This window comes from Phoxinus phoxinus (genome assembly GCF_949152265.1).
Source record: "Phoxinus phoxinus genome assembly, chromosome: 7".
In the NCBI taxonomy this organism is placed as follows: Eukaryota; Metazoa; Chordata; class Actinopteri; order Cypriniformes; family Leuciscidae; genus Phoxinus; species Phoxinus phoxinus.
In genome coordinates, this window is record NC_136882.1 from 28,589,434 (window position 1) to 28,729,947 (window position 140,514).

At 37.3% G+C, this 140,514-nt stretch overlaps 13 protein-coding genes across 33 annotated transcripts in view; 7 read left to right on the forward strand and 6 right to left on the reverse strand.

Moving 5' to 3' along the window:
* Positions 1-869: 869 nt before the first annotated feature.
* mpc2b (mitochondrial pyruvate carrier 2b) lies at positions 870-4,613 on the forward strand. The gene is made up of 5 exons (XM_079617725.1): positions 870-1,241; positions 3,178-3,218; positions 3,324-3,408; positions 3,476-3,587; positions 4,182-4,613. Exons 1-5 carry the CDS (start codon positions 1,142-1,144, stop codon positions 4,225-4,227), a joined length of 384 nt encoding a protein of 127 aa, XP_079473851.1. The 5' UTR covers positions 870-1,141; the 3' UTR covers positions 4,228-4,613.
* Positions 4,614-6,358: 1,745 nt separating this feature from the next.
* Positions 6,359-25,775, forward strand: nxpe3 (neurexophilin and PC-esterase domain family, member 3). Of its 4 annotated transcripts, none has more exons than XM_079617855.1 (7): positions 6,359-6,392; positions 6,679-6,971; positions 17,959-18,124; positions 18,963-19,732; positions 19,900-19,970; positions 22,451-22,651; positions 23,729-25,775. In XM_079617855.1, exons 3-7 carry the CDS (start codon positions 17,978-17,980, stop codon positions 24,292-24,294), a joined length of 1,755 nt encoding a protein of 584 aa, XP_079473981.1. In that variant the 5' UTR covers positions 6,359-6,392; positions 6,679-6,971; positions 17,959-17,977; the 3' UTR covers positions 24,295-25,775. The 4 variants fall into 4 exon arrangements, with proteins under 4 accessions (XP_079473981.1, XP_079473979.1, XP_079473980.1 ...); XM_079617853.1 differs by having other exon boundaries at positions 6,363-6,392; positions 6,679-7,324; XM_079617854.1 differs by lacking the exons at positions 6,359-6,392; positions 6,679-6,971 and adding an exon at positions 9,087-9,149.
* Positions 25,776-26,309: 534 nt separating this feature from the next.
* On the reverse strand, positions 26,310-35,113 carry me3 (malic enzyme 3, NADP(+)-dependent, mitochondrial). Its single transcript, XM_079617851.1, has 15 exons — positions 34,915-35,113; positions 33,998-34,182; positions 33,190-33,323; positions 32,914-33,063; positions 32,662-32,737; positions 32,431-32,592; positions 31,755-31,858; positions 31,353-31,462; positions 31,123-31,220; positions 30,547-30,660; positions 30,230-30,335; positions 29,243-29,385; positions 28,949-29,122; positions 28,736-28,834; positions 26,310-27,586 (listed from the first exon to the last, which is right to left on the reverse strand). The coding sequence occupies exons 2-15, from the start codon at positions 34,175-34,177 to the stop codon at positions 27,425-27,427; spliced, it is 1,812 nt and encodes a 603-aa protein (XP_079473977.1). The 5' UTR covers positions 34,178-34,182; positions 34,915-35,113; the 3' UTR covers positions 26,310-27,424.
* Positions 35,114-35,490: 377 nt separating this feature from the next.
* Positions 35,491-42,569, reverse strand: ildr1b (immunoglobulin-like domain containing receptor 1b). The gene is made up of 9 exons (XM_079618369.1): positions 42,432-42,569; positions 42,229-42,318; positions 41,558-41,728; positions 41,280-41,429; positions 39,921-40,040; positions 39,689-39,835; positions 39,172-39,297; positions 38,190-39,055; positions 35,491-37,692 (listed from the first exon to the last, which is right to left on the reverse strand). The coding sequence occupies exons 2-9, from the start codon at positions 42,284-42,286 to the stop codon at positions 37,654-37,656; spliced, it is 1,677 nt and encodes a 558-aa protein (XP_079474495.1). The 5' UTR covers positions 42,287-42,318; positions 42,432-42,569; the 3' UTR covers positions 35,491-37,653.
* A 1,178-nt stretch (positions 42,570-43,747) lies between these two features.
* LOC307001630 (immunoglobulin-like domain containing receptor 2) lies at positions 43,748-61,800 on the reverse strand. 5 transcript variants are annotated; one of them, XM_079618370.1, is made up of 10 exons: positions 61,658-61,789; positions 58,247-58,576; positions 56,610-56,729; positions 51,931-51,987; positions 50,903-51,049; positions 50,649-50,813; positions 49,564-49,677; positions 48,658-48,856; positions 46,829-47,489; positions 44,329-45,569 (listed from the first exon to the last, which is right to left on the reverse strand). In XM_079618370.1, exons 1-10 carry the CDS (start codon positions 61,701-61,703, stop codon positions 45,534-45,536), a joined length of 1,875 nt encoding a protein of 624 aa, XP_079474496.1. In that variant the 5' UTR covers positions 61,704-61,789; the 3' UTR covers positions 44,329-45,533. The 5 variants fall into 5 exon arrangements, with proteins under 5 accessions (XP_079474498.1, XP_079474500.1, XP_079474496.1 ...); XM_079618372.1 differs by lacking the exon at positions 49,564-49,677 and having other exon boundaries at positions 43,748-45,569; XM_079618371.1 differs by lacking the exon at positions 51,931-51,987.
* Positions 61,801-62,634: 834 nt separating this feature from the next.
* On the reverse strand, positions 62,635-67,105 carry gpa33b (glycoprotein A33 (transmembrane), paralog b). Its single transcript, XM_079618511.1, has 8 exons — positions 66,927-67,105; positions 66,056-66,228; positions 65,712-65,928; positions 65,424-65,588; positions 65,218-65,334; positions 63,706-63,817; positions 62,916-63,572; positions 62,635-62,727 (listed from the first exon to the last, which is right to left on the reverse strand). Exons 1-8 carry the CDS (start codon positions 66,970-66,972, stop codon positions 62,712-62,714), a joined length of 1,503 nt encoding a protein of 500 aa, XP_079474637.1. The 5' UTR covers positions 66,973-67,105; the 3' UTR covers positions 62,635-62,711.
* A 1,928-nt stretch (positions 67,106-69,033) lies between these two features.
* pou2f1b (POU class 2 homeobox 1b) lies at positions 69,034-82,962 on the forward strand. Of its 9 annotated transcripts, none has more exons than XM_079618967.1 (15): positions 69,034-69,179; positions 73,581-73,646; positions 73,986-74,077; positions 76,635-76,805; positions 77,122-77,187; positions 77,634-77,766; positions 77,862-77,953; positions 78,346-78,519; positions 78,717-78,858; positions 79,172-79,317; positions 80,256-80,438; positions 80,518-80,614; positions 80,703-81,042; positions 81,127-81,215; positions 82,658-82,962. In XM_079618967.1, the coding sequence occupies exons 1-15, from the start codon at positions 69,134-69,136 to the stop codon at positions 82,948-82,950; spliced, it is 2,130 nt and encodes a 709-aa protein (XP_079475093.1). In that variant the 5' UTR covers positions 69,034-69,133; the 3' UTR covers positions 82,951-82,962. The 9 variants fall into 9 exon arrangements, with proteins under 9 accessions (XP_079475093.1, XP_079475095.1, XP_079475092.1 ...); XM_079618969.1 differs by having other exon boundaries at positions 81,127-81,203; XM_079618966.1 differs by having other exon boundaries at positions 78,717-78,857; positions 79,162-79,317.
* Positions 82,963-90,227: 7,265 nt separating this feature from the next.
* Positions 90,228-95,876, reverse strand: cd247l (CD247 antigen like). The gene is made up of 8 exons (XM_079618975.1): positions 95,646-95,876; positions 92,640-92,734; positions 92,473-92,544; positions 91,331-91,381; positions 91,057-91,089; positions 90,802-90,858; positions 90,655-90,684; positions 90,228-90,364 (listed from the first exon to the last, which is right to left on the reverse strand). Exons 1-8 carry the CDS (start codon positions 95,701-95,703, stop codon positions 90,293-90,295), a joined length of 468 nt encoding a protein of 155 aa, XP_079475101.1. The 5' UTR covers positions 95,704-95,876; the 3' UTR covers positions 90,228-90,292.
* A 2,992-nt stretch (positions 95,877-98,868) lies between these two features.
* Positions 98,869-104,551, forward strand: lamp1b (lysosomal associated membrane protein 1b). The gene is made up of 6 exons (XM_079618982.1): positions 98,869-99,219; positions 99,983-100,188; positions 100,559-100,681; positions 101,656-101,722; positions 101,819-101,983; positions 103,207-104,551. Exons 1-6 carry the CDS (start codon positions 99,159-99,161, stop codon positions 103,344-103,346), a joined length of 762 nt encoding a protein of 253 aa, XP_079475108.1. The 5' UTR covers positions 98,869-99,158; the 3' UTR covers positions 103,347-104,551.
* Positions 104,509-107,538, reverse strand: grtp1b (growth hormone regulated TBC protein 1b). Of its 3 annotated transcripts, XM_079618976.1 has the most exons (8): positions 107,399-107,538; positions 106,934-107,091; positions 106,679-106,837; positions 106,450-106,574; positions 106,096-106,192; positions 105,822-105,994; positions 105,477-105,662; positions 104,509-105,385 (listed from the first exon to the last, which is right to left on the reverse strand). In XM_079618976.1, exons 1-8 carry the CDS (start codon positions 107,464-107,466, stop codon positions 105,281-105,283), a joined length of 1,071 nt encoding a protein of 356 aa, XP_079475102.1. In that variant the 5' UTR covers positions 107,467-107,538; the 3' UTR covers positions 104,509-105,280. The 3 variants fall into 3 exon arrangements, with proteins under 3 accessions (XP_079475102.1, XP_079475103.1, XP_079475104.1); XM_079618977.1 differs by lacking the exon at positions 106,934-107,091 and having other exon boundaries at positions 104,539-105,385; positions 106,679-106,876; positions 107,399-107,515; XM_079618978.1 differs by lacking the exon at positions 106,934-107,091 and having other exon boundaries at positions 104,539-105,385; positions 106,679-106,880; positions 107,399-107,507.
* Positions 107,539-108,447: 909 nt separating this feature from the next.
* med14 (mediator complex subunit 14) lies at positions 108,448-129,275 on the forward strand. Of its 4 annotated transcripts, none has more exons than XM_079618287.1 (30): positions 108,450-108,849; positions 109,342-109,368; positions 109,807-109,912; positions 109,994-110,167; positions 110,246-110,375; positions 110,530-110,658; positions 111,252-111,359; positions 112,437-112,569; positions 112,649-112,799; positions 113,838-113,949; positions 114,204-114,329; positions 114,408-114,486; positions 114,567-114,726; positions 114,822-115,016; positions 115,539-115,673; positions 115,778-115,854; positions 116,364-116,524; positions 116,613-116,759; positions 117,673-117,764; positions 117,865-118,017; positions 118,255-118,524; positions 118,895-119,111; positions 119,474-119,599; positions 120,714-120,896; positions 122,577-122,803; positions 122,919-123,098; positions 124,234-124,341; positions 125,178-125,303; positions 125,509-125,698; positions 128,604-129,269. In XM_079618287.1, the coding sequence occupies exons 1-30, from the start codon at positions 108,680-108,682 to the stop codon at positions 128,675-128,677; spliced, it is 4,266 nt and encodes a 1,421-aa protein (XP_079474413.1). In that variant the 5' UTR covers positions 108,450-108,679; the 3' UTR covers positions 128,678-129,269. The 4 variants fall into 4 exon arrangements, with proteins under 4 accessions (XP_079474415.1, XP_079474413.1, XP_079474414.1 ...); XM_079618288.1 differs by having other exon boundaries at positions 108,489-108,849; positions 117,703-117,764; XM_079618289.1 differs by lacking the exon at positions 119,474-119,599 and having other exon boundaries at positions 108,448-108,849; positions 128,604-129,275.
* Positions 129,276-129,745: 470 nt separating this feature from the next.
* Positions 129,746-132,931, forward strand: LOC307001794 (uncharacterized protein). The gene is made up of 8 exons (XM_079618715.1): positions 129,746-130,287; positions 130,381-130,499; positions 130,572-130,632; positions 130,737-130,804; positions 130,893-130,995; positions 131,876-131,994; positions 132,092-132,237; positions 132,313-132,931. Exons 1-8 carry the CDS (start codon positions 130,224-130,226, stop codon positions 132,416-132,418), a joined length of 786 nt encoding a protein of 261 aa, XP_079474841.1. The 5' UTR covers positions 129,746-130,223; the 3' UTR covers positions 132,419-132,931.
* A 459-nt stretch (positions 132,932-133,390) lies between these two features.
* LOC307001991 (cohesin subunit SA-2) overlaps positions 133,391-140,514 on the forward strand; it is a 20,455-nt gene continuing 13,331 nt past the window's right edge. Inside the window, exons 1-18 of the mRNA XM_079619173.1 lie at positions 133,391-133,506; positions 134,709-134,789; positions 134,909-134,993; positions 135,155-135,316; positions 135,444-135,540; positions 135,687-135,763; positions 135,844-135,915; positions 136,033-136,237; positions 136,332-136,483; positions 136,743-136,816; positions 136,897-137,020; positions 137,128-137,223; positions 138,291-138,370; positions 138,507-138,614; positions 138,706-138,823; positions 139,853-139,970; positions 140,246-140,349; positions 140,508-140,514. The exon at positions 140,508-140,514 is cut by the window's right edge and continues 86 nt beyond it. Of these exons, the coding sequence (XP_079475299.1) occupies positions 134,749-134,789; positions 134,909-134,993; positions 135,155-135,316; positions 135,444-135,540; positions 135,687-135,763; positions 135,844-135,915; positions 136,033-136,237; positions 136,332-136,483; positions 136,743-136,816; positions 136,897-137,020; positions 137,128-137,223; positions 138,291-138,370; positions 138,507-138,614; positions 138,706-138,823; positions 139,853-139,970; positions 140,246-140,349; positions 140,508-140,514 (1,720 nt within the window). The 5' untranslated portion in view covers positions 133,391-133,506; positions 134,709-134,748. The remainder of the gene's footprint in view (positions 133,507-134,708; positions 134,790-134,908; positions 134,994-135,154; positions 135,317-135,443; positions 135,541-135,686; positions 135,764-135,843; positions 135,916-136,032; positions 136,238-136,331; positions 136,484-136,742; positions 136,817-136,896; positions 137,021-137,127; positions 137,224-138,290; positions 138,371-138,506; positions 138,615-138,705; positions 138,824-139,852; positions 139,971-140,245; positions 140,350-140,507) is intronic.

Below are 140,514 nucleotides of genomic sequence, written 5' to 3' on the forward strand. Positions count from 1 at the left end.
ACAAAGGATGAGTGAGGAGGATTCTTTTTTTTCTTTTCTTTTTTTTTTTAATGAATTGCATGGAAACTTTTTACTTCCACGCACAGGAGGCCTATTCCACAATCAACGTGACCGCGAAAACAGCTCCTTTTTTTTTTTCTCCAAGAGCTTTGACTTCTTCTGGCTTTTTGGACTTCTTAGAATTGTGTTATAGCCTTTTTTTAGGTTTGTTTGGATCTTGTATGTTTTTCAAGCAATATAAAAAAGAAAAAACAATATACCTTCTGAATCCTATTAAACAGTTCTACCTTGCTTAAGTATCTCAATGTATTATTATGATGATTCAGTCCAATATGCAGCAGTGTTTTAAGTGTAAGATTTCCTATCCCCATTTCTCATTCTTCCAAATGAAATACCCTTTCGTTTTCATAAGCAGTAACAATATATTAGTACATGCTCTAAAGTTTCTGCTGGTCCACATGAACTAGTACGATTAACAAACTCATGTTTTTTTCATTCCATATAGAAAATACTAGGCCTATAGATCCGGGCTGTGGCCAAGGCGAAGTCTGATAATGATTGTGTCTTCTCTTCTACAACCAAAATTCCCTATTTCAACCCCATACTTGATTTTAAATTATAAAGATGTCTTCCTCTTTCCTCCACATTCGAAATGTCTTGCCATGTCCCTTTTTATAGCTCTTCTGATTTTGACCTTAACTTCAGTACTTAGTGGAATATCCACTTCTAATGTCATACTTTCAGCGCCTGCTTTACTATAATCAACTTCCTTATTAGAGCACTGACTTCTCAAAGGTCCCGCCTTTTGAGGGCATACGAACGCCTTCTAGCCAATCACACAAAGAGGCTTGACCATGTCACCCAATCCTATACCACAGAACGTCATGACGCAATTAACTTTGCGACGCGTCCCCACTGACACTTCACAACGACAACATACCAGTAAACTGCAGTAGCAAGGTCGAGAGTAGGACAATAACGTAGACTTTGTACTTTATGCTCGTCCAAAGGTCCTGTTTTCTTGACTACGGGCTCTTGCCTTTTGGAAACACCACGGTTCAATAGCATTAAAGTGTTCTGCACGTCCTAAGCTGTATTTTCGTGCGTGCAGTGGTAGCATTTAGCTTGTTTAGAAGTCATCATGGCTTTGGTGGGGCTGAGAGCTTCTTACCACAGAATCCTCGCCAGGATCGAGCATATGCTGCCGGCTAAACTGAGACCTGTTTATAACCACCCCGCAGGTAACACAAATGCTGTTAGTGTGAACCTTTTTGTCACTGACACTGATCCTATTAACCTCTTGAAGTGGCGGCAAACACTGATGTGTGTCATATGACAGTGCAGCCATAGAGACTGCTACCTGAGCAGGTATTTTGTCTTATTGGTCAAAAAACAGTAACTCCGGTATTTAAAATTAAGGTAATAATGAGCTTGGTACACGAATATAACAGAAATAATCTCTTTTGATGAAAATGTAGCTTATAATATATTCTTAGATATAGAAAATGTTGATTATATTAGGAAGGTGTTAGACGTGTATCTATATGGTAATGAATTATAGGCGCTGTATAATATGTAGAATAATTTTTTTTCCTGGATGGAACCATGATGCATTGTTGACACTTTCCCAGATTTTTTAAATGTTTGTATGAGTGTTTTTGGCACTCCAAATGAAACTGTATAGTTGTGCAAATTGCCCTTTACAGGCAGATATCATTCTCAGTAATAACATTCTCTATATTTTTTGTTAAAATAACCTCACATTATTTCTCTTAAGAGAGTCAGTGTGTTTATAGTTCAACTAGTTTTTGGTGGTAGAATAAATAGAGATCAAATTACATGTGTGTTGATAAACAGAGGTGGACTGACAAGAAATAAACTAAAAAAAGATTAAGCAAAAGAACTGTGTTGGCATATAGCACAACATATTTTGACCTTAGCTTCTCCTTTGCCAGAGGGAGGGGGTCATATTAAGCGCTAGAGATGACTGAGTTTTTATTAAATGATATTACTTTTTTTAATGCAGATTGTTTTCTCAATGTTTTAAAACAAATTTGTTGTATTATGTAGATCACTGATGGCACGAACTCCAATGTAAGCTGATTAATGCATTTTAGTCTCACTGATTGCTCAAATATTCGGTGTTTACAAATAATAGTCCTTAAAGGGGGGGTACAATGGTGTTTCATGTATTCAGAGTTGTTTACAGTGTTAAAGAGATGGATTCTCATGCTAATAATGGCCAAAGTTTGAAAAGTTATTTTGAACGAATAACAGAGAATTTCTGTGCTGAAAATCATACTTCCGGGTTGCAACACGTTTCGGCCGGTTTTTTTCTATCGTAGATCTAATGACGTAGACCAGAGTGGAACTCCTTATATGAGCATTGCTCTCGGAAAAGCGCGTTCACGCACACGTCGACCAGAGGAGAGAAAGACCGCGCTCTGCGACGCGCTACTACCGGAAATCATCATCAGCAGCGCTAAATAGGAATGGTTGCTGTCAAAAATGTCTCCAAAAAAGTGTGTTTTGGGATGTGAGGGAAAGTTTACCTTGTTCAGCTTCCCAAAGAACCCAGTGTTACTGGAACAGTGGATGCAGTTTGTATGTTGTGAATGCTCCCGCTTGACTCTATAGCTCCGCCCACGCCCAGAATCAAGGACCTCGGCTTTTTCCGGATAGAATCGGAAAGCTGTATTTTTATTTTATAAATATGATGAAACTAAAGACTTTTTGGAGATATGAAGGACGCACTATTACTCTATATGTACTCAAGATTAACATGAGATTGACTGAAACTAAGTATTTTACCCCCCCTTTAATTGTATCATCAGGCATTGTACATTGTATTTCTTATTGAAAATCAATTTAAGTTCACAACACAGAGCCACAGGGATGCAGGTTTGAGTCTGTGTCCCGATCCCAGTCCCCCTGTCCCTTCCTCCACGCACTTTCCTGTCCTGTAAATAAAAAAAATCTGTTTACATTTACCTTTATGTTTTGGAAGGATAATGGGTAATGAAAAAAAAGTGCCAGTATGTAAATATCAAGTATTGGTTCGTTTTGTATGTTGAAACGCATCTGAAACCTATCACAATTACACACATTTTCTGTGAACATTTTACTTGTGAACCATGAGTTTAACTGAATTGATTAATTGATTTGCTCTTTGTTTAGGTCCAAAGACTGTGTTTTTCTGGGCACCAATGTTTAAATGGGTAAGATTAACAACATACAGTGTCTGGATGTTCTTTGTATAGTTTCTTGTATATATATATTTTTTTTCTTCTTTTCATTTCTCACTTATTTGTGATTTCACATAGAGTCTGGTCTTCGCTGGCTTAGCAGACATGGCACGTCCAGCAGATAAACTCAGTATCTCCCAATCTGCTGTGCTGACAGCCACAGGTATCACGACTCTTTTTTAAAATGTGCACATTTAGAAGTTCCAAATCTCATTCACTCTGTTTTTCAGGTCTTGTTTGGTCTAGGTATTCCCTGGTTATTATACCCAAGAACTGGAATCTATTTGCTGTAAACTTCTTTGTTGGAGGTGCGGGAGGATCACAGCTCTACAGAATATGGCAGTGAGTACATTCATTCACATATAGAATACATTCAGGAGTGTGCGGTGTAAAATCACATAAATGGAATGTTCTTGATTTTAGACAATTTTTCAACTATTTTAGACTGTCATGCACAGTAGCCATCTGATGTCATGTCATTCACAACAGCTACATGTGAACATCAGTCGGTGGCTGTGACAGATCAACAGAGGGGAACTTAAACATCAGCTATGTAGATGTATATAATAAAAAAGCTTATAAAAGCAATCAACTGTACGGCCTAATTTAATGTCTGACAATACCTAAAATGGGTCATAATGGTAATTTTAAAGGGGTTATATAATTTCCCCCCCCACCCAAACCCTTTGTTAGGCCACTTTAAATTAAATGGGATGCTTTGTTGCTGTTGTGTCTTTAAAAAACAAACATTCTGTTCTAAAACACTTCCCACATTTTATCAGTTGTGATCTCAAAGCTTGTTTTTTGATAATCTACACTTTATCAAGATTTTCAATAGTAGCAATAAAGCAGACAGGGTCTTCAGCATATTGGGCAATTTAGGTGTGTGACTAAGTGTGGGGGATTTTCAATATATGTGCTCTTTAATCCCCACAGGTATAACAGGGAACAGAAGGCAAAGGATAAAGAAGCACAGGCTTGATACCAGTGCTGTGTAAAGTGCAACTAGAGGACCGAAAGGGACTCTCCTTAACTGGTATCCCAGAATCTTCCCCTGCATCATCAGTCATCCAGTAGAGCCTCCAGACACTTTCTTCATGAACAGAGATCATCTGATTTTTTTTAGAGTTCAGGTCATTGTCCCGTGCCACTAGTACCTATAGCAACATTACGGTTGTTAAAAACGCACAAAATGTTACATATTCATATTAGTATGATTGTGCATTCTTTAAAATGCTTGTTTGAAATGCATCTTGATAAAGGTGCTTTCCATCCAATGCACTTGAGTTCTTACTATTGAGTGAATTTCTTCACTCAGCCTCTGTCATACTATTAACGGAATTTCTCCCAATAAATTTTAGAAAAGTCTTTCATTATTTGTTTTTCTTTAAAACAGCTGTAATATTTTTGTTTTATTACACAGTCATATTCATAACATGAAATAGTTTGTCAAAACCCATACATTATGAAATATAAATGAACTGTATTGTCATATTGGATATTTTTAATTCACATCAAAATAAAGTAACATTAAAGTCAGATTTACTAAAAGCATCTTGCTCTTAGAATCTAGTGTGCTTTTACATGTTCACATGTGCATTAATCTCTCTAGTTATTCACCTGTCTTGCATTATAAATAAAGTACTTTCTAAGTTACTCTTTATTGGCAAGTATCAGAATATCATACTAATACAATTTCTGCTCATATTATGCAAATGTGGTGTATGGTTGAAATACAAGATGCTACAACATTTTGCCAGAAAATGCAGCAAACAACCCAAGCACAAAAATCCCACAATACAAGCATGCAGCTTGTCCATTTCATTTCTCTCTTTTTTTTTAAATAAACGATTTCCTGGATACCACTCACGAATTAAAGATGACGGTAATGTCACATTTGACAACAGTCGCGCATACTGCTATTTGAAATGTTTGCTGTTTCATTATGTAATAAGTAAAATAGAAGGGAGTATATTTTGTGACAGTACACTGCTGACCCCGTGTGGTAGGCCTACTAACTGCATTGTGGTCAGTGGAATGAAAATGTGACGTCAATGGAAATGCAGATTTTGTGATCTACATCCACATGGTAAAACAATGCATAGCTTACGTTTTGTTGGCAGGTATCATCAACGGCTGTCCGAATTCACTCACTCCTTCAAATGAATAGTGAATGAGGGTTTAGGGGGCGATTTCGGATTCTTTTTTTTATTGCAATAACAATAGGGGAATATAGAGTCATAAAAAACACCTGGATCTATAAAAAAAAATAAGATCACAATTCTGCATTTTGTATATATATATATATATATATATATATAAAATAAATCATACATCTAATAGTCTACATCAAGTAGGCTATCCTTTTCAACAGCTAAGATGTCTTAACATCTTTACGATTATTCTGTATTGAAGTTAGAGAGTCGTAAAAAAAAACCTGTAGTCTACCATTTGGTAACATACATTTTGCTTTATGTAGACTATATTTCCCAAATATAATTATTTTATTAGTTATATTAGCCTATCTATTTCCAATAAACCGACATCAATCCATAAATTATATCAGTTATAGTGTTACATTTGTAAAATACCTAAAAAAAAATAAACATAAACTTTGGACCAAAATAATTTGGTATAATTACAACTAAAAAAAATATATGTACAATTGTTTCTGTTGCCTCTTTACAAAACCAGCATAATGAAGAAACCCATTCTTTAAACTTACTGATAAAATCATCACATGGATAATATCTGTTTCTTTGACTTTATTAAGAATTACATATTTATTCATATGTGACTACATATTCTGAAAAAAAGGGTAGGCTCAGATGAAAATCCTGTTTCCATTTCACCAATAAATGCCTTAGGTGAAACACTTTTTTCTTTAGTTAAGATTAATACTATTATTAATTTGATCCCTAATAGAAAGGCCCCCAGCAGTGTGAGCCGGAAGAGAACCAATTACATGATTATACATCGGTTCAATTTTGATAAGGTGAAGCAGTGTCGGTGAAATACAATTAATTATTTTTTAATATTGCGATTTCGGATTCAGCCATCAATGTCTGGATTGGCGCCTAGTATGAATGTCATCAAGGTGACGTCAGCGCATTCGACCAATCAGAGACACATAATAGAGGCAATAGAGTGAGTTCCTATGGCAAGCCATTTTAACATTTAAAAGCTAAGTTTGACTATCCGGAATTAACATTGTAGATATCTGTAATGATAAACCCCATACAAATGAATGGTAAAAGTGATGTCATTTGTCCTAGGAAGAATGTCTTTATGGATATCTGAAATGACAATTATGGATAGGAAGAATGTAGTTGCGGATATCTGAAATGTTCTTTTTGACTAGGCAAAACTGAATTACAGATATCTGCAACACATATCCAGTCTAGCTGTTAAATGTTAAAATGGCTTGCCATAGAGTTCCTCACTGCAGTGCAGCTTAACATTATCATCAACAAATATTTTTTTAAAATTGAAACTACATTCTTTATAATTACCGAACAACATATTGTTATTAGTCTTGGTCAGTAAAGAAAAATAAAAATAAATCCCACCACCAACAGTTCATTCGTGGATTGCTTGACAAAAGGACGAATTTGGGATATTGCAAACTTGTCACATTTGGATTGCTGTCCAATCAAACCTGAAAGTTGTAATACGGAGCAGACTCAATGGCGTATGCAGTCGACAAATGCGACCTCAGTTATGGAGGTAAAACATTATGAACGTCCTTTGATGCAACATAAAAAAAAATATTTCTCATTTCCTATTAAAGCGCAATGTGTGACCACACGAAATCATATGACCAGTACCTGTATCTCGTTTTTTCCTGTTTACAACTGGGGCGGAAACGATGATGCGATTCGTGATTTGAATGTTAGCAAGTGCTTCTCGAGTCTCGACTGTCGATGCGCAGCCACTGCTAGATGTCCTCTGATCTAATCTGCTTCAGTGACTCGTTTATTTCGTTAATTTGACTGTTGGTCATGATGTTGGGTTCATAATGGATAAAACAAAGCAGTCAGCATCAGCAGCACGTCAGGACTGGAGCATCAGTGCAGTAGGTGAGTTAATGATTGATGCTACATTCGTTAACAGCCTCGAGAATATGCAGTTACGTGAATTTTCAATCTTTACGTCATTGTATGTATGCTTTAGCATCCGGTCATGCACCAAAATAAAGTTGTTTTGATATTCGGCGTTTAGATTCTAAAAAATAACTTATGTGGAAAAATGGGTTTGTTTTGCAATGCACTAGATTATAAATGTTTATACATAAATGTATACATTACCAGTAAAATTGTACTGTTCTCTGTACCATTGCAAACATATTTTATTTTCATATTTGGAGAAAAAGAAAAGAAAAAGGAGTTCATTGTTGATGCTATTAATAAAACATTAGCATGCAGCCTGCAAATATTGATCTGTTAAGTAAACATTGCATTAAAAGTAAAATAGTAATGAAAAAGCAAATTTTTTGACATACCTGAATTCCAAATATAATTTGAAAGTAATAGATTGTTTAAAAAAATCTAATTAATGATTTGAGTAATATTTTCTGTGCTTTACTAGACAATTTTGAAGTAGCTAGAAGTAATCAGTTGATTTATTTATAACTAGCTGAAATAACTATTGCTTAAAATAGAACAAAGATTTAGGCCACAGCCGAGACAGTGTCCCACGTCGGCATTGTAGGGAGGAGCCATGGTGGTGTAGAGACAGATACCACCATAGGGACGACCAGAGACGACAATGATGTGGTGGGAGCCGATGTAGCGGGAGCCGATGTGCGACCGGACTCTGATGACCTAGGCGGCCGCGACAGAGCCGCAGTGACGACCCACCGAGATGGCAGCAGGAATCCAGAGGGCTGAGTTTGAATGACCGAGGAAGGAGCCTGAGGAAGGGCAGAGCTAGCCGAAGGAGTCGAGGGCTGGAGAGCAGCAGTCGTCCTGCAAGACTCCAGCAGAAGCGCGGCGATCTTTGACAGGTGAAGCCAACATTCCGGGGAGGCCGAAAGTCCGATGGTCACTGCTGACATTGAGAGAGGAAGGAGCACAGAAGCCAGGACGACAGGTCGAGGAGCTCCCCACGGGCTCCCAACATCCAGGCAGAGATGGCTCCCAGCAGGCCCGATGTGTTGCCACTCCAGTGAAAGGAGGCAGAGGTGTTGCAGAGGGGCTGATGGGAGGTAGCGATGACTGGGTAGTTGGAGTGGCTGGGGACTGAAGACACGCACAGATAATGATGAAACAAAGTCATTAGAGGTGGTGGAGGGAGGCTGGGCGGACCAGCGTGATCAGGACAGAACAGATTCATGCGGAAGCAATGGGGGCAGGGTATCATCCTCTCGAAAAACACAGAGTTCCAGTACGGTGGGCAGGGCTCACTTCCATCCCCTCAAACACCACTAGCACTTGGCGATTAATAAGCAGCCGGCTCACACACCTGGTCAGACATGCGTTACTCAGGCTCTGTGGCAGTGTTTCACCCATCGCTTTCATGGGTACTGACTAACGTCACGGCGGAGACGCTCTCGTTGCCGACGAGGAGCGGTGATTTGCAGGACGCCACTCCACGAAGTCGATGAAGCTCCCTTGAGGACCTTCCCTGGACAGCTGCGCTCTGGCGGCAGTGTTCAGGCTTGCAAGCAGGAAGGAACAGAGGCAGTTGTCCGGGTACGATCTTTAAATAGGAGAGGTTAAGGTTCTCTTCCAAGTGTTCCTTGAACATGTTTATTTCAAGACATAACCGACGGTGTTTAAACGAATACTCACCAAGCCGGTCATTTTGACATATTTCTTTGTGTTTTTTTACTGTTTACAGCAGGAACTGGCGAGCCATGCCAACAAACTGGCGAGCTTTGTGGATCAAGGAATGAACGGAGTGGTAGGATTGTGCATATGTTTTTTCTCCCTTTCTGACTGAACCGTGTTGCTCAGAACTCAGTTGCGGAAGAAGGATCCTGTGCAAGCAGCAATGAACTGGAACTGAGATTTAGTAAAATCCTAATTCATATTGAGACTGATATTGTGAGCAGTAAATTTTATTTATTGTGATTTTATTTTCCCGTTATTTTCTACTTTCAAATTCTTCTCGATTTTTTTTTTTTTAAATCTTTTTTTTTCCTTTTCTTTTTTTCTGGAGAACAAGAGTGAAAATGGTATTTCAAAGGGTTATAATTTGGAAGAATTGTATTAAAATTAAAATTTATTCTCTACATTAAATAAGCCAACTAGAAACTGTCACGGTTCATGAATTCACTCAATGTTGGATCACTTGCTGTATCCATGTTCTGGTCAGATCGTTTTGTCATGATTCAAGTAGTGGAGGACACAATTGCAAGTAAAAGCAGTTTAATGAGTGTAAATAGTGAACAGGTAGAAAGTCAAAGATGCAGCAGAAGTCTTCAAGTAGTGACGCAGGGACTTCGATGGACAACCCGGTGATAGTGGTAGGTGCAGGTGAAGAGACAGCAGACTCCAGATCAGGAACAGAATCTCCAAACAAGAAAACTCACTGAGGCAGGAAACAGAGGCTGGCAAATGGTCCACGAAACAATAGGTTACTGTCGTAACCCCGGTTCTCTGAAACATAGAGTGGAGAGATCCACCTATGGGAAGAGCATCCGTACCTGACCTCTGCAGAAGCATCCAATTGCACCAAGTCTGGCTAGACAGACAGAACCACGCAGCCAATGTCAGGTAAGGCCCCGCCCCCTTACCTAGGGGCATATAACGCCTGCAAGCGCTACTGTTCTCCAGTAAGTATATTCGCTTCTCGTGCGGTAAGCGGGGCAAAGGTGGTGGATCTCTCCACTCGATGTTTCAGAGAACCGGGGTTAATACGACAGTAACCTATTGTTCTCTTTCATCATCTCGTGTACGAGATCCACCTATGGGAGAGACATGGACAGCTGCCCGATTGCCCAATACACTCACAGTGAGGTTCTGTAAGCCAGAATTCATTTGATTCGTTTGTTTAAATTATTATTTTGGACAATGGGGCCGAAGCCTTTATTAACTGGGTGAGGGGAGCACAGTATGTGCGGTGTGGTGACACTGCTTTTGCACTTTTCCTCACAACAGACCCCCTGAGCGTGGGGGGAGAACACATAACGTCCACTGAACACATGGGCTGGGCAGCCTCGAGAGGTGGGTGGCCGATCCCTCCATAAGAAACCCTACGTCTCTTGAACAGGGGCTCTAGGGCAGGAAGAGAGTCCGAAGAGCTTGCGGCTCGTGAGCACGGACTCGATGGCAAACGCGCAGGGGGCACCTGGTGTGGGGCCGCCTTCCTGGAAAGGCATAGCTTGAAAGCCTCGTCTTCCTTTTTCTTGTCGTCGCATCGTTGCTGCATCAATGTGTTCTACCGGGACACCCGCGATGCGCCTCTTCTCACTGTCAGGAAGGCCTGACAGGTTCAGCCAGAGTGCGCGCTCTCCCACCACAGAAAGCGCCATGGAGCGTACACAGGTTTGGACGGCCTGACGAGCATAACGGAGGACGAGGTCATTAACTATAATGATGTCCTTCTACAGCGAAGGTGAGAGGAATCCCTTGTCCAACTGTTGGCATAAGTCGCCCAAAATCTCCGCCTGGTAAGCGGAGAGGAGGGAGGAAACATTTAGGGCCCTGACAGCCAAGGCCGAGGATCTATAAGCAGCCTAGTGCACAGAGGCAGAAAAACGGTCCATCCTGTTAGGCAAGACCGGCTTCAGGGGAGCGAGCAGCCCGTCCTGGACTGGGTTGAGGTGCCTGGCGATCGATGGCTCGATAGCGGGGGGATCACCCATGCCGGGAGCCGCCATATCCTTCACCTCTAGACCCGTGAGACCGTGATTAAGATCGAGCGGGTCGCTGCAGTAGGGCCTCATGTGCTTCGCGCACGCTGGGAGGAAGAGTTGTTTCCTCGGACCGGGAGGGGGTCCCAGCACTTTCCCGTCATAAAAGTCCCTTTCCTGGTCGGTGGCGTTTTGTGGAGCCGCCCACTCAATGTTGAGGAACACCAGAGGGCGGGATGGCCTCCTCGTCCTCTGAGACCCCGAGAAGGCCCACGTCGTCGTCATCACCAGAGTCGACGAGCGGGAGGTTGCCCGCGAAGATTCGCGGAACACAGGATTGGGCTGGTCAGCCCAGACAAGAGAAGTCCCGCCCCGGGAGGCCGCCTGTAGCGCGGTGACTTTTATAACTGGGTATGCTGGGTGATGCGTTATGTCAAAAAAAATGCACCTATGCATGCATGTTGGATGGGTTTATAATAAGCGGGTTCACTCTCTAGACAGGGTATTATCTTCTCCGTTGCTTAATCTCGTGACACATGGCAACACAGCTAACAGTTTCCTATATTTGACCATTTAATGAAAGTATTTTATGCATTCACAACAGGGGCGGAGCTACGGGTGGGCCGATTTGACAGCTTGCCCATCCAGTCAGATCCAGGGAAATAGATTTTTTTTTTTTATAATACAATTTTCTAACGTTAAACAATTTTCCAATAAGTATTGTAAATGGGATTTGTTTTTTAATGCATTAAAACCCTATCCTAATATTAAAGCAGCACCAGGTAACTTTTCAACCTTAATAATATATTTCCAAGTCTCTTGTGATGGTACATCGACTTACAATAGGTTGAATGACACGTCTGCCATAGCCTGACAGGGTCTGTAGCGTTTTTAATCGTACTTTTAAACTTCGGGTTTCGGGTAGTAACCGGCGAACAAAGAGAACTACAAAATTCGACTGCTTTACGGCATATACGTCACTTCCACCACCACCCCCACTTCCTTCAATCGGACGTGCGAGCCAAACTAGCGTTTGTTTGCCAAATGTTATAGTCATGGCCGAAGCAGACAGAAAAGCGAGAAAGCAAAGGTTTTGTCGGAGGAAAGCAACAAGAGGAAACGAGAAAGTGATCGCATTAAAGGCAGAACGAGGATCAACATTGGGCCAGCGTTTCCTCGCTGGTGTGAGCTGAATGAGGAGGAGGGGTGCCCGATGCCACCCGTCCCGGTTTTCCAGGGATTATTCTCTTTTTTGAGCGACAGTCCCAGAAAATTCATATTCTTTCCCGGGACACGAATTGTCCCGTTTTTTTGTGAAAATGTACTTCTAAAGTAGAATTTCCTGGTTTCAAATTAAACCGTTTCCGTCTACTGTTACTGTGTTTTCTTCATAGTTGTGTACAGTACATCCAATCCTGTGTCCGTAAACGGGTAAAAACCATGGTAAAAACGGGTAAAACAGTGGATTGGCCAATGTGACGCAATGCCAGGCGTTTACTTTTATTTGATTGGAAGCTCAACTTATCGCCTAGCAACTGCCTGTGCTGTCGGTCGGTCGCGCGCGCGCATCAACACACATCCAAGATGATACAGTGTGAGTTTAGTTGCTAGCTTTTTAAAAACGGTCTATTTACATCTATTGTGTGAAATGGGGAGAGAGACGGACGAGGAGGATAACCACTGTCTATGAGGATAACACAACAAAGTCGGATGAGCCACCAGTGTCAAAGAAAATACTATTTACAACCTACAACTCAGACTCAGACCACAAAAAATAATAATAATCTGAATGTCCCGGTTTTTCACAAATCAAAGGTGGCAACCCTATGTCCGACCGATGCGGACTTTCAAATATCAAATGAAAGCCTATGTCTAAATGGCGTGTAAGTTACAAGTTTGGTAGGGGCTACATTCTTGCAAGTAAATATATAAGATGTACAAAATAATATTTTAGGATACCTAACATGTCTGTGATATTTGTTTATTTGTCTTGCCTCAAGCTATAATGCAAATCGATTTGTAAAATTTGCAGATTCATCTATGGTAGCTTGATATTATAATATTGACGATATATGTTTATTATATCTCGCCTACCACTCAAACATTGCATTGAAGTATCATATAGATTCAGTAAAACGGTAACCAATAGACTAGGCTACTATAATGACGCTGGCTTGTAAACGTGAGCATCGCGATCATTTGTCGTTTGAAAAAAAATAAAACCCATGAAATTATATTCATATGACATGCTGAAATATATGCCACTGTACCTGGATGAAGACATTTCACACGCGACGCAAGCAGAACACCTGCATGTGAACTCCTACAGTGTTCAGGGCTATCATGGTTGTCAACAAATGCACGTGCATGTATGACAGAGTTTACGACAGTAGTAGAGGACAATACTGTTTCCCAACTCTAGGGGGACCCCGAGAGCAAAAAAAAGAAAAGTAACCTAGTGTTACTTTAATAAGAACATGCTAATTCGTCTCTTCAGTTACATCACATGCCAGCGCCCAGTAGTAATGTTCTTCTTCATGCAAATGTAAGGCCTGATTGGCCCAATGGAGGCATCCAATCAGCGGGGAAGGTCTCTGCTGTCTTTTCTCATTGCAAAGTAATTTTATTAAATGAACTACATTTTCTCATGTATTAACTCATTAATTCATCTGACTCCATAAATGAAAAAGGATTTATTGATATCTGTGCATCATTAAATGTGAGCGAATGTTTGACTATTCTTTTTAAATCTTTACTGAAAATAATGTCAGAGTCGATTAGAAGAAAATTAAATGTTTACAATTTCTTATGTCAGGTAAATGTATCACACCAATTGCATAATCAGTTCAAAGATAATAGATAAAAACATAAAATGCTCTGGAATAAAGAGAGAAAATGCAATACCTTGACATTATAAAATACATGATGCAAAGTGTTTTGCTTACACTTTGCATCACGGGCTGGTCTGGGTTATTTAAACAAGTGTTTAATGGAATGAGTCCGACGCTCTTAAATTTTATAAATAAATGCCTTGAGTTAGGAGTCGTTCCCAAGTATCTGAAACATGCCTCAGTACAACCCAGACTTAAGAGGCCTAACTTGGATTCCTCTGATCTATCAAATTTTAGACCTATTTCTAATCTCCCATTCTTAACAACATTTTTAGATAAAGCAGTTTTGTGTCAGCTCCAAAGTTTCTTGGCCAACTACAAAATTGGTAATACGGTATATTTCAATCAGGCTTCAAAAAATTTAACTCCACTGAAACGGCTCTTTTAAAAGTGCTTAAAGGGTTAGTTCACCCAAAAATGAAAATAATGTCATTAATGACTCACCCTCATGTCGTTCTAAGCCCGTAAGACCTCCGTTCATCTTCGGAACACAGTTTAAGATATTTTAGATTTAGTCCGAGAGCATTCTGTCCCTCCATTGAAACTGTAGCCTATATACAGTATACTGTCCATGTCCATAAAGTTAAAGGATTAGTTCACTTTTAAAATGAAAATTCTGTCATCATATACTCACCCTTAAGTTGTTTCAAACCTGTATGAATTTCTTTCCTCTGCTGAACACAAAGGAAGATATTTAGAAGAATGTCGGTAACCAGACAGTTTTTGGTTCCCAATGACTGCCATAGTATATTTTTTTCCTACTATGGCAGTCATTGGGTACCAAAAACTGTCTGGTTACTTACATTCTTCTAAATATCTTCCTTTGTGTTCAGCAGAGGAAAGAAATTCATACAGGTTTGAAACAACTTAAGGGTGAGTATATGATGACAGAATTTTCATTTTAAAAGTGAACTAATCCTTTAATAAAAAGATCATCAAAGTAGTCCATGTGACATCAGTGGGTTAGTTAGAAGTTTTTGAAGCATCGAAAATACTTTTTGGTCCAAAAATAACACAAAATAAGACTTTATTCAGCATTATATTCTCTCCTGGGTCTGTTGTCAATCCTTCACAGTTACGCTGATGGCGTAAGACGCTGATGACGTGTTATCTGGTGCGCCCGAGCTGCATTTATAGACTGAGGGAAACGCACGCTGTAAAAGTGTCTCATCCGCGACATGCACATTTACGCACCATTAAAAAAATGATATCCACGCAAACAATGTAGAATAGCTTGAATATAGCGTGCGTCTCCCTCAGACTGTAAACGAAGCTCGGGCGCACCAGATAACACGTCATCAGCGTCTTCCGTCAGCAGCGTCACTGCGGAGTCGTGAACGCAGATTCACAACAGACCCGGGAGAGAATAAAATGCTGAATAAAGTCTTATTTTGTGTTATTTTTGGACCAAAAAGTATTTTCGATGCTTCAAAAACTTCTAACTAACCCACTGATGTCACATGGACTACTTTGATGATCTTTTTATTAACTTTATGGACATGGACAGTATACTGTATATACAGTTTCAATGGAGGGACAGAATGCTCTCGGACTAAATCTAAAATATCTTAAACTGTGTTCCGAAGATGAACGGAGGTCTTACGGGCTTAGAACGACATGAGGGTGAGTCATTAATGACATTATTTTCATTTTTGGGTGAACTAACCCTTTAATGAATTTTTTTTTGCCACTGACTCTGGAGACTCGGTAGCATTTGTACTCTTGGACTTCTGCATTCGACACAGTAGACCATAATGTTCTGCTGTCTCGTTTGGAACACACAGTGGGCATTAGAGGCTCAGCCTTGCATTGGTTTCAGTTTTATTTGACAAATAGAAGCTTTTCTGTTAATATTGGTAACTATCGATCCTCGTCAGTAAAGTTGACCTGTGGAATTCCTCAAGCCTCCACACTGGCTCCTATGCTATTTTCTCTATACATGCTTCCTGTTGGTACTATTTTTAGAAAGTATAGCATTGGTTATCACTGTTATGCAGACGATACACAAATATACCTTCCTCTTAACCATAAAAACAGGCTAGAACAGTTGGCTGCTTGGCTTGCCTTGTGGATGTTAAAAACTTGGGCGTAGTGTTGGATAGTGCCCTTGATAGACAGGTCAACCAAGTTGTGAAGTCAAGCTTTTACCAGCTAAGAACCCTGGTAAAAACGAAGTGTTTCTTTTCATTTTAAAATTTTGAAAAAGTTATACACTGTTTTATTACCACAAGGCTGGACTACTGTAATTCACTTTATTTGGGGATTAGTCAATCTTCCATAAATCGTCTTCAGATAGTTCAGAATGTTGCTGCCAGAGTTTTGACAGGAGTGCATAAACGGGAACATATAACTCCTGTCCTTCAGTCACTTCACTGGCTACCGGTACGGTATAGGATCAGTTTTAAAGTTTTGCTGCTGACAGTTCATCAACCTACAAGAGCTCTTAGGTCTGCAAACTTAGGTCTCTTAGTGGCTCCTAGATCTAGGCTAAAGACTAGAGGAGATCAAGCATTTTCCATTGCTGCTCTAAGACTTTGGAACAATCTGCCTTTTGAAATTAGAACTGCGCACACTCTGTCCATTTTTAAAACTAGGTTAAAAACTTTTTTTTGTATTTGTCGTACAATATAAACGTTGATGCAGCTGTCCTGTTTGTCCTTGTTGATTTTATTCTGCTAGAGTTTTTGTTCCCTGTTTTACTTCTTTTTATTCTGTACAGCACATTGGTTAACGGAAGTTGTGTTTAATAGTGCTTTATAAATAAAGTGAGGGAAGTGGGGGAAGAGGGAAATAAATATTTTTTTAGAGCAAAGATCAGCCATACAAGGTAAGCTATTGGGTTTTTAGTCTGGCCCGCTGTGGCATAGTTATGCAATATATAAAAGTCAAATGAGTATTCAATGCGATAAAATAGCTTATTTTCCCTGCAAACGATACCATGAAGAATGTGAATATTTAATTAAGTTAAAAGGTAAGGATCCATATTAATTTCAGTTTAAGCAGACGCAAAACATCATTAAAGGCGACAACTTTAAAAAGTTTTTTTTTTATTTTAATTTACGTCAACGATAAAAGCTCCTTGTGGTTTAATTGATTTGAGCAACAATAAACAACGCAAAACATTTTTTGTGAGAGTACTATGTAGAAAATGTCTTCCCTCCATCTGCTTTTCGCGCCACAGCGTCACGTCATGTGACACTTTTCACACGCTCTCACTCCACAGACACACCGACACCGACACCGACAGACAACAAAGAGCAGGTTAATTTAGAATTTTGACATGAAAAAAATGCGCAGTTCTGAGCTTCTATCAATTTTATTACGAAATTCAAACAACCGGTTGGCGCTTATAAATGTGACGTGACAGATCGCTGTAGTAGTAGTAGTGCCTTTTTTTAAGCGGCACGTGAACCGATCATTAACGTTACTCTACTCTACGTTAACGTTATGTTTAAAGATACATACGTTACAGTACAACGTAGCGAAATGTATGTGCCTCTTAACTTACATAATATCGATCCATTTTTTAACCACGGAAAGAGCGAGGTCAATAAAACAACTGGAGAATAACGTCACACAACTTACCTCAGGAAAGCCATAGCACGTAACTAACGTTAGTTGGCTAGAAAAACAGCTAGTATAGAGAGGAGTATTTTGCTAAACATGTGCACTACATATTCATTATATTTTTACTTGTATTATTCAAATACACTTTATTATAATAAAAACCGCATTATATTTATTTGAGTTGTTATTTTTAACAGCACCTACTGTTTAAAAGCACCTAATCTAAAAGTTTAGTGGAATATGATGTGCATGTAAAATAAACGGTACCAGCAGAGTGCTTTTTATCACGAACAGACTGCTTTTGAGTAACGTTACTGGGATAACAAAATACATTTTATACAACCTATTTTATTTGTTTAGTGAAACACACTGTGTTCCAAAAATTCAAAGTCCCCAAAGACCCTCCTCCATAGCAGCTGCTGCTTATATGATATTTGTGTTTGTCTTATTTGCTTAGCATGCAATAATGGCCAGCCATGACCCACTGTAGTGTCGGACAGAAGGATGACAGAGAGAGGAAAGTTGAAACCATGGAGAAATACCTTCCCAAATATGTTCCGGTCTTTACTCTGCTGGCACTGTCAGGACTTCTATTCCTGCTGTGGAATATCACCTCCTTGGAAGTGAGTAGAAGCCTCATCTTGTGTTTTAGTTTGTTATAATGGTTTGTAAGTACACTACAGTATATTGATCAGATTCTGGCTGCTTGCATAAACCTCTAAAATACTAGTCTTACAAGTTAGACATCAATTATTTTTCTTTCAAATGGTTCATTTATTTTATTTTAAATCAGTAACATAAAAACGTAGATTGGCCTAATTTGATACTGAAAAGTAAGGCTGCCCCTGACTAACTGCTAGTGGGTCATACTAGAACTCAAGACACTATCTTACCATATTGGCTATGTTTATGCAATTGGCTAAGGATTTAAAAAATAAAAGATGTTGTAGGGGAGAGGATCTAGTTCAACTATTGTCTAGTTACTGAACAACACATCAGTAACTATCCATCTTATTTTGCAGTGTGGAAGCACGTAGTAGTTCATATTTCCGTTCTTTGTGCAATACTTTTTTTATCTGCTAGCTAACTACCTATGTCCTAGAAGAAGATAATACTACAATTTAGCTCTTTGTGGTCACACAACAGGATGTACGGCAACACAATTTATGTTATTTAGTACACAGCAGTGAAGTATAAATAGATTATTCACTTATTGCCATGTTACAGTTTTGTTTGTAAAGAAACACTACTGTTAAAATAAGATCTCCATTACTTTTAAAGGCAGGGTAAAAAGCAGGTTTTGTCGAATACATGCATTATTTTAAACTTCCCATGATGATGCACTTATTTTCGAAGGCCAACAATAAGCCAAATTAATTTCATTTTGGCTGTAAACTCTCAAGACTTTTTTCTCTGTATTGAAATATCACATTGAAGCTTCTGTGATTTTGTCTCCTGCAGAGCTGGAACTGTCAGACAGCATCTACCTTCTATCAGCTTCAAAATAGCATCCAGTCAGTCTTGAAGACCTCTGAATTTCTTCTACCTGTGGAGTTCAACTACTCATTCTGTGCCCACCTCGGCCAGGAGCCCTCCGCAGAGGAAGCCAGGGAGGAGAACTATCTTCTCAAATCCATTGCCTGGCCAGAGCCATCAATACTAGGACTGCCGTTGCGTCAAAGTAGCGATCCTGCACAGAGCTATTATACTATTCAAGATCCTGGAGAGCTGCAGGTTGGTGGGCAGTTTGTAGTGAAGGTACAGATGCAAAACTTTTTGGGCCAGCCCAAAAAACACGGAGGAGACTTCCTAGTAGCACGACTTCACACACCTGAGCTGGCGGCAGGTGTGGCGGGGCAGGTATACGACCACAACAATGGAAACTACACTGTATTTTTCCCACTGCTTTGGTCAGGTGTTGTGCAGGTGGAACTGACCATGATTCACTCCAGCGAGGCCGTGATGGTCCTCAAGCGACTGAGAGAGGAGCAATCGGACCGAGTGTTCTTCAAGAGCCTCTTCCGCTCAGGGTACCTCTCTGAGACCACTTTGTGTAATTTATGTCTGCCACTCAAACAGCAGCCGCTCTGCAACTACACAGACCCACAGACCGGAGAACCCTGGTTCTGTTATAAGCCTAAGATGTTGGACTGTGATACACGGATCAACCACTCAAAAGGGGGGTATAAGAAACACCTTCTCACTGTTAATGAGTCACAGTTCTTCCACAGGTGAGTGAGAAGTTAACTACAGCAATACTGTTTTTGTTTTTTGTTGGCCTAAGCCAATATTTAGTGTGCTGAGAATGCTGATATATAAATACTTCAATTTCATGATAAAAGAGCACCTTTTTTCCTGCATTCTTCATGAACGACATTTTAATTTTGTTTTGATCTAGTGGAGTAAATATCAAAATCCCAATACATTCTGCAGGGGTGGACAATGTGACTGTTCTACCTGCTTCTAAAGGTAACGTTTCACATGAAATATCATATACACTACCGTTCAAAAGTTTTGTCGGTCAGATTTTTCAAACATATTTTGAAATAAGTCTTTATTTGTTCTCAGCAAGTCTGCATTTATTTGAATCAAAACAGTTCAGTCAGGACCACTCTGGCAATACATGTTTTGTTGTTGTTGTGGATTCAGTATTGTCTTTGGCATTATGGTTCCTTGTGTCAAAAGAATGTGGGTTGGATGGGTTAATTGCAAGCTTGGCTAAACTGAAGTAATGGTGCCACATTTATTAGGGCTGGGCGGTTTATCGAGTTTGCATGATGAATCAATATATATTTATATACGATACAGGATGAGGCAATACCGTTTATCGATGTACAGTAGTTTGATATTGTGAGCACATCTGAAAATAGCGGAGGACACAGAGTGAGCTGCTGTGGGGAAAGTCCATAATCCAGTTTGTCTTAAACATGAGACATGCTTTCACGGTGGCGCATTGCTGCCACATGCTTATTATTTTAAATTTTAAATTATGTCAAAATAACGAGATATGTCGTTTTAACAACATCTTTTCTTGTAATAATGAGATGTTATGTTGTTAAAACTTAATTTTTCTTGTTTAAACAACATATTTTCTCGCAATAAGGAGGACATATGTTGTGTAGTGACGTGTAATATGCCTTTATTCACATTAGAGGATTTATATCAGTTGTATTTTATCACATTAAAAAACAATTTAAAATACCGGTAAAAGTAAATGTTTACAAACAATATCAACATGTATTTTTATTTTCCGAACTATAACACAACAAATCCTTTAAATTAACGGTATTCAATGCAAAACAAGAATAAAAAATATAAGTGTAAAATAAACATAAATTATAGTGCCATTTATTAGCCTACAAACTATATTTTATTTTAAAGCCTAAATTAATTTAGGCTAGCCTTTTTAAACTGAAACCGAAACCGGCGCTGGACTCCTCTCATTCGGCACAAATCCAAATGTTTCTATATTCCCAGATGAGTGAATGTGTTTTCCTCCGACCTCTTACCAGTTAACATTTAATCTGTACTTTTGTTTTTATTTAGGTTAATTTAGTGATTTTAACTTGTGATTTAAAAGTATTATTTTTTTTAGATTATAATATGAGAATTTAATGTGATTTTAGCCTTTATTGCTCATAATAAATAGCATGGCCTACATGGTTGCCTTCACTATATTTGTTCTCATATCCTTCATTGTGAACATTGTTTGTAGGATAACTTTGAGCAGTACTGTACTGTGAATTAACATTTTTTAAATATATACAGAAAATATAAAATTTTTAATCCAAATATTAAAAAGTAGAAAATACAGAGATGTATTCCGTATATCGCCATTCAGACAAAAAATATGGACATATAATTTTTTTGTCCATATCGCTCGCCCTTATTATATATATCCACCTTAGGTGTGGAATCATGGTATTTGGAGAAGGTGGAACAGCTGATAGTCTGCCTACATGGCCTGCCTGAACTAAAACTTGCGCTTGATTAATAACAGTAATATTGTGAAATATTAGTACAAAAATTACTTTTTTATTTTAATACATTTTAAAAAGTAATTTATTTTCTGTGATGGCAAAGCTGAATTTTTGCAGCCATTACTTCAGGCTTCTCTTCAGAAATCATTGTAATAAAATGCTGTTTTGTGACTCAAGAAACGTCAAACACTCACAACAAGCAATCGAAAGCAGCAAAAGTAGGTGTTTATTTTAGACAAAACAGTTGAGGGAAAGTAACTAAAAACCTCCGGGAGGGAGACAGGCCAAAATAACAAACAGAAAACCTCTATCTCCGGTTATGCATCTTTCCTAAATCAAAACAAAAAGCTAAATAAACGGCTTTATACTTCCCTGCTATTTCGTAAACAGGAGAAAAATGGATTGTAAAATAAATTGGCACCCGACTCCCCATGAAGTTAGCCCCTTTAAGGCCTGGTTTCACAGACCAGATTAAGACAGGATTAGGCCATATTTCAATTTGGACATTTAAGTAGCTGGTATAAACGTGCCTTAGAAAAAAACATTACTGGTGTACATCTTGAGACAAATCAATGGCACTGAAATAATAATAATGTCAGTGCAAGTTGCTTTTAATTAAAACAGCTCAAACGTGCATTTTAGTCTAGGACTAGGCTTAAGCCTTGTCCGTGAAACCGGGGGAACAAGTGGTAATACAATTACCAGTTTACACCGTTTAACAATTCAACAAGTGAGCTTAGTGCATTGCACAAAGGCTAAAGGAAAACAGACACATACAGTATACCCTCCCACACAACAGGGAGTAAAAACACAAAGTTACATCCAAGGACTTGACAACAAAATTAAACAGTTTGTTCTCATCTTCATTTTCTAAAATGTCTTTTGCTCAGTTTGGAATAAACCAACATTTTCCTCATTGTCACTTCTTTCTTTCCTTTATTAAACCTTAATATTTCTGTTTCCTTCCAGTACGAACCAAAGGGAAGCACCTTAAATTCACTCCTTCCGGTTACTACTACCAGGGATCATGGAAGCCGTTGAGTGGTGTCGTCATGCGTCAGTTTAATGGCTCTTCAGTCATAACCCAGTGTCTTAGAGGGAAAATGGTGTACATGTATGGAGACTCCACTGTGCGACAGTGGTACGAGTATCTCATTGCCCATGTTCCAGGTCTGTAATATTTTTGGAAATCTTTTTAAAGGTGATTTTTGTGGTTTTGATCACATCTTAAAATTCTTCAGCCAACCCAATGTCAACAAACCAGAGCACACAAAAATTATTGGCACATAATTTATTTTAATAAACACACACATAAATTAATTTTGCACACCTTTAAGCAGAAAATTTACGTTTTGGATACAAAATAGGTGATTTGTGTAGATCTGATACATTTTTCAAATTGGGGGGGGGGGGGGGGGGGTCTGTGAGGATTGATCCAGGTGTTTTGAGTTGTCAAAAAAAAAAGAAAAAAAAGGAAAAAAAAGGCATAAAACAAGAGCTCATAGATTCAGTGCTTAAAATACTGTGTGCCTTTACGTGTGAGTGGCTCATGATCCAGTGTTTTAAATGTCTCAGAGCGTACATGCCACTCCACACAAACATCATCTTTGCAAGTGCTGTGAGTTTGAGTTGCCTATAATGTGCATTTAAAAAACGCAATATACAACAACCATCTTTTCAAATTTGTAATGAGAATCATTATTTCAACAAAAGAGAAGCTTTAAGGTTTTCTTGTGTTTTATGCTAAAATAAAAGCTCTATGGTTTAAGTTTGAAAGCAAAGAAATTGAGACAGTTTAAGACAGATTAAAACAAATTAATACTAATATTAGTATTAGCATTATACTGTAAAATAATAATAATATTGTTATTAAATTTACTTTATATTTAATTTACATTACAATAGAATTATTACTACTATAGTAATACATTTCTTAATGGTTTGTTAAATTTGTATATTGAATAAAATATAAATATGTAAATAATATTACTATTATCATTATATTTTTATTTTATTCATAATAAAAATAAAATATTGTATTATTATAGTATAGACATATTGAATAGATTCCATTAAAAACAACAGTGTAAATGTTTCCTTAGACAACTGAAGTATAGAGATTTGTTTGTGGTCTGTGGTGAGTTTTTCCATATATCCTCATCCTAAAGAAGTATTTTAAACATTTTCTTTTTTCTTTTCCCGATTCATATCTACATCTCACCCCCTTTTTTTCCCTCAACATTATAGAGCTTAAAGAATTCAACTTTCATAGCCCGAAGAATGTTGGCCCGTACATGGCTGTCGACAGCAACCACAACATATTGTTGAGATACCGCTGCCACGGGCCGCCGATCCGCTTCACGTCCGTGTTCTCGGCTGAGATGCACTATATCTCAAATGAGCTGGATGGCTTACGAGGGGGCTCGAACACCGTGGTCGTGATTAGCATCTGGTCACATTTCAGCACTTACCCAGTGCAGGTTTACATACGGCGCCTGCGCCACATCCGCAGGGCGGTGATCCGACTGCTGAACCGAGAACCAGCGACTTTGGTCCTGATCCGCACAGCCAACCTCCAGAAACTGGACCCGGAGTCCAGCATGTTCAACAGCGACTGGTACTCTCAACAGCTTGACGCAGTGCTCCGAGCCATGTTTAAAGGTCTTAACGTCCAGCTGGTGGACGCCTGGGAGATGACACTGGCCCATCACTACCCTCATCAGCTACACCCTCCACCTGACATTATATCAAACATGCTTAACTTCGTCCTTTCCCACATCTGCCCAGTAAGGAGAAAGAGAAGGCAGGGCTAATGCAAGGCTAAACTTCTCTAGCAGTATTTGAGGGATATTTATTTTAAGGCCTTTTTTAGAGAGGGGAACAGGATCGGCACTGGGAATTGAACTCGGGTCACCAGAGGTGCAGGTGCACTATATGTAGGAGCATTGCCCATGCCATGAGGATAACGGTTCTGACATTTGTGGGCAACACTTGGAAGAGATTCTTACTCTTCCAAACCTCTGCCTGTTTGGGCTTACAAATGTTCATAATGAATTTGCTGATTAGAAATAAAAAAGCAAACGGTTAATGTAGCCCTTTATACTTGAATGGCAATATTCTGAGGTATGCAGAATCCGTTTGATAAAAATTAAGAATTCAAATATTTATTTATAAATCAGTTTGTAAATAACATTTAGGGAAATAAGTTGACATTGTTACAGAAGGTATATAAGAGTATTAAAAACTATGAGTGCAAGAACATCTGTTTTTGTGCCCTGGTAAACTGAATGCATTAGCTGGTCATAATCTGTCTGTCCAGCTGATGTAAATGCCATACGTCACGTGATGTTTGGAATTTGATGCAAAGTATGAAGAGCATGCAGGCCTGGCAAGGGGTTTCCAATGTCATCCAGAGATACGGTAGTCAACATTTGAAGTGGATCAAAATCTTTAATCAAAGTTGTCCTAAGACAAGAACAGGTATTGTTCAAAATTCATGTATTTGAACAATAAACATTCTTGTCTTAGGACAACTTTAACTTTTTTTGATCCACTTCAAATGTTGACTACTGTATAAATAAAATTTTACTATCTAAGTGTACATTTAACCTTTCTGTTCAGTTTAATTATTGGCTTTAATATTTATTTTGCCCGTCAAGCCTTTGATAAGTATTAATATAATTTCTCCCAATCTGCATTAACCCCTGAATGATCCAAAAATGTATATAGTTATATCATGTTGTATGTCTGTTATATTTTATGTATCAAATGTAAAAAAAACAATTATACTCCAGGTATGATTTTTTTTGGAAGAGTTGTTTACAGTCAGTTAATGTGCCTTAACAAATCCCTTTTTTGTGTTCATTTGTCCCTTTTTTTGTGTTCATTTGTCCCATTCCATTGTTATCTACAGTTGAAAAAAAATAAATCTCTGAGCCTACTATTAAAGCGTGACATAAGTCGGCATGAAAAATAAGTTCTTATAATCTTTTCTTCACTATTATGATGTATAAGTGAAATAGTGTCACTAATGAGAAAACAAAATTAGGGCAGGACTTGATTTTGTCCATCTAGAATTGATTAAATTATTTACTATTGCTGCAATCTCATGTGAGTGAGATGTACATCCTTTCACTGGTGAACACGTCATCACAACAGAGATGCCGTTGCATGTGAGAGAGAAAATTATTTTGATTAAGGATTGAAGCTCTTAACATTCCTCATCCATCATCCAGTGTTGCTCATGACTGAACAAAATAAATTTCTGAAGCATCCATTGTGTTTTTGTCTAAACATCTGTTGAATAATCTTTGGCACTGCAGATTAGTAATTATTTTACTAATAAAAAAGAAGTTTATGTTTGAGTAAAAAATATTTAGAGGCCAATCTCCCATCGTGCACTGTGATTTATAAAAATAAAATAATGGATGCCAATCCATTGAGGAAACATTAGGGTTAACCCTATCCGAAACGTAGTATTTGAGGGGGGGAGGGGAATGTAACTGGCTCTTTGAGAAGTGCGAGTTGTAGATGTGGATAAGAAGTCTAAATTATTGAGAGGCTGCTCACTGCCGAGTGTGAAGTCCAGCTCGACCCCTCTCCGAAAGTAATTTGGGCCTAATGGGTGGAGCTAGAATATCCAACCACCAAGTTATGCTCACTGCAGTCAAATGATGTCCATCTAGTGAGGAGGAGCTAGATCTAAGCTCCACCCATTAGCTCTGCAGTGAGCAGCCACACCCTTACCATAACTCTATCCCTCAACCCATAAGACATCCAGAGAGGTGGAGCTGGACATCAGTCCAAAGCCAAGAACCAAGACGCCAGCTCAATCTCATAAATTAAACCCATTTTGGTTTTTTAAGTGTTTATTCAAAAGTCACTGTTCCTTTAAAATCTTGCATTTCTGAAAATATAATTCCATAGTCAAGCATTACTAATAATAAGCAAAGCATATTCCAAAATGAGGAGAAACGTTAAAAACAATTCCACATGCTGCAATGAACATGAGACAAATAGCTCGCTTCTCAGGTGGACACTTAAACAGATATGCTTAATCTTAAAGGGATAGTTCACTTTAAAAGGAAAATTCTGTCATCATATACTCACCCTCAAGTTGTTTCAAACCTGTATTAATTTCTTTCTTCTGCTGAACACAGAAATTTTTGAAGAATGTCAGTAACCAAACAATCTTCCTTTGTGTTCAGCAGAAGAAAGAAATTCATACAGGTTTGAAACAACTTGAGGGTGAGTATATGATGACAGAATTTTAATTTTAAAGTGAACTATCCCTTTAACAATTTCCAGTATTCATTGCATAACAATTATATGTTACATGACAATTATATGTTTAAAAAGAGACAAACTTTTGTGTAGACAACAGGAGAAAAACAAAATTCCATTGCAAAAGAACTCAATTCACACAGCAGCTCATTAGATAACCACTTTACCAAGCTGATTAAAATCCCTTCACATACAAACATTCAACCCAGGCAGTCTGTCATTTCCCAGTGGGAGTCAAAAGTCTAAAAAAAAGTCTCTCCCTACACTGACATTTTCATTTGCAGGAGCAGTAAATAGTTGTAGCGGTTAGAAATAAATGAAAGAGCTGACAAATAATGAACAACTAATATACTGGAGAGGAGGACCACTGAGAAAAATTGTGAAAAAGCTTGCAACTTCTTTAAACAGAGCTGCATTTTTTCCCTTTGAACTGAGCCACTGATCTGAAGACATTTTGAGCTTGAATGAACACTGCGTTCTTTTATTGCTTTCAGCCCACAGCGGATACAGCTCATCTCGTGCCAAATCAGTGGGAACAGCTAGTGTTTTAGGATTGTGTGGCCTGGAGCTGGAGTGTATATCGTCATGATTATGAACTGAGAAATAAGGCATGTGACTGATACAAGTATATATCTTTAGAGAGGGTGATGGTCAAATAATCTACACGTTCTGAACCTTCATGGCATCCTTGGGCCAGCTGTATGAATCCAGAGTGAAGGAGTCGTAGTCAGCGTTATAGATATGGGACAAAACAAAGGCCTCTTTATCTTTGGGTTCAGGGTACGAGGAGGCAATGCCCTGCTTGTAGGCATAGTCCACAATCTAAAGAAGAAAAGAGTTTGGGAGAAAAAAATAAAACTGAGTGAACAAAATTATTACTTTACTGCAGAGTACAGTGACAGATTTGCTCAGTTTTGCTATTAAAACTTATACAAAGACAAAATTCATCCATTTGTGATAACTTTACTTTTAGGAAATATAACAAATGTTTGCAAAAGTGATGTCATCAAATCTTTGGTAAACATTCAGCAGTTTTACTTGAAGCTGATTTTTGTTGAGGGGAAGTTTATTTTGTTGCATGCTAGTGTATTATTGTGGTTACTACAATATATATTATTGTGTGTGTGTGATCATACATTTTGATTTTGCACCGATTTCAGCTCACTGGCATTAATTCTCATATCTGAAAAAGCTTACCAAAGCTTACTGCATTTATTTGGATAGAAATACAGTAAACTGTAATATTGTTAAATATTAATACAATTTAAAACAACTTTTTAAATATATATTTTAATATATAATGTATTCCTATGATGGTAAAGCTGAATTTTCAGCAGCCATCACTCCAGTCTTCAGTGTCACATGATCCCTCAGAAATCATTCTGCTGATTTTATCAATGTTTAAAATAGTTAGGCTGCTTAATATTTTGTGGATACATTTTGTTTTCAGGATTCTCTGGTGAATAAAAAAAATTCACAAGTATTTAATTTAAATCTTTTGTAACATTAGTAATAACACTTTTGAATCCTTGCTGAGTAAAAACAATTTTGTTAAAAAAAACAAATAAAAAAAAACACTTACTGACCGTAAACTTTTAAACAGTAGTGTGCTTTGCTATATAAATAAATATATTAAATTAAGCAAGATCTCATTCCATATTTATTATGGATGGCAAATGGTGCCAAAATTAATCACTGAATTTAACAACAACCACATTGTTCTGTGTGCTAATACATTTTGATTTGGTTTACTAGCACTAGTGCTAACATCTGAAAAAGTAACTGTACAGCACTGATTTAATGTGAAATCTGTCCTGACAGCTCTTACAACCTACTTTGCTATATTAATAAATCTCTTAATTTAGCATGGTCTCATTCCATATTTGTTATGGGTGCCGAAATGTAGAGTTGGCTAATGAGACCTGTTCTTGAAGTCATCATCATCATCTGCATATGGGAACAGTTACTGACCTTAACAGCAATTTTGAAGGACACTTCCCGAATGGTATTCAGAGGAGGGTACAGTCTACCCTCAGCCAGATGTTCCTCAGTAACCATGTCAGATATCGCCTACAAGAGAAATCAAATCCTTCATTTTACATTAAATAAATTAGTAATCAATGCGTTTTGTACTGAAACACAAATTCCCGTTTACTATTGTTGCATCTCTTCATGTGCATTTACCTCTGCTGTAGTAAGGAAAATGTCATCTGAGATGTGGCGAACACCACAGGCAATGACTCCCAATGCGACTCCAGGGAACACATAAGCATTGTTTCCCTGGCCAGGGATGAAGCTGCGCCCATCTGCCAAAGTGACCTTTTTAAAGGGGCTTCCGCTGGCAAATATGCCCCTTCCCTGTGATACACACACATTAAAGCATTTGGTCTGAAACTGCTAAATGGGATGCTATAATAAGAGACCATTAGTTAACATCCCTCTCACCAGTTTTATTCATTTGATTTCAGTGAAGATTACCTCAGTAAGCGTATAACACTGCTCTGCTGTGCATTCAGCTTTGCTTGTGGGATTGCTGAGGGCAAAAATAATTGGACGTTCGTTGTAAGTAGCCATGTTCTTGATGATCTTCTCAGTGAAAGCACCAGTTATAGCAGCCACACCTGCAGATAGATGGGATTATAAACTACAAACTTGACATTTTCAAACAGTAAAAGTATTATGCATTTAGCATTATAAACAGAAATACATTGACTTTTGTACAAATCTAAACGTTTATGCCCCCTAACGGCTTCAATATGCCATTGCAATTATTATAGTATAAATAAAAACTATTAAGATTCGCCAAGCACATAATTATAAAAAACACATGAGATGGGAGGAATATCTGCAATCCTTCAGTTTCATAACCTGCTCAGTACTCATTGTCAAATTTTGTAAATAAAACAAACTTATATTTCATTTTTAGAAAAATGTAAAGTTTTGCCCTGGCAACTGACTGAAATAAGTTGAAGTACTAAAAATTAAATAAAAATACATTAAACTATAATTAAAATATATATATAATTAAAATGATAGTTTTATTTTTATTATAAAAGCTAATTCAAAATATGAATAAATGCTATCATAGTATATACAGGTGAAATTCAACTTAAAAGGTTAAACTAATATATTATATAGACTTATTACATGCGAAGTGAGATATTTCAAGCCTTTATTTGTTATAATATTGATGATTATGGCTTACAGCTATGAAAACCATTTCACAATATTCTAATTATGAATTTGGGGTTTTCATAAGCTGTAAGCCATAATCATCAAAATTATAACAAATAAAGGCTTGAAATATCTCACTTTGCATGTAGAGTCTATATCATATATTAGTTTCACCTTTTAATTTGAATTACTGAAATAAATAAACTTTTGCACGATATTCTAAGTTTTCGAGTTTCACCTGTAAATAATACTAAAATAACACTGGTATAGAACGGATCAAACACTCCTTACCAATTATAGCTGTGGGCTTAATAGTTTCCACCACTTCCTCTAGAGTCTTGATGTGCGGATAATCATGTGCAAATTCTTCCTTCTCATGGTTCAGATGACTTCTGCCCTAAATTGCCAAATGACACAAAATAACAGTTTTGGTATAACGTTTAATTTTGGAAGCATTCAAATTCAGAATATAGCTTTAATTGATGCATTTGCATTTTCGAATTAAGCCTACATACTTTTGTATATTCAGATGTCGAGGAGGAGGGAAAATATAGCTTTAATGAAAGAAATGACAACCAAAGACAAGCTGGTGTGGGTTTGATTGTTACCTTGACAATTAGGCCTTTAGAATCCACCATCCAAATCTTCTTGGCAGCCTCAGCATGAGATATACCTTCCTTGGCCATGGCCATGATCAGTAAGTGAGCAATGCCCAAGGCAGCCTGGTCATGTGACAAAAACAGACCAACACATCTGATCATCCTGAAATAACTATTGTAAAGGCCCGTTCATACTTCACACCAAGAAAGATATCTATAACTATATTAGCATCCACACCAGCGGACGATATCGTTTTGTTTATTCTAATCTCACGCTGCAGTTTTGACGTTGCTGCTTTAAATGCTTGAGCTCTTAAAGGAGAATGGATTCTGATTGGCTGTCAATGTTTTTGTTGTTCATCAGCTGGAAAAAAATAACTCTGAAAGTGAGATCTTTTCTCTGTGCCGTTATCGTTATAGTTGTGGTGTGGACTGCTATTCTTTATTTAGAACGATTTTTAGAACAACATCCTTATCGTTATAGTTTTTGTCCTTGGTGTGAACGGGTAAGTGCTTTGTAATGGGTCTTGTATTTGCCATTTCTCAGTAAAATTTTGTAGCATCTTTCAGTTGAATGCACATTACCTCTCCTGCTCCCTGAAATACGAACTTGTGGTCAGAGAGTTTGTTCTTTGTGATCTTAAGAGCAGCAAGGATCCCAGCAACAGCAACCGAAGCTGTGCCTGAAAAAAGGCGAGAAAGAGATAAGTAAAAAAAATGTATGGCTCTTGATAAAAGTGACATTTTCCAATATAAAGAATACAAATCATTATAGTAATATGTAATATATTTGATATTACACTGTGTATACTTACCCTGGATATCATCATTAAAGGTGCAATAACGGTTGCGGTATTTATTGAGAATACGAAAGGCATTGCTGTTCGCAAAATCCTCAAACTGAATTAGACAATTCATTCCATACCTGAAACAAAAGATATAAAACAAAAAATAAATATGGCATGTCTTTACAGTCTGGAAGTATTTCACACACATAATCGTACCCTCTAGTTAACTGTTAACTTGAGAACAACCTAACCGAATCATTGAGTCAGTGAGTTGAAAGCATGAATCATGAACAAATCATTCAAACTGGATTTGTGAACTTGATCGAGTGATTCAGTGAAAGTATCAGCTGAAAACAATGACTTGATCACTTGAACAACATGATGGGGAGTAAATGATCTTTCATTTCAGAATTTTAGTTTCAAACATACCTGTCAGTGACGGCTTGCATGAACTCATCAATGAGGTCATCGTATTCTTTGCCCCTCACTCTTTTGTGCTTTAAGCCGATGTACAAGGGGTCATCCAAGAGGGTCTGAACAAAAACAAACAGAAATGGGTTAAAAGAAGACAACGGGACAACAGTTTTACAGTATAACTACCATGTTTGGAGACAGCAAGATTTTTTTTTTTAATAAATAAAAAAATTGTGATCAATTTAATAGATCCCTGCTGAATAAAAGTTATTTATATTGTTACTAAAGATTTCTATTTCAAATAAATGATGTTCTTTGAACTTTCCATTCATCAAAGAATCCTGAACGAACATATTACACAAAAATATTAAGCAGCAAAACTGTTTTTTAACATTGTTTATTGAGCACCATATGAGCATATTAGAACGACTTCTAAAGAAATGTGACAGAAGACTGTAATGGCTACATACAAATGGATGCTTTTAAAAAAATCAGCGTTGTCATCACAGGAATAAAATGCATTTTAAAACAGATTACAATAGAAAAGTGTTAAATATTAATCATATTTTACAATATATTTTTGATCAAATAAATGCTACCTTTGTGCACATAAGAGACTTCAAAAACACAAAATCTTGCCGACCCCTAACCTTTCGTTTGACAGTAGTGTAATTATGCTAATCTCATTTACCTGATTATCAGTGCCAACATCTAGTAGCACAGGCAGGCACTGCTGAGGTGGCACTCCTCCACATGCTGTATACAGAGCTAGTTTGCCCACTGGGATGCCCATTCCATAGCCACCCAGGTCTCCTAAGCCCAGAATTCGTTCTCCATCCGTCACAACTATAGCCTATTAATGCACATACAATGAAAAGTCCATATACTGGCACTGAATGACACTTTATCACTCTGCACATACCTTAATGTCCTCCTCCGGCCATGAGTTCAGCATGGCGGCAATATGCCCCTTGTCATGGATGGTGATAAACAGCCCTCTAGAGGAAAAAAAAAAGAAAAGAAAAGAAAGTCAAAACCACGTGTTCCTTATACGTTTTTTCCCCCCATGCAGCTAAGAAAAACTGGTTGGACTGGTCTGAGTGTTTAAGCATTTGATTCAGAATTGGTCTGGCTAAACCAGTCGTTCCAGGTCTAGAGAATTTATATACCTCACCTTGGTCTTCTGAATGCAAAGCCATACTGTTGGCAGGCCAGGCCCACAGTAGGAGTATAGACAATTGGCATGAATTCTTCAATGTCAGAGGTCAACACACGATAGAAAAGCTTCTCATTCCTGTCCTGCAGGGTCATCAGCAATATGTATCTGTAGAGTTAGAATGGTTATTTTGAGTATGAATGGGAAATGGACCAACAAAAGTATCATCACTGTGCTTTTCATTGGCATGGATCAGGCTGAGTTTATCCTGAATGTTTCATGAAGTTTGGTTACTTGTCGAGAGGGTTACTGCGTGTCTCGTAGCTCTTCATGACACGGAGCACTTGGACATCCTGAGAGAGGAAACAGGGAGGAAGAAGGCCGTGGATTCCCAGCTGTAACCTCTCCTCCAGGGTGAACGCCATGCCCTGTTAACAGCACCATAACTTCATTAACAACGTGTGACAGCTGCGAATGTAAAAGAAAAATGCACACTCCTCCTACAGTTTGGTTGGAATACAAATGATCACCCTGCAAGTGTGTCTGCGCTGGGCAAACTTCCAGCTTAGGGTAGATGCATCACATGTTGGATCTATTTATTTCTGACCAATGGGAAGAAAGCATGGCCACCCTCCCCTGTTAGATTCTCCACTCACTGTTTACGTCTAACAGTTTCCATTTGCCATGGCTTTAAAGTCCTACACTTTTTAATCATACCCATTCCTCATCCTGTATCTCATTTTGACTTGAAAGTCTTTGCAAACAGGATACAGAATGCGAACGAAACATTTACGTAGACACATTTCTATGACCCACCTAAAAGTGCTTTGCAAAACTCCTGAGTCACATCCTGCAACAATCCTGAACTGATTTTAAGAAGCATATTCAGAGCATCCCCTCTTAAATGCTTCATAATGCTTGTAGGGGCCAAAGTCAGACTTTGCCTTCAGATTAAAAATCTCACAATGCCACTTTCATTTTTTCTTATCTCTGGGGACTTTAGCATTACTAAATGTTATAAAATCACATCAAAGCACCGGTTGCTGACAATCTAATGCCTGCTTTGTCACGTAGATCACGTTTTCGCCCTAAAGATGCTTACTTTGTTCAAGTGGGGGTTCCTGGTGATATCATAGCCTCGTTTTTTGGTGAAGACTGTGTTCTTGGAGTTCACACCTGTGTGACAGACCCTCACTGTCCCTATGATAGCAGGAGGGAGTGACAGGGGACTGGAGAAAACCCTGCACAGCGCCAGCACACTCTTACCCGAGAGAGAGTTCATGATTCCTGCAAAATTAGAGAATTCAGGTTCAGAGAGAATTCTTTTGGAAATTTCATTTCCACAAAAAAAAAAACAGGGGTCAATTGCATAAACATAGCAGACTGTATCTTAAAAAAACTAGTGTAAACAACAAGCAGTTAACCAATTAATCAGTATTTTCAGATTAAAAAAAAAAGTTATGACCAGTCTTAAAGGAAAAAAAACTAGATGACCATTAGTAAGGCTAGTTTAAGCAGTTTTTGCAAATGGTCACAGTTCACGCTGGTTTAATAGGTGTTTTTTTTAGCTGGTAACGTTAGGCCACCAGAGAACGTTAGTGATCATCCAACTATTGACCAGCTAACTTACTGTACCAAATTAAGATGATTTTACAGTAATAAGAATAACTGTCATAGCAATCATAAACTGTGGTCAATATGGTATTTAAAAATATATATATATATTATTATTATAAAGGGCTGCCGCGGTGCAAAGAATAAATCACTAACGCTACCTTAATAGGCTAACGTTACACATTTTGGCAGGTTCAGCAACTTCGTCCTCTAACATTGTAAACAAGGCCTTTAGTTAGAACACATAGCCACACAAATGCTTTATGTATTGTATTATGATCTGTAGATGTTCACCACGCTTCTTCAGTTGAACAACGGTAATGTTTGAGGCTAAATGCATATTACAGCGAGGTTATGTGGCATTGTTCTGTAAGAAGACATTCGTTTCCAAGCAAAGCCGCGTACCTGAGAACAGCCAGTCCACCGGCACCTTCTGCTTCAACTAGGTTTAATTCAAACGCTGACCTGCTGCTGCTGCCTGTTTCCACTGACCAGCCTTATCTGTAGATGATGTTGGAATCGACTGATAACGATCCAGGTTTGTTTAACAATGACACTTTTGCTTCCCAATGCTCTCACATTGGGCCCGCCCCCACTTGGACAGAAGTGGCCAATAGGATGAGGCGATGCGAGTGACGGAGCTATAAACGGAAAATTAGTTGGCTTGTCTAGCCGCTCCCCCATCGTTTTGTTTGTTCAACCCTTTTTTTACAGTCTATGGAATATGCAGAGTAAAAATCGTGTACGTCGCTCGGAAGCGATTCAACCATGATCAACTAAGGTGGCACAACATTCAAACTTATAAGTTTAGTTGTATGGTCAATCTTGCAAAAAAACCACAAAATACTCCATAAACCGCTTATTCTTCGCAGTAATATAATTAAGCATTTTGATAATATTAACAAACAATTTAATTGACAGTGAAAAGTGTAAATTTCTGCATAAATGGCATGTTGGAAAGTATTCAAAAGATCAAAAATCTTTAAAACATATAAAAGTAACTTTATTGCTTGCAGTTTACCAGTGTCTACATCCATTCCCAGCAAGACAATCCAAAGACCTTTGTTTATATATTGGAAACCGTAGGTAAAGTTATTTTGAGTATGTGTTAAAGAATGGTACTGCTCTTCTTTTAAATGCAACTAATAACAATACATGTAGTCTACTCATACATACCAAGGATTGCCTTTGGATAACCGCACCATAAAAGACAACAAACAAAGCAACTAAACCAATATTAAAACTGCTCCAGACAAAGACTAATTAAAAGTAAACAAGAAAACCTAAATGAACCAAAGAGGCTCTTTTATGTACAACCTTCACTGAAGTGCCATCAATCTTAGAGTCTCATCTGTAAATTTTACTGATCAAATACCAAAAACCTTGCTGTGGTTAATAACTAAACCATGTACAGTGAAAACAGTAAAAAGTTATAATTTTTTTTTTTTTTTTCAAAGAAATCACATCACAAATAAAATAAATGTAAAATACATAAAATGTGTAAAAAAATTAAAGAAAAGAAAAAGAAGATGTACAGTGAATTTACTGTCTTTCAGGGGTCTATTGCAGGCCATCTATGATCACTGGTGGAAGATGTAGGACCATAAAATGTTTGCCCAATTATTGTATTCGGTCCGAATGTAATGATACAATGTCCTATTGCCTGTCAACGTACCGGTATCTATTTTAATACCTCCACGCACCCAGCTCGCGCAGACATCACATCATCAGTGTGTTTCATGTTATGCAGAGTTAGACAGGCGTCAGTCACTGAGCACCGCAACCGAAACAGCAGCCAGCTTTTACAGTTCCTCCTGAACCAAAACAACGAGCTTATGCTGCGTTCACGCTATTACTACTGTAATTTTGAAGAGATGGAAACCTGTGACGTTTTAATCAGAGCGGTTCGTGACTCAAAATTATGCATTTCAATGGCAACACTATTAACACCGAAATGAATCTGCAGCAGTCAGGTGGTGTAGGTCAGTGCTCTTTAAGGGGAGACACGGCAGGCAAAAACATCGGGGGGGTTTTCACTAGTCAATTTTGAGATTTTGGGCTATTTGTCTTCAATAACATGTCTTCTTTTAGACTTGTGCACATAAACAAATACACATTTAGGTCTTTATTTTACTACACTTTGTCTATTTGTGTCTGTAGACTTCTAAATTCAACAAAAGTTGGCGTTCTAAATCAACATTCTGCTCCGCGATCGCTGTCATCACATACCATTGGAAAGCTCTCTCTCTCTCCTGTACAATGTTGTCGGATCCAAACATGGTCATTTCCTTTTTTATCAGTAACCGATTGTTAAAGTACAATGGGGCATTTAACTCTAAAAGCGAAATCTCATTGGCTGATGTCAATCTTTAAAGGCCGTTATCTCAAAAAAAAATTTTTCTCATACTCAGAGCCAGAAATCTCCACTTCAGCAGTACTTACATACATTACACTTTCCAGTTATATTCTTAAAGTTTTTACAGAGGGGTTTGTTCATATATCATTCAGATTCTGATTTATACAACATTTTATACCTAAAAACGGAGCTAATTTTTTTTTTTTTTTTAATGGCTGTTGAGTTTTTTCTGATTAATGGAGTGATAAAAACAGATATCCAAAATCCATTTGACTCTAATGTGTCAACAAAATTAAACAAGAATTTTGAATCTGTCTTTATCCAATGTTCAGATTTCTCTTCTGGAAATATATGCAAATTAGCACATATTTAATGAGATATTTTGCATATTTAAACATAAATATTCTAAAAACTTGTAATACAAAATATATTTGTATTAATGTCAGTAATCAACTGGGGTGTTTATGTTCATTATTATTGTAATGTTATGTTTGAGAAATTAGGTCGTTTAACGCCATCTCTTGTCTCGTGACACTTTGCAAAACTCTGCTGTACACATTTATGTGTTTTGAAGGAGGTATGGCTTTAGAGATGCTCTGAAGTAAAGGTGTAATCTGTCTTCTGCTTTCAAAGCTAGCTTGCTATTGCTAGCCACTCGGAAAATGCCTACCCTTCCTTCAATTCTTGTTCTAAAGTGCAATATTAGTCCCAATGACAGTAGTCCAGTGGACATTCATTCGTAGATAGTGGGTAATGACAGGATCAGGTTGGAAACGAAGGACGAGGACTCAGATCACATCACTCGTGCCACTGCGAGAGCTCTTTTCCTGTAAGAGAGAGATTTTTAAGATGAGAAAAACAATAACAATTATTTATATGCACTTTTTTTCATTTAGAAGACACTTTTTGTAGAAAGTGACCTAAAAATACTAAAAATGTTGTTATATTTTTGTTCAAATCACATGTCCTCTCGTCATGTCAGCAAACACAATGGATAGTTTTATATTTTAGAGTTCACCCATAAATGAAACTTTTGTCATCATTTACCCTCATTTCATTCACCTATATGACTTTATGTCGTCTGAGGAACACAAAAGATGATATTTTGAAGAAAAGGGTTTTTTTCATACTATGAAGATCAAACAAGCTAAGACACTTCTTTTGTGTTAGCAGAAGAAAGAAAGTCATATAGGTTTGGAATAACATAAGGGTGAGTAAATGATAAAAATTTTAAGTGAACCTTTAAGTATGTCCTATTATTTGGGAGAACAGTATATAATCACAGCCTCTTAGTGATGAACAAATCATAAATCTACATTCTTACCGAGAAGTGGTCGCTCCTCCTGCTGCGGCCAGGCAAAATGTCAATGGAAGAGTAAGCTGGCGGTTTCTCAGTCAATCTCCCTTGAGATCGCTTTCCCTTTCTATAACTGTCGTCCTCGTCTGAACTCCAGGAGCCCCTACGCGGTGAGGGCGAATAGCTCCTGTCTCTAAGGTTTGTCGCACGCTCCAACTCCTCCAGAAGCTCCCCTTTACTGCGAACACGTGGATTAGACCTATCTGAACCTGCCCTGCGTCCTGCTGGACCTTGACCTCCACGCCTATCATCCAAGTCCGACTCATCGCTGTAGCTGCGTGGGACCCCTCTCCGTGAAGATGCTGGCTCCCTCCAGGAATTATCACGATGATGACCATTACGGTTAGAGATACTGCTGGACTGACTAGATTGCCGGGGTCTTCCACCATCATTGGGCCGTCGAGAGCTTTGTTTCGCTCGGCCCACGATGGGAGGCAGCTGGATGACCCTGCGCTCGACACCTTGGACACCCATCTCGTCCAGGGCTGAGAGCATGCTAGGCGGCCTGGCTGAAAAAGACACAGCTTGTTGTATGGGTTGAGGTGGTGGCGTTAAATATTGGGGTTGTGGGGCTGCATATTGATGTTGAAGGTTTTGGTGCGGGACTCCTGTGTAGTAATGTTGAGGTTGGAGCATCGGGACGGCCATATCCATCCCTCTTACTTGAGTCTCCAGAAAATCTAACACCTGGTTATTGCCACGTACACTTCCATTAATGCTGCCATTGGCCTGGTATCCATGCTGAGGTGCGAATGGTGGGAGAGGTTGAGGGGCAAAATTAACCATCGGGGCCATGTGAAGTTTGTGTTTAGATGAATGTTCAGAAAAGGACCCTGTAGATAACATATTATTAGCGTCACTCTATTACTGTTCTTTGATGCAGCTACAATGTTATTAGCAGATATTAGTAAGATAAGATATCAGTTATTAGTAAGAAAGTAAAACTGACCTGAATAAAGTAAAGGGTTCGCCTTAGAAGATGCATTTGAGGCAATGGGGGCATAGATGGGCTGGCCATGGAGCCATGGTACCATTGCTTTTTCAGCATCACGGATCATTTTGTGGCGCATCATTGCTAAAAAGACAAATGAAGAAATATTTTACTGCATTCAAATACAAAAAAACTTTATAGGATGGGCTGTATAATGTTAATATTGAATATTATTAATATGAATCATGTTATTTATAATAATAATAATAAAATAACTTAATATTTAAAAGAATGCATATACTTATCATAGTCTACTGGCAGTATAAATATATATATGTATACATGTATATGTGTGAGTGTATATATATACAGTATATAAAATCGACAAACTAATTAATTTTTATGTGGAGTCAGTCATCAGTAGACATTTATATTAAGAAACTGATAACCAGTAGAATTAGAACAATGTGAATATATGTAATATTGCTTAGTGTAATAGATGGACAGACAAAGACACTTCAATGCGGGTGAATACCTTCTTCTGGGCAGCAGCAAGTACGAGGACAGCAGGGACAACGGACATAGCAGCAGCAGTTCTGAGGACAGCACTGGCAGCAGCAGATACAAAGCAGCATGATCAGGAGCAACGCACCAAGGATGATAAGCAGCACAGTCAGCCAGTCTGGGAGGAAGAGGGCATGTGACCTCAACAGTATCTATAAAAAATTTTTGGGTTAAAAGCAAGTCTTCGGTGTGTTAATACTTACGATACACAACGAGTCTGATTTCCTTGTCGGAGTCTCCCACAACATCACCCGCTGCGTCGATGGAGCAGAAATACATGCCGTTGTCCCACCACATGACCTCATTGATAACCAGGTCTGCATCTGTTAAACACACATACAAAAAGAAGAATTATAAAACATATGATTATAATGAACTGTATTCTTGTATTGTATATATAAAATAATTCATTACATTTATATAGCGCTTTTCTCTGCACTCAAAACACTTTACATAGAAGGGAGGAATCTCCTCAACCACTCCCAATGTGCAGCGTCCACCTGGATGATGTGACGGCAGCCATATTGCGCCAGAACGCCCACCACACACCAGCTTATTGGTGGAGTGGAGACAGAGTTATGAAGCCAATGAGTATATACAGGGATGATTAGGAGGCCATGATGGACAGAGGGCACTGGACAAATTTGGCCAGGATGCTGGGGTTACACCCATACTCGTTCGAAAGACATCCTGGTATTTTTTGTGACCACAGTTTAACCAAAGGCCTCGGTTTAACGTCTCACCTGAAGGACGGTGCTTTTTGGCAGTATAGTGTCCCCGTCACTATACTGGGGCGTTAGGACCCACACAAACCACGGGGTTAGCACCCCCTGCTGGCATCACTAACAACTCTTCCAGCAGCAACCTGGTTTTCTCAGGAGGTAAGTTATAAACTTGAAACTTCGAGGTCTCCCACTCAAGTACTGACCAGGCTAAACCCATCTTAGCTTCAGTGGGCAACCAGTCTTGGGCTACAGGGTGATATGGCTGCTGCTGGCTTATAAATATAAATATATATATACACAGACACTGATTCAATGTGATGTGAGATCCTGAATCCTGATTAATGTTTTTGAGATTGTAATACATTGTTTCGCATGACTGTGGTTCTGTGTACAGCAGTGGTCGTCACACAGCTGCCTACCCTGCAATTAACACTAAAACCCCTCCTGTTTAATATTTGAAAATATTAATTTCTCTAAATTATTACTTGATCAAAGCCTTACTGTTGCACACAATCTACTACATGGCTACTGCCCTCTAATTGATAGTAAGTCAAAGGCCTTTTATTATTATATTTTATTAATATTTTAGCTCTATGGACCTCTGGATAAAATGTATGCTCCTCAAATATGAGCTTCATATTCTCACTGTGTCATTCTATATGGGCTATAAAGCCTGATGTATGAAATATGGAAACTTATTATTTTTTACATTTATCTAAAAGTTCAATAAACTGTTCTATTTTTTAAAGAGTTTTCTTACTATTAATTAATATATCAGGCTTTACAGGGTTAAAACATCTTGTTCAGAGTTTTAAGCTCAAGTAGGTCAAGACTCACTGTTGTTTATGGAGATCTTGCGCTCTCGATACTCTGGCCCCAGAGTAGCTTCACCGATGCCTCTTTTCTGAATCACTATGCGGACAGTGCGCTGACTGTCTGGACAATCATTGGCTGGGTTTTGCTTCAGACCCAGAGCTGCTTGATATGCTGAAGACACAGAGAACCATACAGGGTCACATCAATCACCACATGTCACTCTCAACTATTCGGACAAGAAAGCTTTGCACACAACAGTTTTGCAGCACTCGAGCCTTCTATATTCAGTTCACCCTCACCAGCGGAGTAGTATTCCAGCACTGGATCCAAACAGAAGGACTTGTATCGCCATGTGACCAGGACATCTTGTGCATTTGCAGAGGTGGAATAGTCACAGCGCAGAGTGACAGAAGCAAACAGCATTGTGTATCTCTCTGTCTGAGGAACATTAACCTGGATAGACAACAACTCTGGGAGAAGAGGGAGAGAGATCAATAAACATACTGCTTGCATCAGGGTTCCCACAACTTTTGGCCAACGATTTTCCTTTTTTTTTCCAGTCATTATTATTTTGTATTATTATTTAACTCACAAAGAACGATTTTTAAACTATTAAATATTTGTGAGCTGAGCATAACAAAAAAAGATCGTATACAATAAAATTTTGAAAGATTGCAAAGACTGCTCCAGGGCTGAAAAAGGCACTATTTTCACATATAAAAAGAATTAAGAATTAAGGTTCAATAAAACATAATATCAAAATATTAGCTTGTATTAAGCTTGTAAATCACGTGATCGGGTTTATCAGCCTGTCATGTTTGCACTCGCTGATTATTAACCGACTCGTCACTGAACTTAAATAATTAATTTACAGAACATAGGCCTATTTGAAAAGAGGTATACCCGTGATAGTAAACATCCTCTAATATTATAGTTTAACGACTATAAGTTATTTTGAATGGCAACTTACCTGTTGGGAATACGCAGAGCACGAGCGCAAGCACCTTGAGCTTCAGTGTTTCTTTCATGTTTCTCGGTTACACGGAAGTTTTTTCCTTTACTATATTTTTCCAGAACACAGCCACATCTTATATTTGCGACTCAATCAAATACAGTCAAGACAATACAAAGACAATCGCCATCACCAGTACATCCAGAAATGTTCGTATTTACCTATAATTATTCTCTCGAGTCAGTGTAAAGTAAACACCTTTTCTCCTTTGCTCTTTGGTATTTCGATTACCCTCCCCCATTCCACGATGACGTTACAAACTCCACCCATCAACAGGTGCATAAACACCGAGAACAACCAAGTTAGGTAACTTTTATTCTATTAATGGTGATTCATTAGTGGTTATTGTTCAAAATCAAATTCTTGTTTTTCACATTATTCTTAATGTGTGTGTCATCACTCAAAATGAAATGTCGGTTTCATCGTTTACTTTATTCGGCAGAATGAAAAAAAAATATTTGTTGGTATACTTTTTCCACATTTAACCACCAGGGGGCGTAACTTGATGGAAGATTAGTTTTCCCAAATGTTTTATTTTTGTAGTAACGAACCAGCTGAAAAGTTATCCCTGTAAAACCAGCCAACAGACAAGCCTGCCTAAATGTGGTGGAGACCAGCAAACCAGCTCAGACCAGCTTAGACTGGGTGAACTATTTGGTAAACTGATTCCAGCTTTAAGTTCTGAATAAGTTGTGTTCATTCAACTACTGTAAAATGCCACACATTTATTATTAATATGGGGATTTGCGACGTTTTTGGTAACTATATGCCTAAACATCTTATTGGCAGTGAATTTTTTTAAATGATTAATCGTTAATAATAATTAAATAGGCCTATCTTTTTTAACTATCAACTATAGCACAATGTATGACTTTGAAAATATACTGAGATCTGAGCATAACGTTTGACCACTAAACACCTGTGAGGACTCGTATCAGATTGTTTCCTGGTATTGTAATCTCATCCTGTAAAGAAGCATCCTTTCCTTTACTGTGTCCTGTCTAGTTTCCTGCTTGACCTTGATTTTGTATTGGTGAGGAAAATGTCTTATTTGTTTTCCTATGTTTGTTGAAGAGCAAAGAAGTAAGTGTCCATTCCCTCAAGAAAGGTTATCTGAATTTTTTTTTTTATATAATAATAAATAATAGCCTAATAATAAAATAATAAAACAGAGAGCAAGTGTCGAAGACAAGACCTCACTATTTTGGTGTCCACATCAAATTAAATGTTATGCATAAAAAACATATTACATTTTAAAAAAGTGTCTACTTTCATGTTTAAAATAACTTTCGCGAAAAATGTTTTTCGTGAACTAATGTTCCAAAGTGTAAAATTTTCATTTAGTGTAATGGTCCGCACTTTGATTTTACCACTATGTCTTTAAATAAACGTTGAAAACCATAAATTTGTTTTCTAATCATTTTCAAATAAGTGTTGGCTGTGTTATTTTAAAAGAACTGTCTTATTGGGTTTTAATTTAAGGTATGACATAACCAGAAGCCATTCTGAAATATTATTTTTTTTAAATAATTATTGTCAACAGGCTGTGACATCATCAAAAGACACCCTGAAGATCCTTAGGCACTGCTGAAAAGGGAGTTTATCACTCTTAAATATTTGATAATTTCACCTTTTCATTCTGTTAACCTAAACCACTTGTCATTCAGTGAATTCAAAGTGTATTTGCAAATTACAGTGTCATCCTTACACTGAATGACAGTATCACTGTATAGATGATTTAAGCATCTTATTTATATTACAGATAAATGAGGAATGTTAGGCACTGACAAATATGTGTAACATTTAATTCTTATTTAATGGTATTTTTGTATTGTTTTATTTGTGTTATTGATTTATTTTTAGATGCCCATTATTAGAGAGAGCTGTAAAAAGCCAAAAAGTAAATGCAGACCCAGTAGCTTGGGCAGCAGTTTTAGTAAGAAAATGAGAAAGGTATTGAGGATTTCAATTGTCTGAATAATAGCTTACTAATATTTCTGGAGAGAGTTACTTCTGAAAGTTCAAAAGAGGCCATTTAGGGGATTCTCCACCCAAAATACCATCCTGGTAAAGTAATTTATTGGCAAACAGGAAGTATTCATAAACATATCTGCAAGCTGCAACAAAGTGACAAGCTAAGTGACAATAATGGCATCTGACATAATTTACTCATGAATATTATTAAAACTAATGTAATGATGCAGTGACAATGCAGGAACAATAGCAATATTCTCTTCCTTTTTGGCAAAATGGCATTAAGAGTAACAAACCATGATAATTCAGTGTAACAGATACACTTATTCTGACCTGAACTTTTTAAAATATACAAAACAATATAAATTGTATTATATTTTAGATGATTTTTACTTCCTTACAAAAACTTCTTGCTGACAAGTGGGTAAAACCTAGTTGTTTGAAGGATAGTGGCAGTGTAAAGATATATATAAAAAATACAATTAATTAATATTTGGGGGCTGCACTGTGATCCTAAAATAAGTATTTTAATTTGTCATCAAATGATTTTTGTTTGAATAAAAATGTAAAACAATTTGGTATATAAACTATTGTTACACTGAATAACATTTGGTGTCTTCTGTAAATCATGGTAAAAAATGTACGAGTAATTTTCTTTTGCTCAGAAAATTATAAAAATAAACAGGACACATTCTAATGTATGGTGGGGGGGGGGGGGGGGACAAAATTTAAAGCTGTATTACACTTATTTTTTACTGCTTGAAACCCCATTTTCATCTTTGACAGTCATATCAAAATTATTTATAAACCATGGAAATAAATGGCACATTATAAAAAGCACAAACACATGCTTCCCTTGAGAGTCAGCCAACTGATGAACACTGACACAATTGTATAGTACAGTGCAAACAAAAGGCCATATTGAAATATCAGAGACAGTGTCCCATTACAGTACTGAAGATATATAAAAAATACAAAGGAATGTTTAGAACACTTGAATATCATCTGCACCATTTTAAAGTCCTTTTTAACATAACTTTAGTGCAGCGGCAGTCTCGAGGACTTATGAAGAAAGTAGGTCATAATTAAGCAATATAGAAAAACACACACACACACACACACACACACACACACACTACGTTCATGTCCGTGACCAGCAAAAGTTCTTAATCTCTTCATGATCCTGTATAAAATGTGTCTTGCTGACTAATTGATGCTTAGTGTCTGGGGCATTTCTCTTCAGCTTGATGGTGATGTTATTAGTATGATGTCAGCTCAGTCTGAGGACGTCACACAATTAGAGAGTCTCTGCTTAGATGAGTGGTCTGTTAAAAAACACCAAGAGCCACACATTAGACACCCATTAGCATGGCGCGTTTGCAGATGCGTTGTTAGTGTGCCAGTGTAATGCAGAACTTGCAGCCCATTAGAGTTAGTGATGCCATTTATGGCACATTCAGGCAAACAAAACAAACACATAAACCCTGCCCGAGAAATCAAACTTTTTGATTATTCAAAGCAGACTTGCATACATTCTTGTTAAGAATATGATTTACATTTCAGCATACACAAAATAACATACTGTACAATTAAAATCATTTCATATTCAGATCTCTCTGAGACACTCTTTGGAAAATAATTGACATTAAAAAAAATCAAAAAAAAATCTAGGCTACGCAAGTATGTTTCTTCAGGTTTAAACATAGGTAATTGTAATTCGCAAAAGGTAATTGTGAGATAAAATAAGAAATAGTCACATTGCAAGATATAAAGTCATGACGTTTTTTAGATATAGCCTAGTCACAATTGCAAGAAATAAAGTTTTATTTCTATATTCTTTTATTATACACTACTGTTCAAAAGTTTGGTTCGGTAAGATTTTTTAAAGTTTTTGAAAGGAGTCTCTTATTCTCACCAAGGCTACATTTATTTGATTAAAAAAAAATACAGTGACGTCTGTAATGTTGTGAAATATTATTGCAATTAAAAATAACTGTTTTCTATTTTAATATATTTTTTAAATGTAATTTATTCCTGAGATGGCAAAGCTGAATTTTCAGCAGCCATTACTCCAGTTATTTTTAATGGTAATTAAAAACTGTAAGTCTGAAATAGGAAATTCTGTTTCAAATATCAAAACAGGTAGCTACTAACTAAACATCATAATTTTACCCGTCAGTCTACTAGCTCCTTAAAATCTGAAGCTGTAAGAACAAATCTTGTATGTAAATGTAATTTTTGCCCTTTTATAGCAGGGAATGAGATTGAGAGATGTTGCAAGCTTGATTTGACCTTGCATAACTCAAAAGGCCACAGTTCTGAGAAGTGCATGATTTTCTGAAACTGATGTTGGGACTCTTTTTCAGATTATGTATATGAATGAAACATTCATGGCTGGTGAGTTGAGATGTTATTTGACAAGATACAGCTTGTTTTCAAGGATAGAACACTTTGTAATTTGTGCTCTTTAATATTTGGGACTTTACATTTCATATTCATGGAATCTCAAACATCTCGTCTTGGAGAAAGTTTATTCCACCCTTTAATGTACAGAAACCAGGGCAGACCGTTATAAGTAACTCACCAGTTTCCTGGGTTTGTCCCTGTCCTCCCTGCGCTCCTGTAGCGTATGGGACAGTCCTTGAGCCGGACGTGTGTATGAAAAAGGGCGCATGCCGGGATCAGCAGTCCTGTACCGTTCTCTCGCTATAAGCTCTTCAGTTCTAAATCTCTCCACCTCCCTCTCAGAGTACGGTGGTAAAGATTCATCCTCCTCGGGGCGGTTGCTAGGTGATCTGCTTTGGTGACAGTCACTGCTCTTCTTGGAACTGCCTTTTGAGGGAGTGTCGCTGTCATCATCAGCCCTCCCACCCCGCTCTCCGTGGCCCCTAGCCTTGCGCTCCAGTAGAGTGTTCAGGTAGGCATCGTCGTACGACCTCTGACGAGCAACATACCGCTCACTGCCGCCTGCGTCACGTCTTTTTGGTGGGGAAGGTGGCGAGCCTCGGCGGCGCCAGTTGTTATCGTCATCCTCACGAGAATATCGTGGCCCGTCTCTGTATGCCGGGGGATGGTCCCGCGACCGTGGAGACATTTCGAAGTCTCGCTGAGGTCCACGAAAATCACCTCTTCGTCGACCGTGTGGGCCATACGAAATAGCGAACTCTTCCAGCTCATCTAGTGACCCCGTGCGCCCCCTGCCGTCAAAGGCTTTGCGTGGCAGGTGCTCAGAGCGACAGTTCCACCTGCACAAACAGTCATGATATTATTAGTACACACATAAACAGTAAAGACCCGATATACTCACGGCGTTCTTTTTAGTACTTCGCTTAGGGGTAAATAAGGGAACAATTCTGAGAGCGGCATTTAGATGAATATGTAAATATGTGCTGTGCACTTTCAACAATAAAATAAATGACAGAAATGACAGTGGGGAGAAAACAGCTGTTAAGCAAGCGTCTGATCATAGTGATAAGGATAAGTTTGCACAAGCTCTGCAATTTAGCACTCCAGTCAAGTTACATCACTATACCCCTTTACATGATGTATTGCTTAGTAAGTACTGGTAAGCAGATTATTAACAGTATTGAAAAAAAAAAATCAATTAGAATTACAACTACATTTTCTACTATAAAGCGGCTCTCCAATGTGTTCATGTTTTTACTCGCGGACGTCAGACTTCGACAGACTGAACAGAAGAAATGAACCCTGAGAAGATTATCACGTCAAAGAAGGCGGAGGCTCAGTCAGCGCACACCTGACTATTACGTAATCATCATGGACCAATGGTAGCTCGAGGGTGTTTACCAGCCAACGCAAACTTTTCTGGCAAGCTGTTTCCAACTCCCAAAACAAACTCCAAACAAACTTATTTTTTCCATGATTTTGTTCAAAATGACGTCACAACAGTTCGATTTCATTTGAAGTATATCGGGCCCTTAAAAGTTAAAAAGTTTGGGGTTGGTAAGATTTTTCAAAAGTTTTCAAAGTATTTTACCCTCATCAACGCTGAATTTATTTGATTAAAAATACAGTAAAAAAATTTATATTGTAACTATTTAAAATATATTTTAAAATGTAATTTATTCCAGCGATGGTAAAGCTGAATTTTCAGCATCATTGCTCCAGTGTCACATGATCCTTTAGAAATCATTTTAATAGTCTGATTTGGAGCTCAAGAAACATTACTTATTATTATCAGTGTTGAAAACGGTTTTGCTGCTTAATATTTTTGTGGAAATCGTAATAAATCCTTTTTTCAGGATTCTTTGATGAATGGGTGAATTTATTTGAAATGGAAATATTTTGTAACACTGATAATGTCTTTACTGTCACTTTTGATCAATTTAATGTGTCCACAGACCACCTGTCCTAAATTATTAGGTCATACACACACACACTCACAAATTGTACCTGTTGTCATGCTCATCCAGCGAGTGATTGCTCTGATAATGTGAGGGACGGAGCCCATGGCCGATCGATGCTGTTCGGAGACGCGCCTCATCAATGTGGTCACTGATGGGTGGTAGAGCCTTCCTCTGGACCTGCCGATAGGTCTGTCTGAAGTCTACGTCACCATCATGCAGAGAGCTCAGTTCCGATAGGCTGCCAGCTGTTACATGATTACATGATTATGGGCATTATGTTCTGCTTTTCTTTTATGATAACATTCACATAAACAACACAAATCTATTGCCATTGTCTATAGCCTGTAGCAGAAGATCGTTATACGGCAGAAACGATGTACTTGGTTAGAATATTATGAATTTTGATCAAGAAGCATGCACAATCACAGATTTATTTTAAAGGGATGGTTCATCTAAAAAACTATGAAAACTATGTCATTATTTACTAGTTCTTATGCCGTTCCAAACGTATGACTTTCTTTCTTCTATGGAACACATAGAAGATGTTTTGATGGTTTTAATTTTATGAAAGCGTGACATCCTTTAAGATATCTTCTCTTGTTTTCCACAGAAGATAAAAATCGTACAGGTTTGGAACAACATAAAGGTAAGTAAATGATTTTTCAGATTTTCCATTTTTTTGGGTGAACTATCCCATGATTTTTAAAGGCAGTTCCATGGGTGAGTTTAGATTGGAAACGATCATTATTTTTGCACTTCGATTTAGTGCTGCTAATGTGGCATAAACTACACATAGGACCTTTAAAAGGACAGTGATGATGATATGAATATGTCATAAGGTGTGTCAGTTGACCACTGTTACATAGCTTTTCACTGACTCAACTTTAAAATGAAAATTCAGCCTTCCTTTTTCACACAAATACAGAAACATGCTGACTGCATACAGGCTTACATGGATGACAGGCCCCCTTGGTAGGGTGGAACTGCGCCAGGTCCCTCTCTACGTAGTACACAACCTTCATAGCGTCCTGACCCTGACTGGCCTGGAGTCGATAGCCACTGCGCTCTGTGGACACACACATGACCTGTGTGTTGCTACTGTGTCCATATTATCACACATACTGCGCATTATTAAAGGTTAAAACACGCACGTAACACTCACACAATACTTAGTTAAGTCTTTACAGAAGCATGCAAACCGTTTTAGAATATTGCGCACTATATTTATGCAATTACTGGATTTCAGGACAAGTTCATTAAACTGATCCATTTTAGCACAAAACCCTGTCTTCCTCGCATACCACCTGCAATCCAACTCATATAACTTTAACTTTAAAACGTAAAACTATAAATAAATAAATTATTTAAATTGAGAAATAAACTGTGTATAAAAATGTTTTCCTATCCATAAAATTAAACGTTAAAACTTGTTAATAAATTAACAAGTAAATAATACATTAATACATTAGTAAAAACCTTTAAATTCAACTTCTAAACTGTAAACCATTTGCAAACAAAGTTTAAAAATGCCATCCACACATGAGAAGAACCATAGACTTTTACTGAACCAATTCCCCTTCAGTGTGTGCCACTCAGCTGACAGGAAATGTTTTACTTGTTGATACAAATCGCACACAGTGTGAAACCATTCACCAATCCCATAGACAAAACAACTGCTTCATTCCCAATGCCAGCTAGCTTGTTCCACTGCCAGCATCTTCAAAACTAAAGATTCTACTTCCAAGTCTTTGTCTACTGTTGTTAGCTCATGTTCACTCATACTCAAATACAGCAAACACTCTCATCTCATCCAACCACAATTCCTTCCAATTTTAAATACCTTAGCCTGTTTTTTAACATGAAGACGAAAGTTACAGTACCAGCTGAAGAGGATGTTAGTCGAGTTTGATTTGAGTTAGATGATGCAGACATAAGTTGTTCAATCAAATGCAGATGCATTTTCACTAGACATGCATTGGAGAGATGTGTTTAAAGGAAAAGCAAAGACTTTACACATGCTGTTGCATTTTCACTTACGTCCAGCTATATTGTTTTGTACTGAAGAAGGCACTATAGACAACTTGGGTTCAATGATGGATGGAGGGGCTGGAGGGACCACAGGAACACCAGGAACGTAGTAAGGTTGATACATAGCAATCTGAGGAGGTTGGCCACTCTTTGCCATCTTTCCTGCTTCATATACTGAGAAGTCAAAAGTGAAAAAAAAAATGTTCAGGTTGTGAATACGAACAATGCGTGAAGTATGCATGTGTGTGTGTTTGTGTACTCACAGTGTTTTGGACAGCAACATGTATCAGGACAGCAGCAACAGCGTACATAACAACAGCAGGAGTGAGGGCAACACTGGCACCAGCAGATCCCAACCAACAACAGGAAGAGAACGCTACCGAGGACGACAACTCCCACAAACACCCACTCTATAAGGGAGACAAGAAAGACTCATCAGGAAACTTGGTTTCCGTGGCACAAGCAGATTCTGAAGGAAGTGCTGTCCTAAAATTATTTTTTGCCCACAGGATGTGAAGTCTCTGATCATGACCAACCACATGGGAGAGTGTGAATGATGCAGAACCTCTTATCTGGACTGTCTACAGGGCTAATGATGAATTTCCTCTGGGTGTGGTGTTAAAATTCCAACGGCAAACATTACAGACCTTTTTCTTAACACAGATACTTTACTGTACATTCTCAAGAATGTTCATATTTATGTCTCTATGCACTTACGACATAAATACAATAAAATAAAAGAGTAAAGTAACATTTTTGGTTGTTTATGAATTTACACCATAATACCAGAGCTGGGTATCAATACAAAATTATGAATTAGATTCTAGATTCGATATTTAAGTTATAATATTTATTTTGCGTACACATTTATTACTAAAGTGAAACTTGATGTTTCTGATCTCTGGCGTATCCATCAGACTGATTCAAACGATAACCCCTTTCAACAGAGTTCATGAGTCTTTTTGAATGGTTCATTAAAAGGACTGGCTCATAAGAGTCATTTGTTGGTGAATCGGAAAAGTAACAATCATGTGATTAAGTTACTTAAAGGTATGCAGTAATATAATGCATTACGTCATGCATGTACAGTATGTATAATGTACAGTAATGTCATGCTGAACTGATTATGTCCTGAAATTTTGAATGATCATTTGTTGTTTTCAGAGGGAACAGATCAGGCATTATGGAGTTTGTTGATTGTAGCAGAGGATAAAGCAGATTAACTGAAAAGGACCTGCGTGAGAGCACCCACTGAAAAGGAAAGGGGAAGAAAGAGGTATGGCAGGCGTACCTGGCATAATCTCCAAATCAAACTCAGGCAAGATGTCATCCAGCACACCTGTCCTACCTGGAGAAGGGAGAAGATCAGATATGAACAGCAGCAGTGGGCAGCAGGTGAAAGTTCAAAGTTTAGAGTCGTGGGCAAAGGCTTGTGTGAGTGTGTGTTATTATGGAAAAAGTTACACTGTTAGTGGCTGTGGATTAATCAAAAGTGTAAGTTGAAAGCTGATTTGATAACTTTGATCTGTGGTTTTAAACATGATTGGCCTTTTAGTCAGTTCAGACTAAATCAAGTACAATGTCTGATATTTTATTCAAGAATACAAAAGTATAAGTCTGCATGTATATGTACCAGTCAAAAGTTTGGACACAATTCAATGAATTTATATTAATTGGATACCAATTTTGGTCACTACAAAATCCCTATACTTCCAATTTTGTTACGTCATACCTTTGATGACTGTACTATTATTCTGTAATATAAAAAAAAACTACTAATAAAGACGGTATGGCTGTGTCCAAACATTTGATTGGTAGTGTATGTGCATAGGTGTGTTTGTTTGCAGGAAAAGGTTTGCCAAGGAAAAGGTGAAAGGTCAAAATCCTCTGTGGATGAGTAACTAACTTTAGGCCAGTGCTGTGTTTCTGTAGTGGTTACTAGCAGTAATGATATGTTGACATGTTTCTGGTTCCCAGGGCTTATGCTAATGTAGATGTGTACATGCGTTCAGTATTTATATTTGGCTTGAGAACAGATCAGGTTCACTAATGTGCACGAATGGAGAGAGTGGGAAAGAGATGAGGTAGAGGGGGGCTTCAGTGGGGGAGACAGTGGAAGAATATGGGAGACTAATTAATCACACAGCCTCATTAACCATCTTGAAAGGGGGCAAGGGTACGTCATCACCATGGAGACAGTGTTGGCATTGTATGGAATTAAAAGGTGTCCCAGAGCACTGTCCAATTACCTTCAACAAAGATCTTCCCTGAGAGCGAAATGAGGGGGTGGCCTTACATGTACAGTCTATTTTACACTGAGAATACTTTGTCAATGGCTGGCACACTGCCAACAATAAAGAGCATTCTCACCATCTAAACTGGCCTCAATGTTTAGCCTAAAACCTGAAATGTTATGTCTGAATGCCATTCATAATGCAACAAGTGTGCAGGAGACCGGATCTTTTCTGTTAAAGTTAGCATGAAATGAAAATTCAGTGCATATGTTTAATTACTTTTTTATTTTGCCCTTGTGATTTTTTTTTAAATCAAAATGTCCAAACTTACAAAACTCCATCTTCTCTCTGGTGACATATTCTGGAAGTCTCCAATCATTTTAGTCCCACTCCTATCTTACAATCGACTACAAGTTTGCATTTAGATCCGCCTCCATCCAATCAACAACCGACGGATAGAATCAAGTCCCCACTTTTTTTTCCAATAATCCGTTTCACTTGGATGTACGTGACAATACGGAAGGAAAGATCTGTTGCTATTTCATCACGACTTTAAATTTCGTGAACACAGACGTATTGTACAATTCTTAACAAAAAGCTACAAGTCTTTAAACTGAATGAGAGGGTGTTGTAAACAAATCTGCCCACTGTCAGAGCAGATTTATCCCTGAGTGACAGAAAGTGCTTAGCTGGCAGACAGGAAGAGGAAAAATAATATCCACCTCCATCTCCTCTACTCCTCCGTTACAGTCATTAAACCAAGCGTAACTTGAGAGTAAAGGGGACCTCATGAAGAGACGGAAAAAAACATGAAGAGAGTTATTACCAGACTTAAAGGGATAGTTCACCCAAAATTTTAAATTCTGTTATTGTTCCAAATCTGTATGACTTTTTGTTCTGTGGAACACAAAACAGGATATTTTATTTTGGTCCATAAAATGGAAGTCCATGGGGCACAAAACAACATTGATCCCCAATGAATTAGTATGGACAAAAAACACTTGAGATATTTTTCAAAATGTCATCTTTTGTGATTCAGAGAATAAAGACTTCTTTTTGTTTTTGGGTGGACTATCCCTTTTTTGAAATACACCCTACAACCAATTGTGTTCTGAAACACTTTGATGTTGACTGGGAGAAAACTAATGAAAAGCAAGTATGGTTCAAGGGAATACTTAACTCCAAGGGCCAGATTTACTAACAGCTTGCGCCAGCGCAAACCCTCTTTTGGCGTTTAAAACTACTGTCAGGATTTACTAAAGACATGCATGGAAAAATTAGCATTGAAAAATTGTCGACACAGTTATTTTTGAGAAAAAATGATGGGAGGAGACCACACAACGCAATCTACCAAGAGCAGTGCACATTAAGGTCTGGTTTAAGACATGCTTTTTTGGGGCGTTAAATAATGCGTTTGCACTAGTCAATTTACAGGTATGTGTGCCGTTATTTAACGTCCCCAAAAAGCATGTCTTAAACCAGACGCTAATTTACACGTCATCAGTATATTGCGTGCAGAACTTTCCACTCCCATCGACGCTTTTAATGGATTGTGCTATGTTTAGTAAATCTGGCCCCAAAATGTCGAACGAAACTGGTCCGGTTTAGATTAACCTTTTTTTTCCCAGTAATTTGTTGTATTACCTATAAAAAATGAGGGCATTTGCTTAGGTAAGCTAACAAATTTCTGTTGTAAAAAGTGAGTTATTATTATGAACAGCTGAGTTTTGTTATACATTTTGATTTCATAGTAAAACTGTACTGATTAATTTCACCTGTATTGATATCACAGTAAAACTCTGAATACGGTATTGTAATAAATGACTGGTAATTACAGTGCAATTCCTAATTCTGAGTAATAGTGTTGCTTTTCTTTAGCATGCATCACTAAGAATCAATAGCTAAACAGTAATTAAAATATGACTACACCGCAAGTGTGATGAAATTGGGAGTGTCTGGTTCAAAGTCAAATATTATACTCTCCATTTTATAAACCAATTAAATCTTGATTACTCAGAGGGCAGGAGAGACTTCCTCCACTTCTTAGCGCCTACATAACACTCTCGTTGATCCTCCTGTGTAAGCTCTAACCCTCTCATGTTATTTTTCTCTTCACCGCACAGGACTGTTTTGGAGGCCCTGGCATCCTCCGGCCCCTGAAACCCCCTTCGTTCCCATGGAAACGGCTTAAGAAGTGGCTTATATTGCTCATGTCGATGACGGCCAGTTATTTACTCTTTGTCTGGCATGAGGCATCTGACTTTGCTTTGTCCAGCCGAAACAGAAATAACTTATTCTGTTGGGGTCCGTCCCACAGCACCAAATGAATTGTTTCTCTCTGCAGTGATCCTGTCCAGGACGTGTAAAATATGTGAGGTTGTCCTGATCTGCCAGGGCACAAATGAACAATAGCTTCTCTTATTAAGGATCTGAGCCATGTTGAGAAGCATGCACCGTTCAGTTGTTGCCATGGTAGCGCTTGTAAGTGCACTCAGGAATTCAGTGAGGGATTGGCATTAACAATTATTTAGATACAACAACCAAGCATCCACACACAAAAGTAAACACTTTTGGAAAGCAAGGTCTTAGAGAGCATGCCACTTTTTCATTGAGAATTCTATAAATAAATCACATATATTGGGAGTCCCTAAAGCACAGCGTTACCATTAAATTTAGGGTACAATTCTCACTATTAACTAGTTGCTTATTAGCATGCACATTACTAGGATATTGGCTATTTATTAGTACTTATAAAGCATATATTAATGCCTTATTGACCCTATTTTACATCCCTTAATCCTACCCAATACATAAACTTAACAACTACCTTACCAACTATTAACAAGCAGTAATTAGGAGTTTATTGAGGCAAAAGTCTTAGTTAATAATTAGTTAATAGTGAGAATTGAACCCTAATCTAAAGTGTGACCAGCATTCACTGACACTATTACAAGCATATTTAACAGATCAGAATTTTTGAAAACCATGTTATACCCATCTAACAAAAATATGTTCCCATTAAGATCCCAAAAACGTTATTTCTGAACTTTCTTTTTTGGTAATGCAAACGTTAAGGGAACATTTCATGTTATCATTTTGCAAACATAATGGGAACGTTATTGTAATGCTAGCCTAGCGGGAACAAAAGAGATCGACCAGATCTATGTGCAGGGTTGACAGAATTTTGAGCAAAAATACAAAACATAAACTGAGACTAAGAACTAAGGAACACAACAAGCGAGGAAACACAAGGAACAGAAGAACGCAAACCATCTACATGTAACACCAAACATCGACTAACAAGGGTAACAAGCTAACAAGACACACCTGGGAACAATTATAGAATTAATCACCATGAAAAACTACAAGCAAGGCATAAGAAACAGGAAACACAACAAAAGTCCTGACAGTTACTTTTGAATGTTCACTTAATTTTTTCCTAAAAAGTAGTAACATTTAAACAAGCGTTAGGCAAACATATAAATGTTTTTGAGCTAAATCTCTGAGAACATTATGAAAGACCATAACTTTGAACAAATGTTTTAATAAAATTACTTTTATTGAGTATTATTTTTTCTTAAATGTTACATTTTGAAAACATTTCCACGTAAATACCCTGTGTTGACTGTTACTTAGTACTAAAAAGTTGTATAAAAATAAAGTATAAAAACAACATTACTGGAAGAACGTTTCTTCACAACTTTAAGAGAATAGCTAAAGTACTCATGAGACTCACCCTGCACCAGTAGCTCCACCTGGCCTTCATTTTTCCCTTCCAGATCATCAGAGATGGTCACCTTACAAAAATACACACCGCTGTCGCCCCACTGCAGCTGTCCAATGTGCAGATCTGCTTCTGAAAAGGCCAGAAAATATTATACTCATATTATTAACCCAAATTTAAAACATTTATTTAGTTTTAATATTTTTTCGTTTTTGGTTTACATCGTAACATTGCGCAGTTTGTTTGATCTGAATTACATCAGTCACTTTTAGCACTTAATGTTTTTATTCAGTGAGAACAACACATCATTCATACACATTATCTATCTGTTATATTTTGTCAGAACAATCATAGACTATGGTCTTTGTTGGAGAGGTGACTGGAGGAGGGAGAGCTTTAATGGCTAAAGTCAGACGAGAGGGTGTTTGCGTTTGATAAGGAAAGCCGCGGGGGTGTTTTGTGAGACCTTTATGAGGTCCAGCCCCCTGACCATTGTGCAACCTAAAAAAAACCAGCCCTATTTAAGGAACAGGAAAACACAGCACAATCGGCTGGGCTTCCTAGGGAGATAGTGGGTTTACACACAAAATTGCAGACTTGAGCGTATAGAGGAGGCTCAAAATGTAATAATAATGTAACAAGATGATTTTATTACATTTATGGCCCCAAGAAATATTTGGACCATTAAGCCACAAGTATCATTTTATGAAGTCATTGCATTAAAAAGAAATATTAAATAAGTGGCATCTGAAAACAAATTATGCTAGACTTTTTCTCAGAACTGATGTCATTTTTCGGAGTCATTTTGCAGTTACTTTTAACCAACTGATCCCAAGGGCATGTTTGTGGATGTATGATGTCAGTTCACACAGGTGCCCAAGAAGAGTAACCCCATGTGTAGTTTATCATATTATCTACACTACCACAAACTGTTTTTAACATTGCTAATACCTTATATAGCATATTAGAATCACTTCTGAAGGATCATGTGACAGTAAAGACATTTGAAAATATAAAAATAAATTGTTTAAATTGTAATAATATTTCATATTACTGCTTTTACTTATTTGTATTGTAAAATAAATGGAGCCTTGGTGAGCATAAGAGGATAAGACAACATAAACATTTGTACCCAACCCAAACTTACGAACACCAGTGTTTTAAACCTATGAAACTTAACTGTCAAGCATGCTTGAGCTGTCTTCTTTTAAATAAATTCCACTTCTAATGTAATGAAGAAATGTATGCATTTTTAAGTGTAACTTAGATTTGTATATGTTATTATGCCAGCGTTGCTTCATAAATCCCTCTAATCATGATGTTATTTAATTGTTATTTGACTGTTAAGGTTGCCAACTTGTTGACCTTTTTACCATTTTGTGTTTGACACTAACCTGTTGAATTGTCTAGTTAATAAATGACCATGGAAGTCCCCTTTGTGAGTCATTAAGTTTGAAATTTCACTTTCCAACTGACTAATGCTGTAATTTAAGTGTGCCACTTATTGATCTTTAAAAACTATAAAGATTTATAAGTTTATGATCATATTCATGACAATATTCTGCCTTATATTCAACAAAACCTAACCTCTAATCAAGCTAAACAACCTCCAGCAAAAAAGTGCAGTTATAAGACAACAAAGACATTACTGTTAATGATGGAGATATCTCTTCCTTTGTAGTGTTCTGCTAAGGTCATGGAAGCTCCCTGTCCTGAGGCCACGATGCGGACCGTGCGGCCCTTGTCAGAGCAGTCCAGATGAGACGTAGCTCCCAGATCAGATACCCGGACCCCCAGGGTCTCAGGAAAGGTGAAGGAATCCCGAGTGCGGTCTGTACAGTAAGACTTGTACCACCACTGTACCACTGCGGTTTGAGTGGAGTGAGTGGTGTAATGACACGGAAGAACAATGGAGGAGAACAGCATGGAAATCTTCTTCTCATCTTTCACGATCACCTGTACACCATTACAACTTTGCACTGTGCCAAAAAGAGAGAGAAATATGTTTATAGTGAGGAAAAAAACATTATTACTGAATGACAGCAACACAATTACATTTAAGGCTATACACTAAACACCCTTTGCCTAGATTTTTGCCCTGTATGGACGCTAGTAGTCAAAGCTAGTTAATGAAAGTCAGAACCAGTCAGCAGATTTCACAGAAAACCGTGTGCATGATGGGCACAGACTTTAATTTTTTAGCTTTAGAGGAGAATATCAAACATTTGTTATTTTGAGCCAGGTTTTATAACACTTTTTTTCTCCGTTTGTCGTGCATCATGTCATAATAACAAGGTGCATGTGTGAGTTTGTATTGGTTAGAATGACTTAAAAAGATCCTCAGTGTATAATGGCAGGTTTATTTCTGAAACCACTTATGTCAGCATATTTGTTTTGCTGTTTCGACAGTTAGAAGAAAAACAGTTAGAATTAAGAAAAAAACGTGTACAAACACACACTTTTTGGGACATCTAAATGCAATTCAGAACCCTGTTTTGTGGGATTTTTAATAAAGACAAAAACTATGCCAAAACTATACAAATGTTGGTTTAGTTACTGATAAATATTATATTTGTTTTGTAATAACTTGGGTAACAATACTGAAGGTTGAGCTTGTTGAAAATAAAGTCAACACTACAATTTGGGTAAAACATTGAGAAACTGAATATTAATTAATTAGTTAATCCTGTCATTTAAAGTAATTGTATTACATTGGTGTCACAATTATAATAAATGTGTATGATTTGTATATTAGTATTTGTATGTTATATATAATTAGCTGATTGTTAAAAAAACTGTTTTAGCTGTTTTAACAAAATGATGACACTTTTTAATTTTTGCATACAGTCAAACATGATCAAATGTATCAAACATGACAAAATCACCATATTAACTGGTTGACATTGGGTGTTTAAAATAAGCTACTTTTGGGTTAATTTTGTTGTAGGGTAATATTTCTAATTTATCAACAACAAAAAGTTGTTTTGGTGCCTCGAATGCATAAAAAATGAGAAACAAAACTGCATCCTTTCCTTTTTGTGGAATTTAGTGGATCAGCAAACACACCCATGAGCAAAGAGAGTAATGCAAATTCCAAGATACAGTGAGCTTTCAGCGGCAACTGTAATGACTACTGACCTGTTCATGATTAGTATTATGGTGTTTGAGTCTAATGGTACGTTTCATAGTGTCAGAGACAGGCATGTGTTGTTCATTACCCAAAGCCCTTTCCCAGACTAGGCCTAACTAACCAGTGCATCAAAAAAGAACTGATTTTGCTCATTGCCTCTTTTGGAAAATGCTTAGTCACTCTCCATTCCAAAGGGAATCAGCTAGAGATTACAAGGTGAGATGACCTGAAAACAACCCTAAAAACATCTGGATCCAGTCAGTCAGCATTTGAGTGTGTGTGTGTGTCTAAGCATGAAAGAGTGTATTTGTCCAGCCGTGTGTGGGAGATTATGGAACAGAAAGCTGGACAAAATCGGAGAAGTGCCCGAGAGGAGGATCTGCTGGTGTGAAAAACACAGACAGAGAGAGAAAGAAAGAGAAGTGCGAGTAAAGAAAGTTAAATTCCATGCTATGCAGGGGGCGCAGAGGTGGGGGCTGTGTTTTTTTTTTCTGTCACCGTCTGTAGCTCTGACTGTTTGGGGTGGAACCCAAATATTCTGAGAAAACTCTTATGAAAGATCAAGTTTAGTCCAAGTAGAGGAGAGGTCTCTCCCACAAACACAGAGACACCCTAATTCTCGTCAAAGGGTGGAGCACACCGCAAAAAAATATACAAGTGCAGTCATCACAGATGTCTGGATGAGATCTACACTCATTCATTGTTGCCTTAGAGGAAACAGAGCAGCTTCCTGAGCATTTTCCAACTGTACTTTAGAATGATCATGTTGCTGAGGGAAATGTAGGTGAGAATTCTTGATTACATTCATTAATACTCAGTTCAGGGTAGATGGGGTCCTCCTTTTGTCCTCCCTTTTGCCTGTTTGACTCATTGTTTGGCATTATGGTGAACCCCCACCCACTAAGACCACTAAGAAGTGCAGGAGGGGGATGTTGAGTTCCCACCAATAAGATACACTCATTGACTCAGTCTTCCATGAACACCCAATTAGGTTACAGAGATTTAAACCAAGCCGTTAGTAGCAGGAAACTTTACTTGATTGTATGTTAATGAGCTGCTGATGCTAACTAAACCATTATAGGGAGGTGTATATGTATTACATATTATTGCAAATAGTATTCAACAGCTCAAAACAACGTTTCTCTACAATGTTTATGCAAATTCACACATACACTGTCTACTTGAGAGGGATTTTTAAAAGTGTAGTTTTAGTTCACGAAGTTGGCCACTAACTTGCTCATAAAACAACTATCATATATTGTGTTGTCTCAGTTGCGTCCACCCTTCAAGAACTGATACAATGCAGCTGCACTCCCTGACACACATTCCAGCAGCACTTCCCACAATTCTTCTCTTCCACAACAACAACTTTGGGATGTAAAAAAGTTTCAGATGTTCATCATACTATCTGGGCTAGTACAATCTTGAGCTGTGAAGTCTTTTAAATGTATATACTTTTATTTAGCATACGTGTATGTATGTTTGTATGTATGTATGTATGTATGTATGTATGTATGTATGTATTTTTTTTATACAGCCATTCTATAATCTTCACTAATCAATATAATATAGATTATTGTTGAGCAAATGTAGGCTACATTTTTTATTTAAATCAGTCATTTATTTTATTATTTTATTAAGTTTTTAACTTTTAGTTTTGAATATAACACAGTTTTTTTACAATAAAAAAGTGCCCCACAGACTGTCCTTTAAAAAAAATAAAATAAAAAATGTTAATAAAATTTGTAAATTATAAATGTTTTGTCAGGTGTAAATGGATTATAGTAAAAAACCGTCGCGAGGACCCGTGATCAATCTAAAAATAAAGCCGGGCTCAAGGTTCTCTAAGCTCTCAACCTGTTGCTTAGTTGTCTGTCTCAGTTTTCTATTTCTATATCACGACCAAAAGGAAAACAGGCTAATAACTTACGTGAAAATAGTATGAATAGAATCCAGGAACCGTGTAACAAAACCATGATCCAGTTTAGTGCGGTTTATATTGCAGCTATCTAGTCCATCTTCTCCCGGACTGTTATTCGCTTGCTTCATCTCTGTCTGCTCTGCGCGCTGGTTAGAAGGAGCGGACTGTACCACTTTACTGAAGGGGAAAGAAACTCTGACAATTGCAACTAAAACCAATGCTTAACGGCTGTTGAGATGAAAATGTAATTTTATTTAAAAATAAAGATATATATTGCAAAATTGTCAAAGAACTATCAGAAACTACTTTAAATAACAGCCACCGACACGGTCTCCCCATCTTCTAAAGTGGATGCGTCTTTCAGAAAAATACTGCAATAGGCCTATATTGCATTCAACGTAAAAAGTATAGTGTTGTAACTACTTAAGGAGAATTCAAGTGTGATTTGTTTGGGAAATAACGCTTCTTATTTGTTAGCTGAAATAATTTAGAGCGATTTCTTGTTACAAAGACACAGTCTACATTCAATATTTGAAAATCATTTATTTATTTTGAATGTGACAAGCAGGTGTGTAACAAGAATTAGTTCTAGACATTTTTATAAATTCCAACATTGTGCCGTAAAAAAGAAGAAAAAAAGAAGTCATAATCAGCGCATAAAAATTATGCAGAATTATAAGGATTGTAAATTATATATGATTATAATTAAGTAGGGCCTATTTCATTAAAAAAAAATAAACACATAACAAAGCTTTTTTCCATTCTTATAACAATATAGAAAAATGTACAAAAAAGTGGAGAGATGTCACTGATCGTCCTTAAGCACCATTCTGAACACCTGCCCAAAAAATGACTGAACAAATGCATGATTCAGAAGAATAAAAATATGATTTTGTGAATTACAAATAAAAATACAATAATAAAAATATGAATTACTTTAGCTGATAGACAGAAGAAATCTGTATATAAGAAATGCTATATAGGCCTATAACATACTATAACAATCCTGTAAAATAAAACAAAAAAGTTAACATAAAAGGATAATTCGTTGAGGTCAGAAGAATCAGATGCATTTGCCACTGCAGGGATAAAGCACAATTTTATTTGATTATCAACACAGGAAAAAAATCTAGAGGCCTTGGCTCAAGGCCATCCTCCCTGTAGCAAAATTTGTATGGATGTCATAATAATTAAATGGTTCATCACATACGGATTTTCATACTGAGCTTAATGATTTTATCTATAGCGATCTCTATGGTCATCATACCTATCTCTGAGGTCATCACGGCTACCTCTGCGATCATCATACCGATCTTTGAGGTCATCACGGCTACCTCTGCGATCATCATACCGATCTTTGAGGTCATCACGGCTACCTCTGCGATCATCATAGCGATCTCTGAGGTCATCACGATCTCTGAGGTCATCGCGGCTACCTTTGCGATCATCATAGCGATCTCTGAGGTCATCACGGCTACCTTTGCGATCGTCATAGCGATCTCTGAGGTCATCGCGGCTACCTTTGCGATCATCATAGCGATCTCTGAGGTCATCGCGGCTACCTTTGCGATCATCATAGCGATCTCTGAGGTCATCACGGCTACCTTTGCGATCGTCATAGCGATCTCTGAGGTCATCACGGCTACCTTTGCGATCATCATAGCGATCTCTGAGGTCATCACGGCTACCTTTGCGGTCATCATAGCGAACACTGAGGTCTTCAGGGCTACCTTTGCGGTCATCATAGCGAACACTGAGGTCTTCAGGGCTACCTTTGCGGTCATCATAGCGAACGCTGACGTCATCACGGCCACCTCCATTGTCATCACTTCGAGCTTTGTCAGTTCTCTCTTCAGTGATGTGCACATTCCCTTCCTCAATATATTCCTTTTGTGGTATGTCATGGTATTCCACCACTGGAGTTCTGAGGCAATAAATACACAGAGATTAATAAAAAAAAAAAACCTTCATAAAAACCAGAACCACCTAAATACCAACAAACACTAAATGTATAGCTTCCAGAGGATAAATGGTGACATATTCCACTTGACTCTTACTCTTTTGATTTCTTTTTCTGTTTGCGGACACAGCAGATGATGATTATTATAAGCACTGCCGCTCCAGCAATACAACCAGCAACAATGCCTATTGTGGCAACATTCATAGAGGCTGTAAAAACAGAAAGATATGGAAATTAAAATTTAGCAAATCAAGCTGAAAGTCTCTGAGGTCAATATTTCATGCATTAAAGGTGACATATCACAAACTTTTTGTGTGTTTAAGTGCTATAATTGGTTCCCTGGTGCATCTACCAACCTAGAAAACTTGAAAAGTGACAACCCAGTGACTTTGTTTTGGTAAGCCTTTCTTTGCAAGCATGTCAAAAAATAGGCCGTTCAGATTTCGCGCCCCTTCTGACGTAAAATATTATAATATTACCGAACGTGCTGCGTAACACTCGAGAATGAACTTTATTGGTTCTTGCACGTCAAGTGGACATGCTTGAGCTTCCATTTACCACAACTGATGTGCGAGTTGGCGAATGTTTATATGTGCATAAAAGGAATGGAAAATAAAGTATAGGGTCTGGAGACGAGTTTTTAAAAATGCACCGCTCATGCACTAGACACCGAAAAAACAGTGAACGCAGTGCAATGGACAAAGATGTCCATCTAATGTAGAGAAACTATTAAATAGCAAAGCAGTGAAAAAAAACTTTCTGTGTAATCACATCATTTCTGTCAAAACTTCTTACATCAGTGTACATGCGCAACACATTTTGGAATGCAAATTCAAGCTTAAGTAGCTAGAAACATCAGCGTACTTCCATGTTTCAGACCTCAGAATAACTAACCCGATCTCATGAGAAAATATAACCATTTTTACAATGTGACAATTTTGTATGAATTTGTACAATGTGAATTGTATAGAAATACATGATTTTTAGGAAAAACATAAGTCATGTTGACATTAAGATAATTGGATCATTATTGCTGTGATTATTAAGTTTCTAGCTTGTTATATTTTTGACAACAGTTCTTCTAACCCTAACTGATGGAGTGTGAAGCTTTTCATTTCTTAAACAACCATCTAGGAAGACACATCATGGCCATATTCCAGGATGACAAAGCCAAGATACATCAGTCTCAAATTGTGAAAGATGGTTGTGAGAGAGCATGAAGAATCATTCTCACACATGAATTGAGTCCAGACCTTAAATTAATTGAAAGTCTTTGGGATATGCTGGAGGAGACTTTACAGAGTGCTTTACTCTTGCATTGCAGATACAAGATCTTGTATTGTGTGAAAACAGAATTCTTGCATCTCTTACACCAAAATATTGATGCACCTCTTAATGGAAATAAATGTTGTTTGATCTGTTTTCACACAATACAAGATCTTATATTGACAATGCAAGAGTCAAGCACTCTGTAAAGTCTACTCCAGCACATGGTACAATAATCTACAATAATCAAATAAAACATTATCTGAATAAAATAAATCTGGAAGGTAAACACAAACATATAAATGTATACAGAAAGAAAGCAGGCAAATGTGGGAATACTCACATGGCAGTACAGACAATGTCATGTTACATTTGGCTGATCCGACCTTATTGGTTGACTGGCAGATATAGTAACCCGATGTCTCCATGGATGCATTGACCAAAGCCAGAACTCCATCCTCTGTTACACAAAATCATGTGTAAACTTTAGCGTTTAATTAGGAAAAAAAAGTTATTAATCTAATCCACTGAAAGAGAGACAAAACTTACTTTCAGTGGTTTTAAGAGGAAATGCTTTTGGGGCATTTTTGACATCATATCTCTCCCATTTGTATGTGGGTGATGGCGAGCCCTCCTCAGAAACACAGGTTAGGCTGATATTGTGTCCATATTCTGCTGTGCCAACTACCTTACAAACAGGTTGTGATGGTGCAACTGTAAGACAAATGTAGATATTAATTCAACGTTTTTAAAAAGGATTACACTTGCCATGTATATGGAATTTTTATTTTGAGATGTTATTAAGTTATAAGTTTGACAAAGTGCCAGAGATCTTACCCTGAACCAAAAGAGAAGTAGTGTCAGATGTTTTGCCATCAACGTCTCCAGGAATCTGAACATAACATTTAATTCTTCTGCTTTCTTTAAGAGTGACTTGTTTTAGTGTCAGTTTTGATGTTTTTGCAACAATGTCAGAGTCTATCGTGGCTTTGCCGTCATACTGTGGTCCAATGTCTACTTTGAGAGGATTGGAGTAATAGGTACCAAAAAGTACCTATTAGGGCCAAAACAAAGAACCAATTATTCATTAATAAACAGTCATTGTTTTTACACTTATCATGGTTAGTGGTATTTTGGTAGACAGTTGAAGTTGATCAATACTGTCCATTTTTTAGGCTTACCTTGTCTCCAGATGTCTCATCAGAATGACCACTCCATGTTATAATGATAAGATCGTTTAGGCCTACTTGATTTATAGATTTAAAATTACATGTAAGGGTGACATCATCACCCCTGGCAACCTCTACGGAAGCTTGACTCATTGTCACTTCCAGTCCAAAAGTAGTCGACATCACTATGAGGCATAAAAGAGAACTTTGTAAATAATCTCACAATGTCACAAATTATTAAGTCATTTTAAAAACTCAGAATTCAAGCGTGGAATAATGCAGAATTCCAAAAAAATATTTCACAAAACTTTAAGAAACATGAAACAGAATTCAAAACTGTTTTTTTTAAACAGAGAATGATCTTTAAAATCAAAATATTTAGTAAAATTCCTACATTTGAGTATTTCTACATTTGAAAATACATCTCATTTACAGTATCACAAATCTACATCACAACTTAAGTTTATCAGTAAACTTAATCAGCAATACATTTGGTGTGATTGTATTATTAAACATTCTGCTAAAATATGAACTTATTATTAATACAATTTCTTCATTGAATTATGAAATCATTACAGTATCTAAGAATGCATAAGTCAACCTTATTTGTAAACTGTCTAGTGATGCTTTGTATTGTGTCTAAAGAGTCTATCATGAAAATGAATTAATGAAACGAGTAGCTAGAAATTCGCCATTTTGTAGCCCTGGTGAAAACATTAACAACATTATTATTTGAAAACATAAATGACATTTAAGTGTCACATGTTGAACAACTGACAAGTAAACAAATCACTTTTGTGACCCACACTAATATCTAACATATAATATAATTGATGTGATCTTGCTGTACTCAATGTAAACGTCATGAAAGGGACCACCTCACCTGATATTAAATATAGGCTGCAAAAAATCCACTTCCAGTTGGTCATTTTGTCGCTGTCCAGTCACACTGCAATAGATGGTGTTTTGTGGAAAATATTTGTATATATACATAGGCCTATATATAAATATATATATATCATATATCCTTATCTCATGGCTTCCTGAGTTCCTGAAACAGTTTCGCATCTGCAATCTACACCGGTGTCTACCACACCTTTATTGGACTTTAGACCCATTCCTCTCACTCAAAGTGTTACAAGTTAGGTTGTAACAAAATGGCAGATGTGAGGTCATATTAGTAAATAGAGGGAGTCATTGCTGGGAAATTAACTGACTTACATGGGGTAGGGGTTGTTAAATAGCTGCCAGTAAGGGACAAATTGAATGTGTTAAATATTATTTCTTGAATTTTATTCTGGATGATTTGTATACAACAATATCACTTGATAAAACGTAAGTTTTACATGCAGGGCACCCTCACTAACTAGCTTTACTTGTGTTCATGTCAGTATAATATCGTAATGTTTCTGTCTTTCGAAAACACAACAACAATCTAATATGTTGGCCTAACCTCAAACAAGCTGGATGTGCATTCCAGCTGTGGTGTATTGCCATATCTGACCAGCAGATGGTAGTGAATGAAGCATAATTGAAATTACAGGCACTTTGAGAACCGTTCATTTTTCCATTTGATAAAGATCTATTAATCGCCTTGTATTCATTCACTGTTTCTGTTGCATTGTACTTGAAATGTTGTAATAAAAAATACAATAAAATAAAAAACAATGCATGCACAAGGAAAAAAATAATAAAGAACTATTGATCTTTAGACGTCATGCTGACAAAAAACTGCTTATCTGTGCTATTTAACAGACTTGTTCTCCCTCTTTCCATAGACCATTCCAGCACTTTTATTGTTTTTGGGTCATTTTTTTGTCAGACTGTTTTCAGTAAAACATTTTTTATATTAGATATTATTTTTGTAAAGCAATCGGGATTTGTAACACTGCAAAAAAAAAAAAGAAAGAAAAAAAAGTGTTTTTTACAGTCAAAGTGTTTGTTAAATTTGGCCTATATTTGAAGAAGTCATGGCATCTTTTGGTCTTTGAGTATGTTATACAGAACTTTATTTGTTATTATATTATTTTATTATATATTAACTTACACGATCTACACAGTCTATTTAAAAAATAGTTGAATAATACAGTTTTTATAAAATATCTGAGATGTTTTTTAAAAATGGAATTTAATTTCCAGTTATCATCAATGAAACTGAACTTATGATGACGCTGATTAATGACACATTATCTTGCAACAGCAGCATTACAGCAGAATTATAACTTGTCTAATCAAATTACTGAAGTTTGCATCATTAATTCTGTTACTTTCGTGTTTTTCCTACTGTGTCATCTTTTGCCAATATATAGTATTGTATAGGCTAGTAACGTTTGTCACATGTCTGCAATAATGCAAACATTTTTTCCCAATAGACAATGTGACCCTGGACCACAAAACCATGCAGTCACATGGGAATTTGTTTTAAATTGAGATTTATACATCATCTGAAAGCTGAATAAATAAGCTTTCCATTGATGTAATTTGTTAGGATAGCACAATATTTGTCCAAATACAACAATTTGAAAATCTGGAAACTAAGGGTGCAAAAAAAATCGAAACATTGACAAAATCGCCTTTAAAGTTTGTCCATTTATGTTCGCGATTGTGCTGCATTTACTCACAAAAACAAATGTTTTATATATTTACGTTAGGGAATTTACAAAATATCTTCTTGGAACATGATCTTTAGCCTAATTAATAGCCTAATAATTTTTGCAAAAAAGTTGAGATCATTTTGACCCATACAATGTATTGTTGGCTATATATACCCGTGCTAGCCTATATTTGTTTTGTGATCCAGGGTCACAAATGTAATTTTTTTTTATATTTATTTATTTATTTATTATTTAACCTAAATGTTCATATAACAAATATTTTATAAAATGTTCCTGTTCTTTTGCTTTTTGCACAACACAACGCATGCATGCAATGTGTAATTATGGTTGATGACAGTGATGATGTCAGTGAGTTTTTTGGAGGTGGTTCTGGTTTCAAACGCACTGATGGGAACTCTCTGATCTGCCATGCTGATGTGAGTGCATCGGTGAGCCGCTGTATTGTGTTTTGAGGATTTGGGTTTAAATATTCAAAATGGCGGACGGAGGAGCAGCGAGTCAAGATGAGAGTTCAGGACCAGGTAATCATTACTGCATTTTACATATTCATATTCATATTCAAACACTCTTTCTCTCAACCCAGAAAAGCGCGGGAGAGAAAGCGTAAACAAAATACTCAAGCCCGATGTTGCGGTCATATGCACCCTTTAAATAAACGTATCGGGCAATAATTCTCTGTCTGTGCGACGGTGAAACTGGCGATGCAGTGCTACGGCAAATTAAAGGAAAAAATGCCTCCTTTGTGTGATTAGAGCAGTCGCGTTACATATTCATACCGCCGCCGAGCAAACGCCGCTTTGCATATTTTATTAGTCATAATCGGCGACAGCTCGCGGGGTTTTGCACTATCCCCGGTCAGAGGTTGTAAGAATTTTACAGTTAATCTTAACTAAAGGCTGCTGTGTGCATGCTAGGCGGCTAATGCTACTCCAGCGGCTTTGTGTTGCTGTATTGTGCCGTGAGCCAATCCCACATATAAAGCTTTGAATATTCATTCGCTCGCAATCAGCCGGCGTCTGCGCAACGTGTTTACGGTGAAAATATGAAAGAACAGAGCAGCGGGTTCTTGCTTGGTGTACAGTTAGGACACGGCGTGATTTTCTTTTTTAATGCCCATTCTCTTGCCTTTTGTGCCCATTGCAGGCGTGTAGCCCTGTTATGTTATTCATGTGGGCCTTCTAGAGATCAGAATGCGCTGTTCAGCGTATTCTATCAGAATGAATCCATTTCATTGTCGAAGGATGGTGGAACGTGCCAAAATAGAACTCTGACGGCAATTGATACAATGTTACAGTACAGTTGTGACAAATTGATATTTTGTAGCACAGCCAGTGTCTCTATAACATTGTATCAGTCGGGCTACTCAAAGAGATGTATGCAGGCATTATGCCAGCTTTATTTGCTAGTCTAATAGGTAATCCTCATATAGAGCCCAGCTTCTCCACTATTGTTCCAGCAGCTGTATGCTTGTGTATTTAGTTTATTATGCTCATTTGTATTTAGTTTATTGTATTATATTGCCCGTGAACAGGGGGGGGGGGGAGATCAGTTTTTCTCTCTTATGACAAATAATCTTTGCTATAGTTGTACAATTGCTTACATTAATAAAGATAACTCTCTCAATCCAATCGAAATGTAGTTCTAAATATCTGTGATTTTATGTAGACGCAAGTAATCACAGTCGAGATTATATTTAAAACTAATGCACAGTTGGGAGTGTCAAGTCAGTTTTGCTTGTATAGCACTTTTCACAATACTGTACAGAACCGCTTTACTGAACATGTTTGTGATATCTTATAGTCTACATTTAGCAGTTTAAAGCTGGGCTATAGAGGCAAGTTTATATTTGCTGATGATATAAAAGATCAACCAAATTTGCTATAGTAAATATCACTTTATGTGGGTAAAGTTGGATATAAGTATGTCAATTGAAGTTAGTAATTAGTTTTTTGTTGATATTAAGGATTATGAAGTCTTACATTTTGTTTTCAGTTTAAAACATTTTGGTATAGTGATAACCTAATTACTGTTAGGTGTTGTTGCCATGATTAAAATAACCCCATTGTTATATTAGTATTATTGTGCTACTATTTTATCTGTTTAATATCTGATTTTTTTTTATCTTTATATCAAGTTTTTTTTTTTTTTTTTTAGTTTGTTGCAGTAATTGTCTTATTGACTTTTATCATTTTTATTTTATATATTTAGCCCACCTTATTTATTTTAGTTTTATTCCTTTGACTTTATTTTTCCAATATTTTTTTTTATGTAACATTTTATTTCAGCTTGTTTTAAATTATTCTTAATAGTTTTAGTTAACAATAACAACACTGGATTGCTCATATCTGGGTTTAAGATTTTGGACACAAGCCCACCCAGTAATGCTTTTATGCAGTTGTCCCATTAATAAACTAACGAGTATTTAAGGCAAAAATGGTCTTTGGCCAAACAAGATAAAATAATTTTAAAACTTGCGTTACTCTGGTGGGGTCTCACAGAGAAACAAATGTGCATTTGTTTGTTTTTAATTTACAGCATGGTTTCATGTTTTGTTGAATCTGCTTTGAAATCCTTTGCATCAGTCTTAATTATCTTAACATGAATTCTCTGATACATGGGAATTTGTTGGTTTACAATTTAAATTAGCATATAATTGTCTGCTTTTGGACATGTCATGGAGTCAGGTGTAACAGACCCTGGTTTTTTATCTGATAACAGTTTAACTTTATGTGTAGCGCCTAGAGAAGCAATGACATGCCGTAACTTGTTTGTTTCCTGTGTCCACAGCTCATACCTAAGGTGTAAATTACCCACATAAATTCTTACTTTTATTTTAGTAGTAACTGACACGTTTCAAACGTAGTAGTGAAACTTCATGGCATTTTGCATCTCTTTTTGACCATCTGTCTGTATTATTTTCTTGTCTTTGTGCTTTCTTCATGCTCTGATAATGTGAACATGCAGAAACACTGCAGGCTAACAGTTAATTAAAATTATTATAGACCTAAAATCAAATTTTTTTTTTTTTTTTTTTGCCAGCCTTTGAGATTTGTCAAACAGTCCTCTTTGTATTTATTTGCGGCACATTGGAGTGACTTCATATTTTTGTGTCTTGTTGTTAAGTTAAATGGTTTTAGGTTACCATACATGTGTGAAAATTGTGGTATGTGAAAAGCAACCATTATACCATCAAGCGTCTTTAGTGTTTAATCAGTTCCTCTGAAACTCAAATGGAATGTTTTCAAATATATAATTTGGAAATGAATGATATTATTATTTGTTCATGCTTTCTCATAATGAAATATTGAATTTAGTTTATCCTCTGTGCTGCGTTCAGTCATCTTTTTCATAAAATGCTTCAAATGCCTGTTTTAAAAGTATAATATTTGCATAATTTTTTTTCTGCTAATTTGAATATAGCTCTCCAGGTTAGTTTTGCCTTTCAACTAAATTGTCGCATGGTCCATGCAGTGTGCCTTTGGATACGAAGTTGTCGGCTAAAGGAAAATTAAGAAATATAACCTCTGTTTTGTTGGATAATGCTAGTCTTGTCAGTCGTTATCCTCCTTTTGTTTGAGTCAATTTTAGCACTCTGAAAAAGTATTTTAAGTGTCTGCAAAGTTCTTTATGGATAGGCTGATTTCTTTATGCTTACTCCGTCAGATCTTTGTTCTAATATGTAAATCTCTGTTGTAATTAGGCCGAGCTCTGAAAATATCAGTTAATGAGGTGCACAGTTAATCTGGATATGCAAAACAGACTTCATGTTCTTTTCCAGACAATACGGCTACAGAAGTCACGGAATTTGATCCGTGAAGTGTTTGGGTCACAGGGGGCTGTATGAATAGGATGGTGGAGAATGGCAAGTAATTTACTTCCCGAACAGCTCCATCCTCAACCTCTGGTGCTTAGAAATGTGTAAGAAACACTTCTAAACGCAACCTGCTGTCTTTATGTCCAGATACAGACCTCGCCGTTTTTTGTGCGCTTTGATCGCATTGACAGAAAGCTCACCTGTTTCACCTAATTTAACCAGCACTCCGTAGGTAATTGGGCTTGTGCATTGACACTCTGGATTTTTTTTTTCCATTCCTCTTTTTTCCCTCCAAAGCGATCCAATTAATATGCTAATGAGACGATAAATATTTATGAACATTTAAATTAGGGAGAAAGCTCTCAGAGCGCCTTGCGAAATGAATTGCTTGCAGGACTTCAAAGTGTTGCTCATCTAATGAAGTGAGGGAGATTTGCATATGGCTTTAATCAGCTGCATACTGATTATGCTTTATTACGGCACTGGCAGCCGCTCCGCTTCTGTTTCGTTCCAGAATGAAAACGAACTTCTTCACACTCTAGTTGTTATGACAATCATGGCACAGGGAGAGTGAGAGAGAGCAAATCAAGCAAGCCGGAGAGACTGAGAGAAAGGCAGCCACAGTTTCGGCGAAGCTTAGCTGTGCTCTGCACGTGTGTTGTTTTTCCACTCCAAACCGTTTAGTTAAACAGAGACTTCATTGCTTTTGAGTGTTGTCAGCGAAACGGGTGCTAAGTTTGTTGTGATGCTCGTAGAGACGCTTGAGAAGGCAAGTGCAGCAGCTGCTGGTGAGTGATGTTTGCAGTCAGCAACAACATTTTAAAGTCTGTTCGATTGTATAGTGATGCTGTTACTATCCAGGGTTGAGTAGTGGACATGTTTGGCTTGTAAATCCAAATGGTGTAATTAACAAACCAAACATGCCCACTACTCAAACCAAGGAAGTGTTCACTTAAATTTTTTTTTTTAGGTCATTTGGTTTGAAATCAAAAATGGGAATAAAATAATTTTTTTATGATGTTGAGGATGCTGTCTCACTTTCGAAAGTCACTGAATGATTGGTCTTTGAAGAGAAACTGAAAGTCCGGTCTTCCTCTGTCTGTTGTAGATTCTAGAATGAGTAATCCATCGGAAACAAGTAAATGTGCAATGGAGAGCGGGGACGAAAACACTGGTGAGTTACCCAAGGAACCGTTGGCTCTTTGGAGATGTCTGGCTTGCATGTTGTGCCTTTCATGTATTTTTCCCCATAGATTGCTCGGATCATTTGGCCTGATCCTTCCAACACAGCTTTCTTTTACATTTTCATAAGTGAGTTAAAGACTATCAGTTCACAGTTCAAGTTCTAAAGGGTCGCTTGTGCAGCTTTGACTGAGGTAGAGCAATCAGGACAATGTCTCTCAATATATATCACTGTTTTTTGTTTTTTTTTAATAAGAAAGGCCATGGAGCTGAAAAGACCTTTTTGTGTGTCCCTGATCTATTGTGGCATTGCCTGCTTTTCTTCTTCCAGGTGCCCAAACAAATGGACTGGACTTTCAGAGGCAGACTGTGCAAACAACAAACGCAATCACCAACGCACACGCACAGGCCTTGCTCCAACAGGTATGATCTTTTTCTCTGAGCTCACACACACATTTGTGGTCTTTGTCATGGATGAAAGAGCTATAGGAATTTAAAGATGTCCCCAGGGACATAGTTCTCCTGTGTCTGAGTCACTAAACTGCCACTGTCTTGAACTGCATGTGTGATTATCATGTCTCGGAGTGACTGCTGAGGCTTTCCACCTGATGTTGTGAATTGTTTTGTCTATTTGAATATAATGTGTGAGATTTGTCACAACTCTAAAGATTAAAAGCACAATGTTTTATCTCCTGGTTACAGGGGAAATTATTGGGCCCCATATGCTAATTAGCTGCTCTGCAGTTGCTCGGAAACAGATGGTTGAGAATATGCAAATCTATGCAGAATTTACATGTGCTGCATAACCGTTTCGTTAATTAGCATACCCGCTCTCTGCTCTCCGCTTGAAGTCTCAGAAGGCTGCGGTATATTTATATCACCATACATGAGCATCAAACAAAACTTATTTTTGCAAATACAATTTTGGGATGGTCTTAATCTAGATTTGCATTCTCTGACCCCACTTCCACAATGATTGGAAAAAAGCACTCTTTATTAGTCCTTATTTGCATCTACCAAACTGGAACATTTAAACCAGAAAAAAAAACATGACCCACATTGTGCAAAAAGAGTGCAACCGTGCTCTATCCGCTTTTTGGTCAACAGCCTTGGTTCCGGAAGTATATTTCCCACTCATTTCTTTTCCATGGACATATAAAAAAAAGTATTTGTTAAAGAGTTATAAGCCATGAATCAAACCAACCAGCTACGAGGTGAATCAAAACATTACAAATTTTGATTTAATGCAAAAAAGTTTAAAGCATTTTATTTTAAAATCAGACAAAAATACAGTTACAAGACTATGCTTAACGACTTTAATGAGGCGAGAGAAGTACAATCCCATGAAGCATTGCGAATGATACAATTTAATTAAAATCTATGGAGAGCAAAGGGAGACTATTACGCCTTTCACAGTACTTCATGTGCTAAAGTGTTCTTTTGGTGCGTGGTTCTCTAAATGGAGATTTCTTTGCAGAATCGTGGGTAATGTAGTTTGTCACCAAGGATTCTGCTTTAAAAAACAATTATTTAAAAAATAAGTTGAAATAATGTGGGCCGACGTCTTTAACAAAAGCATATACCATCGTAGCTCACAGTAGGTCTGTCTTTAAAGGTTTATAAGTTATCGTTAAAAACCTATTCCTATGTGGTGAACGTATTGGATTTTTACTTGCACCTTCAAGAATAGTTCATTATGGGCCACAAATTGACCTCACCCAGTGTTTTGTCCCTAGTCTAAATCTGTTTTGACCTCCTATTTTCCTTTTTTGAAGTGGTTGTTGAGACCATTTTTGTGTCATGAACATTCACCTTTAGGTTGAAACTTACTAGTCAATAACACAAAATATATATTATATATCAGACATTACATATATTACATATGTTAAGATCACATGATCAGCCAAATACTACTTTATCTATGTGACCCCCTATTATCAGTCACCAATAATTGTATATTAAATATAAACAATAAGTATATTATTAATACGGATGTCAATTTAGAGCATTCATTTGTTGCAATTAACTATGGGGTGGAAACAAGTTAAAATTATTAATGCTTTTAACGCACCCTGGGCCAGATCTTGCATTACAGAAATTTAGTTATGAACATGATGCAGGGCACCGGCTGACTGCGTGATGAAGCCTATTAGAATGCTTATTCTTTTTGTTGCTGCTTAATTTCACCAATAAAAATTGTTCCAAATAAAGCTACAGCATAACTGTTGTGTTCTGCTTTTCAACACAGCATTGTTTCATTACTGAATGAATCCGTGGTTTTTAACAAAACTGTGAGAGCCAATGATTCAGTGATCCATTCATAAAGGCGACCACTTGCTTTGTTCCGGAATGAATCAGCCGTTTGAATAAATCTGTGCTCATTAAATGACTCGCTCATTAAGACAGCGACTTGCCGCCAACTACTGCCGGTTTAAGATTCATATTTAGAGTATCATTTAATTTTTCATATGCATGCCACCTCTGAGCTTCATTAAACAGTCCGTGTAAATATTCCTAAATGGCAACATTGTAATAAATTCTATGTTGAATCAAAATGTTTAATCCTAAAGCTAGTTTTTGTAATGTGTATTCAGTTCTCATCTAACACAATAATGACTTTACATTTTGGGGGGTAATAATTTCTCAGCCATAATTGATGTGCTATTAATTAGATTAATTAATCTGCGTATGTAATTAGATTATAATAATTTAATCGCTTGACAGCCCTAATTATAAATCGTGGTTAACTGTAAATATCATATTTCAATAATGGCAACTGAAAACACCTGCAATTGCCATGACTGCTTATGCCTTTTAGTAAAATAAATATACTATAAATAGTTGGGGTAAAGCGTTGTGAATAATGGATTACCTTACACCTTAGGAATTCTATGGAAATATGTAGAATTGTGTGTGGGCCTTGTGAAAAAATGTGGTCATTATAGATGAAATGAATTCCTGTCTGTCTCTTTGTGTCCAGTTGACTTTGACTCCAGCGCAGCAGCAGTTATTGATACAGCAGGCTCAGGCTCAGCTCCTGGCAGCAGCGGTGCAGCATTCAGCCGGCCAGCAGAGTAGCACTACAGGAGCCAGCATCTCTGCCTCCGCTGCCACCCCCATCACCCTCTCTCAACCCATCCAGATCACACCTGTAAGAGACACACACTTTCAGTCACTACTAAAAGGGGCTTGTTTTAATTGAAACTATAATGACGTTTAATGTAAATTATCCTGTGATTTATTCAGTGCTTTTGCTTGGGGTCTGTTGTTTTTAATGATGAAGCCCCATTCTTTCATTATTATGTTTTCATTTGAATAAATGGCATTTCAGTAAAGGCAAAACAAATTGATTACAGACGTTAATGAAAAAGCTTTTGAAATGTAATCACTAATGAATTTAATTACATTACATTACATTTAATTCACTTAATTACTAATAAACAATTCAAACTAACTGTAATTCACAGAGCTCAACAATAAGGATTTGCCCTGGCAGTTATTTCACCTGTCCTGGGGATGTCTCAAGTGTTAAAGTGAAGTGTATTTTCAATTAACATTAATAACAAATGAAGTTTGAAAGATTTGGCTTTTATAAGGATTTATAATTTGCAGGAACAAAATCCATCCAACAGCTCTTCAGCTATTTACACGAAGAAAGCTGCATCTAAAATATTTGGAGAATCATTGAACCCAAAATAATATGATAAAATGTTAAACCCTTGTAAATTTGCTAAGAGGAGGAATTTACAAGGCATAAAAGATTTCAGGAAACAGTATATCATATGCTTAAATGATATACTTTGCTGGTTTTAATGGCAACAGCAATTTCTTTTTCAAACAAAATTTCAAACGTCTTTACTGTCAAATTCATTGTAATTGATGCGGTTGTCATGGCAGTCATAGCTGCACTGGTGCACTCCGGAAAAGTGGTGCATACTAACATTCTTCTTACTATGTGTGTTTGTGTGAAACAATGCAGCAGTTACAGCAGCTGCAACAGCAGCAGAACCTCAACCTGCAGCAGTTCGTGCTGGTCCAACCGGGCCACCACATCGCAACACAGCTGCAGCCCACGCAGTTTATCATCTCGCAGACGCCACAGGGCCAGCAGAGTGAGTCCTGTGTCCTCTAAACCTCCTCAGATCTCTTTGTCCCCCAGTATGATCAGTCTATATCATTGTTTTGTCCTTCCTCTTGCACTAAACAGGTCTCCTGCAAGCCCAGAACCTTCTAACTCAACTACCTCAAAGCCAAGCCAACCTCCTGCATACCCAGCCAAGCATCACACTTACCACACAGGTCAGGGATATCCCATTTACCCACTGGACCTATTTTTATTCAGTCCAATCAGAGAAAGTGCACAATACATTCTAGACTATTTACTGGTCTTATTTGTAAAAAAAAAAAAATATATATATATATTTCAGAATCAGAAATTATTCTAATTTGGTGCTCAAGAAATTTATATATTTTTATTATCAATGTTGAAAACTGTTGTGCTGCCTAAAACTCTGCATTAGTGCAGAGAAAGGTGCATCCTTGCTTGAAAATATATTTTTTCCTGGCAGAAAAAGTTTGGGAACCACTGAGTTAGTCTATTGCCGATTTCATGATCGTTTCTTTATCAAATTCAGCTGGTATTAGCGAACCATCCATGTCTATCTCTATACATTTATCCTTACGCTTCACAGCCTGCGACCCCCACACGCACGATAGCAGCGACCCCCATCCAATCCCTCGCTCACAGCCAGACGACACCAAAGCACATCGACACACCAAGCCTGGAGGAGCCCAGCGACCTGGAGGAGCTCGAGCAGTTTGCCAAGACCTTTAAACAGAGACGCATCAAACTGGGCTTCACGCAGGTAAACCAGGCTTCACTGCTCTCACAGTTTGTGTTGTCTGTTGTTGATTTCACTATTCAAAATTCTCTGCTGTTTAGTCATCCAGGTCATTGCAGAAAATTATTTAAAGACATTTCTTCTTTAACTGGGACGCATTAGGTGACTTTTTCACTGTTTTAAAATGTTATTTTATGCTGTTTTTGTGTTGCATGTTCCAGGGGGATGTTGGCCTTGCCATGGGAAAACTTTATGGAAATGACTTCAGCCAAACCACCATTTCTCGCTTTGAGGCCTTGAACCTGAGCTTTAAAAACATGTGCAAACTGAAGCCTCTGCTTGAAAAATGGCTCAATGATGCAGGTATGCATTTTCTCTGCTCTGAGCCATCTCTCTCCTTTTCCCTCCACTCTCAATATAACATTACATACCATGAAGAATGTTAGAAAGGATATGAAGATTCCTGTCGCATTCCTCTTTAGTTGTGGAGCTCCTCTCAGGGTACTGCAGCTCTCTTTTCTGAATGCTTTGGAGGTTTGTTATATAAAGCAAATCTTTAACTTGAATAATGTTGCTAAGTAGTACATCTGATGCTCTGAGACATGTCTGCATTGCTGTTTGCCACAGGTGCTTATATCAGTCTCTCTTTGTGCTTTCGTGTGCGCTGTTTGTGCAGAGAACCAGACTTCTGAACAGGCCCTGTCCAGTCCCAGCTCTCTTGGCTCGCCTGGGCTGGGCATAGAAGGCTTGAACCGCCGCCGCAAAAAGAGGACCAGCATCGAGACCAACATCAGAGTGGCCTTAGAAAAGAGCTTTCTGGAGGTGAGCGACATCTCACATCAGAGCTTATTCTGAGACCGTGATTTTAATGGCACAAAATCATCCTTCGGTTTTCATTGTCAATGAAGACTCGAGAGTTTAACCCGACCACATGGCAATAATTCACATTGTGACAGAAACATTTTCTTATTATTAAACAATAATAAATTATTTAATAATTTACTATTTTCTGTAATTCAGTTTACACCAATTTATATTGCATTTAATTCTTATCCTTTTATCATTTACTCTTATTAATAACAAATATTTTTGTAATTCAGTTTTATATTGTATTTGTTACAATTTATTATTTATTGTACTAATTTAATACAAAATAATAATTTATGCTTTACACTATTATTGACAATAATAATTATGCATTTATAAACCGATCTATATTACAGGGTATTGTTTATTTTTATTATTATTTTAATAATTATAATTAGTATTTCTGTGCAGTAATTCAGCTTACAGATTTATTTTACATTGCGTATTATTATTATTATTAGTGTACTTAGTAGTGTACTTTGTATTATTAGCCTAGTACTGTTTAATAATGTTACTGTAAAATAATAATTTCTGTAATTTAGATTTTCACAGGTTTAAATTAAATTGTATTATTTTTTATTAGTAGTATAGTTGTTGTAGTAGTGTACTTTTAAATAATTATTACCATTTTATAATAGTAATAATAATAGTGTAATATGAAACTTAAATAATCATTACTATTTATTATTAATAATAATAATAGTGTTCTATAACTGTGTAAATATAAAAAGCCTCTTTAACTGAAAAATATGTAGTGTGATAGTATTTGTGTACTGTTGTTTAAACATTTGATATTGTCCCAACCTCAAATTAAACTGTGGACTGCAGGCTTGTAGGTCTTTGTGAATTGTTTTTGCCGTAAGGGCGTTTCTTGTGCATTTGCGCTTTTCAAGCAGAACCAAAAACCTACCTCTGAGGAGATCACCATGATCGCGGACCAGCTCAACATGGAGAAAGAGGTGATCCGAGTATGGTTCTGTAACCGCAGGCAGAAAGAGAAGAGGATCAACCCCCCCAGCAGTGGCAGCATCTGCAGCACCCCTATCAAAGCAATCTTTCCTCACACCACAACTCTGGTACGTGATATGCAAACCGGCCAACAGGTCTGACTGCTTAAAATAGTGCTAAACCTCTTCCTTCTATCTCCTGTTTCAGGTACCGAGTACAGCCAGTCTTGTGACCAGTAACACACCGACTACGATGACTGTCAACCCAATTATGTCTCTCACCAGCACTAACGTTGGTTTCACTGGTAAGCAAGACTGAAATGATTGAAAAAATGGCTGAAACTTTCCTATTGTTCACCTTGCAATCTTTAAAAGATGATTTTCTTCCTGCAGGCACAACTATTGGCTCGGCCACCACTAACACGGCATCGGTCATCTCCACTGCACCTGTGATCACCACCGCAGCATCCTCTCCTTCGCTCAGTCCTTCTCCCAGCGCAGTGCAGACGTCCTCAGAGCAGGCTTCGGCTCAGGAGATAGTAGCGGCAGTAAGTCAGGCATCTTCCTCCCTGGCAAACACTCTGGGCACTGGGCAGGTGATGGTGGCGTCACCCAGCCTCACGGCTGCTCTGCAAGGAGCCGCCCAGCTGCCCACCAGCGCCAGCCTCGCCGCCATGGCTGCAGCCGCTGGCCTCAACCCTGGGCTCATGGCATCCTCGCAGTTCAATCCTGGGTAAGTGTATTTTTCTGACAAGCTTGTAATGGGATGTCTTTGTTTAATGTTAATTCCATCTTTTTTCTGGTGTTTCCTGTGCAGCGGGGCTCTTCTTAGTTTGGCGCCAGGTGGTCTCGGAAGCGCACTGATGAGCAACAGCACCTTGGCCACAATCCAAGGTGTGTGGAGCGGCAAGTACACCTGTATTTACATTTTGGCTCTGCATGCGCTTGTCAATCTTGGTGTCACCAGCAATAACAAACTACTATTCAAACGTTTGAGGTCTTTGATTTAATAGAAAGTTCAAAAGAACAGTATTTTGTTGAAATAGAAATCTTTTGTAACATTATATTTTTCAATTTATTCTGTCCTTGCTGAATAGGATTAATTTATATAAAAAAATAAAAACTAAAGCCACTGGAAGGCAAGCCTGCAACCTTTAGCCAAAAAAGCATAATGGCTAACATTTTGGCGGTACACAGGGAAGGAGACGAGGCTGTTTTATTTTATGGATATCATTGGAAGAGAGGCTTCACTACGATGAATAAATCGCTAAAATCTTGCTAACATGTTTTACACTAAACAATACTTTCATTGGGAACTATATGTAGATTTTACCTTAATAAAAATCTTATTCTTTAAGAGAAGGCAGAGTAGGGAATTTTGCGACAGATGGGATTAGTTTAAGGGATTACCACCAGCAAATGTGTCGTAGACATTGTTATATATTATATTATATTAAGAAAAAAAAATCTGTTCTCTCTATGGCTTCCAGGTTTCAACAAATAAATTAGACTTTAATTGTAATGATTTATGACTGCAGTGCATTCCTAATAATGATACAACGCTTTTAATAAATGAAGGTAAACGAAGAATAAAAATAAATAAATTTATAGCTTTAAGATTTCAACAATTAAATTACAATGAACAGATTCAAATCTAATCTGTGTTGTAACGTAAGCTGTAATTGATGTCACTGTCGTTATATGATAGGCTGAGGTGCCTCACGTGATCCAAGTTAGCCGTTACACTTTTTACAATGATAAAGAGTTACATACCCTTTTATCTCACAATAATAAGACAATCTCTGAAAAAAATTACTGACCCCAAACTTTTGAATGGCAGTATAAGTTATCTGTTTGTAAAACAAACATGTTTTTAGTGGCACTGGTGTCAGTCTACACCCTCAAAAGCTTTCTGCATGCAACATATTTGCATACAATTCAAACATTGTAAATGACTTATTTGCATACAATGCAAACCACCTAGGTGCATTTGGTATGCCATTTTGTAGTTTTGTTGAAAAAATACTCTTTTGTGGGGCTGTTGATTTAACATTTGATTTGGTGTGATTTAATTAGGGGAAAAAATAATGTGTTAATTCTTAGCGTTTACCATGCAATTTAAGAATACTTGACCTTTGTCTGTAGTTAAAAACATATACAAATTAGCTAAAATATTTCATAAATGAATATGCAAGGAATCTGAAGAACTGTAAAAAGATGGACCCTAACCATCTTATCAGTCAAAATTACAATATTGCTGCATCTCTGTTTTTTATTTAGTTTGTTTAGGCAACTGCTCTGTTTCGAACACTTGAAGTTCTAATGTTGTTTTTTGTCTTCTTCTTTAGCTCTGGCATCTAGTGGCTCTCTGCCCATTACATCACTGGACGGGAGCGGTAACTTTCTGTTTGCCAACACCAGCGCTGGCAGTACCCCTAACCTCATGACGACACCGCTCTTCCTGAACCCTCAGAACTTATCACTGCTTGCCAGTAACCCGGTCAGCTTAATGTCTGCGGGAGGGGCTGGGGGTGCTGCCGGAGCCCTGAATCTGCACATCACCTCTGATGCCCACCAGAGCGCTGTTACCACGGCAACAATGCCCGCCTCCACCATCACCACGGCCTCTAAGGCCCAGTGAAAGCTTAACCCACTCCTCTCCTAGACCCCTTTCTTTAATATCTTGCTACCACCAAAAACAAACCCACTAAAAAGGATTTGATGTTGTTTTCACGTTAATTTACCGCTTAAGTTTGTATGTTCTAACTTTACAGATATCTTTTTCACACATTAATCTACGATGTTTGGACCTCATTGTCGGGTTGACTTCAACCAAGTCAACAATAAGCGAATGTTGGCGTCACCACAGAGCTTGCAACAGGAGAGCAGAAACCTCCCTGGACATTGTTCCAAGTCTCTGTGCGACGCAAAAGCATATTCGCTTCAGCAAACTCACTCTCTCCCATTTTCACGTTATACCTCTTCTTCAGAGGTACTTCTGAAATGCTTTTAACCAAAAAACTTTGTTTACTCTGTGTTGAATGATACCTTCTTACTGCTGACAGTAACCTCTTCTTCACCGTAGAAAAAGGACACCTTATATTCTTCTGTCTATGATCTCTTCTCTTTCCACTGGAGATCCTGCTTTACAGATGTTCCTGTCCTCCTGGAACATCTCCTTTTAGATGCACATCATTTATTTTTGTCAAACAGTGGGTTAGCTTTATTTCCTATATCTTTCTTACTTGTGGTTACAAGGCTTTAAATGGAGTAATAAGCGGCTGTGATGCGGTTTCATTGCTTTAAGGAATCGTTCGACTGGCCTTTCTTTCTAGTGAATATTGTTTTCGTATAATTTCGTAGTTTACTCAGTAGCAGAAGACTAGTCTGGGTCTGAATTCCGACCCAGTCACAGGCTTATTTAATACTAAAAGCTTTAACGAATTATGAGATGATTCGTCAAGGAGTTGTTCAGCGTGGGCAACAGTGACTGAGCAGTGCCGTCTACTTTGGAGCTTCAGTAACTCCGAGCTCACAACTCTTACGTTAGTGTCAGGACTGTGTAACCACGTAAGGTAAACCTCCTCAAGGTCTTCCTAACATGGGATGTACTTTTGGTATCACCACCTGATTGTGAAGGTGTAGGTCAAGCGAGTTGGGGTGGATGATATTCAAGTTTGTTTTTGTTTTTTAGGGTCTTTGATTTTCTACTTGTGCACAGTATCTGTACCAAAAAACTGGATTTGAGAACAGAAGTTCTGCTAAAAACCGAGCAGACTGCAGTCACGCTTTAAGAGGTCTTTATTTCGGAGGTCTTTGTATTGCCTCCATTTCAAGATATACCAAAAATCTTTGTTATACCTGTTGCTGTATATTGCTACTGTAGCGTAGTTTAAGCCTAAATATTTATGAGCAAAGGCTCTCGGTAGACCACAGGAAATATAATGCAATATTTTGATCTTTTCCAAAGACGAAAACAGTTATTTTCTTTCTTTCTTTTTTTTGTTGAGATGGCTGTCCCTCCTGTTTTGTAGTATCAGTGCAACTAACCAAATAGATTCGAGTCGAGGTGAGAGTAGGGCGTGATACTACAGCAAAGTACCAGTTTGAGGTTTGGGATTGTCCCTTCTGCTAGTAATTCATGAGGACTTTGAGTGAAAAAAATGGGGGAGTCGTCTTCCCATTGTTTCAGATAATTGAAAATTTTAAACGTGCGTGTGTTGGAAGTAATGCAAATGTGTTCTTACCTGACAGGCTTTTTGAATATTTCCCTTTTTTGTAGTTACAAGGTGCCAGATTCAGTCCTCTGTAAAATACACAGAGACTTCTCGTCCCCCAGGCCCAATGCGCTGGCTATACCATAGAGCAATGGTTTTCAAACCAGGTCCTGCGGACCCACGGCTCTGCACATTTTGTATGCCTTTCTTATCTGACACAGTCAGTTGAGTTCTCCTAATGAGCGGATGATCTGTATCAGGTGTGTTAAATAAGGTAGATGTACAAAATGTGCAGAGCGATGGGTCCCCAGGACCAGGATTGAAAGCCATTGCCATAGAGCTTTAGTTTCCAACCCTGGTCCTGGAGTACCCCCAGAACTGCACATTTTAGATGTCTACCTAATCAAACACGCCTGATTCAACTCATCAGCTTGTTAGTAAAGACTCAAAGACCTCAGATGGGTGTGTCAAATAAGAGATGCATCAAAAAATGTGCAGTGATGGGGGTACTCCAGGCTCATGGTTGGCAAACACAGCCATGTAGGACAGTAGTGGGCCTGAAATATCCGTTATAAAGGGGCGAGAACATAATTAGGGGGTTTAGCTGGATGGTCTGTTTTGTTTTTCCCTACCAATGTAATGCAGCCATGATGTAAAGCTTGAACCAAAGTCGATTTCTCACTAGCTGCTGTGCCTGTGTGGGCCAGTGCAATGCTGACCACACTTTCACTACTCACTACTGACAAACTTTACCATTTATTACTCTTCTTTTAAACCCTATTCATTCATCTTGCATTGACCAACAAATCGTGTTCGGCTTGATGAAGAAATATAGCCTCTCTAGCGCAGCGCTAACTTGCTTTAGCTCTCGATATCGAAGCATTTAATGATCCAAAGAGAATCTTAAGGGCCTTGTGTTTAAGTGCTGTTGAGATTTTGGGAGTCTGTGTCCTTCGTTTCATTCATTCACCTACTCGGTGAGTCTTTGTTTTGGATGTGAGCTCTTGGGTCTCAACACTGATGCTGTGTTTCAACAAATGAATAGCAATAGAAATATCAACCGAGTCCACCAAGATAATTTAATTTAAAATCCAGAAAAACCTGTGGAACTGCAAAAAGGCCCTGAAATGGCTCCATGGGACAAGGTGGATTTTTAAATATTGCATTGGTATATTGTCTAAACTCGGATTTTATTTCTTAAATGACCAATAAATACAGGCATTCTGGGAGAATTACAGTAGTATTTCATTTCTGTAGCATTGCGTTTAACTCAGATTTTTAATACTGTCACAAAGAGATCAGAGTCTCCCCTTATTGTCCCTTTTGTGGTTTGTTACTATGTCCCTTTCTGTCATTTTTTTTTTTATGACTCTCTTTTTGTTAGCATCGCTATTTGTTTTATTGTAATATGATTTGAAATACCTCAGCAGCACTTACATGAAAGGTTCACTTTAGGCAAAACACCAGAAGTCAACTCCAGAATGTACAAAAGCTGTTTCTAACAGTCCATTTTTAAATGACCAACGTGTAAAACCAAACTACAAAGTATAACAGGAAAATCTGTAATAATAATGTCACATAAGTCTACTACTGCTATTCAAGTACTACTACTTAAAGGGTTTGTCCAGGTTAACTTGTAATATTTTGTTATCCTACTTGCCAAAGTAAAAAAAAAAGCCTTTGTCTTTGCGGCTGGGTCTTGTTGCTGCTCATTCCGCTGGTTCTGTCCGGAAAATTAAACGTAGCCTCTCTGGATGTGTAGATTTATGTGTTGTTTTGCGCATTCGTGTCATTACCCGGTGGTCGCCGGGACTGTGGGGAGTTACTGATATATTTATCTGAGGAATGACTCAAGATTAGAGAACTTCTTTTCTAAATTCTATATATATTCACTTATGTAAGATGCTCATATTTTATATTTGAACATATCTAGTTTGAATGTAGTGTTTTTGTCATGCTTATTCACTAAAAGGAAAAAAATAACAAAAAATTACTTCATTTATATGATAGCTAATTCTAAGAAAAAAAAGTCAAGACCAAAAATCGCAACCACACCCTTGTGATGTGGGAGTGGCTGTTGTGTGCCCCGCCCTCATTAACATGTTTGAGTGGGTGGGGCTTGTGATGGTGCTCTAAAGGAAAGCCCCCAGCTTTAGTTGATGTAACAGACTTCAAACTACTCTTAATAATTTAATTTTTTTTACATTTGGTTGTTGTTTTCTCTCTTTTATGGATTTCATTTGCCATGTTGCTTTTTAACAATCTTTTACAATCATTTGAGTTTAATTACTTTATGCCTTTTTTGTTTATCATGAGGGAGCAACGTCACTGGCTTTCTTTGTTTGACAAACTTGCGTTTATCATTTATGCCTTACTATTATTTCAGAGTTTGACACATTGTAGCAAACTGTAATTGTTGATGTTACAGATGATTTTGTTTGGTTGTGAATTTGTGTGTGCGTGCATGAGTGAAAGATGATGCAACAGGGCATGCACCAATGTCAAAACTCACACGGTGCATATCAACCATGAAAATAACGCTGTGAGTTTTATTTGTTTTGTGATATTTTGGAAGTGTTGCTACCTATTATGTAGGTATAATTCAAGGCTGTTGGATACCTGTTGAAAGCTTTACTAATAACTCAACTCCAGCTGATATGTAGGGGGCGTTAGTGGTGCATTACTTACTTTGAAAGATGATATTTTAAAGCGGTTCTGTCTGAGGTCATATCTCAAGTGACTCATTTTTCGGAAATACAGGATTTTTAAAAAGTGGATATAAGGAAGCATCATACATCATTTGATGCAATTGACCACTTGGCTGTAAATGATATCCTTTTGAACCTGTGTGCACATGAGATGTTTCAGATGTGATTTATCCAAGGATGTTGAACCTGGCAACAGCTCTGTACATTTGAAGTTGTTGCGGATCCTGTTTTTGGCACTTGATTTTGGCGTGTGTGGATGCTCTGACTTGTGATTGGATAGTTTGATTGTAGCAGGGTTTGCCACTGTAGACCCTTAGTCTAGTAACAAAATAGGATAGTTGCAGAAGAGGTCATGCACCAGAGAGCCGAGCGAGAGCTGATCTGAGTAAAGGAGCTGTTGTATACCTCATTTATAACTCGAAACCGAGTAAAAACTTGCTTTAATCTACTTCAAAAGATGAAATAAAAAAAACAAAGATCTGTCCTAGAACAGAAGCCTGCAGATTCCTGTTTAGAGTGAGGGACCGGATGATACCTAGAAGGCTGCACAAGCGCATGCATATAGGAAGCCCATCCCACTTATTTATATTTAACTTTTATAGACATTTAAGTTCACATTATAGCTCCTTATTCATTTTATACCAAAGCTTTTTTTTATGATTTGACAATCGTCGTCTTATGAAACCCCAAAAACTATTCTGAAACTTTCGCATGGTGTGCGCTGTTCGTTCTGGGTTTGCGGTCTGCTTGTTCCTCACCTTCTCAGTGGTAACCAAAGACTTTCAAAGTGATTGTATGGACTAAACTCTCTCTCCTAGTTCCCTGCCATTAGCTTGGGGTTTGAGATCATCGATCAAAGCATGTGGCTGAGTGGGCGGGGTTTAGTAGAAAGAGGAAGAAAAACAGCTCTGCCGGCTTCTGGAAAGGACTTAAAGTAACCCCTCACGGGCTGGGTGATGTTTATTAATATACGCTGAAGGATGTCCTGGGCTCACTGCAACCTGCTCAGGATAAACTGTCCTCTGGAGTTCCACTCTGTGGCTGCAGCAAGGCAAAACTGTTTCTATGATTGTCTACAGAAAACATGCAACGTCTCTCCATAGTCGTCTTTTAGGTGCCGTCGTCCCGTGGTTTCGCTGTTCTGTCGATGTCTTTAGCTTTGCTGTTTCCACCATCATGATTTCAATTGGTTTGATCAGCTGTGCATCAACTATGCATCGTTGTCCTCCATCCTGCAAGGGCGGCGTCTGTGTGACACGGCCCTTTTCAGATGGATTTTGATCTTTTTATTGCAAGTGGAGGGTCGAAAGCAACTATAAGCTCTATCCCAAAGCAAAAATATCCAAATATGAAATGTTTTACAAATGCAGATACCAAAGATTCCTCTTCCTTCCCAAACCCTTCAGCTTGTGTATTAAGAAACAGAACCCAGCTCTGACAGTAGTCCTAACCTCAGTAATTCCAAAGCTTAGATGTATATTTTGGTATTTTCCTGAGATGCTTATGGGGGGGGGGGAAAGTTTGTCGTTTTTTAATTTTCTTGTTCGTTGGATCTGTTGCTCTTTTTCTGTCACAGCATGGAATTTAACTGCAAAACTGTCTTACTGTAGGTTAAAGAAATAGTATTTTTGTATGTTTTTGGATGTGTCAATGTATGTGATATCAGTTTCACTGCCCAACTTATCATTGTTTTTAAAACAAAAGACAGAAAAAGGTTAAGTTAAAAAAAAAAGACAATGTACATAATACTTAAGTCATTGATTTCAAAAGAAATCTCTCTATACTCTCATTTCCATATTTCCTATGGCTAAAGCTCAAGGAATGTTCCATTTTTCACTCTGTCTCATACTGTAGATTGTACTTCTATATCTCCCTTCAGAACGCTGTAACTCACTGTTGTAATAGTGATGATTGGTTGGGTTCTGAGTATCACTACAGACCTGAACTCTAGTGCCACTCGTGGCCTGCTATCAAGCGAACATACACCCAAGACTGAACGCTAAATGGCTACATCGCTGTAGCTTAGAACTGAATGATTGTGTAGAATATAAGTATGTGAATCAGGATACATGGTAGATTTGATGCATTTGTCTGCTGTATTTTGTTTGTTTTTTATATATATATAAAGATAATCTTTTACTGTAACTGTACAGTTCTCTTTTGTTGTAAACATCATTAAACCATTTTCCAAGTGTTTTAATATTCTAATAAGTCTTTGGTCTTTTAATATTTGGCAAATTTCGGAACATGGTGAGGAACTTACGGAGTTAATATACATTTTATTTCATTTTACCCTTATGTTTTACAGTAATCAGTCAAATGGACTATTTCACACACATAGGTAGAAAATAAGAGCACTGTCTCCTACCTCTCCAGAGGTCTAGTTCTTAAATTGCCTTGTAAAATTGGTTTAAAATGATCTATTCCTGCCTTGCATTAACATACAAGATCCTCTATTGCAACCAAAAATCGCATATATATATATTTTACACACACACACATACATTACATACATCACACACTGCCGTTCAAAGGTTTGGGGTTGGTAAGATTATTTAAAATGTTTTTGAAAAGTCAAAGCTTGTTTGATTCATTTGAATTGTATTACATGTTAATTCTATTTTATTATCTTTTAAAATGTAATTTATTCCTGGGTTGTTAAAGCTGAAGCCATTACTCCAGTCTTCAATGTCACATGATTCTTAAGAAATCATACTAATATGCTGATTTTGTTCACAAGAAACATTTCTTATCAATGTTGAAAACCGTTGTGCTGCTTAATGTTTTTGTGGAAACCTGATGCATCAGGATTCTTTAAAGAATAGAAAGTAAAAAAAAAAAAAACATTTTGAAATATGAATCTTTTTTTTTACCGTCACTTTTTAAAATCAAATTTAATGCACCCTGAATTATAGTATTTATTTCAAAATTATAATTTTTTATCTTACTGACCCCAAATTTTGGAGGATATGTATAAAACAAGACACATAAATGCATCAACAAAGATACAGATTTATCTGTTGGAAGATATAAAAATTGCTCCTGAGGTTGTGCTGTGTTAATTGTGTGTTGTGGGAAAAGTTTCCATCTCCACAGCCTCGGCTGCATCCCTTTTTCTCGCTGTTCGAGCCTTTAAAGGAATAAACCAATAACATGAACTGATGAATTTTGGCTGCAGTCTGTTTAAAAACCTACCAAGCAGTGCAATGTTTTGATTACCTAGTAAATAAAGAGAGTAAAATAGGGAAGAGAAACTAGCAAAAAAAAAAAAAAAAAGCTTGAATATAATTCGTAAATACTAATAGATATAACGTAGGCTAATATACAAAGTGGCCATAAAAAGGATATTTTTATGTTATGAATGCCATTTAAGTACAGGCCTATATCAAATCAAGAGTTTAAAACGAATTGTTACATTACCTCGTCAGGTTTGCTCTTGGCTTTGCGAGCCTGCAGAAATAGAAAATAATTAGCTTAGTAGGCCTATAGCATAGTAAGGATATTATGCCTCATCATTAGGTGAAATGATTCATTATCCGGTACAACAACCCACACACGTGTACGTACTTTGGCTCCTTTTGGTCTTATTTCCTGGTATTCATCATTTCTTGCTCCTCTTAGTTCCTAGAAAATACACCAACCACCATTGAGGGAACGATCAAAACATGTAAGTGCACAACTGTAAACAACCACAGGAGGGCAGCAGGGATTAAAACTGTCGCCTTAGTTTACCATGAGAAGAAACTTTTATCTGGTTACATTTATCTGTTTCTCAGATCTTATCCACATCCTTTTTGACAAATAAGTGGTTCAACTTCTTACCTGATAATGTGTCTCTGGCTCCCGTCTTCTAATCTGAAATATGTTGATATTGATTAGATGAAGGTAGGCATCTAAAAACAACTTTTTCTTTAAATTGCAATTTCACGTTTATATAATGTATCAGATTACAAACAGGATTGGATATCATGATATGAAGTCGGTGTAGGCTACCATACACTATATTTGCAGTTAACGCACTGATATGCTCAACCTGCCATATGGCTAATTTAAATAGGCTCTACTTAAATTAAATGAAAACATAAATTAATCTCACCGGTCTGTCCAGTTGCTGATAATCGGAACTCATCTGAGGCAGATCCAAGTCCTAGAATTACAGCACGCACATTTTGAATAAAGTCTTTATTAATCGGTCATTCCTGTTAGGTAGTGCTTTTTGAGTTTTGTCACTTAAAAAATAAACAAGATTCTGGTGTAATTTAACTAGATATTTTAATGTAGGGTTAAACCATACTTTTAGAAGCTATGTCCAAGCTCCTCTCGAAATTAATGTTTAGTGTGTTTGTGCACAAATTAACATTTTGTCATTTACTTGTCCTCAAAGTTGTTCCAAACATGTATGAATTTCTTTCTTCTGCTGAACAAAAAATTAAGATATTTTGAAAAAAAAATATGGGTAACCAAACAAACTTGATGACTGAAACATATGGAAGTCAATGGGGCCCATCAACTGTTTGGTTACTCATATTCTTCAAAATATGAGGCCTACTATCTATTTGTTTTTTACATTTAAGTATTTGTTTCATTTTTTCCACAACCATTTTATTAACCACAAATGTTAGATTTAAAGTTAGTCAGGGGCCTCAGGGCTCATATTTTCACCTGGCGATAAAGACCCTAGCGAACAGATATCGCCAGAGCCGGTGAACGCTGTTATTGCGGTAGTACAGCGCTCAGCTCAGTTTTCTGTTAGGATCAAAACAACTCGACAAAATATTTACACTGTAATTATTTATTAAAAATACATCACTTTAAAATAGCTAACTGTAAGCTATTCTATGGGTGCCAAAAAGACAATTTATGTAGCTTGAGATGAAACTTAACAGATAGCGAAAGTAACACTTGATGTTAAAAAAGTTTTTGATTATAGAAAGGTAAAAGGAAGTAACTTAGCCTAATAAATACATTTATATGTTCAGAAGTGCATAGCAACAATGCACATCACAAATCCCTCCAAACAAAACTGTTTAAATCTCTTACCTATATTCACTTAATTGTGACTTTTTAATACAAGAAAACTAATAAATATTATTTTCATATTTAAAATTGAGTTGAATGTTTTATCAAATATAAAGCACTTTCATAGTAGGAATGACCCATTCAATGCAATACATGTCAACACATGAAGTATATTTTGAACCTTGAATATGATCTGTGAGATATGTATTGAGAACTCACTGTATAGACAGGCTCATTGGGGTTCTGGGCCGGGGTGTCAGGCTCTGGAGGAACAGGCCCTTCCTTTGTAAACTAAGCCATACAAGGCAGAACACAAGGTAGTGGTTAAAACCGTGAGGTACATTTCTTCACTTGGTACAAACTGTTCATGCTAGAGCTCAACTTACCTTCTCTCGGAAGTAGAGAGCAGTAAAAATGATAGAATACAGCAGGAGAAAAACGTCTAAAATATAGCAATTTGTTGGGTCGCTCAAAGAGGCCTCTGCGAACAGAACAAACAATTTTAAAAGACTTTCATTAAGCAAGTACACAACTAAAACTCAACAAAAATTTGGTGGCTCTTCTTATTTATTGAGGTTTTGAATTATCTGTCTCCTGCAGCGTAGTTGGTAATGTTAAAAAAACAAGAAAGAGTGGAAAAATGAGAAAGACTTAATTTATGAGAAGCACCAGAACCTAAACCGCCAGATGATTAAATACAGAGATAAAATATATTTACATTACAGTACATTAAGAGGTTAATTTAATTTTGAGGCAACTAAGAATTTCTGTATCCCAAGGCTTTTCATGAGTCACTGTTTAATATACAAATACTTTCTCTCATGTTAATTCTTGCAAAACATATTTACGTGTGGGTTTAATCCGAGGCAGCCAAATGATCTGCTAGATAATGTCTAGCACTTTAACTCATCAATTATCAGATTGGATGAATAGAAAGAAAACTGGCTTTACAAAAATAAACCACTGAGACCAGTTAAAACTTGATCGAATTGATCAAAGCTGAATGTATCGCATTTTACAGTATTTTAGTTGGTATTTAAAGTATTTTAGATGGTGACTTAACAGTGCGCTTGCACTTTAAAGGACATTTGATCGGATAATACTGCTCAATATGCCATTGACTCTCTTAACAAAGCAAAATAAATCTATAAAAAATGTTGGAAATTATTAGATGTTTCCTGATGCCCATAATTGGGCACACAAGTATAAATTCCTTTTTTTAATAAAACATAATTATTAGCAAGTGTGGTTTGAAATAACTGTATATGAAAATCTAACTATATGCACCATGATTGCCAAAAATTCAACACAGACAAAACTGGAGATACAATGCCTTGAAATTTAAATTCATGACATTTTCATACGCGATATGCATTCATTATTATCCCTCTTAAAAAAGTGGCCACATCCAAAAACTTTACGAATACGCTATTGCATTGCAATCTATTCATTTAGCAAGGTTTTGTCTATAAACTTCAATATCTAACTTTAATCATTTACTTTTAACTGTAATCAGTTCTTAAAGATGTCAAGACATTCTTGCATACCTATCATTAGGACAAATAAAATCAACATTCAAATACCGTAAGTAGACAAAGATAATTGTGAAATGTAGGACTCCCCCAACAAAAAAATATAAATAATGTTTCGGATAGGTAGATAAAAGAAAGTAACATGCACCATGCTAGTACACATCTTTGTCGACGCACAATGATTTGGCACATCGTTGTAATGTAATCTTAAACGGCTTGTTTGGTAGCCTACTGAAATATGGTCCAGTAATATTTTAGATAATTCTTGCATAATTCATAAAGACTCTCATTCCTCACTCTCGTCTGTCATTCATATCCACATTAAGAACATTGAGTGGGTCACAAAACAGTCCTTTATGAAAAACAAAACAAAACCCCTGCACTCATGCCTTCCTGTTAGAGGCAACAGGGGCCCAAGCTCCTTTACCTGTCTCTCTGTGATCTCTGTGTAAATGTGTGTGTGTAATCTAGTTTGGTGGTTTCTCTGCATGAGTCTAGTTAAGTGCAAGAATGAGCGCAAAACAGTGAAGGCCCTGTTGCATCAAATAGGTGTTAATGGGGACCGGTGTATAAAGGTTAGCAAACTGACCACACACATTTCACATGGCAAACTATTTTCTTCTGCAAGGGCATTGCATATAGAAACAAGGACTTATTAACAATCAATATAAAGTATATAGGTCTAGTCATATCAAATAAAAGCTTTACACGTTTCTCACTAATGCATTCCTTATCACAAGATGTGTTTTAGTTGCTTCATATAAAATAATGACAAACACAAGAAGGTGCTTTAGATAGATTAGAAATGTAAAATCGATTTTATGCTTTATAATTTGAAGACCCTAATTACATTGAAGAAGCTATTAATGCTAAAATAAAGTTGTTTAGTGTGATTCTATTCAATGACACAGTTATCAAAACCGATGAATTAAGAAGATTAGCAATAGTTTTATAAATTAGGCTGTACTATTTAAGACTGTTACAATCAGATTCAATGATTTCGCAATTCTTTCCAAATGCCAGAAGTAGATGTGGATTCAAATTTAGTTGTACATTTAAAACATGTAAAGGGTTACGCCGTCTATCTAATTGCCAAATTATACATTACTGAATATATAATCGGCTTGTGCATGTTTTGTTTCTTTATCTGTTTTAGTATAACTTTTAAAATAATAATTACAACACCCACTACACATATAATACTAATAAAATTATTATAACAATTCCTTGCTAATTATTATTTATTTTAATAAAAAGTATTTGTGTGTCTACGCGGTCGTTAATGTTGTTGACTTTTGAAAAGCCGCCATTTACTGATCTTTCAATTTTGGCTTCAGGTTTCGCAAAAGGAGAGTGTAGGTTTTCGAGATGCTTTTGTTGGATCCTCGTTTTTTAATCGCAGGAAACAACATTTAAACATGAAGACGACAGTTACACATCATCATAGCACTACTGAAAAGCCTTCATCTTTTTAGACATTATGTTGCAATCGAGTATATTGCACTTAAAACTGTTGTTACATGCCATGCTACAAGTCTTGCTGGTTGTGCATGGAAACTAAAATGGCCACATGAAGAGGTGTATGACCCCAATCTTTCTTCACAGGAGATAATGCACACACACACACACACACACACACACACACACACGCACGGACACACGCACACACACACACACACACACAAAACCATAATGCAAAATGTCTAATATTCAATTTCTCCATTTATATTTACTCCAGTGAAAAGTACATATTTCACAACGACCAAGACCCATATAAACCATCAAAACTCTGCGCTGAATGTTATAGATATTTGACACCCTGTGCAACAAATATGTAAAGAGCAAGATAAATGATTTTACCTGCAGAAGACACATGTGTAGCCAAGAACAATAGAGTGGTTGTCCTGCTCATTTCCATAACATTCCCTGAAACTATATTTCTGTAGATGCCGTTCCTTCCTGTTGCTTGGCCCGTAAGTGATGTGCAACCGTTGTTAGCCTTCTGTTTTGATTGCTTCTACTGTCAAACTTTTACCTAACAGGAAGTGGCCCTAGCCCTAGGTTTTCAGTTCTAGTGAATGACAACCACTGTCTCCACCAAAGAGTCTTGTCCTCTCATCTCAAAAAAGTCTCACCATTTCCTGTATATTTTTAGACCCTCACGCTAACAGTTGTCTTTCACCAGTATTTCAGGTAACTCCACAGCCACTGTCTGTTGAATTTGTTGTTTCCTTTTTAACAATGTTGGACTGTAAACAAATTTAAATAAAACTTTTTCGCTGCAGGAAATTATACACAAAATACGTGTTCAAACAGCTAAGGAAAAACAGAACCAGGCAACATTTTCGAAACAGAGATCATAAACTTTCACCTGTAATTCATAAAATAATAATATTTTTATTAAAAATAGGCCTATATAAAGAGTTCTAGTACAGGGTAGTTTGTATGTTGTGCCCCCTGCTGTTTTGCATTTGCCATGGGTGTGGTTTTGTATGTTGGTTTCAATCAAAAGACTAGTTTTAGAATGTTTTTAGCAAGGTTCGACTAAGATGGCAGATTGTAACCTAAATGTTGAAGTACTTCATTAATATCAGATCAAGCAAATTCAATGAACTAACATGTTCAATGTAAAATGTGTAAATGTATGTTATATATTTTTTAAATCAACTATAATATTTGTTGTACATTACCTTCGTTTTTTGCTGATTTTTTTTTGCAGATTGAGTGACATCATGCCAAGAAGTCAATGAATTGTAGGGCCTCTCTCTCTCTCTCTCTCTCTCTCTCTCTCTCTCTCTCTCTCTCTCTCTCTCTCTCTCTCTCTCTCTCTCTCTCTCTCTATATATATATATATATATATATATATATAGGGGTCACATTATGAAATATTTTTTTCTCTCCAAAACACGTTAGCCACAATTATTGCCACCCTTTTATTAAATACTTTTTGCAATCTCCTTTTGACAAGATTACAGATCTGAGTATTTTCCTATAGTGCCTGATGAGTTTGTAGAACACCTGACAAGAGATCAGAGACCATTCCTCCATACAGAATCTCTCCAGATCCTTCAGATTCCCAGATCCATGTTGGTGCTTCAGCTTCTTCTCTTCAGTTCACTCCACTCATCAGGTCATGGCAGAAGCTTCATTTAGTGCTCCGTAACAAATTTTTGTGTTGATTTTAATGTTTGTTTTGGATCGTTGTCCTGATGGAAGATTCAACCACGGGCCATTATTAGATTTCTAGCAGAGGCAGTAAGGTTTTGATTTTTTATCTGTTGATATTTGATAGAATCCATTTGATAGTGGATAGTGGTCCAGGAACATCCAGCAGAAAAATATGCCCACAACATTAAAGATCCAACGATATATTACATTGTACACAGGTACTTTTTATCCTTGAGTGCACCAAACCCATAGCGTGTTTTCTGCCAAAAAGCTCTTTTTTTTTAGTTTCATCTGACCAGAGAACCCTGTGCCGTTTGAAGTTCCAGTCGTGTCTGAACTGAATTTGCTGGAGTTTGTTTTTGAATGAGCGAGGAGGATTTTTATTGAAACCCTCCCAAACAACATGGTGATGTAGGGGTTGTTTGATTTTGTTTTTATATAGGCTTTCTGACCCCAAGACTCAACTAATCTCTGCAATTCTCCATCTGTGATCCTTGAAGAGTCTTTGGCCACTCAAACTTTCCTCCTCACCGTAAGGCAATATAGACACACGTCCTCTTCCTGGCAGATTCGTAACATCTTTAGTTGATTGGAACTTCTTAATTATTGCCCTGATCAAAATGGGGATTTTCTATTCTTTAGCTATTTTCTTATTAAAGCCACTTTCTATTTTTGTGATACTTAACAATCTTTTAATGCACATCAGAACTATATTCTTTGGTTTTACTCATTGTGATGGATGATTTTGGGAATTTGGCCTTTGTGTTTCCTCATATTTAAACTCCTGTGAAACAAGAAGTCATGGCTGGATAATTTCATGTTCCTATGGTGTGCTAAAAAAGGTAAATATTAATGGGAATATACTTCAGAGATATTTTACTCGTAAAAAATTATAGATTTCCCCCCACTTTTAATTCTTTTACTTCAATGAAAGGTTAGATTTTGGGCATTTTTTTGAATGAAAGGTCAAAGGGATAAACAATGCAGATTATTTTTTTACAGCCAGATTTGATCATATTTACCAGGGGTGCCATTAATTCTGACCATGACTGTATATATATATATGGGCATACTGTATATATATGTATATGGCAATATGGGTAGTGTTAGAAATGTTCAATAGCTTTAGAGTCTCTATAATGTGTCTATACATAAATTTACTATTTTAACCTACCTTAAGAAATATTTACTGGAGTAAAAAGTTTGGCCCAAGTCTCCCTTATAATTGCTGCCATAAACAGTGTTCGAATAATTACGTATCATATCAACATATCAGGCTCTTTTAGTAGGCTACACTACACCATTGCAAGCAACAGTAAAAGGCCAAAAGATCAAGTATCACACTTCTGTGATGGCATTCTGGAATGGTCCTAAAATCTTTAGCCTCCTTGTAAATTGTCTCTGTAATGTGACACTTCAGTCACATGCATCCTCATTCCGATATAGGCCTATCTTATTTGATGTTAAATCTATGTAGCATCTATATGTTTTCAACATTTTTCAATACAGCTTAATGGCATTACCACAGGCAACATACAATTAGCAATAACTAATTTGTTCATTATTATTGTCAACATGACCGCATGACAAAAACCGTCTAAAATGCAAAAAGCAGTCGTTTCTCTTTTGCCGTCTTTTATGTTGCACATTGTATTTGTTCAATCACACAATGAAATGTTTTAAGTACATTATTTTATGACTCGCTTACTATCCAGAAAAAAAAAAAAAAAAACTATTAAATAAATATAGTAGGCTATCTATGAAATGTGACAAATCATGAACTGTCGTGAATGATGGGATAGAAACTATGTATAATAAAAGTAATTTTATTATTTAGTTTATTTATTATAATTATTAATCGAAGCTCCATTTGTCTTCTTTTTGTTTAAAAACAAGACATAAATTAAAATAAAATGAAAACGAGAAAAACATGCGCATGCGCATGCGCGTTGCTGCTGTTGCGTGATTCTAGAAGTCGCTCACATGACATAACGGTGGCGTTTCCGACTGCGGTGTTGTTACGAGAAACTAAACAAATCTGAGCTACTGCGTTTTTTAGATGTAGATTTGGCACAGCGGCAGCTCAAACCGACCGTATACGTCTGTGCAGTTATCTGAAGAGCCCATTTGAAGACGCAGATTGCTCAGTCTGGTATATGTTTTTGTATCGAGTGTGTTTTGATTCACGTTACTTTGGCAAGAAACATGATCTCCATCATCCGCAAACAAAACATGCCCGCCGGGGCAATTTTTTGCACGCTGTTGGGTAAGTTTGATTTTAATATAGTGTATTTTGAGCAGCAGGGAAATTTGGTCTGGTTATACTTTGATTAATTTATTAATGAATTAATTGCTTGCTTAATTAATAAGAATAAACAAGCCCATGTATAGAAGACGACGCTTTGTTTCCTTTTAAATAATAATGTGTAACGTTATTCCTGCAGTACCTTGGCCTAAGTAGGCCTGCGGTGTAGCTGCTAAGGAGAGCTGAGAATTAAAAATATTTTTTACTTATTAACAGACATGACTTCTAAAACAATTCTTTATTTTCGTTACTGAAAACCACTACCATCATGTAGGCTATTTGTCTACGGTGCTACCTGCTTCTACACGTTTAAAAGTGGACCCAGATATGTTTTGCTTATTTAAAAAAACTTTTACACATTAAGAAACGAAAAATATAATTGAAATTGTGTATAGGCCCCAAGATGAAGACTGAATTATTATATCCGTGAACGGGTCTCTCCCTCATGGGCGCCACCATGTTGACGACAAAATAACATAATAATGATGATAATAATAGCAATAATCATGTTAATAAAAAGGATAAATATAAAGCAGCAGCAGTTAATAAACAAACAAACATCATGCATCCAGGCTGATAGGGGTCAGTATAAATGCTAAAAGCTCTTTTACTATTGGAATTAATAAACAACGTATAACAACAACTTACTGAGTACACCTTTAACCCAAAACCAGTGCTACAACTCCTCAAGAACCTTTTAAAATAATAATTGTTTTTATTACAGCTCTAACTATACATCAGACTTTGACTACTGATGTATCGCCCACTGTGGTCACCCCTGAAACCAGCTCTCCTCCGGCTTCTCCTGCAACCCCCGGCCCCCCTGAGCGGGGCAGCTACAATGTCACCAATGCCACTGACACTGTCTGTCTCTTGGCACGGATGGGCCTGCAGCTCAACATAAGCTTTATTTCAAGCTCTCATGGCACGGTACTATATGGCACATATACTGTAACTTTCACTTTCATGGGACAAAGGTAGCTTGGAATATTCTGCTAATTATCTACTTTTCACTTCGGTGGGTAACAAGCATATTTAAAATGACGTGAGCGTGAGTAGAGAATCACAGAATTTTAATTTTTGGTTGAACCATTCCTTTTTCCAGCTAATTACTGGAACCTGAAATGGCACATAGATAAAGGACACCTGTATGCTTTATTTCTATGACAAATACCAATATATATTGCTGCAATTAAAATTCCATGGGTTGTTATGTAAATAAAGGGATTTGTATGCAAGTAATTCAGAGTAATGAAGGTTTAGTCCTACTTTCTAAATGTAAATATGCTTTGCTTTTTAGACTGTCCAGGAGGTCTTAAACCTGCATCCAAACCTGATTAAATTCTCTGGATCCTGCGCGCCAGACTTTGCAACTCTCAAACTGACTGAGGACAACATTACTTTGACTTTCAGCTTCTCTTTAGTAAGTTTTGAATCCTCTCCTATTATTTATAGGGATGTACTGATGACTTTTCTTGGCCGATTCCGATTCCGTGTTTGTTTGTTTTTACAAGCAAATTGGCAGAATTTGATAAGTTGCAAAATGTTTCCCTCTTTGTTTAACCCTAAAAAGGGCAGAAATAGGACACAAATAATACATTTTCATGATTTGTTTTTAAAAACATGACTTTTATTTTTTATTTTAATGTTTGTATCCCCCAGGAAGGATAAGTTGCCCCTTTTCATTCGTACATGCATTCATTGAAAACAGAAAGTTTGTTTGGCAATGCTTATAACAACATTTTAGCCACATTTTTAAAACATTTTATTCTCTCAAAACTTACAGTGAAGATTCTTTATAACATTTAGTCAAACAATCAGAATAATGCGCATTATATATTAGCCTACTACTGTATTATGTGCTGTATCATATTTGTACTCATAAAAACTATTATTCAGAATAAATATTATGTTAAACAGTTTTAATAAAACCATATTATACATTATACAAAGGAAAGAGGAAAAGAAAATGCCATCGAAACTTTTCTGAAGACAGTCAGTTCCCTTCAGAGATACTTTTATAAAACCCCCCACCCTAAATTCCATATTTATATTTTTCTTCCATTATTTTGAGCATCGCAAACTGAGCTTGTTGTGCCTTTTTCAGTATCTGATAGCACGTCTGCTCTTCTCTTTGCGTTTGTCTTCAGCGTGTCCCATCTCTGGCCTGTGTTAATGCTCTGTTTACCGACTTGTAATATTTCCGCACAATTGACATTTTGCGCAAGTACGGAATAGAGATCGGCCAATTTACACAAAACCGGTCATAAATTGAAACGTTCAGATTTATGGCCGGCCGACCAGTGCATCTCTAATTATCTAATGTCCCCTCAAATTACCCAGACCATAGTGATGTCATCATCATTATCATATGGAATATACTTAATTGCTTTTCAGAATTCCACATCAAACAAATATCATCTTAGTGGTTTGGAGCTGTCAGCTGCATTGCCTGATATGGCTAGTAAGTCCGTTTTAAATAGCCCATGTATGATAGAAGTTGTAGTTTTTTAGTTAAGTTTTCTGAAAAGCTAAGCCTTTTTGTTTTATTCTTGCTTAGAGCGCCTTGATGTCGGTAGCACCACTCTGAACTACATGGTGGGAACACTGGGCCACTCTTACATGTGTCAGAAGGAGAAAACCTTGAGCGTTACACAGGATTTCTCTCTCAACACCTTCCAGCTTCAAGTGCAACCTTTCAGCGTCAATGGAGATTTTGGTGCAGGTATTTTTTTTTCTTTCTCTCTCACCCTTTCTCAGTTTTGTCCTTTCATTCTTCAAGGAATGTTCCGGGTTCAACACATAAAAGGCAACATGAAAATCTCAGTTGTCATAACATTGTGAAGCTGATAAAGCCAGTAACTTTGTCCACACAAGTATACTGAGTCTTTTAAGCTCTCTAAATAAGCTCTAACTCAGTAGTTAACTCTAAGAACAGTAGCCCCATCCTGGGTTTTTATAGTTAACTTAAACCATTTGTCTAGCTTGACGACAAAACTTGACAACATGTTGCTTCTCGGCTCCAATTGCAGTGTTTGATGGTGGGTCAGAGTAGTTGTTGTTCATGGGCAGCCAATGAAAACCATTGGCTGCCATTATGCAAAATTGTTACAAACTGCTGCCAGGGTTCTAACCCACACAAAGCCCTGGCAGCATATCACTCCCATCATCCAACAGCTCCACTGGTTGCCAGTCAAGTCACGCATCACCTATAAGATCCTCCTGGTCACTTACAAATCTCTCCATGGACTCTCACCGAAATTCCTCACAGACCTCCTCCATCCCTACACTCAGTCACGTTCCCTGCGGTCCTCTGACAAGGACCTGCTGGACACCCTCCGCACCAGGTTGCGGACTTTTAAAGTCTCTTGACATCCCCACAGAAGCTTTTTTTCCCTTGGTCGAACATTATTAAAGTTAGAGCTTATTTATAGATATCAGCCGAATTGCTTAGTGCAGGCACTAATGGATCTGAATGTTGTATCTCGTAAATTACCCCACTAATAATGCCCGGAATGGTACCAAACTTCGACAGTAGTACAAATAGGTTCTGTACTCATCAAACGAGGCATTGGAAAGTTTGTAAGTACATCATGAGTTTATTTAAATAACACTTGCCTGATGGCTTATGCTACCGCTAACCCGGACGTCGAGGTCACTTCTGTGATTTGGGGTTGTTTGGCTCGAAGTCATGGTGCAAAGGACCCTAGGTTGAAATTACCCCGATCCATCCCTTTAAATATGCGCATGTTTAAGCTAGTATTTTCTATGATAATCAACATTATATAAAAACTGCTGTATTTGTGTAGGTACACACATTATGATCATTCATTTATATCCTGAAATACTGAGATGATTGATTGAATAGGTTGTTTTCCTTAACTGTTTCAAATTTTTCTTCTTTTGCTTCCCTCTCCCCTCCCTCCTCTCGCTCTGTCACTGTTCTAGCTGAGGAGTGCGAGTTAGATGAGGACGACATGTTGATTCCCATCATTGTGGGTGCTGCCTTGGCCGTTCTAGTGCTCATAGTGATCATGGCCTACCTTATCGGCAGGAACAGAAGTCATGCAGGCTACCAGACCATCTAAACCCTCATGTAATCTTTAAGCCAGGATGTGTCGACACCACCGATTTTTGCTCTAATTTGGACTCAACAACACTACTACAACTGCAGATACCTAGTTTTTAACCTGCCCTGCCCTCTGCTGGTGTCTCACGCTGCCACAGCTCAGGTGGATCTGTGTTTCCTGGACTTTCTGTTGGATTATGTTAAACATTAATGCACATGTAAGGGTACAGGGCAAAATCTAAAAGGGTGTCTAGGTCATGCTAAGGTATTGTTTTCAGGAACCAGATTATGCTTACTTAGAGGAATCTCTTTTGTTCGTTGTCATTTAGGCTTAATCTGGGTCTTGGAAAACATACAATCTGTTTGGTACCTCGTATTGTTAATTTAATGTTATGCATTTATTTATATAAATAGGAGGATTTAGGGAAGCTGATAACGTTGTTACTGTTACATGCTCAGTCTAAAAAGGACTACATATTTAACACTACTTTCTAATATTGATCCTGACTACCTTTTGTGATTTATATCTGAAAGTTCACTTTTGGAGTTAAACACTGTAAAATACAGGTCAGCTTTTGAGATTCACCAGATTGGAGAGAAAAAAAAACACTTATTGCTGTCAATAGGTTTGAGTCAGATGTTAATTTGGTACTACATTTTAATGAAGAAAAAGTCCTCATCTCTCCAAATCTGCTAAGTGACTCTGTAAACTGGTGGTAAATGGAATATCCACTTTCTAGAGTAGAATACCCTTCAATAACACAAAATAGTCCAGTTTTTCCCTTATACTACATATCAAAACTATATAGCCTGCTTGCATCCATTTAGCATTATATATGCATTCATTCAGAAGCGTTAAAAGGGAAATTCTACTAGAGTGAGGAAATATGGTTTTGCACTACTGGATGGGCAAAGGGTACATTTGACACTAACAGCAGGAAGTTCTGAATAACTTGAAGTAGGTTTAGACTATTATAGACCTAGGTAAATGGTTAACTGTTACAAACTCAAGGAGTGAACTGAGAGAAACATGCTTTAACATATAGTGGATAAATCTCTCCTTTCCGACAGGCCTTCGTATGGAAGGACTGCATAAATGAAGTTGTTGTGGATATTGAAGTGTTGCCTTGATTGCTATGAAGTTCATGTTGTTTTAAAGGAATGCGTATTCTAAGTTTCTAAATAAAATGAAAAATAAAACACAAGAAAATGAGTTTGCCTCCTAAATATTTATTAGTTAAACATTGCATTTCATCAACAGTATGTATATCTGAACAGAAAACCCCTTTGTTATAGTAACACAAAGCAATAGGCAAAAACCAGTTAAAATGCGTTCCAGTTAAAAGGTAAATCATACAGGTTTGGAATAACATGCCTCCAGAATTCAAAAGTTTGGTGTCCGTAAATTAAAAAATATTTATATCACTTTTATTCAGCAAGGAGGCATTCAATTAATAAGAAATGACATTAAAAAAAGTTACAAAATATTTATTTTTCAAATAAATGCTGTTCTTTTGAACTTTCTATTCAAAAAATCCTGTCAAAATGGTTGAAAAAAAATTAAGCTGTTTTCAACAAAACAAGAAATGTTTTGTTTTTCACCAAATCAGCATATTAAAATGATTTCTGGAGGATCATGTGACACTGAAGATTGGAAGATTGGACATTAACTTTGCCATCACATGAATGCATCTTAAAATATTTTAAATTGTAATATTGCACAATATTAGTATTTTATGGTATTTTAATCAAACACAGCTTTAGTGAGCATTAGGCACTTTTAAAAACATTAAAACATTTTAACCGACCCTAAACTTTTGACGCTATCCCTTGACGCTTTTTTTTTTCTGAAACATTCATATAGTTATTTATTGACATACAATTGTTATTTTTTTCCACACAGTAAATAATAGATCTCGCATGCAGTCAGAACTTCATGTCCATGTTCACCATTTATTGTGAAGGAGGGTTTTTGGCAGAAGTAATGCGATTTCTACTCATCTTCCTGAGTTTAGTGATTGTTTCCGTGGAAAGACCTCCTGGCTCCATAAAGATTTTCTGAAGTTAGAAGACAAATAAAGATCATTCAGAGCAAAATTATCATAAGTATTAGCTTAGTCTGTGAATTAGTAATATCCACAGAATGTACCTGCATGAATGTATGGCAGTCTTCTACGTACTCCCCATGAGTGATCTGTTTGAAGCGTTCGCAGATTTCTGGGAGACTCCGTGCCTGTGAGATGAGGTTCTGATGGTGACCAATCAGCGTCAAAGCCACACGGAACAGGATCTTGGATCCCTCGTAGAAAAGGCAGTCCCATATTCTCAGCACTGTCTGAGAGAAGCACAGTTACAATTCATTACATTCAAAATTGGCATCAAAAACTCTACTTATGCTCCATAAAACTGGCTAATCATTTCATAAGGACTGAAAATTGCACAGCTTACCATTTATCTATGTTCACAAAGAACAACCTTTGACTTTCATCCTCACCTCTACAGGAAGGATGTCAATGTATAGGCAGATGAACCAGCGCGAGACCACCAGGGTCCACATTACATTGTGCCGATTCATGGCCTGCCAGACAGAAGGAACCTTCATCCTGACAAGCTCCCCAAGCACCTCTTGATCCATTTTAAGCCCCAGCATAGTTGAGGTGTAATAGTCTAGAAAAAAAAAAAATATATATATCAAACGCACTGTATATATACATGTTTTAAAGAAGTCCTGGTTATAGTGTATACAACAGTGTGTAAAAGTGACAGACCTGGTAAGATCTTGCCAAGTAAAGCATCCATTAACCAGAACGACTTCTCCTCATCTTTGGTGATGATGAGGAGGTATCCAGCGATAAAGTTCATTCCCTAAAAAGGAAACAAGGGACACATTTCAGTAGCCTATACTGATTTGAATGCAGACGGGTACAACAGGTTCTGTCATAATATTGACAGGGTAAACAATGCAAAATTACAACAGTGTCTTACTTCCTCACTTGTTATAATGGACTATTCACTAATATCCTTACACAACAATAGTTTTAGATACTCATAGGAAGTTCAATACATCCTGGATTCAAGTGACACTTAAGTGATAGTATGTGTAAACGAGCATTTGACAGTACCTGACAGTAACCAACATCCTTATTGTGAAGTCCATAACCCAGAAGTATATTAAACAGAGCTTTTTGTAAACATGGTTGGGAGGAGTCACGGAACTGAATGTTGTCAGGGAAGGTTCTGTGCATATCTGGAAAAAAAATGTTAATCTCAGAAGTATTTTATTTCCAATATGACCTGTTCAAATAGTATAAAACTTTCAAATGAAATATGGTTTCATGAGAAGTAACTTGCCAGCAAGTATGGTCTCCTCTATTTTAGGGTCATGCTCAGCCTTTAATAGAGAATGATAGTACCCAGGATTCCTCTCCAACTGGTCCTGGGCTCCACTAGCTGCCATCCAGATCTGAGTGCGATGTTCACACGGAACCCCCTTCCTCACATATCGCTTCACTGCAAACCCACACAACAGCTTCACAAATGTGAACCCATCTGTCTTATAAAATATAGTAATAATAAAATGAGTAAAAATAAAATAGAAATGCCCACCTTTCAGATTCTTCTCCATTTTCACAGTGCCCTGCAAAAGTTTAGACCACTTCTTTGACCTCCTAGTGAGAACAGCTAAATACTCGGCCATTAGCTCCTCATTGGATTCATGGCTGAGGCTGAGATCCTCTGATTTCTCAAATCCATATTGGTCTACCCTGCAGACACATTTACAGACTTATGGGGAAGGGGATTCTTTGAAAAAATTTATAACAGAAACTTTAGTAAAAAAACAAAACAATAAAAACGTAAAATTACGAAGTTATGAGTTCAGGGTTATTTTCTGTACATTTAAAAAATGTTTTTTGAAACACTTTAGGTAGCTAAATGACATTGACGCAGATATCACCTGACGCACAGGTGTTTTGGACCACATCTCGTGGCGACCGTCACACTATTAATAATAAAGCGAATGTTATAAGGCCTATATCACTTAATCATAGGAATATAAATTTACGTTCATACCTCTTGCAGTCGTTGTTGTCTGAACTGGCAGAACATTCCCTGCTTTGATCATTAAAGTGATTCTCCATGTAGAGTTTAGCGCGTCTCTTCAGCGGGCACTATAACCGAGACGAGCTGTTTATAAACTCCTCCCCTACAGAAACCTGTCATATGCACAGGTTATATTTATCGGCTATATTGAGTTTTACCTATTTGGTATATTGTGTGCAATTGAATAAGTAAGTCAATAATTGAATTTGAGGGCTAGTCCATTTTAAATAATTTAAATAATTTATATTATATTTTTAATAATTAATGTTGCAAATCATGTTCTAAATAATCTTTGCATTTAATCGTCCGACTGTTGATCGACCAGCAATTGATTTGATTGATTTGAGCTATAAACATATTAGGCTAAGACCAAACCTGTTAAAAAATATTATTATATTAGTTTTTTTAATTAATAATATAATAAATATAATACTTTGGCTTTGGCCCATACCCAATATTATTTATTTAGTAATGAACTGCACTTTGTGCGTCAGTAGCCTAACCAATACAATTGCATGCAAATATTCCACACAAAACATTTAAAACATTTGATTAAATGTAGTTTGTGTTTATAATATCATTATTTTGGCAAAGTATTTCATCCCTATTTAGAAATGAATTAAGTTTTCAGAAGTAAAAATGAAAAGCACTTAAGTTGTTTGATTTGTTAATAAAAAACAATATACCCAAAAACATACACTTCATAAAATTAATTAATTTGATTTTGTCATGCTTTTAAAATAAAAAATACAATTATATTCCAAAACGGATATTCTTTTTGTCAGTTTGCTTTGACAAAATAAAGGTCCCTATGCTCCCCTATTTTAAGCAGCTAATGTTACTTAAAATGTCTGTGGACTCCTTAGATTAACGAAATGTATTTTAAAAAAATTAAGGTATTTTTCCATTTGTTTTTACTGTGAAAGAGGTAAAGAAAAATAAAAACAAATGTAATCCTTTTAAAAGTCACGGTTTTGGCTTTCAGACTTTTATTTTAAATAATTCATCCAGCGCCATTTAGGAAAGAAGAGTTTTGTTTCCTGCTTCAGCTCCAGTGGGTGATGGCGGAGCTCCATCTCTCCACATCTTTCAGGCTCATTTCTTCTTTTCTCCATGGGTTGAAATCGTTTCAGCAGGATATAAACATTAGGAAGTACGCGTAAAAATATTCTCTCGGCCTAGAGAGCGGTAAACGCGAGTAAAAATAAAGGTTCGGACCCGTAACCATACATTGCTCCCGCTGTATTTAAAATGGCTCCAGTTCAGATCGGTTCGGACGGGCAGCTGGTCCCCGCCGGGGGTCCGACCTCAGCCCCGCAGCCTCCTCCGGGAGCCCCGGCCACTCAAGGAGTTCGACTCAGCGTCCTGATCGAGTTTCTGTTGCAGCGAACCTACCATGAAATCACTCTGTTAGCTGAGCTGTAAGTTCATGAGAGAGAGGCTGGTTGTTTTGAATGGTCATTAGTCAGGCATGGTTAAATAAAGTTAGATTTAGTTTAGCGTTGGTCCATATGTTTACTTTACAACAGTCTTGAATGTAAATTAATAGTATATAGTATGGAAGTGTTGCTGCATTCTATTACTGACACAATAGTATGTGACTTCTTATTTGGTTAACCATGCCAAAGTGATATATAATTTTTAACTTGAAGCTAGTATTGACTTTGGCTCCAGAAGTTACTCTGCTTTTTGCAGCCTAGATGAATTTGAGATATGGCAGGTGAGGTGACCCAGGCATGAACTTTTATCTTGTAATATTCTGTTGATATATTGCTATCCCAGTTTATTGCATTGCTTTAATCAGAGCTGATACGGAGATTTGCACACTTTTATTTTTGTTCTGAGGCAAAGGATCTTACAATGCTTTGTGCTGTCATTTTATATTTTTAACCATATCTTCATGATTTTCACAGACTTCCACGAAAAACAGACATGGAAAGGTAAGAAACTTTCTTGCAGTTTCCATTTATATTCTCCAATAAACATTATTGTAATATTGGTTACATCAGGGCTTTTCAAACTAGAACCCTCTTGCAAATAGTGGAGGGAGTTTACAGTAAAACAGTGTAAAAATTAAATAAAAAATGAAGACAAGTAACAATTAGATATAAATTAATCAAGAAAATACATAAATAATACACATAACAGTACTGTACTATGAGTAAAAAAAAACATAATTATATAACTTTATAGAAATTAAATATTTTCAAAATAATATTTTAGACATTTATAATAATAAAAATGTATTATGTTCTGGTCTTTATACAGAAACTATATCTAAATGATCTATATTCTGTCTATACTGTGTCTTGATTGAAAACCCCTGGCGTACATTATACATACATATAAACTTAACTGATTTAACCCGTCTCTTACAGGAAAATTGAAATTGTTCAGTTTGCCAGTCGGACACGGCAGCTCTTTGTACGTCTGCTCGCTCTTGTGAAATGGGCAAGTAATGCCGGGAAGGTGGAAAAATGTGCGGTACGTGATTTATTTCCCACCTCCAATCGGAGTTCTTTTCATTCTTGTTTATGTAGTATTCATTCTTAGCTCTGTTTACAGATGATCTCCTCATTTCTGGATCAACAAGCATATTTATTTGTTGACACGGCTGACCGACTGGCATCACTGGCCAGGGACGCCTTGGTACATGCGCGTTTGCCTAGTTTTGCCATCCCTTTTGCCATTGATGTACTAACCACTGGGTCTTATCCGCGTCTGCCCACATGCATCCGAGTGAGTAGTCAAACGTAGTGTTTAGCAGCATCTAAGTGGATGTAGAAAACAGGAAATAATGGGATTATTTGTTTTCAGGACAAAATTATTCCTCCTGACCCTATAACCAAAACAGAGAAGCAGACCACACTAAATCAGCTGAATCAAATCCTGCGACACCGACTAGTCACCACTGACTTGCCCCCACAGCTGGCCAACTTAACTGTGGGTAAGTTCCAACTTCTACACATCTACAGGGAAAGACTTATTCTGCACTGTAATGAGTATGTTATATTTTTCCAAACATTTTTATCCTTTCGCTGTGTTTTGTTCTTACTACATATGATCTTACTTATTTTTATGAACTCTTTGCATGTGTCAAGCCAACGGGCGAGTGAAGTTTCGAGTGGAGGGAGAATTTGAAGCCACACTGACAGTGATGGGGGATGATCCTGATATCCCTTGGAGACTTCTTAAACTAGAGATTCTAGTTGAAGACAAGGAAACTGGAGGTAATACGTTCTCAATGTGTAGGCTAATAAGGCATCAGAACTAAGATATCATGCAACCTATCTAAATGCACATTTGTTTTCACAACTTTTTTATATAAATATATTTTTACTATACAGGTCAAACGTTTTGGGTTGGTAAAGTTGTTTTTAATGTTTGTTTTTTTTAAGTCTCCTTTATTCTCACCAATAATAATAGAATAATATTCTGTAATATTGTGAAATGTTATTACAATTATAAATAAATGTTTTTTTTAAATATATAAAACATAATTGATTTCTCTGACAAAAGCTGAATTTTCAGCATCCATTACTCCAGTCTTCAGTGTCACATGATCCTTTAGAAATCATTCTAATATGCTGATTTGGTGCGCAAGTAACATTTCTTATTAGCAGTTGTGCTACTTATATTCTGGATGCTTTGATCAAAAGAAAGTTCAAAAGAACAGCTTTTTATCAATTTAATGCATTTTTGCTAAATACAAATATAATTTTTATATTTTAAAATGTAACTAAACTTTTGAACCAGAGTGTGTATTTAAGTATGTTCATAAAAACGTATTTATTAATAACATCTCTATATATTATTTATTTAGATGGACGGGCATTGGTTCACAGCATGCAGGTGAATTATATCCATGAATTGGTACAGTCCCGTCTGTTTGGAGATGACAAGCCTCTTCAGGACATGTACAGCTGCCTCCGTATCCTTTCAGCTCAAGACTTAAGATTGTTGTGTTTTAGTAGAGCAGTTGTTTGGTTGCTCTACTAAAAAAAAAGAAAGAAATCTGTGCAACCTGAACATTCTGTGCTACCCAACCATAGAAAAGGGAGAAATTAATACTTATTTCTCTCAGTCTGCTATGGATACGCTCGACCGGAGTCAAAAAGTGCCGTGCTTTAGTTGGAAATACTTAGCAAACTTTGTAGTCATAATGGTGTCAACTAGTATTGTTCCCAGGTGCAAGAATTAAAAAATGTCACTCACCTAGCCTATCACTTGAAGCAAAAAAACATTCTTCTGTCCTTTTAAATGTCTTTGTTAAAAGTATGTTTGGTCGTTTAGTGAAGCTGATTCATGTAGTATATACAGCTTAGGCGTGGGGTCTTCCTTCTTTTTAAATTTGTAGCTGCTGTCCGAATGGCAGCTTCGTAAATCAGTTTGCAATCAAATATTCAATATCTCTACTCTCCATACGTAGTTGGTACATCAGTGGTAGCAGTTCAAACTAATATCAGTAATTTTCATCTCAAATACTCAGTGGTTGTTGGCAATTTTTTTTACTAATGGATGCACAAGTCTCTGGTGATGGTTTTGCCCCTCCCCTTCTTGATCCCCTTAGACTCACCTTAGCACAGTTTTCCAAACGTTTGTAATTACATCAGCAGATAAGGCACTTTCAGGGAAGAACTCGGTGGTTACACTTAACGTGGTGAAATTACAAACAAGAAATACACATTCTGAAACATGAAATTAATGAATAACTGGGAATTGTATTAACATTAAGTCTTCCTTCTCCCATTTTCACCTCTAAAATTTGGGTTGGCTTTGACTCCCCTGATGAGCCACCACTGGAGTTAAAGAGTATTATGGGAACTGTTTTCTTAATAACCCTCTGTAGATCCACTTCGTGGCCTGGATACAAAAATGCCTAAGCATAATTAGTTTTCATGAAAGCCCTGAAGCTGTCAAAAGACGTTTAGCGGAAATGTATAGCTTTTGTTTTAGCAGCCCAGACAAAGTGTTAAATCAAAAAGGTTTCCTTGATGACTTGTATCAGACTCGTTTTGCCTATCACTACAGCTGGAGGTGTTGCATTCGCAGACTCTAATGTTGGTCAGAGAGCGATGGGGTGATCTAGTGCAGGTGGAGCGCTATTTCCCTGCCAAGTGCCTCACGTTGTCAGTCTGGAAGTAAGTTTCAAAATTCACTACAGAGTTTTTGTGTAATTTTACTCTTTTGTTTTTGCATCTCTTAATGTTTGCCTTGCAGTCAACAGGTCCTGGGTAGAAAGACTGGCACAGCATCTGTGCACAAGGTCACCATTAAAATTGATGAGACGGATGGCTCCAAACCATTACAGATTTCCCATGAGCCTCCACTGCCTGCCTGTGATTCCAGATTAATGGAAAGAGCCATGAAGGTGAGTGTCACTGGTTAAACTAACATCCTTTTATATGTGTGTGTGTGTGTGTGTGTGTATATATATATATATATATAATATTGATAGTAGGGCTGGAACGACGCATCGACATAATCGTTTATGTCAATCACGCTCTATTTTAATCCCTAATCCCCTGTCATGTTTCACACAAAACAAAACTCTAGAGCAGATGCTAATGGCTAGTATGACAGCGCCGCTTAATACGAGCCTGCAAATTTTCAAGGCCCACAACCATATTCAGCGACAGTATCAAAAAGGGCAATATCCATAACATCAGGATTTTTTGTCACAATTGACAGCGTGTTATTAAATGAATGAGTCTAAACAAGGCGTGAGTTCATCCATCAGATATTTTCAAAAACAAACAACAAGGACTTTAAATGCTTAGTAACCCAGTGCGGAGAGTATGTTTGAGCCTCGCAGCTCGCACCCACTGTAGCTATGGTGGATCTACGGATGAATGCAAATCATTTCTTCGTCTCCGTGAGTAAACTGAAACCTTCATGTTTATACAGTTCACTGTGGCTCTCACATTAAATGACGTGACAGACAACTAGTTCCAGTGCGGTTTCGTCATTCAGTACGGGTTTATCAAGAATGCCGCTGTGAGTCCTGATAATGTGTAGTAGTCGCTCTCGTAAAAACAAAATGCTGTATTAACGCAACCGTATTAAGCAGCGATGCCATGTTAGCCATTAGCATCTGCTCTAGAGTTTAGTTATGTGTGAAACATGACAAGATTAGGGATGAACAAACAGTGTATAATCGAATTGAAAACTGAAAATTCAGATTTACAATCACAGGAATAAATTTTTTTTTTTTAAATGTATTAAATTATATGTCACAATGTTACTGTTTTTGCTGAATTTTTAAACAAATAAATGCAGCCTTGAGCATAGGAAACTTTTTTCAAAAATGTTCTTTCATGTTTTTTTTTTTTTACCAAACCCAAACTTTGTAAAGTTTGTGTATAATAACAGTAATGAGGATAAAAGCTTATTTGGGCTGTTCTTTCAGATCGACCATCTCTCAGTGGAAAAGCTTTTGATCGATAGTGTGCATGCCCGCTCGCATCAGAAACTGCAAGAACTCAAAGCCATCCTGAAAAGTAGCAACCCTAGTGATAACTGTGAGTATTTTACACCACAGAGATCTTCACCCTGCTTGATTTACCAGAGGCTGTGCTTTATTGTGTAGGGAAGCAAATATCTAAATGAATAATATCCATTTTCGTACTGTTAATACTGATTTTTATCTGCCATCTTTCAACTAGAAAACAGTCCCTGACATGAACAGGTTAATAGTTATAAAACAGATGAAGGGTAAATCTATTATAAGTTATGCATGCATAACACACATGTGCATTGTGTTTTTATTTTTCAGCTTTCATAGAGACTGCACTGCCCACACTAGTGATACCAATACTGGAGCCCTGCGGGCGATCTGAGTGCCTCCACATATTTGTCGATTTGCATTCAGGAATGTTTCAGCCAATGCTCTACGGAGTCGGTTAGTCGCATATCTATTGGATTCGGCCCACGTCTGATCATTTGAACTACTTAACCTACCTTGTTGGTTTCTTTCCAGATCAGTCCATGTTGGACGAAATTGAAAAGAGTATCAACGATGACATGAAGCGCATCGTCACCTGGTTACAACAGCTAAAGTAATCAGTCAAGCTTCCTGTTCTAAGTGCGTTTCATATTATGACACTTGGCTGTTGTTAATCTATTCTGTTTTGAACAGATTCTGGTTGGGCGAGCAGAGATGTCGACAGTCTGTGAAACATCTTCCCACACTGTGTACAGACACTCTCCATCTATCTAACTTAACCACGCATCCTGTGGGCAACCTGTCTAAACATCGCCTCTTCATCAAACTCACCCGCCTCCCACAATACTATATTGTAAATACTTCAATATTTAATTTACTTATCTCACCGATAAAGTTTTTTGTACATTTATGTAAATAAACATTTAATTAACTCTTGCCTTTACTCAGGTGGTCGAGATGTTTGATGTGTCCAGCCATTCGACAGAGCTGCAGTATAAGTACTACTTCCTGTCTGTGAGTCAGATGGAGAGTGAGGATGGGCTGCCTGCTGCTCAGCTGCTACAACAGTTTAAGCCCAACCTCGAGGAGCTTGTGCAGGACATTTCATCTGGTCGAATGACTCGTCCCGGGTCCAAGAGGAAGGTGGGATACTCAACGAAATATTCTGAATTAAATACTTGACGCAGAACCTAAAATATTTCTTTTTCTTTAACATCTTAAACCACTTTGTGTTGTATTTAAAGAGGTGAGGCGGGTGCCCCTTTAAAGTCGGCATGAAATGGAAATTCACCCTACCTATATTCTAAAGGCATGTTATTGATCTTATTGTCAACAATTCATACATGCATGTTTAATTTTTGTAAAAAAAATAAAAAATGTTTTGACCTTGTAATTTTAAATTAAATTATCATAAATCGATTTTCCGGTTAAGCAACAGACTTGGAGACTTGCCGGACTTCTCCAATCATTTAGTCCGCTTAAACCTTAAACCACTTTCTTTCAATCATCTACAAGCTTGCATTCAGATCTGCCTCTATTAAATTAACAACTGATTATCCCCGCCCCTAAGATGTATGTCCCAATACAGAAAAAAAGTTACTGTCTATTGTGTTGTTCAGTTTTATATTGTATGTAATTAATATTTTTGTTTTTGTCACTACATAGTTGTCTGGAGAGCAAAGTGCCATTGAACCGAAGAAACCCAAGAGGTCAGGAGAAATGTGTGCCTTCAATAAGGAGCTTGCCCACCTGGTGGCTATGTGTGACACCAACATGCCCCTCATCGGATTACGCTGTGAGGTACTGTATATCCTTTAGATGGTGATTGCAGTTTTGTATTATCTGAAGCCATTTCTTGTAAATGTCACATTTTGTGTTTATTGAATGGTCTTTTACTCTCGCAGTTGTCGAATATGGAGATTCCTCATCAGGGAGTTCAGGTCGAAGGAGACGGTTGTAGCCACACTATACGTATTCTGAAGTAAGATTTCTCTTTGGCTGTCAGTTCAGCGTCTCTGAAGTTGATAAACCAGACTGACACATGTGGTAGATGTGCATATAGGTCTTTGTCCCATGTACACTACTTTTTTTTTTCTTTTCTTTTTTTTCTAAAGAAATGAATTCTTGTATTCAGCAAGTATGCATTAAATTGATTTACAAGAAAATAAATGTATAATGTTACAAAAGATTTATATTTCAAATAAATGCTGTTCTTAAATCAAGTAAATAACTTCCTATTAATTAAGCAATCCTGACTTTTTTATCACTGATTCCATAAAAATATTAAGCAGCACAATTGTTTTCAACATTGATAATAACAATAATAAATGTTTCTTGAGTGGCAAATCAGCATATTATAATGATTTATTACGGCTGTTGTAAATTTTGATTTCCATCACATCACATTAACTTCTTTCAAAAACACTGAAAAAATGTACTGACCCCAAACTTATGAACAGTCGTGTACTAATTGCTTTCCTCCTTTCTTAGAATTCCACCATGTAAGGGAGTGAGTGAGGAAACGAGAAAAACTCTAGACCGTTCCCTGCTGGACTGCACGTTCAGACTACAGGGCCGCAATAATCGCACCTGGGTGGCAGAATTGGTTTTCTCCAGTTGCCCACTAAACAGCACATCCAACAAAGAGCAAGGTAAAGAGAGTTCATTGTTTGGTAATGGCTTTCAAAACAATACAGTGATAAAAAAAAAAAAATCTCAATATTTTCTATTTCAATTCAGCTTCCATGCGGCATGTCTACCTGACGTATGAGAATCCCCTTTCAGAGCCAGTGGGTGGCAGGAAAGTGGTGGAGATGTTCTTGAATGATTGGAACAGCGTTAGTCAGCTTTATGAATGTGTGCTGGAGTTCTCGCGCTCTTTACCTGGTATGTAACTAATCTTCTAACCAGGTAAATCACTAGTAGTTTTTTCATAACCAGCTATAATGTGTATTAATTTTATGCCATAGTAAATTTATTTGTTTTAATTTTTATAATTTACTGTTGTTGTTTAATTTAGCTGACAAATTAGTAATTTTGTATTGAGTGAGATATTGACCTGCACTACCTTTCAAACGTTTGGGGCAGTAAGATTTTTTTTCCCACAAAAAAATACTTAGCAGCACAACTGTTTTCAGCATTGATAATAATAAGAAATTTTTCTTGAGGAAATAGGGATATTATGAGAGATTTGATAGAATGATTTCTGAAGGATTATGAAAAAAATTGCACTTCATTCAACAACAGCAGCAGCTCGTTCCACTCGTAAAACGTCATTACGCCATCTCTGTTATTGCACATGCACAGTTCTTTCCAGTTTTGGTTCTCAATCCGATTAAGTGTTTACATGTCCTCTCAATCGGATTAGAAAAAGTTTAAACCACCCCTTACAATCCGGATTTGGCCGGTTTCATTCCGATTGATCTGATTACATGTGATTTTATTTTTATTCTGACTGTGCTACTAGTCTGATTACAGTCGGATTATTAGAGTCCATGTAAACGCAGCTGCTGAAGACTGGAATAATGGCTGTTGAAAATTCAGCGTTGCCATCACAGGAGTAAATTACATTTTAAAATAGATTAAAATAGAAAACAGTTATTTACATTTTAAAAAATATTCCACAATATTGCTTTGTCACTGTTTTTATCAAATAAAGCCTTTGTAAGCATAGGAGACTTCATAAACATTAGTAAAAAATCTCACCATCTCCAAACTTTTGAAAAGTAAAGTAGGTATGGGAAAATACACGATGACTTGAATTGCTTAAAATTAAAAAATAATTATCTACATTTTCCAGAGATGCCCTCATATTTGAGCCTTTTCTCAGAGATACGACTGTATAATTATCGGAAGCTGGTTCTATGTTATGGCAGTACCAAAGGCAGCTCGGTAATAACTTTTTTCAACTTGTTAAACTGCATGTTGAATCTTTATTTAGTTTAAATCGGACTTGTTTTATTTACTACAAGATCCATCCTGTTTCTTTTAGGTGACGATACAGTGGAATTCAGTAACCCAGCGTTTCCATCTGGCCTTGGGGACTGTTGGGCCCAATTCAGGCTGTAGCAACTGTCACAACATAATTCTCCACCAACTTCAAGAGATGTTCAACAAGACACCCAATGTAGTACAACTTCTACAGGTATCTAGAGCCTTGGGACTATAAAGCTTAATTTACTTTATTCACTTACTAAAATCTAAGCAGTCACTGGTCGATGACTCGTAAGTTGTAGTTTTATTAATTATGTTGGTAAATATAAATACACTGTTTTCAAAACAAAATTAACTGACCAATTTGGTGACAAATTGCTATTTATTGCAACAAATGCTATTTATTAGAAGCCGCTGATAATATTTTCACATACTTGTCTGTTCTTAGATCCTCTCAGACACTCTAGCTCCTCTAAATGCCATCAACAAGCTACCCACAGTGCCTATGTTGGGACTCACCCAAAGGACGAATACAGCGTACCAGTGCTTCTCCATTCTGCCCCAGTCACCAACTCACATCCGACTGGCCTTCCGCAACATGTACTGCATCGACATCTACTGCCGTAGCAGAGGTGTGGTAGCTATCCGTGACGGGGCCTACAGTCTGTTTGACAACACCAAGATAGTTGAAGGTTTCTACCCTGCCCCTGGACTGAAGGTGGGTGGAGCAAATCATGTTATTAAAGTGATAAGCCACCCTAAAAATTATGTCATCATATACTCACCCTCATGTCATTCCAAACATGTATGGCTTTCTTTTTTCTGCACACAAAAGAAGATATTTTGAAGAATGTTGGTAACCAACTTTTTCTTTTTGTCCACACAATTGAACTCAATGGGAACCTAAACTATTTGGTACCCAACATTCTTGAAAATGTATTTTCTGTTCTGCTGAAAAAGAAACTCGTACATGTTTGGAACTACCTGAAATTTAGTAAATGACAGAATTTAATTTATGGGTGCATTATCCCTTTATCAAGTAGAGGCGTGCATGGGTGTAATTTTCACTCTTCCATTATTTTACACAGACATTCTTGAACATGTTTGTGGATAGTAACCAGGACGCACGCAGACGCTCAGTCAATGAGGACGACAATCCTCCGTCCCCGATAAGCATGGATGACACCTTCATGCCCCATACCCAGACACAGCCTCCAGGCAGAGGGGTGTACCCACCCCTTACATCGCCCCCCAACCCGTACCATGTGCCTCCCTCACCTTCCATGATGACAACGCAGTCTCCAGGTATATATGTGTCTTTTCTCGTCTCAAATTATGTCAATTTGCTGTCTGTGCTGTGCTGGTCATGTCACCATGGAGTTGGGGAATCAAAAGGAGAGGAAACATTTTCTCATTGGCGTCCCACTCATTGCAAAACCGTCCCACGAGCTCTTCTTGTCTGTGGAAATGCATGCTTTTATCGGTCAGTCTGTGTTTGATGACACCATCACCGTGCATCCTGGCAGAGAAGCATGCCCACAGTCATAGACGTGTCCACCCATCTCCATTCGGGGCCTGCAGCTCCTGTCACGCTTTAGCTGCAGCGTGTGTGAAAGGGAACTCTTGTCAGATGTTGATAAGGCCACTGATTGGTTAATTTTGTGCAGGGAACATCCACGCTGCCAATTCCCCTAGTGGAGCTCTGCGGGCCCCTTCTCCCTTTGGGCCCATCCCTTCTCCCTCCTCTCTGGGCATTACTATGGGGCAGACCTCCAACTTTGCCAGCCCTCATGGTAAGTGTATGGGAGGCCTGGATCTAGGGCTTTGTTGATTAGTCGTCCTTCTTACCTCTGTGGTCCAGGGCTTTCAGTCTTTGATGGGCTGGTGAAAGACTTCTGATTTGTTGCTACCTCTCGACATTTCGGCATGGAGGATTTAGTCGGCTTAAATGGGCACTTTCTTGATACTACTTGTATTATTTTTCTGCTGCTTTCAGTTTTTTTGACTGGTGGGACTGGGAAGACTTCAAATCATATTCTGATTATATACATGCGTGTATGTATGTATATATATATATATATATGTGTGTAAATATTGGTACTGCCATTAAGCCTGATTGATTGGGCCACTTCTTTTTTTTTAATCTTTTTTTATCTGGATTTTTTTATAAATGTTTTATAATATTTGTATACTTCCAGTCAAGTTTGGGGTCTGTAAGATTTGTTAAAAGAATTATCCAATGCTCACCAAGGCTGTATTTATTTGGTCAAAAATACAGTAAACACTGTAATATTGTGAAATATTATCACAATTAAAAATATATATATTTTATTTTATTTTAATAAAATTTATTCCTGTGATGACAATTTTTTGTGGAAACTACACATTCTTTTTTCTTCAGGATTCTTGGATGAATAGGAACAATAAGAACATTTATTTTAAATATAAATTTTTGAAACATTTTAAAAGTCTTTACTGTCACTTTTGATCAATTTAACGCACACTCACTGAATAAATCTTACTGACCCCAACCTTTTGAATGATAGTGTATTTTTTTGTAAATTAGGGCTGGGTATTGTCCACTACCTCACATTAGTCGCAATATGCCACTATGCAATACATTTTGATGTGTCAAAATGTCATAACTGCTCTGCTGTTGAAACTCTGAAAGAAAGTGAATCAGCGGCATCAGTTTTTGCCTTGATCGCATCATTGTATGGTGCTTCATAGAAGCATCTCTGACTTTACAAAGAAATATAGGTTTCAGAGTTCACCCTATTCAGTAGGGATGTGCATTTTTGGGGGCTGTGTGGAGCACCTTTACTGCTCTGGACTACATTCTCGATGGAAATTGCTACCCACCTCAAGATGTTGAATTATGCTTTTTTTTTTTTTTTTTTTTTGCAGGAACTCTTGACCCCAGTTCACCATATACAATTTTGTCCACCAGCCCAAGAGTTGCTCCCTGGCCAGGTTCCCCGCAGGTTTCTGGACCCTCTCCCGGTGCACGAATCACTGGCATGTCACCAGGCAACCCTTCTTTGCACTCACCCATTCCAGACCCATCCCACTCCCCTCGAGCTGGTACCAGTAAGTCCATAGAGTCTAAAGATAGATCTGTCATATCAAAACATGTTTAAAGCCAGCATTTTACTTAAAGGGGTGGTTGAGTATGATTCCACTTTTCTAACTTTAGTTAGTGTGTAATGTTGCTGTTTGAGCATAAACAACTTCTGCAAAGTTACAATGCTCAAAGTTCAAAGCAAAGGGAGATATTTACTTTTAAAGAAATCGTTTAAGGACTACAACAAACAGCTGGTATGGACTACACGACATTCCTCACGGGTTATTGACATCACCAACCCTAAAATGTACATAAACCCCGCCCCCGGGAACACGCAGTCTATGTTGAGAAGAGGAAGAGTTGTTATAGTGGAGCACATTTGTGAGTCAGCTCAAACTGTAGCATCTGTCTTTTCACATGCAATAGAAAGGCACTCTGTGTGCATCTCACAACAGTTCCTATACGAGCGATTTATAGATTATCATGACAGAATATGCTAATTGAAGATAGTTAACACCACATCAGCTACATAAATTAATCTACTAACCATTCAGAGACGTCCTGTTGTATTCTACGTGTTGTCACTTCTTGAGTCTCCATCATTGTCTGACTCCATTTTAACATAAAAGGCAGAACAGTTTCTGTCATTTTAATGTGTGTCTGCGTGAGGTAATGGAGCTGCTAACACGCATGAGCTCTTGAAACCCCGCCCTCTGGGTCGGGATCAACAGCTAATTTGCATTTAAAGGGCCAGACACAAAACGTTGCGTTTTTGCTCACCCTCAAAAAGTGACAACTTTAACATGCTATATAAAAATATCTGTGTGGTATTTTGAGCTAAAACCTCACACACACACTCTGGGGACATCAGAGATTTATTTTACATCTTGTGAAAAGGGCATTTTACCACCCCTTTAATATTTTTTAAAATATGCATACACTACCGATCAAAAGTTTGGGGACCGAAAGTTTTTTTTTGAAAGAAATTAAATGGATAGTTCACCCAAAAATTTAAATTCTGTCATTTACTCACCTTCAAGTTCTTTTCAAACTTGTATAAATTTCTTTCTTCTGCTGGACACAAAAGAAGATATTTTGAAGAATATTCAAAACTAAATAGTTGATTGACTTCCACTGTATTGAAAAAAAAGTATTTTGAAAAAAAGCAGAAGAAAGAAATTCAAACTATCACTTTAATACTTTTTTTATTCAGCAAGGATATATTTACTTGTGACACAAGACATTTTATAATGTTACAAAATATTTCTATTTCAAATAAATGCTGTTCTTTTTAACTTTCTATTCATCAAATACTTTAGTCATGATTCCCACAGAAATATTAAGCAGCACAACTGTTTTCAGCATGGATAATAAGAAATTATAATGAGAATGCATTTGGTTATTATCGCAATTTAAATTTTGTTTGCTTAATTGTCTTGAAAATGATGCTACAATGCAAAATATCTTGATGGTTTTAAAATGAGACTGTTCATTTTATAAAAAGAGAATTCTTATGATATTTTTTTTTTATTCTGGGCTAAAATATTACCTAGACATTTTCCAGTGTATGTGAAATTAACCCAATAATTACTATTATTCACTAGGTTTGATGTAAATAAAATCATTTTAATTCATTTACATTTGAGTATTTCTTCAAACAATATTTAGTAGCTGAATTAGTTCAATCACTGTGTGTGTGTGTGCAGGTTCACAGGCAATGCCCCCTCCTCGAAAACTGCCACAACGGTCCTGGGCAGCTTCTATTCCAACCATCCTCACCCACAGCAAACTACATGTGCTGCTTCTGCCCTCACCCATGCCGTGCCCGGTGCCAGGGCTGGCGGGTAGCTACCTGTGCTCACCTCTCGAGCGCTTCCTTGGCTCTGTCATCATGAGGCGACACCTACAGAGAATCATCCAGATAGAACCCAACGTGAGTCTGAAACTGTTAACATGTTGTTATTATTACCACATCATTTGACACATCAGAATGTTGATTCTGCTTGTATAGTCTATTTGAATTACACATGACTACTTTCTCTTTACAGCTTACTATTGTGAACTCCAATGAACCAGGCGTCATCATGTTTAAGACGGACGTGCTTAAATGTAGAGTGGCGCTCAACCCCAAATCCTACCAGACTCTGCAGCTAAAAGTCACACCAGAAAACACTGGACCCTGGTCGCAGGAGGAGCTGCAGGTTCTAGAGAAGTTCTTTGAGACCAGGGTAGGAAATTAACTCCTTGCATCAAATAACTAACTATCATTTGATGTCATGTTCAGTGAAGCTCAAATTTCCTCTTTTTCATTACATTTTGGAAAGTGGCAGCAGACAGAATTACAATCTGTTTGTTTTAGTGTCCTATGAGCTTATTTTGACACCATTGGCTCAACCAATGTCACGAGTTCGGAAATACCTGCTTAAAGGAGCAGTATGTTTTTTCTCAAAGTCGTTGCTGGGTATTGTTGATATTTGAAATCAACCCAAACAAACACACATTGCTCCACCTCCAAAGTTCACCCTCCAATCCTAACCGCCCTGCTCAGTCGGTCTCGAACCCTGATCGCTGGCATGTGAGGCGGGTGCACTAACAAGGACACTATACAGTAAAAACTACGTTCTCTAGCAGTTATCAGCCTTCACAACTCTCACAAGCTGGCCTCAGTTACACACGCAATGCAAGAGTGGATGTCTGTTTATCGTAGCAGAAGTACAACAAAGTAATGGTTCAAGCTAAATAAAGTGAAGATGATGAACGACCAACAAGGAAGCATGAAAAATGTATATGCATACACAAGAGTAAATACAAACAAGAGTTTGCTGTTAGTTGCCAACAGCACAGCAGCTCCAGACAAACAATGACACTCAAACCCAGTGTTACTCACGTATGGAGTGGAATCAAAGCAACCTCCGTGTCTGTTTTCAGGCCTTCCCGCTTAGCTCTCTTCAGCACTGGAAAGCTTTGCTAGTATTAATGCTGGTCCTAAAGCTCTTTCCTGATCATAACCCTTAATTTTCCAGTGATATTCGTAAGAGTTTTTCTCTTTTATGTCTCTCAGCCATCTCTCTTTCTAGTCTTTTTTCAAATCTCTCTCTTACTCGTTCTCTCTCCTCCACTGTCATACACGATTGGCCTGCCAACTTTTTTAAACATCGTTTTTTCAAATATTGCTTACCCCTCATTTAACTAGTTTGAAAACACTTATTTTTGCGATTCTGTTTGGTCCAAATAGTTTTTGTTTTGTTTTTACTTTTTAAAGAAAATTAGTTCACTCAGCCAAGTGAACTAAGCCAAGTGAAATCAAGCCAGGTATTCTCCAGTCATGCAAGTGCAAGTCATTCTCTTTCACTTTCACCTTAGGTTGCAGGACCACCCTTTAAATACAACACACTAAATGCCTTCACAAAGCTGTTGGGAGCTCCTACCAACATACTCCGAGACTGTGTTCGCATCATGAAATTGGAGTTGGTAAGAACAAATTATGTTTATTTGAAAAAAGTTTTTTTGTGCAAGCATACACTACTTTTCAACAACTTGCGATCAGTACGATTTTTTGAAAGAATTGTTTTCAGCAAGGACACATTAAATTGGTCAAAAGTGACAAATAAAATAAATGCTGTTCTTTTGAAAAGTTTTAATTCATAAAAAAAATCCTGAAAAAATGTATAAGGATTTCCACAAAAATATGAAGCAAAACAACTGATTTTAACATTCATAATAATAAGAAATGTTTTTTGAGCATGTGATACTAGCCACGTTTACATGGACACTTTGTTCAGATTGAAAAAAAAGTGTTTACATGAATGCTAAATAAAGTAATCGGGTTGATGTGCTTGTGTTTATGGCCTGGTTTCACAAACATGGTTTAGATTAAGCTAGGATTAGGCCTTAGTTCATTTAGGAGACTTAAGTAGCTTTTATAAACGATCTTAGAAAAAACACGTTACTGGTGTGAATCTTGAGACAAAACAATGGCACTGAAATATTTTAAGATCAAACATGCATTTTAATCTGGGACTAGGCTTAAACCTTTTCTGTGAAACCAGGGGAATATGTCTCAAGCTTCAAATCGGATATAATCTTTTGACATGCACACTGCACGAAAATACTGAGTTTCCCGAAGACTAGAGTAATAATGCAGAAAATTCAGCTTTACGACCACAGGAATAAAATACACCTTAAAATAAAACTCAATTACTTTGAATGAAGACTTATTTCAAAAACATAATATATATATATAATTTTTTTACATTTTTATTCTGACCCCAAGCGTAACCCCTAATCGATTTATCGTTTCCCTCTAGTTCCCAGACCAAGCGGCCCAGCTGAATTGGAATGTGCAGTTTTGTCTGACCATCCCACCCAGCGCTCCTCCCATTGCCCCACCAGGAACCATTGCTGTGGTGTTGAAGACCAAGATGCTCTTCTTTGTAAGTGATTTTAATCACTTTTTCACACTTTCAGTATGCAACCAATTACCAATAAAATCAACTTCTGCTCTACTGCCGATCTTTTGAATACTTTTGAATTCTTTATTTCCTGGCCATTGTACACCCAGCAGGTCTGTTTGTTCTGTGTTTTGAATTTACTGTTGATTCCCAACATATATTAACTTGAAGAGATGCTCTTCTACAGCTCCAGCTGACCCAAAGGATACCGGTACCCCAGGAGCCCATCAGCATCATAGTGCCCATTGTGTACGACATGGCTACTGGACTGACCCAACAGGCCGATATCCCCCGCCAGCACAGCTCCTCGGGAGCCGCGGCTTTGATGGTCAGCTCCATCCTCAGGAGGTTCAATGAGCACCATCCACCACGATCAGGTTCGCACGTCATTCTAATGTAGATCAGTGCTTTTTGAATGTTTGGATATGCGTCTTTTATTTGTTTTATTACGGCCCAAGCCCTGAAAGGGCGCAGAGCCCTATTGTTCTTCTAAGGGTTTTTTGTTTTTCTTCTTCTTCTTTATAATAATTTTTTTTTCAAGGTTTTTGCCACTTTTGGGGGCCTTAACGTGCTCAAAAACTCTTGAAACTTTGCACACGGGTCAGAACCCGCGGCCATTACAGCCGGACTGAAGCTGGTACCTGGGCGTGGCAGGGGGGCTCGACAGCGCCCCCTGGAACGGGGTCCGAAAACTTGGTCCATAAATCAAACACGCTTGCATGAAATAATATGAAACTCGGTACACTTATAGATCTCAGCGGTTCATATATCCTTCATGCTCTGACTTTTTACCCCAGCCCAACAGGAAGTCGGCTATTTGGCGTAGTTTAAAAAACACATGCAATGGAATTTAAAATACTCCTCCTAGACGATTCAAACAATCACCACGAAACTCGGTGTGCATGAAGTCAAGACATTGAGGATGAAAAGTTGCGAGGGGATTTTTGATATCTCGAACGGTTTGGCCGTGGCGAGGAAACAAATTTATGGTGAATATTGGAAACAGGAAGTGTGTTATAACATCCTCATACATTAATTGATCTTGATGAAACTTCAGCAGTGTGTTTGTTGTAAGAGGCCGATCACATGGATGTGACTATTGTGAGTCAAAGTTATAGCGCCACCAACTGGCAGCAGGAAGTGTGTCACTTTCGAAATGCTTTGAAATCACCCTCTTATTTTTACCCGATTTGCTTCAAACTTCATCTGTATAATGTAAACACACGACAGATGTAGACCTGTGAAAGGATTATTGATATCTTTAATACTGTCGCCATGGCAACGCTTTAAACTTTTATATTCTTTTTGGATGCATTTGAGGCTCTTAACATGCTTTAAATTGCATGAAACTCAACATGCATTTGACATTTATTGTGTAATAGACATGTGCGAAGTTTCAGAAACGGGCGTGGTAAGGGGCTCAGTAGCGCCACCTTTAGTCAAAAATGGGGTATTAGTTTTACCTACAGTAACCAAACTCGGTACGTATATTCTTCTCTTCGATCCGGACAACTTTCTAATTTACAGTCATTAGCTCTGACCAACAGGAAGTCAGATATTTTGGTTTGAATGTGTACTGTTTGGAGCATTTTCCCTCTGCCCCTCTGTGTGTGTGAGTGTGTGTGAGGAGGGGGGCTAGTTTAGTTTAACCATTTCTCTGCTGTGTGCAAAATCTCTGGCACTTTTGAGGGCCTTAACATGCTCGAAAACTCTTGAAATTTTGCACACAGGTCAGAACCCGCGGCCATTAGAGCCGGACTGAAGCTGGTACCCGGGCGTGGCAGGGGGGCTCGACAGCGCCCCCTGGAATGGGATTCGAACACTTGTCCGTATATCAAACACGCTTGCATGAATTAATATGAAACTCGGTACACATAGATTTAATCGGGCCGAACAACTTTCCCTGGGTCAAGTTTTACGCCAGCCCAACAGGAAGTCGGCTATTACGGGTTGATTGGAGAACGCTTGCTCTCGCATTTGAAACAATTCTCCTAGAGAATTCATCCGATGACCACGAAACTCGGTCAGCATGAAGTCAAGACATGGAAGATGATAAATTGCCAGGGGATTTTTGATATCTCGAACGGTTTGGCCGTGGCGAGGAAACAAATTTATGATTAAAAAAGGATGCATAAAGTGTGTTATAACTTAGTTATAGTTTTACCTACAGTAACCAAACTCGGTACGTATATTCTTCTCTTCGATCCGGACAACTTTCTAATTTACAGTCATTAGCTCCGACCAACAGGAGGTCAGATATTGTGGTTTGAATGTGTATTTTCTCTCTCTCTGTCTCTCTGCCATTCTGTGTGTGTGTGTGTGTGTGTGTGTCTGTCTGTGTGGGGAGGGGAGGGGAGGGGGGATGTGTGTGTGTGTGTGTGTGTGTGTGTGTGTGTGTGTGTGTGTGTGTGTGTGTGTGTGTGTGTGTGTGTGTCTGTGTCATTTTGGTTGGGTGACAGTTGTAGGTTACAGTTTGACAAGAGTTTATAGTTTAATAAAAGCACAATGTTGTGTTTCATTGCGAGTGTACACAAATATAAGGAAACACTTTGCATTTTGAATGATGGTCTGTATGAACAAAATGACGGAGTATGTTTTTATGTCTCCATTGTTCGATCGAGCCTCACACACACACACACACACACACACACACACACACACACACACACACACACACACACACACACACACACACAGCATTCCAGCATTGCAATCTTGACATCGCAGCATGTTCATTATAGCCTTAATAAAATATAATAATAAAATAGTCAACCTTACATATAAAAATTACACTGCTCTGTTGAAATAGTCATTTGTACAGTTTGTGCCGTTCATAGTAAGCACCGCTCCACTGTGATGTTTCCAAGCACATTTTTGCGCATTTGAAGAGGATAATTTTTCTATATTGGAACGTGAGTGTACAAAGTGTACAAAGTACAAAGCCTATAAAAAGAATAGTTTAGCATCCAAAAATGTTAATAATATATATAATAATATATATGTTAAAAATAGGGGGGAAAAATAATTTACATAATATATATATTATATATATATATATATATATATATATATAATTAAAGCTGCAAGCAGCGATGGAGGGCCCAAGCCGGTGGCACCGCCACCCGGTGCCTTTAGTTAAAGGCACCAGGGTGGCGGTGCCACCGGCTTGGGCCCGCAATCGCTGCTTGCAGCTTTAATTTAATATAATTTTTTTTAAATCTCAGGTACATTTGTATTTTTTTCATTCACATTTCAATATTAACTCTAACCTTTTTCTAACAGGGGAGTGCACAATATTTGCAGCAGTTCATGAGCTTATGGCTAATCTGACGCTGAACCCTGGTGGACGGCCATAACTTGGTGTCTCTCAGGAAACTTCTCCAGACTTGTCAGTTAATAAGTTCATCCCTAACTCCGGTGAGATTCAGGTTTTCTGCTGCAGCCAATGGACTCTTCTGCTGGTGTATCATATCGTCAAAAAAGGGAGCAGAAATATGATGGAAAATTTTTTTATTGTATAATGAAGCATGTAAATTAAAAATTGTAACAAAAGCAGGACTTCTTTTTTTAAAAAATAGCTTGGCGAAGTTCTGCTAACGCATTTATTTTTTTTCAGATGCACTTCTTATGGAAATGATTGTGATAGAAAAAATGTTTAACTACAGCTGTATTTTTTTTATTTGAGATTTTGCAGAAAAAAATCTTGTCTTTTTTTGTAATACAGGATATCAGTACTGTGTGAGTATTGATGTTTTCTATATCAGCACACTATTTAAATGTTTATTTTGATTGCATTACTTTGATTTCTTATGTCACTTGAAATAGGAGTGACAAATTTAAATAAGTCGTGTTTTATTGTAATTCATTGGAATCATGGAAGAGCTCTAAAAAAATTTCTTGTCTGTTTATTACTATTTAATAAACGTTGGAAATAACTCCACCCTTTCAATAACAATTCCTTATTTTTTTGTTAGTTAAATTAAAAATATATTTATTAAACAAAATGATGTTATCCTTATGTCACTGCAGAAATGTTTGGCATTTGGGTGTTATTGTTATACATCATAAGTATGCATTCTCGTTGTGCTTTTGTCAGAATTATACAGTTGTGTATGAAAATATAGTTAAAAACATTAAATATTAAATATATTACCTTCTGACAATGATAAATGTAACAAAAAGTGTTGTTAATTCCTTAGCCAGGGGGGTTTTCGTCATTAAACTAATGTAGATGGCCTTTACATTTATTTAGGAGCCTAGATCTAAAGTGACAACTGTTATGGTTAATTTCTCATTCATTAAAGTGGTGCAAAACAATGTTTAAAATGCCGGTCACCAGCCGGGAAATATCTATTAAAATAATAATTAAAACCACAAACGTCAACAAAACCACAAACGACTGTAATTGGTCCATCCTGAACAGCGCATTGAAAAGTAACGGGTTCCTCGTGACAATTCAATAAACGTAGCTACTGCTTTACTTGCGGTCTATGGGCAAATCTTCCTAAATAATACAACTGAGAAAAATTCTGCATATTAACTAAAAATACACAACGTCAAATAATTGTATTTTATTTCGACTCAGCCTGGGCCACTAAGCCCGCCCATTCCGAACCTTGTGTCATAAACTGCTATTCTAGAGACTTTTTTCTATTTCTACGGCAGGTATCTGCAGATTCACAGAAAGCCGGCACATTTCGGTGGTTTCTCATCGTTTTGACCACGCCTTTTATTTACATCTCATGCCGCGGTGTGAATGAATGAACGAACACAATGGAGAAGAGGACCGCTGAAATGCCCCTTTGCAATGAAAGTGACAAACGCCCTTAATGGATAAATAAACTAATAAATTCAGTATTAATCATATAAATCTCTGTCACTGGTGCGTTTATTACGGTGACAATGGCAGCTGTGAGTCGAACGGATCCGCTTTGCAAACCTTGTTCTTATCGTTCACATTTCAAAGGTAATGCCGATCTCTTCAATAACAGTAATTTTTATGAAATGACCATCTGATTATATATGAACACATTCATGCTTTATTTCTCGTTGTTTACAGTTGAGGTGTGCGTTAGGAAGCCCTTGATGCCCATTCACCTGAGCAGTGAGCAGGTGGCACTGGAGATGCTGTGTCTCTGCAGCCAGCTGGATCTGTTGATCAGAGCTCAGGTCCATCAGGTGAGACACTTACACTGATGCTGAATACACTTTGTGTTTTGCAACATTCAAACAGCTAATCTACATTAGCAGTTTCAGGAGAATCTTAAACAGGACTCTAGTCCCGAGGAGTCTGAAAGTTTTAAGAGACATGGTAAGCTTAAGACTATAATGATGACAATAATAACTTTACTGTATTAGTATAATTGCTATCAAATATATGTAGCCTACAACCTCTGAATCTGGTTGTGTCAATAGGGGCTGAGATAATATATCAGATGAACCAGTGCCTTGAACATTCGTCTGAACCGGTGCTTCAGCTTGAGGTAGGCTAATTAATCACCAATTAACCATTCCTCTTAACTCAATTATAATTTTTGGATAATGTGTTCCAATTTATTTCTATTTCTTTAGGAATATTTGGATGTTATAAATTTATTCGCTGTATTCCCTCGAGTGGAAGTTTATATGATACACGGAAGACCTATCGACATGCTGGAAAAATCTCCATCAGATGGTGAGACCACAGAAGTAGAATAATTGGCTAGAATGGTAATTATTTTTGGAGTGCGGTACTGTAACACCACCCAATGGTTGAGACCATACCTGGGGAATAATAAATAATAATACACTTTATTTGTATTTCACCTTATACGAGAAATGCAGCTTATGGTGTTCTACAATAAAAAAAGTATTACAATAAGTGCCAAGTAGCCTACTTCACATGAAAAAAGTACAAATACCATAATTACTATAACGATTAAAAATAATATCCATCTCAAGATAATACAAAAATAAAATGAGTAGGCCTATACATAAAATGCATAAAAAATATTTTTAAACATAATAATAACACTAACGAAAAACGGGTCCCAGGCACTCAGTCAAAATAAAGATGAAGAGAAGGAAGTTAAAAAGCCTTTATTAAATATGGCTTAAATCATAATAAAAATTACACGAGCCAACATGTTTCGACCAACAAATGGTCTTCCTCAGGGCAAGGCTTTTTAACTTCCTTCTCTTCATCTTTATTTTGACTGAGTGCCTGAGACCCGTTTTTTGTTCCTGTTATTTTTTCCCTACCCCAAGAGCACCTATCACGGACTTCTTAACTTTACCTGAGCGCCGGGTTGAATCTCTCATTATAATAACACTCATAAGACGAAATATAATTCTTCAGAAAAGTCATTTACTAGTTTTTAGCATTCTTTTTCAAACATTTAGTGAGCTGGATTCCTTAATACATGTATATTAAAATCAACAAACATACTTAAAAAAGTGCTAGAATCTCACATTTTAAACGGAGGAAGATTTAATTTATTTACACGTATAAAATAGCGTTCTTTAATGAAGCAAAGCCCAGTAATCAGGTTGCTAAAAATGTTTCTTCTTTCCAGCTTATTTTCCTTATATTGTGAGGCTGAACCAGTTGCTGGTTCTCAGTCAGCAGGTAAATGAAGATGTGAAGCATCTGGGGAGTCATAAGTACATCGCACATCAGCTATCAGCAATTTATGTGAGTTTAATCTTCATTCACTTAATATTTTCTATCCATGAAAAGCATAAAAAAGTATGATTCTGTACAACATTATTTTTTTTTGTCTCTGTTACAGCAAGTGCTAAAGTCTTTCAAAGACATCTTGCCGTTATGCATCATAAGAAAGGATATTGAGGCCAATTTCAAGCAGTTGAAAATGTCTCTTTCGAAAGAGGACGGGTCCAAGCTGGATCCTCAGTTGCCAGCACATCTCTTGAGCTGGTGAGAGTGGTTTTGATTCCATTTGTTAGAATCAGAAGAAAGTAATCATGCAAGTAATGGATTTACTTTTCACAGGGTGTCAGAGTTAACACAACACATTATATCAACGGTACTGACACTCTCAGAAGAGCTCAGCGAAGAGTTCAATCCGGTCAAGGAATCCGTCTCTAACCTCTCCTAACAGCTGGATCCACAGTGCCTCAAGTGGATGGCGAGAAAATGTCACAGAATAAAAGTGATCCTCTCGAAAAATTATAATTTAGTTTAGAGTGTCACTTGATTTTGTCATTCTGTATAGACCACAGATAAGACTGTGATAATGTTATACAGATCTATTTTTAAGACCTTGAAACATTGTTGTCATAGAGAAAAAAGTTTACATTCTGAGTACTACCACTTATGAGTAATTTATTTTAGCCTTCTTAGATATTTTTTTTGCATTGTTTGCTCATGATTTCTGAGTTTTCATACATTTCTTTAAAAAAATGCAAAAATGTTTTTTTTTTATAATGCATCTGAAGAGTTGAAGTGACTGTTATACATGTTCTTCCCATTGATGAGTGCTAGCAGTGATCATCAGCATTACATGTGTGATTTCTTATCTCCATCCTTCTAATGTATATTGTATAGCCTGGTTTTTGTCACAAAATAAACTCAAACAAGGTGATCAGAAGCAGATATGTTGGTTAACAGTAAAAAAAAGAAAAAAAAAAGAATATATGTATATATTATATATAACTTTATTAATAAAAGAAGAATATATTTGTAATATATATATATATATATATATAATTGAATACAGAATGCTGCAGAATCAATCGGCTGTACCTTCAAACTAGCTGTGAACCTTCTGAATCTCTTCATTTATTATATATTAGTTTTATTACATATTAAAGTTAATTTTATTTATCATAATTAATTATTATACATTAGCCTATAGTTTCATAATATTATCACTTTAAAATACTGTATAAAATAATATATATATATATATATATATATATATCTTTACATAAATTTAAGCAGTTTATGAAAAATGCTGTATAAATCAAGCTATTGCTAAAATTATATGGTGAACTTTTTTTTTTGTAAAACGATTTTTTTTAATGCTGAAGTTATGTAATATATAGCCTACCTCCCATGGGCTGACGTCAGACGTACAGCGCGCTCTCGTTGACGTGCACGCGGCTATGATGAACTGGAAGTAGCCTAATCTATACGTGCAGACAGTTTACATTAATCTTCCAATCCAAATGACGGCTGTCACTGGTAAGATTCATGAAGCTGTATTTGCGTTTTTGCATAATTGTCGTGATATATATAGCTATATAATAAACAGGTCACCAGACGCTTACCGATTATCTTTTCGTTGCTTATTGGTTTAAATAATAAACATATGGCATGCAAGGTGTGTTCTTAACCTGACAGCAACGGTGTGCGCCGTTCAAACATTCAGATGAATGAAACTGCAGGTTCTTCTCATTTGAGGCTTTTGTTATAAAATGACACCGTAACAGAGGAATGAGAGATTTTTGATTGAAACTCAAACTAGCCAATCAGTTTTTTGGTTTTGTTTTGTTGACGTGCATCTCAGCCAATGGCATCCAAGAAGAGGTCACTTGTCACTTAATACTTTTTTTGTGTGTTTTCCGAGTTTATGTTCATGTCTGTATCAATGAAAATCGAAGTGAAACGTTTTTGAAATATTTTGACAAACATGTTGAACGTTTGCATTTACTAATGTGTTGTTAAAATCACGGAAAATCGCTGCAAGAGCTCGTGTTTTTTTTTATTTTTAATCTAGCTTCTGTGAATATAAAACATGAAAGCAGTTAGCTTTGTCATCATTAACAGTACTAGATAGTATCTTACATAGGGGCTTTCAAATATTGCCTTATATTATCAAAGGTAGTCAAAAGGTTGAGATTCATTCCGTTACTGCATGCATAATTTTTTTTTTACAGTCTATTAACACTATTAACAACATGTATTAACAATTTATCCTGAAAAGTGACTTGTATGATAACTAAATGTATTAAAAGAGAGTATTTAAGTGATAATAACATTGTTAAACTATAGTGTATATAATCATTAATAATAAGTAAAATAAATTGTAATATGTAATAGGCCTACATTTACAAATTCAGAAGGTTCACAGCTAGTTGTATTTGTATTTAATTATGTTGTATGTTCTGCAATTGTATATAATCTCATTTGTTTGATATAAATAGTAAACGAATAAATACAAAACTGAACTGTGTAAATAAAATGCAAAGATATAGGCCTATGATCTCTTTCTAGATGTATGATGTTGCATTTTATTACAAATTGCATATAACAACATTTTTGTTCTTATATTTGATGATTGGTGTGTTACAAATATTAGCAACATTATTGTCAGTTATATAGGAACACTGAAGTACTCACATGATACTCACTTTTATAATTATCTTTCTTTTGTTGTAATTCAGAAGAGCATCAGTTCCTTGTCCAACTATGATCTAAGAGGAGATGATAGCAGAGCCAACTTTACTGTCCAGATCGGTGCAAAAGTGAGACACATGAAAGCTATCTCTGCATTTTTTCAAAATGTATATAATATAATATATTTAATATATTTAAGGTGTGCTATGTGTACATAGAAACAACTGCCTGTGTATCCTGTTTTCAGAGAGAACTCAGTTGTCGACGTCTCTTCCTGTGCATCGGTGCATCACGTCTCAAGTGAGAGAAATGAAAACAGACAGAAGACTGTGGTAAGAGCTACCACTCCTTTCTCTTAAAAATTAAAACACACACAAAAAAACAACCTTACAACAGGTTACATCTCATAGACTTTCATTAGAGCACAGACTATTTTCTTTGAGATATACTGTAAGATCAGTTGTAATCTGGTAGTATTTTTTGTTGTGTGCAGAGAGGAAAGAGGAAAGCCCGGGAATGCTCTGAAAATGCCAAGCGAAAGCGTTCAAAGAGCAGTAATGGCAACCTGGGCAGAGCAGAGACGGAGCTCAAAAACGGAGATGTGGAAGCTGTCACCCTGTTTGAGGTGGTCAGCATGGGCAGGAGCGCCATGCAGGTACATCCATCTTCATAAATCATAAATCACCAGATCATAAATATTTGGGAGGTCACAAACTTCTATTTAGGTCAGATAAGTTTAAACAAATCTATATTATATGGATGTTTGGTCTGTTTTGTGCAAGGCTGTGGTGGATGACTGGATTGATGCGTACACCGTCGATAGAGACGCAGCACTGCTCGATCTCATCAGCTTCTTTATCCAGTGTTCAGGATGCAAAGGCAATTGTGCTCTCTTTCATAATAGTACATCTTTTAAAAATAGTATTGACATCTAAAATGGTTTATTTTTAGTGGTTTAGTTTTTTTGTGGCTTGTATCTAACAAATATAATAGTTCAGGATGTGAATGCTATGTGTGTTTTGTAGGGATGGTCACAGCAGAGATGTTTCAGAGCAAACAGGGTACTGACGTCATGAGTAAAATGGTGGAAGATCTGGATGAGGTTAGACATTCAGCATACTCATCATTGAATCCATGTTCTTTGCTCTTACTGATGACTTATTTGCGTTTTTTAAACCACAGGACACAGGTTTACAATTTAAGAAGTTCCTTGCATTTCCGTGGATTTTAACTGTCACGTGGCCTCTTGACATGGTAAGGTTTACGAGTATTTTTTATTTTTGCTGACCCCAAACTTTTGAATGGTGGTGTATATTACAATTGAAAACTAAAGGTATTTTTCCATCTCTGTCGTCTCTCCATCCTCCTCAGGACAGTGGCGAGTATCCCCTCATCATGTCCGGCCTGTACTGGAAGAGGTTTCGTTCACACTTCTGTGAGTTCGTATCGGTGCTAGTGGCCCAGTGTCAGAACTCTGTCATCTTCGATGGCTACCTCTTGAACACACTCATTTCACTGCTGACAGAGCTCTCCGATTCCAGAGTTCGTGCTTTCAGGCACACCTGTACGCTAGCAGGTAAGTTCCCCTCTGAACATTAATTCCCCTTGACCTGAACCACACGCATATCCCGAATGCAGATGTTTTGCCACTGTTGTGTGTGTCTCTGCAGCAGTGAAGCTGCTCAGCGCTTTGGTGAATGTGGCTCTCAACCTCAGTGTCAGTGTCGATAACAGTCAGCGGCTGTACGAGGTCGAGCTGGCTAAGATGGCCAGCAAACGGGCTTCTCAGCGGCTGGACAGGATCCAGAGAAAGATCAGTGAGGTTAGACTGACAACAAGAGTTCAACATTTCTATACATAGTTCTTTCTGAAGTATAGTCAGGGTCCAAAACTGACACTCTCCAAGTCCAAGTGTGAGTAAAATTTGGGTTTGGTGAGTAAATAAAATCTTAGTGACCCTAAATGTTTGAATGGTAGTTTTGATGTACAGGAAATAATAAAGCCAGGAGAGTACAGAACAAAGCAATCAAAGCAAGGATTGTGTGAATAACCAAACTGAACGAATTACTTTCATTCCTTAGTTACAGGACAGGAAATTTGAAATTGAGAACATGATGGATGCCATTTTCAAAGGAGTCTTACTGAAGAGATACAGGTAATCTTTAGTTCAACCACACTTATAGCCCCCATTTCCTTGAAAACTACGTCTCATCATCACTGTGTTGTGAATTTCAGAGACGTTATTCCTGAAATCAGGGCGATCTGTATGGAGGAACTGATGGTGTGGATGAAGCTGTATAGTTCTGTGTTTCTGAATGACAGCTACCTGAAGTATGTGGGATGGATGATGCATGACAAGGTGGGTGACCCAGTAGTCTAGTGTTTAAAGAACAGTTAATTTTTCCGATTGTTGTTGATGAGTTAAGTTGATTTTTGCCCACGGTTTATTTGTTGTATATTCTGCAGCAACCTGATGTGCGTCTGAAATGCGTGCTGGGTCTACAGGGACTTTATCAGGACCAAAGTAGTTCCAAAATGGACCTTTTTACGATACGGTTTAAGGTAACAACTGCTTCCACATTCTTACAGTAGTTGTGTCACAAATTATGCTCTATACACTATGTAACCGTGTAGTGAATGAATGTTTTATGGTTATTTTGTCATGGAAGTCTGATAGCTCCTACTCCTCCGCTATGCAATGAAAGCTGTGACAGCTGAGTGAATGAAGTATCCAACATTCCACACTTCATTATTTCAGTTTATTAAGTGCATCATCTGAGTATTAGAAGTGCACTTTTATAATGTGAACACACTACTCACACTGTTTATACTACAAAATGGCATAGACTAGTGTGTAAGTGCAAAAATTTGAGTACATCTCATGTCCTAACGAGGCACAATAACAATATGTTTCTAGCTAATTTGTCTGTGAACTTTACACAAAAATGCTGTACACCACGCCACAATCACAGCCAATTAGAACATAATTGATTTATGATAAATAGTTTTGTGCAGCCCAGCTGAATGGATCAGGGATGTTGGAGTGGAGCTACAGTGGAGTTACTCAGCATGATGCTACAGAAACCAAGCAACTTACAAAAGTTCAGCTTGTTGCTGTTGCCCGTGATTAGGACAAAATCTGAAATTAGGCTCAATTATATATATAGGCTTCATTTAAGCTCAAATCGTGAGAGTAACTTCTGTAAAAAAAATAAAGTTGTAGAGTTGTTTACTGGCTGTAAGTTTGTCCTCAAACTCTTGCAGTCATGCTGTTTTGCCCAAACTTCTCATATGGACGCAGTCTGTAAGTCTTTTTGGCAGTATGTAAGTTCAGGTCCAGTGAAGCTGTAGTGGGACAGCAGGAGGGCAGGATTGTTGATTGACAGGCTGGAAAGCCCCTCAGGTTTTGCCTTGGGCTCACTGGCCTGATGGCTTCCCACAGGACCCCACCCTCACCATACTCTCAATAATGGCAGCAAGTACATAAGCACAACCGTAATTTAAAGAGCTGTTTAAGTGCATCGTGGGTCTCTAACTCAAGTCCTATTGTAGGTTTTTGAGATAAGATTGCTCTCATAGCGGGTAGTTAAAGTGTTTACATGAGCGATTGACTGATGTTTCTGTTGAAGGAGAGGATGATCTCTTTGACTCTGGATAAAGACCATGAAGTGGCCATACAGGCCGTGAGATTGCTCATGGTCATGTCCCAGTAAGTATCTTCCCCTTGCTCCTCATGCTGACTATTCCTCATAAAGTGTGATCATCCAAACTTTGACTTCTCCTCTGCAAAGCACATTCGTGACTGTTCCTCAAGTAATTGCTGAAATTATTCCCTTTTGTGCCAGATCCTGTGAGGATGTTCTGAGTCCCGATGACCATAAGAACATCTTCCAGTTTGTGTACTGCTCTCACAGGCCTCTAGCTATCACTGCGGGTGAATTCCTCTACAATAGGTATGTGTTGATTCTTTGACTGCTTATGAGTCGTATATATGTACATATATGTACATTTTGGTGTAAAATGGTGTCATTTATTTGCTCTTAGGTTGCTATGTAACCCTGAATTATCAAGGCCCAGAGAAGGAGCCTCCGATCAGGATAGACACCGAGAGTTAGTCTTAGCCAGAGTGCGATCCCTTATCCACTTCCACACTGAGAGCGAGGTTTGTTAACTCCAAGTGTGTTTTTGTTTGTGTTTTTAACTTAAAAATAGCATATTGTCAAATCTATCAACATTTTTTACCCACTGGGGTCAATTTGACCCCAGCAATTTAAACCCCCAGAATATGATTTCCCCCCAAATGTTTAAGTAAGGTACTTTATATTTCTTTGTTGACTACTTAAATAGCCCTTTAAATAAAAATAAAAACCCACCCACATGTTTTATACAGCAAAATGAGCCTTGGGTCAAATTGACCCCAAAGAACACCGATGCTACAAAATGTGTACAGAACATTGAAAACATATCATCATGTTAGTTTTATATTTACAAAGTTGTTCTCATTAAATTAGGAAAAGTCTTTAAATATGAAGCAAATTTTTTTTAAATTATGTATTTAGAGACGTTAAACACTGAATGGGGTCAAATCGACCCCAAAGGTAATAGGAGGGTTTTAAAGGCACACTATGCAAGATTTGTACCGCCGCTGGCAAAACCAGCAATGCAGGTTTGAGAGGTGGCACCTGCCAAATCTCGCGATAATCACGACTTGCTTTACGGCACGACACCACATACATCAACAACATATGAAGCAGCCTCGGAAGACACTAGCGCGCATTTCAGACGTAGAGCATTGCAGAGTCGACGAAGAAAACGAAGAGGGGATCAGGCCGTGAGTGCAGAGACGGCTCTGCGTGAGTGGTATTTACGACAGTAACGTTAAATACAAGTACTCCACAGCGACTCTAGGGACAAAAAAGGAAACTGCATAGTACGCCTTTAAAATAAAAATGTAATAAAAATAATAATATAAATGACCATTTTTTAATGGTGCAAAAAAAAAAGAAAAAAAAAAGAACACTAAATATGAAAATGAAATAGATGTACAAAATAATACCCTGCTGTCTTTTTTAAACATTGGGATTATCACCAACATCTTTATGATGCATGTGGACATATGGAAATAACCCCAGTCATAATCATATATGGGTGATTTAAAAAAATGATTATAGTTCTCCCCCTTGTGTTATAGCTGCACCAGCATGTGCTGTACCTCGTTGATAGTCTGTGGGACAGTGCTGGATCTCTGCTGAAGGACTGGACCGGTCTTACCTCACTGCTCTTACCTCACACGTCCTGTCAAGAACAAGGCTAGTACACTTTAACAGCTTGCCTGCTTATTACACCTTAGCAGAAATTTGTTTACAATTAAATATACAGCTCACCCTATTTTTAATATTCAAACTACACTGTAGTTTTGACTAATATGTTTTAATGGTTACTAGAAATAGAAATAAAAATAAAAATAATTGATGGCTATCCAGAATTATCTCCACTGGTTGAAACCCACTGTGAGAAACAAACGGCCACTTTTTTTGTGCTGTGCCTATATATTTGAGTGTGTGATATGTGATATGAACCGCAGCTCTGAGCAATGCTGAGGAAGCCTTTGTGATTGAGCTCATGTTGGCGTCAGTCAGGCAGGCTGCAGAGGGTCCACCTTTGTCAGGGAGAGGTGCAGGTAAAAAGGTGAGACTTTCTTTTGAATCTCTCATTTAGATACTTTCATCAGATGGCGCGGATTTAACAGGACTGTCAGATACATTTTATTTACAGACTCCAGCCATTCACTTTCTTACAGATTGGCTTTAAGTAATTGCTAATTGCATATCTATGTTTGTTTTTAGGTGATAA

Excerpts from the sequence above, each read along its gene's own strand:
- mpc2b (XM_079617725.1), top strand. The coding sequence starts at position 1,142 with ATGGCTTTGGTGGGGCTGAGAGCTTCTTACCACAGAATCCTCGCCAGG. Across the intron at positions 1,242-3,177 it reads TGTTTATAACCACCCCGCAG|GTCCAAAGACTGTGTTTTTC; the intron begins GTAACACAAATG and ends CTCTTTGTTTAG. Across the intron at positions 3,219-3,323 it reads GGGCACCAATGTTTAAATGG|AGTCTGGTCTTCGCTGGCTT; the intron begins GTAAGATTAACA and ends GATTTCACATAG.
- nxpe3 (XM_079617855.1), top strand. The coding sequence starts at position 17,978 with ATGACCCACTGTAGTGTCGGACAGAAGGATGACAGAGAGAGGAAAGTT. Across the intron at positions 19,971-22,450 it reads TGTTCTACCTGCTTCTAAAG|TACGAACCAAAGGGAAGCAC; the intron begins GTAACGTTTCAC and ends GTTTCCTTCCAG. Across the intron at positions 22,652-23,728 it reads TCTCATTGCCCATGTTCCAG|AGCTTAAAGAATTCAACTTT; the intron begins GTCTGTAATATT and ends TCAACATTATAG.
- me3 (XM_079617851.1), bottom strand. The coding sequence starts at position 34,177 with ATGAACTCTCTCTCGGGTAAGAGTGTGCTGGCGCTGTGCAGGGTTTTC. Across the intron at positions 31,859-32,430 it reads ATGTTGGCACTGATAATCAG|ACCCTCTTGGATGACCCCTT; the intron begins GTAAATGAGATT and ends GTTTTTGTTCAG. Across the intron at positions 30,661-31,122 it reads TATTTCAGGGAGCAGGAGAG|GCTGCCTTGGGCATTGCTCA; the intron begins GTAATGTGCATT and ends TCACATGACCAG.
- ildr1b (XM_079618369.1), bottom strand. The coding sequence starts at position 42,286 with ATGAAAGAAACACTGAAGCTCAAGGTGCTTGCGCTCGTGCTCTGCGTA. Across the intron at positions 41,430-41,557 it reads GCTGGAATACTACTCCGCTG|CATATCAAGCAGCTCTGGGT; the intron begins GTGAGGGTGAAC and ends CTGTGTCTTCAG. Across the intron at positions 39,298-39,688 it reads TTGCTGCTGCCCAGAAGAAG|CAATGATGCGCCACAAAATG; the intron begins GTATTCACCCGC and ends TTGTCTTTTTAG.
- LOC307001630 (XM_079618370.1), bottom strand. The coding sequence starts at position 61,703 with ATGGTTTTGTTACACGGTTCCTGGATTCTATTCATACTATTTTCAC. Across the intron at positions 51,988-56,609 it reads GGTGGAGCTACTGGTGCAGG|GTAGGACAGGTGTGCTGGAT; the intron begins GTGAGTCTCATG and ends TCCCTTCTCCAG. Across the intron at positions 49,678-50,648 it reads ACAAAACAATATAGCTGGAC|AGCGCAGTGGCTATCGACTC; the intron begins GTAAGTGAAAAT and ends GTGTGTCCACAG.
- gpa33b (XM_079618511.1), bottom strand. The coding sequence starts at position 66,972 with ATGACCAACTGGAAGTGGATTTTTTGCAGCCTATATTTAATATCAG. Across the intron at positions 66,229-66,926 it reads CAGCCTATATTTAATATCAG|TGATGTCGACTACTTTTGGA; the intron begins GTGAGGTGGTCC and ends TATGCCTCATAG. Across the intron at positions 65,335-65,423 it reads TCCTCTTAAAACCACTGAAA|AGGATGGAGTTCTGGCTTTG; the intron begins GTAAGTTTTGTC and ends TTTGTGTAACAG.
- pou2f1b (XM_079618966.1), top strand. The coding sequence starts at position 69,134 with ATGGCGGACGGAGGAGCAGCGAGTCAAGATGAGAGTTCAGGACCAG. Across the intron at positions 79,318-80,255 it reads TAGAAAAGAGCTTTCTGGAG|CAGAACCAAAAACCTACCTC; the intron begins GTGAGCGACATC and ends GCGCTTTTCAAG. Across the intron at positions 81,043-81,126 it reads TCCTCGCAGTTCAATCCTGG|CGGGGCTCTTCTTAGTTTGG; the intron begins GTAAGTGTATTT and ends TTTCCTGTGCAG.
- cd247l (XM_079618975.1), bottom strand. The coding sequence starts at position 95,703 with ATGGAAATGAGCAGGACAACCACTCTATTGTTCTTGGCTACACATGTG. Across the intron at positions 92,735-95,645 it reads TACACATGTGTCTTCTGCAG|AGGCCTCTTTGAGCGACCCA; the intron begins GTAAAATCATTT and ends TTCTGTTCGCAG. Across the intron at positions 91,382-92,472 it reads CCAATGAGCCTGTCTATACA|GACTTGGATCTGCCTCAGAT; the intron begins GTGAGTTCTCAA and ends CTGTAATTCTAG.
- lamp1b (XM_079618982.1), top strand. The coding sequence starts at position 99,159 with ATGATCTCCATCATCCGCAAACAAAACATGCCCGCCGGGGCAATTTTT. Across the intron at positions 99,220-99,982 it reads AATTTTTTGCACGCTGTTGG|CTCTAACTATACATCAGACT; the intron begins GTAAGTTTGATT and ends TTTTTATTACAG. Across the intron at positions 100,682-101,655 it reads TGACTTTCAGCTTCTCTTTA|AATTCCACATCAAACAAATA; the intron begins GTAAGTTTTGAA and ends ATTGCTTTTCAG.
- grtp1b (XM_079618976.1), bottom strand. The coding sequence starts at position 107,466 with ATGGAGAATCACTTTAATGATCAAAGCAGGGAATGTTCTGCCAGTTCA. Across the intron at positions 106,838-106,933 it reads AATGGAGAAGAATCTGAAAG|TGAAGCGATATGTGAGGAAG; the intron begins GTGGGCATTTCT and ends GTGGGTTTGCAG. Across the intron at positions 106,575-106,678 it reads AGAGGAGACCATACTTGCTG|ATATGCACAGAACCTTCCCT; the intron begins GCAAGTTACTTC and ends TTTTTTTTCCAG.
- med14 (XM_079618287.1), top strand. The coding sequence starts at position 108,680 with ATGGCTCCAGTTCAGATCGGTTCGGACGGGCAGCTGGTCCCCGCCGGG. Across the intron at positions 113,950-114,203 it reads TAGCAACCCTAGTGATAACT|CTTTCATAGAGACTGCACTG; the intron begins GTGAGTATTTTA and ends TTTATTTTTCAG. Across the intron at positions 124,342-125,177 it reads GCATCATGAAATTGGAGTTG|TTCCCAGACCAAGCGGCCCA; the intron begins GTAAGAACAAAT and ends GTTTCCCTCTAG.
- LOC307001794 (XM_079618715.1), top strand. The coding sequence starts at position 130,224 with ATGGCAGCTGTGAGTCGAACGGATCCGCTTTGCAAACCTTGTTCTTAT. Across the intron at positions 130,500-130,571 it reads TCAGAGCTCAGGTCCATCAG|TTTCAGGAGAATCTTAAACA; the intron begins GTGAGACACTTA and ends CTACATTAGCAG. Across the intron at positions 130,633-130,736 it reads TGAAAGTTTTAAGAGACATG|GGGCTGAGATAATATATCAG; the intron begins GTAAGCTTAAGA and ends TTGTGTCAATAG.